The sequence below is a fragment of the Rana temporaria genome, chromosome 6 (genome assembly GCF_905171775.1).
Source record: "Rana temporaria chromosome 6, aRanTem1.1, whole genome shotgun sequence".
Taxonomy (NCBI): domain Eukaryota; kingdom Metazoa; phylum Chordata; class Amphibia; order Anura; family Ranidae; genus Rana; species Rana temporaria.
Window position 1 is genome coordinate 115,609,859 of NC_053494.1, and position 123,887 is coordinate 115,733,745.

Consider the following 123,887-nt stretch of genomic DNA (forward strand, 5'->3'; position numbering starts at 1 on the left):
ATAGATACCGAACACTTCAAAATTGCACACGCTCGTGGAATGGCACCAAACTTCGGTACTTAAAAATTCCTGTAGGCGACGCTTTAAATTTTTTTTACTGGCTACATTTTTTTGAATTACAGAGGAGGTCTAGGGCTAGAATTATTGCTCTCGCTCTAACGTTCGCGGCACCACCACAAAGCCCAGGACCTCATATGACGTACCCTGGGCGCCAAGTGGTTAATGTAAGGTGGAAGTCACATTGAGGTCTACCATTTTCATGTGGTCCTCCATATTGTTTGTATATTGTATAGAAGCAGTAGCGCAATGGTGTGTGCATAAAAGCTGAGGATGTTGGCGCAGCTATCCTCCAGTAGCACAACATTTTACTGTAGCCATCACCGACTGTGATGTGTCTTTTTTTTTACATTAGCTTGATTGTTGTAAAATCGAAATATGGGAACTGTTTGCTTAGGTACATGGTTTTTTTTTTTTTTCCTTCACCATCTAGTTTATCTGTAACCCAGAGCAAAGCATGTGCATCCTGGGTGAATGCACACCCGATATGCACAAGCTTGTTTCACATCGCTGCTTCGATTAGTGAAGGAAGACTCGGGATGACAGCCCTGGGGCCTACACCTTTCAAAACAAGTCTTCAATGGCCTTCCAGGTTACTTTTAAATGCTTAATACTTCATGAGTTCTGTTGAGGAATGGACTTCTTTATTAGGGGGGGAAAAAAAGACAATATGTTGGGAAATGGTATCATAGCTGCAGCGCTTCCCACTCCTTACAAGTCTACTCTGCGTCTGCTGCCTGACAAGTCCTGGGTCTGCTGCTCCTGTGTTGACTGTCTGATCCGTTCCTGGCAAAGCACCTGCTCTTCATCCGGCATTCATACCATGCTCTTGTGGCCACGGTCGTACTACCAGTGGTCCCTGAGCTGGTCGGGCTCTACCATCAGGTACGTGATAGTTCCTGTTTGCGCCATACCAGTTTCAGGGGCAACAGACAAGTGCAGCCAACAATAATGTTCTTGATCACTAGTCCCAGTGTCGCCAGACCAGTGTAAGCCAGCATTAATGTTCCTGATTGCCGCCAGACCAGTGCCAGTGTTGCCAGACCAGGGCAGCCATCAACCGTGTTCCTGATCGCCACCACATCATTGACAATGTCAACAAGCCAGTGAAGCCAATAACAATGTTCCTGATCACTAGCCACTCCAGAGCCAATGCAGCCATGAATAGTGTCCTTAAGAAAAAAAGACAAGCTGTGCTAATAAAGATAAAGTGACCATATAATACATCAATTATCCAAGCAGCAATCCTCCCGTGAGATATAAACAGTCCCATAACAATCAAAAGCATTTACAGAGTCATGCTGAATGATTAACTATATATAACAAACCATAAGTGATATAAATGAAAATCCAAAATTGTGAAATCGTTTTTCAAGGCGAGAGTATTCTTGTCGGTGCATTAGCTTTGCCACCTGGAATGTGTAATTGTTTTAAGCACCACCACCAATACAGACAAAATGCATGCTTACCAGCTCACACAGACCTCCTATTATGGAAGGTCAGTGACACTTGTGGCTAAACACCCAGCCACGGCCTTTGGTACCATCCGAGAATCCTCTCAAAACATGGATAGTTTTTGGGCGGAGCGACCTGCTGACGTCACCACGTTCCTCAAGTCCCGGAAGGACAGGTTGCTGTTGTATCGCCAGCCGGCGAGCTTGTTATTAAGGCAATTTTTAACCTTTCTTGATGCAAGTGCAATTTTGAGCTTTCCAAATAAAGTTTTAAAGATCATACACTATGTGGAGCTTTTTATATTTTGGGGATGACTTATGAAAATACTATCTGGACAGATTACATCCATGTTTTGAGAGGATTCTCAGACTGCACCAAAAGGCCCTGGCTGGGTGTGTAGCCACAAGTGTCCAACCTTCCGTAATGGGAGGTCTGTGTGAGCTGGTAAGTGAGCATTTTATCTGTATTGATGGTGGCGTTTCGTGGATGGTGGTGATGCTAATACACTGACAAGAATACTCTCACCTTTAAAAAATTACTTCACTATTTTATTTATAATATCACCTATGGTTTGTTACAGTGCCTTGCAAAAGTATTAAATCCCCTTGGCTTTTTACCCATTGTGTTACATTACAGCCTTTAGTTCAATGTTTTTTTTTATCTGAATTATATGTGATGGATCAGAACACAATAGTTTAACCACTTACCGACCGGCTAACGCCGATATACGTCGGCAGTATGCCACGGCTGCTTAAAGCAGTGTACCTGTACGTCGGTGTCCCACGATCGCGTCACAAAGCTGCAGAACAGGGAGATGTGAACAAGGCATTTCCCTGTTCTGCCTAGTGACAGGACAGTGATCTACTGCTCCCTGTCTGGGAGCAGTGATCACCGTTGTGTCACTTGTAGCCCAGCCCCCATAGTTAGAATCCCTTCCCTAGGACACACTTAACCCCTTCCTCTCCCCCTAGTGTTTAACCCCTTCCCTGCCAGTGTCATTTGCACAGTAATCAATGCATTTTTATAGCACTGGTCGCTTTTTAAATGACAATGGTCCCAAAATAGTGTCAGATGTGTCTGCCATAATGTTGTCACAATAAAAATCGCTGATCGCCGGCATTACTAATAAAAAAAAAATGCCATAAAACTATCCCTTATTCTGTAGACATTATAACTTTTTTGCACAAATAAATTATATACGGTATATATACATACACTGTATGTGTGTGTGTGTGTGTGTGTGTGTATATGTGTATATATATATATATATATATATATCTACACATATGTACAGTATCTATATACACACGTGTGTGTGTGTGTGTGTGTATATATATATATATATATATATATATATATATATATATACACAAATATATATATTTGTGTATATATATACACGTGTGTGTGTGTGTGTGTGTGTATATATATATATACATACACGCGCGCGTGTATATATATACAGGATATAGATTATATATATATATATATATATATTTGTTATCACATGTCTGAAAACATGCAATTGCATGTTCTTTTAAACTTTAGTTTCACTTTTTGAACTCGGCTGCACTGCAATCTCACAATATCTCACGAGATTACAGGCAGCCCACTCACTTTTTACACAGATCTCAGCCGTTTTCAGAGGAAACACTTCTATTCTGTTCTCCCTCTGAGAACGGAAGTTCTCAGTTTATTAAACCGGCTACAGAGGAGATCATTTTCTTCTGAGAACTGCCAAGAACTGAACTGAGAAATAACTTCTCAGTTTATTAAACAGGCACCTTAAGGTGATTATTTGAGCACTGCACCGTTAAATTCTTTAACCACTTCCCATCCCGCCCATTGTCCTATGACGTCCGCAGATGGGATCTCCCATCCTGGGCGGGGATCATATGACCTCTTCTGCTTTCCCGGCGGTATAGAGGAGCGCGTGCCCGCCGCATCACCTAGGAGCTGATGCGCATGCCTGGTGGCTGCGATGTCCGCCTGGTACCTGCGTTCGCTTGTGACAGAGCAGGAGCGTGGATCTGTGTGTGTAAACACACAGATCCATGGCCTGTCAGGGGAGGCAGAGAGATCCTGTTCCAAGTATATAGGAACACCAATCTGTCTCCTCCCTTTGTCAGTCCCATCCACCCACAGTTAGAATCACTCCCTAGGTAACGCATTTAACCCCCTGATCGCCCCCTAGTGTTAACTCCTTCCCTGCCAGTGACATTCTGAATGCAGTTTGCACTGTTTCAGCATAACATTGCACCTGTGACTTTAGCATCTGGGAAGCAGAGAAGGGTTCCTCTGATATCCCTGATCCATCCAACTCCTCATCCCTATCCTCTGCAGGTGTTACCTCATCCTTCTCAGATTTTTCTAAAAGGGGATCTAGAACCACAGAAGGAGATCTGCCTCGCTTTTTGTCCTTTTACGAGGACTTTGCAATTAGTGTAGCGATTCTCCCCTCTAGGTTGTCCAGAGCTGCGGCCAAAGTGTCCTCAGTGACATATGCAGGCCCAGGTACCACTGGGGAAGTTGCTACTCAGACGGGCGGTGCTTTCTTGTCTTTCTTAGTCCCTGAATTCTTTCTAAGGGAAGACATATTACTAAGCCAAAAGCCGAGGCACCACAACGCATATACAACTGTGCTCAGTTTAGCAATCTACATAAAGTATGCAATTTAAACACAGTTTCATGCACAGAGTAGGTGTCTCTCTTGGGAGTGCCCCACCAACCACATAGAGCTTAGGTGCCCCTGTAATGCTGCTGTGTCCCAAGGAAGAGCTGCCGGCTCCGAGTCCCTTTATGGCTCCTGTAATGAGCGCCATCCTTCAAATCAGCGTGCCCGCTCGCAACCCTGCTCCTCCTCCGATAAAGGGCGCGCGATCTAGGGCAAATGGCGGCTGTCCTGGGGCAAGGGGAGCCTCCTACTGCATGTGCTGTGGCGTCTTACCCAGCATCTGGAGGAGAGAAGTGGTGGCCGTTCTATGGCAGAGCTCTGCAGCGGAGGAAGTGTGCTTGTCCGTGGGATCTGACACTGATTGGAGCATGGTGAGTACAACTAAGCTCTTTACTCCCTCTAGTGGCGAAAAAAGAGAAGACGCCTTACTCAATATTAGAAAAAGGTCCTTAAGATTGTTCTTAGGATTCCTTCTTCCTCTTACCTTTATCCCCGCCGCAGGTTTTTCTGCTGAAATTCAGATAGCACCAATCTTCACCCATCATGGCGGGTTTTGTGTACCAACCTTCAGGGATATGGGTTCCTATTTAAAGGAGACCTCTCCCCTGGGCCTTGTAAAAGACTTTTGCCAGAACTTTTAGCGTATAGCGTGAAAGTACTGGACCCTAGAGCCAAGCTCCTCCGAAGTAAACATTACAGGCGACACCTCTAGCATGAGGCCCGAATCCCATCCAGTTTCAGCGTAAATTATTTGGCATCTTGGATGGATCCAAAAGCATAGCTTTTTACCCCCAGAGGGCCTCTTTGGCAGAGCTTTCCTTTAGCACATCCTACACGCGTCCAACACCTTAGACACTGGTGGAAAAACTGAGGTACTTCCCTGATGGGAGGGGTTATATGGAGGGGAAATGTCTTCAACTGGTTGTGCCTGTGTCCAATCACCGCTGGTGACCCTTAACCCACTATGTAATGACTGGCTCTGTGTCCCATGGTGTACAATAAAGAAAAGATGATTTGTACATGTAGGAGAGGGATGCCAAAATTTACCCGGTATGGAATCGTTTAAGTAATGAGATACAGAAAAATGTAATATTAAAAAAATATAACAAGTATACTTAACAAACGTATTTTTTGCCACGGGTCCCTCCATCTTATATGGCGTGGTACAGAGTATTAGATCAGAAGCGTGCATAACGCAGCTCTGAGACGAGACAAATTATTCCACGTTTAAGCTGTGTTATATATAGGACTTGTGTGTAAGAAAATGGCCAACTACCTTTTGCAAGCAACATAACCTTTTAAAGACATGGGCAGAATGTAATGACATTTCTTTGGTATGAAATCAGCTAAGGTAACCAGGTTTTGGAGTTTTTAGAGGAATTTAAAAAAAAATATGGAATTTTCCCCGTCAGCCAAGATAGTGTCCTATTTGGATCTGAACACATTTTAGTTTTTATTGCATAGTGCACGTTAATGACCAGACCCAAGTCTGTAGCTTTTACTGTGTCAGTCTGCCCCATATTGGCATTAAAAGTAAGCAATAAGCAAAAAAAAAAGGATTTTTGTACTCCCCGTAAAATCCATTTCTCTGAGTTCATAGACGGACACAGCATCCTTTGACCTTAGGGTTATGCTTCTTCCTACCAGGAGATTTAGGCAGAATTCTTACAGCACTTAAGGTGTTAAAAACTTTCCTTCATGCCGCTCCTCCCAGGCATAACCCACACCCTGCTCCAGCAGCTTCAGTTCGTAACAAGCAGTACAAACCAAGGAGGGGTGGGTGCTGTGTCCGTCTATGAACTCAGAGAAATGGATTTTACAGTGAGTACAAAAATCCCTTTTTCTCTTTCGTTCATAGACGGACACAGCATCCTTTGACCTTAGGGACATCCCCAAGCAGTGTCAAAAAAAAAAACGAGGGGTGGGAAAGATAACACAGCAAACAACAGGTTACACCCCAAACAAAACCGGAGTTACTCAACGGAGGAACTCCAACCTTAAACTGCCGCCTGTAACACCCTGCAGCCGAATGAGGCATCAGAAGATGCACTCACATCCTCCTTATAAAACTTTGAAAAAGTGTGGACCGACGACCAGGTCGCAGCCTTACACACCTGTAACACAGAGGCTTGGTGTCGGAAAGCCCAGGAGGCTCCAATCGCCCTGGTCGAATGCGCCGTGACCCGAAAGGGAGGCGCCCGCCCCTTCAGGGCGTAGGCCTGAAGCACAACCTGTCGGATCCACCTGGAAATGGTGGCCGACGAGACTGCCAGGCCCTTACTGGGACCTGACACAGACACGAACAGCGAGTCCGACTTCCGGAACGGAGCTGTCGCCGACAAGTAAACTCGAAGGGCCCGAACCACATCCAGAGAATGTAAAACGGCTTCCTTCGGGTTCTTCGGCTGAGGACATAATGATGGAACAACAATGTCCTCGTTAATGTGAAAGGCCGAAACGACCTTCGGAAGAAAATAAGGTCGCGGGCGCAGCACCGCCTTATCCTGATGGATGACCAAGTAGGGGGCCTTGCAAGACAGGGCCGCCAGTTCAGACACTCGTCTGATAGAGGTAATAGCTACCAGAAAGACCACCTTCTGCGACAAAGTTAGCAAGGGGATCTCCCGAATGTCCTCAAAGGGGGCACGCTGAAGCGCCGAGAGGACCAAGTTCAAGTCCCAAGAAGGTAGCGGAGGGCGCACCGGGGGGGCCACATGCCGGACCCCCTGCACAAACGTGCAAACCAAAGAGTGCGCTGCCACGGGACGCTGAAAATAAACAGCCAGAGCAGAAATCTGACTCTTGATCGTGCTCAAGGCAAGAGCCTGGTCCACTCCCCGCTGTAGGAACAGCAGGATCCGGGACACCACGTAAGTACGGGGGTGCCACTTCATCTCCTCACACATAGAGATGTATGCTTTCCATGTACGATGATACATTTTTCGAGAAGTGGACTTCCGTGCACGCATCATGGTAGAGATTACCGGGCCCGACAGGCCCCGGTCCTTCAGTACCTGGTTCTCAACAGCCACACCGTTAAAGCCAGTGACTGTAAAGCAGGATGGAAGATCGGGCCCTGAGACAGGAGATCTTCCCTCAGAGGCAGGCGCCAGGGGGCGTCTGCCACCAGACGTACCAGGTCCGCGTACCAAGAGCGACGCGGCCAATCTGGAGCGATCAGGATCGTTGGAATCCCTTCGGCTTCCACCCTGCGCAGCAGGCAGGGTAGGAGCCTTAGAGGAGGGAAGGCGTAAATCAGGTGATATTGACCCCAGGGAGCCACCAACGCTTTTGACGCGTCTGCCCACGGGTCCCTTGACCTGGCCACAAACCATGGCACCTTCCGATTGAGACGGGACGCCAGAAGGTCTACGTCTGGAGTGCCCCATTTTTGGCACAGGATCTGAAACACCTCCGGGTGGAGAGACCACTCCCCTTGATCCAGAGTCGTGCGACTCAGGAAGTCGGCTTGCCAATTCAGAACTCCCGGAATGTAAACCGCCGACAGGGCCGGAACGGACCTTTTCGGCCCACCGAAGTATGTGAGCGACCTCCGTCGCCGCGGCCGAGCTCCTTGTGCCGCCCTGATGATTGACGTAAGCCACGGCCGTGGCGTTGTCGGACTGGATCCTGACAGGACGGCCCTGCAGCTCCAGGGACCACCTGACAAGGCACAGCTTGATCGCTCGGAGCTCCAGGATATTGATCGGCAGGCGGGACTCCTCCTGAGTCCAGCGCCCCTGGGCTGACTGGGTTCCCCAGACGCCCCCCCCAGCCGAAGAGGCTGGCATCCGTCGTGACCACTGTCCAGCGGCACGGAAGAAAAGACTTCCCGGACCGAAGCACCGGAGACGTCAGCCACCATGCCAGGGAAGACTTGGCCAGAAGGCTCAACCGAATCTGGCAATCCAGAGAAGATGGGACCCTGTCCCATCGTGACAGAATCTCCTTCTGTAGTACCCTGGTGTGGAATTGGGCATACGGAACCGCCTCGAAGGAGGCCACCATCAGACCCAGAACCCGCATGCAGAAGCGAAGAGACGACCACTTCTGGGTCGACAACTGTCTCACTGCAGATTGCAGGGTCCGCAGTTTTTCCGATGGGAGGAACGCTTTTGCCTCCCCCGAATCCAAAACCATCCCCAGGTGTTCCAGCCTCTGGGACAGAACCAACACTGATTTTTTGAGATTCAGAAGCCAGCCGAACTCCTGCAGAGTCCGACACGTGATGGACACGTCCTTCTCTAACTCTGAGCTTGAAGAAGCTCTCAGGAGAAGGTCGTCCAGGTATCCCACGATAGCGATCCCTCGTTGCCTTAGCAAGGCCAGGATCGGGGCGAGCACCTTGGTGAACACCCGTGGTGCCGACGGCAGCCCGAACGGGAGGGCCACGAATTGATAGTGGTCCACCCCGATCGCAAAACGCAGATACCTTTGGTGGCTTGTGCAAACGGGGACATGCAGGTATGCGTCCATGATGTCCAAGGACGCCGTGAAGTCCCCGTGGTGGAGGGCCGCTATGATAGAACGGACCGACTCCATCCTGAATCGCTGCACCTTGACAAAGGAGTTGAGGGCCTTTAGGTCCAGGACAGGGCGAACCCCTCCCTTCTTGGGAACCACGAACAGATTGGAGTAGAACCCCCGAAACCGTTCCAGCGAGGGAACCGGCACAACTACCCCCCTGTCCAGAAGATCCTGGACAGCCCCGGACAGGGCTAGCCGACGATCCGGAGGAAGCTGGAGGTTGGATGGAAAAAATCTGTTTGGGGGACAAGAGAGGAACTATCTTGTACCCCGAGGCGACCACCTCGCAAACCCAACGGTCGGTCAGAAGAGAATTCCACCGATCCGCGAAGTCGTGAAGCCGTCCCCCCACCCGAGACCCGGGCGGGGGCAGACCTTCATGCAGAAGCAGGCTTGTCCAAAGGCTTGTTTGGTTTGTTAAACCAGGGGCACTTACGCCCGGCAGCAGGGGCTTTTGCCCCTTGCGGACCTCTTCCAGCCGCGCTGGGCGCACGAAAAAAATGCTTAGGGGTAGTAAAAGTAGGACCTTGCTTGCGGCGAGGTTCCTTACCCTTCCCCGACTGAGGGAGCAAGGTGCTCTTACCTCCAGTGGCATCCTTAATGATGTCATCCAGGGATGCCCCAAAGAGCCGTCCGCCCTTAAAGGGCAAATCCACCAAGGCCTTTTTCGAGGACTGGTCCGCCGACCAGCACTTCAGCCATATAAGGCGGCGCAGAACCACTGCGTAGACAGAAGCCCTGGAAAGCAAAGGAATCGAATCCATAGCCGCCTCACAGAGAAACTTCTGACCCTGAATCAACTGCTCAGCCAGGTCCCTAGAGGACTCGGAAGCACCCTGGACCTCCAGATCCTGCAGCAGGAGCTTCGCCCTTTCAGTTAGCGTCTGAGCAACCAGGGCTCCGGCCAGAGCCGGCCTTACCGCCGAACTCACCACCGAGAACAGGGAGCGGGCCACGGCCTCCACTCTCCTATCAGCGGGGTCCTTGAAAGCAGGAGCCCCCTCCACAGGCAACGTAGTAGCCTTACTCAGTCTGGACACAGGAGGGTCCACCGACTGAGGAGTGACCCACTTTTTTAAAAAGTCCTCCTCCAGGGGGTAACGGGTAGCAAAGCTTTTAGGAACAGTAAAAGCCTTTTGCGGTGTATCCCATTCCTTATACAACAAATTGTCCAAATAAGGAACACAAGGGAATACCTTAGCGGTACGCGGTGGTTTGCGGAATCCAAAAGGGACTGACACCGCTGGTGTCTCCGCCACATCCTCAAAATGAAGATGCTCCAACAAATTCCTTGTCAGCAGACTCCGCAGCAGAGTCATCCTCGCTGTCCATGTGGGTTAAGCCCGCATCCTCTGACATGACAGAACCAGAAGCAGCAACAGCGTTATCAGATTCTGCGTCAGAGATATCCCCAGAAACAGCCTCCGGGGGGGGGGGCGCTTTTTACCCCCCAACCGAGCACTGGCAGCTTCAAACCTGGTGAGAAAAGACTCCAGGACAGCCGACACCGACTCAACAGATGTGGCAGGGGAAGGGGCGCTAAGGGTTAATTCCGGCATTGTGAGGAATGAGGGGCCTGATTCAGGCTCCATATTGCAGCTGCCGTGTCACCCCCACTGCCAATGGCAGGAAAAAAGTCCCCCACAGGTCACCTCCCGGCCGCTAGAGCACAGTATGGGGCCCCCTGAGACTCACCACCCCCCTGGTACAGCGCGGTCTGTGAAGGACAAGTGTGTGCTGAGGAGAAGCTGCAGCGCTGCGTCTGTCACCTCAGAGGATTCGCGGTCTTTTTTCCCCGCCGAAACGGCCACTAGAGGCCGAACTAGTGCTGAAAACGGCGCCGGCCACAAGAAAATGGCCGCGGAATAACACAAGCGCGGCTCCGGCAAAATGGCTGCCATTGCGCAGTTTTAAAAAGACAGTGTACCCAAAAAAGACAGTACACCAAAACAGCACACAGCACACACAAAAATGCCCAGAATGACCACCACAGTCCCCTGCAGCGACACAGAACAGCCCCAGCCATACCCGAGTGAAAAATATGAGCCCCAGGGAAAAAAAACCCCTGCACAGCCGTCACCCAAAGGGGGAAGGAGGGAGAGGAATAAGGGAGAGAGGAAAGCAGGGAAAAACCCTCAGTCGACCTCCCAAGGGAAAACATTCCAGCCAGACCACTTACCTGAGTAAGGGGCCACTACTTACCTGTCCTGCGACTACACGGCTGGAGGTATCCCAGACAGACCAACGTCCGCAAACGGCATGGTTGTCAGCCAGACACACTGACAAGGCCATAGAGACCGGTCATATGTGTGCCCTAGAACCGAAGTTCCCCGGCCGCCCCTGGAGCAATGGGGCCTGTCGTGGACGTCCCAAAGCGGAGCTGAGGGCCGGCACACGCTCGAAGGCCGAACCTGGGGGGACTACAAGGGTCGAGGACCCAGCCTGTCACCCAGTCGGCTGTTGATAGAAGAATCGCAGGATTCAAAAATAAAAAATAAAATAAAAAAGCGAGGAAAAAACTCGCAAGATGCAAAAAAATTTGCAAGAAAAAACTCCAGAGTCCAGGACTCCAGAGAGAGCCTGACTCTCCTGACGGTTAGGCAGAAACAAACTGAAGCTGCTGGAGCAGGGTGTGGGTTATGCCTGGGGGAGCCACGCCCCCTGGGAGGAGCGGCATGAAGGAAAGTTTTTAACACCTTAAGTGCTGTAAGAATTCTGCCTAAATCTCCTGGTAGGAAGAAGCATAACCCTAAGGTCAAAGGATGCTGTGTCCGTCTATGAACGAAAGAGAAAATATTATTTATATTTTGTAGAGTGGGGACAGAGAGGGATCACTATGACACAGCTGGCCATCTTGAACATATGTTGCAATATATGTGTACCAATAATGCCCATTTTTATGCAAACATTTGCTAGAAATATGGAAGGATGCAAAGCAGTGTGCAGAAGGTTAAATGTCAATGGCCGTGTCAATGTTGCCACATCCCTTTAGCACCTCATGTGTAAAATATACCCAGGACAGATATGGTCACACTCAGGGGAATATCCAAGGACCAAGGAAATATCTGGGTAACTTAGGCAATCAGTGGAGTAAATTGAACCATGATTTTTAATATATTTTTAACTTCCTCTAGATCACCTGTGGGTATATGTTCTGTATTCATATTTTTTTTCTATTGGTTGATCTAGATGTCCTTTTTTCAACCTAAAAATGTCTATAATGTATATTTTGATTTGAGCACACGCATTCCTCCATTTCTATTGGATTGATAAACAGGGTATTTTACACAATGAAAGTTCTGAGATCCTGTCTGCATGGTCAAAGTGTCAGCCTCCAGAAGGGCATCCTGACAAAGTGTCTTGCAATGCACACACACACACACAAAAAGAAGAAAGAAACCTGTATAAACAAGACACTGATTTCAAGTTTCAAATTTTATTAACATAAGTCCGATATTCACATTTCACTATGCTGCACACATAGTGACCTACACACATTATTCATTCTGTCCTTGGGCTTTAAATAAGGGCTGGAGCACTGCTCAAAACTGAAAAAAAAATAAGTTATTGCTATACAAAAAAATATTATTTTGAAGGGGACTTTTTTTTTAAAGAACCACCATGGGAGTAAATACAACAATATTTAAGTCTACACTAGTGTCCAAGGTTTACAGTAGCTTTCTCTGGCAGAGGTCAGAGAAAATGCAAATGGCCAATGCCATTGTTCAATGTAAACAGTGCAAGTCTTTAATAGGCACGTTCTGTAAAACAAGCCCACCAAATTAGGCACAGGAATAGTTTAGGAACTTTGTAGCAATAATACACTTTTAGTTAAGGTTACTTTGATCATTTAACTGTTTTATACATATATGAATACAATCACAAGTTCTGCAATACAGAACCCAGAATAAAAAGGTAGTCACCGATTTATAAAGCCCAGCTCCAGCCAAAACAGTTTTACTTTGAAATAAAGGTGGGGAAAGGTTACAAATTTTGTAATTTTAGTAAAGTCCAACTATCTAAACCTGTGTAAAAAGTTCAATAAATGAAAGCAATGGGAAGAGGGCACCAGGACAGGAAGGCACCAACAGTAAAAAAAAAAAAAAAAAAAAACACACACACATACAGAAGTTAAGTTTCATCATCCTACTATTAGAAGAAAAAGAAAAAAAAAAACACACAACAAAAAAAAACAAACAAACATTCTTGCTGCAGTGCCTGTCCTAATTAGATTGATTTCCCATTAGTCCCTGCTCACATGTCGCTTGGTGAAAATGAGCAATTTTTTGTTTGCACGATTCTGCATGCCACACATTCTACTTCGATAGGCTGCCTTATGTGTTTTCGATAGGCTGCCTTATGTGTGTTTGTCGCCCAAAGAAGCTCAAACTCTATTTTGGGCAACAGGCTTTTAAATGGTGTTTTTTCCCCCGTACTATTCTGTTGCATGAAAATTGTGGCAGAATCGCACTGCGTTTAAGAATAATGGCATGTTGCACATTTTGCAATGACTTGGAATTATGTAATGTGAGCAGGGCCCAACATTCCAACTCAGTGCCACTAGGACAAGTGAGTGAAACGCTCTCCAATGATTACACAACCAGCAATAAACACTTAATTGAGATGTTCCCTTCCCCTGGCAATTGAATACCTTGCCCTATTACAGGATAATAAAAAAAAGATCATTGTAAAATAAAATTAAGCCTTTCATTTCATAATACCAATTTAACACTTGATTTAGCACGGAAGGAGAGTTAATTCATTGTGGGACTCTTCTGCACACTGGTTATGGTTTGAGCATATTACTGAACAGATTCCGGTCTCGTCTTTTCATACCTCAATCCAGCATCGCTTTGCAGCTAGCAAGCTTTGGGAAATCAGGCCAAAACAAAAAAACATAAAATTAAGAATGGACAGAAGCAACATTATGTCAGACAGCGTACTGCCTCAGAATAGAATGTTCAATATACACTTGACTGCTGTGACCTTATAAATACAAGTACTCAAATTCCAGCATGGCTCATAACTGAATAGGTCAATGTGGCAAGGCACAGAACCCCAGAAAAATGTGTAAAATTGTACTTTTGTACTAACCTTCAAATAATTTTTGTGGAAGTTTCGGGCACACAAGACAAACAGGTTACACTGCCACCTACAAGAGAATTTGGACACTAGCAAACAAAACAGTGACCAACATGGTAGCACAACTCCTCCCACTCATAGAATGCTTCAGTTCTGTGCAGCACCAAGAGCAAGACCATAAATACAGAAGAGTGGGGTGCTGCATCCCTCAATGACCTTTCGAGAGAAAAAAAAAAAAAAGGATATTTTAATTTTACAATCCTATTTGCTCTTGATAACTGAGGGACAAAAGGATTAAGAGACAGCTTGGCCGACAAAAAACATCCAACTGATGGGTGGGCAGTACAACAAACAAAACGGTGGCAGGCCTAAGTAGAATAATTGCTAGAAGGACCTTATGCCAGGAGCTAGCAGCAGATAAGGACTGAATGGTGACCTGGTAAAGCTGATGCGGATGCCAAAAAAGCATCCACAGATCTAGTAGTGTGTGTCTTGACAGAAAGGGGTGTAGCCCGATTCTTAAAACATGAACAATAATTTGTCTAAGGCCCCTTTAACTCTGGGGCGGTTTGCAGGTGCTATTGCACTACAAATAGCACCTTCAAACCGACCCTAAACAGCATATGCCGTTTCTCCAGTGTGAAAGCCCGAGGCAGTGAAATGGTTGAAGAAAGAAAGATGCCTTTCCTTTCTGAGGACCATCAGGAATGACAAATCAGCATTTCGAAGCAGTAGCCTCTAGGTAGACAAGTACAGCCCGGACTACATGTAGGCAAAATGAAGGAAATCTCCTTCTGATGTACTGGGGCCAGACAGACGGGTGAAAGTAGATATTACTGCTTCAGGTGAAAAGTCAAAGCATTCTTAATGATAGGAAACAAACACTCTTGCGCATTAGTGTGATGACGCAAAAAATTGTGTCTATGTCCTTGCTGCCCTTCAGGATAGAGGATATTCTAGTAGATACAAAAAGAAAATAAATTAGGCTAGGCTCTGAGGAAGAAGGTTCTCCTTCGAAACACGTCAGCCAGCAGTGGTCCTGAGGTCTTCCCCCTTGCTATCTGGAGACTGTCAGTTCCAGCACTGTTTGTCACAAACAGGTGGCTTTTACAAGTAATCATTTTCCACATGTTTGCGAGTAGTTTATTAAATTGTTTATCATTAAGTTATGTTGGGGCAATGCACAAAGCTGGTGCGTCCTCTTTTTATTTTTGTTTGAAAAGTCAAAGCAACCTTGGGAGGAAAGGAGACTCTTGGCAGTTGCCACTTTATATAGCTTTCTGGATTTGGCATGGGGACACATTGGACGACTTTGGTTGCCATTGTGCAGTGCTGGACTTCTGGGGCCAGATTCTCGTAGTTTGGCGTAACTTTGTGCGGGCGTAACGTAACCTATTTACGTTACGCCTCCGCAACTTAGACGGGCAAGTGCTGTATTCTCAAAGCACTTGCTCCGTAAGTTGCGGCGGCGTAGCGTAAATAGGCCGACGTAAGCCCGCCTAATTTAAATTTGCAACAGGGGGGCGTGTTTTATGTAAATGTTCTGTGACCCGACGTGATTGACGTTTTTCACGAACGGCACATGCTCCGTCCGTGGAAATCTCCCAGTGTGCATTGCTCCCAATACGCCGCAAGGACGTATTGGTTTTGACGTGAATGTAAATTACGTCCAGCCCCATTCACGGACGAGTTATGCAAACAACGTAAAATTTTAAAATTTCGTCGCGGGAACAACGGCCATACTTAACATTGGTACGCCGCACTTATGCCACCATATAGCAGGGGTAACTTTACGCCTGGAAAAGCCTAACGTAAACGGCGTATCTGTACTGTGTCGGCCGGGCGTACGTTCGTGAATTCGCGTTATCTAGGCGATTTACATATTTCGACATGTAAATCAGCGTACACGCCCCTAGCGGCCAGCGTAAATATGCAGTTACGATCCGACGGCGTAAGAGACTTACGCCGGTCGGATCTAATAGAAATATATGCGTAACTGATTCCAGTTACGCATATATATAGAATCTGGCCCTTGGTCTTTCCCTGTGCCTTTAAACCTTTGTCTACCAAGTGACGTTTATAAACATCCTGGTATTCATAATGTTAAAACAACAGCAAACTTGGACTGTTTTTTTTTAACTAATGAACCAAGAAGCAGTGAGAATTTTGTCACTTTTGGGTTTAGAGCTTTCTTTACCCTGCTACTGTGGGCCAGGGAGGCAGCCAATAGAGTACAATCTGTTCTTGAGAAGCTGCAGAGGTGACCTAAAGGGGACTGAAGTTTCCATGGAAAAAAAAAAAAAAAAGCACCCAATTCGACATCCATACTCCTAGGACACTAGCAAGGCTTTATACCAGGCTGACCACGTGTGTGTGTGTGTGTCTTTTTTTTTTCCTTTCTTTTTACCGGTATCCCAATCCTCTGGTTAGCGGCAGTATAACCCAACTGTCTCCAAATACTGTGTTCCTTAATGAACGAGAAAAATAAAAAAAATCCATAATAAACCCCAATGCGGAGTTGCATACCACAATGGAGACATCATCCTATTAAAATGAAAAGTATTTATAAAGCAACAAATTGGTGATTGACTATATAATAACCATGATCCTGGAATACATGGAAAATGCAGCAGCTACATTTAATGTCATGTAACACAGTTATACTTGTTAATCAACTAGAACTTGATATCCTTGGCCTCTTATTATAATTTATTTACAGTCTGCCATTCCTGACAGGGGGTATAACAGAGCTAGATTTTCCTGAATACATCCCAAAAGATTGGTCCTCATAGCTGAAATCAAGCATATAATCACATACACATAAACTCCAACTTTCCTAACACATATGTAAGTACAGGTGCAGAAGTAAAACATGTCTTTTCACCTTTAAATTATTTCACTATGGGTACATTAACCTAATTAAATAAATAGCACTGGTAATCTCCAGCATAGCAGCTGTTCCATACCCCTACCTTTCATGAAGCATAGCTTTCAGCGTAATGCTTTTCTAGCAACCCACAAGTCGTGTGAGTAAAAGTTCAAGTGCCGTTTCACAACGGCACCTTCTGCATCTACAGTATACTGGACATAGAAAATCATCATAATACAGAATGAGAGCTGTGATTCTGTCACTCTACAGCACATTCAAATTGATAAGTTTTGCAAGGTGCAGGCATAAGGAGCAGAACACAGTGCTCCAGTGTATGATATGCCTTCAGTGCACAGACAGAGCCAGTGTAACACTACCCTATACACGGCATCTATTAAATATACTTCTATTGTAACAGTCGGATAAAGTTTGGGGAAAAATAAAATAAAAAATACTACAGCAAATTGGCCATATAATGGGAACGCTGGTATTATTTCTACCAGTTCATCATAATTAAGCTACCCAGACATTATGGCAGTTACACTGGCAGCGGTAGTCATATTTAAAGAAAAAAAAGTGACAAGAAAAAGCTAACAATTAAAGCCCTTTCCAGTATCAGACACTGAGCAGACTACTTCATCTCAATACCATCAATGGTAAGGCATGCTGTTCGTCCAAATTCAGAAATACGGTCAGCAATTAAATCAGTATATAACAAATGCTGCAGCTAGAGTCATTCATCATGAAATCAGTTCAGTCCTCCAGACAGGAGAAAGATGCCCCATATTTAGTCCTCTTCCTCATCAATCTGGCCAGTAGGGTGCAGTAGAGACATTGGTGATACAAGTGTATTTGTACCGCGAGAACTGCGCTCCTGTTCCATGGTAGAGGATATGGAGGCCAGGCTGAAATTCTGAACTAACGAAGAAGGTATACCAGAAGGCACGGTCAAACTGTGGCTTGTGCCTTTGAAGGAAAATTCCTGATTGGGTAGAAGAGGCTTCAGGATGCTGACAAGGCAGAAGGCAGACCCACTCTTTGGAATAAAGTTTACTTTGTTCTTGTCTGGACAATAGAATGGTGGGATTTCTTGTAGTGGCTTTGCCCTAGAATTGTATATAAAAAAAGGCATTAGCAAGGAGGACTAATGGATATGAACATAATAAAATGGTATTCTTATGGCTCTAGTTAGGTTAAAAACAGATTGCAAACTTGCACTATGTATAAATGCAGTTTCATATTCTGTGAGCTACAGAACAAACACAATAATTAATGCTGGATCAAAAGTATACTGTAATAACCTTACCATACACACACAGAAATGTATACAGGTGTTAAAAATTCATGATTTAGGCCAAAATCCTATAACAGAATTCACCTTCTAAATCTTTTTTTTTTTACGAAAGGCAAATCCACTTTGCACTACAAAACTGAAAGTGCACTTGGAAGTGCAGTCGCTGTAGATTTGAGGGGGAAATGCAAGGAAAATAAAAAACAGCATTTTAGCTTGCACATGATTGGGATGATAAAAATCAGCAGAGCTTCCCCTCATTTCAGATCTACCCCTCAGATCTGCAGCGACTGCACTTCCAAGTGCACTTTCAGTGGACTTGTAGTGCAAAGTGGATTTGCCTTTTGTAAATAACCCCATTGTCTCACTCTGCTCTACACATGCTCAGTTGTTCTCTATTCTCGGCTCTGTGCCTAAAAATCAGAGCCTTGGAGGCTGATTAGCTGACAGCAATAATATTTACTGTTGCTGAAGGGGGAAGAAAGCCACAGGAATGACACAGACTGTGTGAAGGAAACAGATAAGGGAGGGAGAAAAGCAAAGCAGGAGAGGTGGCAGGATAAACTCTGCTGCTAGGGAGACACAAAGTTAAACTTACAAGGAGTCTTATCTCCCTGATATTCTCTCTCATGCAGCCTGTGAACTTTAGCACTGTAAAGCTTGTCAGCCTTCTTCTCAATCTAAGCCAAGACACACACAAGGCTGTAAAACGTACATATCTTAATTGACAAAAGTGACAGTTTTTGAGACCAAGGAGAGTCTCTAATAAAGAAGGGACTTCTCTGGGCTTCAAAAAAATGGTGGCCTCTAACAAGAAGAAAGAGGAACACTGCTGGAGGCAATTAACAGCATTACAGTGCTTTAAATCATAGTTAATGGCTTGGTATTTTTATTAATTTACCAAAGGAAAATGCTTAAAAACATGGTCTATTGGGGGTACTTGAGGACTGGGGTAAGGAACCACTGTTTTAAAGTAATTAACTTTTCTGGTAAAAGATATACAGCAGCATATCCGATCTCGTACATTGATGGACAAGTCTAAATTCAGCCTGTCATTTCTTTACATTCAGCCTGCGTAATTTCTCTCCCCTTCATTTCTGCCTGAAGGGTGGCCACATTATCTTTCAGGGTCCCCTGGAGCCCCAGCATAGCCACCCTTACATGTAAACTCCCAACCCAGGACTACATATTCCAACCTGTGATGCCGAAACAGCCCACACACACAGGCTGCCCCTGAAGCCCTGAACTCCAAGCCACTCCCATCACTCAAGGCATTTCATTGACACTCTCTCGACATTGCTGTCTGTTCAGCATGCAAAAGTAAAAGTAAACAATAATTTTTAAAACTTTATTCCACAAGACTTGATCTGAAGAAGTAAATCCAAGCAAGGGTTTTCAAAAATACCCGAACTGTGAACAAAGCACTTAAACACTGCACATGTCTAATCCGCAGCTACAGAACGTAGATTTAAGAAACTAGAAAAACTGGGATAACTTTGTTTACACAGCCATCAGTTTAATGATCAAACCACACTGTGGATACTTGCTTGTTTTCATTGCACCAGTTTAAAAAAAAAAAAAAAAAAATGTGTCTGTCTTCTAAAAGGAAGCCTCGGGTGAAACAAGTTACTAGGTGGGACCAAATCAAGTTGCTCTCTGAAGTAGGCTTCTATTGCCAATTTCCCCTCCTCAAAATCCTAGATGATTGGTTGTCATACTTATGTTTAGGCTTTAGGACTTTGAGTCATTGCTTTGCAACAAGTATAGAGAGAACCAATTCTGGTTTTAATAACAGGTTTGCTCCATATCTGTGACTCATAAGTATGAAGGCCAGACATGGCATGATAACCATTTTAAAGAGGCCGGGAATGGTAGCCCAAATGGTCTCATGACAGGTACACTTAGATGTACACTTACAAGCCTTCTTCAAACGCTTTCACCTTCTCGCAGCCCTCAGGTGGCTCTCTCTTGAACATGTAGCTGTTATTTGGTTTGGGAGAAGTAGCGTACTTGGGAAGAGGAGAATGATTTCCATTTTCTGAAAAAATAAAATAAAAATCACTGCATGTTTATAAGCTTACAATGAATGGAAAGAAGAGAGCAAAGGTCTTACAAGGCATGAATTCAAAAACCCCCAACATCAGTGACAAAAATACAGGGAACAACCAATCTTTTAAATAATTGCATTTAACATTTCACTCTATTTAATATGCATTGCCTACTTGCACCTTTATTCCTACATCTTCTATTGAATTAAAAGAAGGAAGTCCAGCCAAAGCTTGATTTTGCAATTAGCTTTGCACTCCTGTGATCCGTTTTCAGCAGAGCGGGCTGAAGTCCGCTCTTTGCTAACATCACAGATATCAGTCTAGGCACTGCATGATCCCAACATTGGGATCCTGGATCCGCCAGGTGCCTAGTGAGCCGCTGAGAGCCAGAGACAGCCGCCCCCCGCCCCCCCCCCCCTCCACAGCTCAGTTCTCCAGTGAGTGAGGAGCAGAGAGCTGCCCATTGACAGCCTACCCAAACTTTTGTGAGTAGGTGCAATAAAGTACAATTATTGTGCGGCACTGCAAATATGACCACCTCTATTAACATAAATAAAATTACAAACTTTACATTAGAAGCACTTAGAAAAATGAACTTAAAAGATCACTTACATCAAGCTTATCTCATCTACGGCTAGGTTAAGCTTAAAGACAAATCTTTTGGTTGCCTGTATCAGCTCTTCTGCATAATCTAGGCCCCGTACTCACGACCAAACATGTCTGCTGAAACTGGTCCGCGGACCAGTTTCAGCAGACATGTTTGGCCGTGTGTAGGCCCGAGCGGACCATTTTCGGGCGGATCGGACAGGTTTCCAGCGGACAACGGTTTCCTGGACTTGCTTTAAAACAGTCCGCTGGAAACCTGTCCGCCCGGACATGTACCGTCGTCTGTACAGACCTACCGTACATGTCTGGCCGCCCGCCATCCCTCGCATGCGTCGAATGACTTTGACGCATGCGTGGAAGCATTTAAAAGGCAGGCCCGCCCACGTCGCCGCGTCATTGTCGCGGCGGCACCGCGGACACGCCCCGCGTATTGTTTACGCGCTGACTTCTGTTCGATGGTGTGTACTGCCATCGAACAGAAGTCCCCGGGCAGACATGTCCGATGAAAACGGTCCGCGGACCGGTTTCATCGGACATGTCTGCTCATGAGTACAAGGCCTAGATGATTAACCACTTGCCCACCGGGTTAATTCTGGCACTTCTCTCCTTCATGTGAAAATCACAATTTTTTTGCTAGAAAATTAATCAGAACCCCCAAACATTATATATTTTTTTTTAGCAGACATCCTAGGGAATAAAATGGCAGTCATTGCAATACTTTTTGTCACACCGTATTTGCGCAGCGGTCTTACAAGCGCACTTTTTTTGGATAAAAATCACTTTTTTGAATTAAAAAATAAGACAACAATACATTTTGCCCAATTTTTTTATATATTGTGAAAGATAATGTTACGCCAAGTAAAATGATACCCAACATGTCGCGCTTAAAAATTGCGCCCGCTCGTGGCATGGCGTCAAACGTTTACCCTTAAAAATCTCGATAGGCGACGTTTAAAAAATTCTACAGGTTGCATTTTTTGAGTTGCAGAGTATAAACACGCAACATGTGCAATTTTGATCTTGAGGGACTCCTTCCCCTCTAAAACTGCTCTCCCCCTCCCTTTACTCAGCCATTGCAAGTCTGGATCTTGACATTTGTGCAAAAACACATGAAAAATTTAAAAAAATAAAAAAATAAATAAAAAAAAAACCACACACAAAAAATTACCAGGAACATTCTGATGATTAAAAAATAGGTAGTGCAGCGCTAAAAGTCCAATAATAGAAAGTCCATAAAGAATCTTTTCTAAAGTGACTGGTGATGAGTAGAAAAACATGCAGGTGCTGTAGCGTGGGATAAAGCAGAAACACCTCCACCAATGGTAGCAATGGCCGCTCACCTCACAGATATGACCCTCTATTAGATTAGGTCATATACAGCATTCCCATAAGGGTATCTCCAATAGCAAGGGAAATCCAGCAATGATACAGAGGTCTCCAAAAGGAAGGTCAGCAGTAAAGCATCCAATCAGAAAATCATGTCCAACAAAAGTACACATCAGAAGTTCAGTTAGGAGGGCCTTACATCTCTGTATTCGCTCATTTGCATGAGGGACTCTGTAAACCTCAAGTGAGTCTGCAATAATGCATCACACATTCACCAAGGGTGATGGAGTTCCTAAGAGGCCTTTGTGTGAAAAGTAATGAACACTGAGGAGCCTTGCAGCTTCACCTTGGCCAGAAAACGCACCAAAAATCGCAGAGATCCTGTAACTGTGTAAGGGTATCCACCCATCCGACCAGGTGTATAATCAATATGGGAGTGTTTTTTAATGCTGATGATTCTCTGAATATAAGCTTACAATTTGAATGTACAGTCTTCTTGATCTAGCATAGTACAGATGAAGTGCAATGTTCTGCTACACAAATTGATTCGATGGTTTAGTTTGGTCCTCCTATGACAGGGCCTTAAAAGTATTTATACCCCTTGAAATTTTCCACATTTTGTCATGTTAGAAACCAAAAACGGAAATGCATTTTTTGGGGATTTTAAGTGATAGACCAACACAAAGTGGCACATAATTGTGAAGTGGAAGGAAATTTTTTGACAAATATCTGAAAAGTGTAGCGTGCATATGTATTCAGCCCCCATTACTCTGATACCCCCAACTTAAATCTAGTGGAACCAATTGCCTTCAGGAGTCACCCAATTAGAAAATAGAGTCCACATGTGTGTAATTTAATCTCAGTAAAAATACAGCTGTTCTCTGAAGCCCTCAGAGATTTGTTAGAGAACCTTAGCAAACAAACAGCATCATGAAGGCCAAAAGGAACACACTAGACAGGTCAGGGATAAAGTTGGAGAAGTTTAAAGCAGGATTAGGTTATAAAAACTAAAAATATCCCAAGCTTTGAAAATCTCACTGAGCACTGTCCAATCATTCGAAAATGGAAAGAGTATCTCACAACTGCAGACCTACCAAGACATGGCTGTGCACCTAAACTAACAGGCTGGGCAAGGAGAGCAGTAATCAGAGAAGAGGCCCATGGTAACTCTGGACGAGATTAAAAGATCCACAGCTCAGGTGGGAGAATCTGTCCACAGGACAACTATTAGTCGTGCACTCCACAAATCTGGCCTTTATGGAAGAGTGGCAAGAAGAAAGCCATTTTTGAAAGAAAGTCATAAGTAGTCCCGTTTAGAAGTAGAAGTTGCTCTGGTCAGATGAGACCAAAAATTTTACTTTTTGTCCTAAAAGCAAAACAAACACTGCACGTCACCCTGAACACCCCATCCCCACTGTGAAACATGGTGGTGTCAGCATCATGTTGTGGGGATATGTTTCATCAACAGGGAAGCTGGTCAGAGCTGATGGGAAGAAGGATGGAGCTAAATGCAGGTCAATCTTATAAGGAAACCTGTTAAGAGTGTGCAAGACTCGAGCAGAGGTTCGCCTTCCAGCAGGACAACAAGCCCAAACATACAGCCAGAGCTACAATAAAATTGCTTAGATCAAAGCATATTCATGTGTTAGAATGGCCCAATCAAAGTCCAGACCTAAATCCAACTGATAATTTGTGGCAAGACTTGAAAATTGCTGTTCACAGACACTCTACATCCAATCTGACAGAGCTATTTTGCAAAGAAGATTGGGCAAAAATTTGAATATAGATGTGCAAAGCTAGTAAAGACATCCCCAAAAATACTTTCAGCTGTAATTGTAGAGAAAGGTGGTTCTAAAAAGTGTTGATTCAGGAAGGGCTGAATACAAATGCACACCACACTTTTCAGATATTTGTAAAAAAAAAAAAAAAAAAAAAAATTAAAACCATTATCATTTTTCTTTTCTCTCCACAATTATGTGCCACTTTGTGTTGGTTAATCACATAATTTCTCAATAAAAAACGTTTACGTTTTTGGTTGGAACATGACAAAATGTAAAACATTTCAAGGGGTATGAATACTTTCTAGGCACTGTATATAGTTTTGGTAAATCTAAAGCCAATTGTACCAAGACTGTATCATCAGAATGGAACGTGTATGAAGAACATAAAAGGAGAAGTAGAAATACACTATACCTTTGTCTCTGGGATCTGCCAGCGTGTCGTCAGTCGAACGTGGGCTTTCCTCATTACAATCATGCAATATAGTAATGAACGAAGCCGGAGATATGGATTGTGCACGGCTGCTGTTGTTACTGCGGTCATTTCCAGGTGTTTGTGTATCTACACTCCGAAGGGCAAGAGGTGGCGGAGCACGATGTCCATCTGGGATATCTTGTGGCTATAAAAGAAACAAACAAACATACAGAACAAAAACCAATTATGCAGATATTTCTTCTTCTTCACCACCTTCATAATCTAAAAGTTACACTGAACACTAGAAGACCTATTCACCAGAAAACCAAGGGTCAAACCTGATGTACAGTATTTCATCAGAACTTGGGAAACCGACACCATTAAGATTTTTTAGAAAACCTGTGCTGAGGAAAATACATAGGCTGCCATCATTTTACAAAAAATAAATACAATTATTAGGATGTCTGGCTGCTTTAGTGTCAAAACTTTGAGTCATGGATGGAACTTGAATAAGCACGCAGAGCAAGAGCTTCGTCTTTACCTGTTGCATATTAGTCAGTGACTCAAGTACTATTGCCATCAATGTCCAAGCAACTAGTATTTTTTAAAAAGGAGGTCAGCAATGTCAGCCAATGTATTTCTTGGTATAGGTTCCCTTTAAAGCACACCTGAGCCACCCCCAGCTTGATTGACAAGTATATTAAATAGGCCTAAAAGCTCTTTGGGTATATTTATAAAGCAGTGAATGTCACATTCATCACTTTATAAAACCTAAAAAAAAATATATAAAATTACACATATACAGTGGCTATAAAGGGCCAGATTCAGATACATTTACGTTGCTCCACGGCAGCGTAACGTATCCCATTTACGTTACACCGCCGCAGGTTTACAGCGCAAGTGCCTGATTCACAAAGCTCTTACCTGTAAACTTGCGGCGGTGTAACGTAAATGCGCTCGGTGCAAGCCCGCCTAATTCAAATGGGGCGGGCACCATTTAAATTAGGCGCGTTCCCGCGCCGAACGGTCTGCGCATGCTCCGTTAGGAAATTTCCCGACGTGCATTGCGCGAAATTACGGCGCCCCGACGTTTTTTTTTTAAATGCGACGTGCGTTACGTATTCCCGGACGTCTTACACAAAAAAAAAAAATTCGACGCAGGAACGACGGCCATACTTTAACATGGCTGATCTAAAGATAAGCCATGTTAAAGCAGGTGTAACTTTGCGACGGGTAAAAACGACTAGCGACGACGTACGGGATTGCGACCAACGCGCGGATCTTCGTGGATCGCCGTAAAAGCTAATTTGCATACCCGACGCTGGAATACGACGCAAACTCCACCCAGCGGCGGATCTTAGGTACTGCATCCTAAGATCCGACGGTGTAAGTCAATTACACCTGTCGGATCTTAGGGCTAGCTATGCGTAATGGATTCTATGAATCAGTCGCATAGTTAGGACGGGCGGATCACAGAGATACGACGGCATATCAGGAGATACGCCGTTGTATCTCTTCTGTGAATCTGGCCCAAAAAGTCTACACACCCCTGTTAAAATGTCAGGTTTGGTTATGTAAAAAAATGACACAGATAAATTCAGAACTTTTTCCACCTTTAATGTGACCTATAAACTGTACAACTCAGTTAAAACTAAAATAATGTGGTTACATACGTGTGCATACCCTCTTATAACTGGGGATGTAGCTGTGTTCAGATTCAAGCAAGCACATTCAAACCCATGTTAAATGGGAGATCGTACACACCTGCCATCATTTAAAGTGCCTCCGATTAACCCCAAATAAAAGTTCAGCTGTTTAGGTAGGTCTTTCCTGATATTTTCTTAGTCGCATCCTACAGCAAAAGCCATGGTCCGCAGAGAGCTTCCAAAGCATCAGGAGTCTCATTGTTATAAGTTATCAGTCAGAAGGGTACAAAAGAATTTCCAAGGCATTAGGTATACCATGGAACACAGTGAAGACAGTCATCATCAAGTGGAGAAAATATGGCACAACAGTGACATTGCCAAGAACTGGACGTTCCTTTCAAAATTGATGAAAAGCAGAGAAGAAAACTTGTCAGACATGCTGCCAAAAGGCCTACAGCAACATTAAGGGAGCTGCAGAAATATCTGGAAAGTATTGGCTGTGTGGTACATGTGACAACAATCTCCCGTATTCTTCATATGTCTAGGCCAGGGATCCTCAAACTTCAGATCTTCAGCTGTTGCGGAACTACAGATCCCACAAGGCATTGTAAAACTCTGACATTCACAGACACCTCTCTCACATGACCGGAGGGAGGAAGAAAATGTTTCATACACAGTGTGTGTGTTCTTTCTCCTTTTATACTTATGCTGGATCCCCTGAGAATTTTACTTGCCACCAAGATCATCACCATCCTACGTTCCTGGTTCCTGGTCTGAGGAAGGCCCCGTTGGAAACATCAGGAGTGTCTGGAAGGTTACCCTGGTAAGGCAATCGGCCTACACAAGCCCTGAGGACCCCCCACCGTACGGTGAGACGTGGGTCTACAACATCTGGTAAGGGCAATTCACTCCTACTAGAGATTATTATTTTCTTGGGGATGAGACACCACTGATCAGAAGAAAAGTGTTCTTTTCGTTTTTTTCATCTATAAGAACATAGAATACCTCGGTGTATGAAATGGGACTATGTACTCCATGGCATTTACCATATAGAACTTTTTCTTTCACTATGTGATCTGCACTATATGATTATCACGTTTGTTTGTTTGATTTCACAAGTGCATATTTTGTGAAGCTATCCCAGCCTGTTTGGGATTTTAGGTTTTTGCACCTAGAAATTCACATGAATCATTATCTGGGGAGAGTCTATTCATACTCACCATCCAGGTCTAGGAGGATACACTGGCTACTTCCCATTTATTTTATTATATTTTTTTGTTAGTCACTTACATTGGCTATTGTTGCTGAATTTTTTCACTGACACCATATAAGATATTGCCCAACAGGGCATATTTGTTTCTATTGGCGCTGCACCTTTTTTTCTTTATCTAAATTCACAGACATGACTAGGCATGAAGGGAATTGTAGTACCTGAACAACTGGAGGGCCGTAGCTTGAAGACCCGTGGTTCTAAACAAAGGGCCGGTTTATTGTCCTTCAGACTCTTGGAGGGCCGGACTTTGGCCAGCGGGGGGGGTGGAAATTTTCCTGGCATCAGTGGAACTAAACATATGGTATTAGGGCAGTGTTTCTCAATTCCAGTCCTCAGGCCCCCCCAACAGGTCAGGTTTTCAGGATTTCCCTCAGATGAAAAGGCTGTGGTGATTACTAAGGCAGTGAAACTGATCAAATCACCTGTGCAAAATAATGGAAATCCTGAAAACCTGACCTGTTGGGGGGGCCTGAGGACTGGAATTGAGAAACACTGTATTAGGGGGAGAAATAATGCCCCATCCTTGGTATCATAGGGAGGAATAGTGCACCATTAGTGGTGTCAGTGGGAGAAATGGTGCTCCGCTGTCGGTGTCAGATGTCAGAATAGTGTCTCATATCAGTGGGAGGGATACTGTCCCAAGGGCCAAGTAAAGGCAAGCAAAGGGCTGCATCCGGCCCTCGGGCCGCAGTTTGAAGACCACTGGTCTAGGCTATGGGGTAGTGTGTCAAAATGAAACCTTTCCTTACAAAGAAAAACATCCAAGCCCGGCTAAATTTTGCAAAAACACACCTGAAGTCTCCCAAAAGCATGTGGGAAAATGTGTTATGGTCTGATGAAACCAAGGTGGAACTTTTTGGGCATAACTCCAAAAGATATAATTGGTGCAAAAACAAAACACTGCACATCACCAAACGAACACCATACCCACAGTGACGCATGGTGGAGACAGCATCATGCTTTGGGGTGGTTTTACTTTAGCTGGAACAGGGGCCTTAGTCGAGGTAGAGGGAATTATGAACAGTTCCCAAATACCAGTCAATATTGACATAAAACCTTCAGGCTTCTGCTAGAAAGCTGAACATGAAGAGGAACTTCATCTTTCAGGATGACAACAACCCAAAGCATACATCCAAAGTAATGGCTTCACCAGAAGATTAGAGTATTGGAATGGCCCAGCCAGAGCCCTGACCTGAATCCGATTAAAAATCTGTGGGGTGATCTGAGGGCTGTGACCAGGAGATGCACTCGCAATCAGACAGATGGGAGTGTTTTTGCAAAGAAGTGTGCCAAGATGCCAAGTGCCAAGATGTGCCACACTGATAGACTCATACCCAAAAAGACTGAGTGCCGTAATAAAATCAAAAGGTGCTTCCACCAAGTACTAGTTTAAGGGTGTGCACACTTATGCAACCACATTATTTTAGTTTTTTACTTCCCTCCACCTAAAAGATTTCAGTTTGTTGTTAAATTGATATGTTGGAAGAGTGAGGGATGAATGTGAGGCAATTATGACCTTACAAAAAAAAAAGTACCATCCCATATAAGACAATTACCAAATGAGAACAAAAATGGGGTGGGACTTTACATATACCTTGCGGGGTCTAATACACATACCAAAAAGGCTTAAAAATGAAACAAAATCTTTAATTTCGATATACAAAAAAGTTGAAACAACTGGTTAAAATCAGTTACTTTAAAGCGGAGGTCAAACCAGCAGCTGCACATACTGCAGCTGACGACTTTTAATAAAATCGGACACTTACCTGTCCTGGACCCCCAGCCGTGACATCAATACCCGGCGGCTGAGGCTCCCGGAAGTGGGGAAAGCATACCTGTGAAAGACAAGTATGCTTTCCCCCTCCCCCCTGAAAGGTGCCAAATGTGGCACCGTAGGTTGAGGGGAAGTTCCACTTTTGGGTGGAACTCCGCTTTAAGTCTATCCAGGATATTTGTTGGTAATAAATATTTGTTAATGTTTATATACGTTATTTGTATAGCTTTGCAGTATATGTACAAAATTTGTGCTCCAATGTAAGACCCCCATACACACTATACAACTTTTGTTGTCCGATTGCCTTTAGGATTTACCAAAACTTTGTAGCGTAAGGGCCTGCCCGATTACGTACAAATGGAAACTCTTAAGGTATGACCTCATATAATATGGTTTTGGTAAATCTAAAGAAAAGAAAAAGGGGGAAAAAAAACGCGTAGGAAAGTTTTCCTTTATTCTCCAGCCAGGACCAGCACATCCTGGATAGAATTACAGTAACTGTGGTTTTAACCAGTTGTATTCAACTTTTTTTAAATCTAACCTTTTGTATGTGGAAATTAAAGGGGTTTATTTTTTTAAGCCTTTTTGGGTATGTGTATTTATTAGACCCTGCAAGGTTAAAGTCCCACCCCATTTTTGTTCTTGTTCAGTTATTCAATTGAGTTGTACAGTTTATAGGTCACATCAAAAAGGTGAAAAAAATTCTGAATTTATCTTTGTCTCATTGTTTTTTACATCACAGAAACCTGACATTTTAACAGGGGTGTGTAGACTTTATATCCACTGTAAAAAATATTATATTATATTAAAAAAATACACACAATTATTTGATCCCCTGCAGATCTTGTAAGTTTGCCTACTTACAAAGTAATGGAGGGTCTACAATTTTTATGATATGTTGTCTATATCATTTTAAAATACACCTATCAACCAAAAAAAATCCAGAAAAAAAACAGTAAAATAAGCATTTGATCCCCAAGCAAAACATGGACTTAGTACTTGGTGGAGAAACCCTTAATGCCAAGCACAGAGGTAAGACGTTTCTTGTAGTTGGTGAGCAGGTTTGCACACATCCCAGGAGGGATTTTGGTCCACTCTTTATAGATCTTATCTAAAGCCTTAAGGTTTCTTGGCGACTTGAAGTTTCAGCTCCCTTCATACATTTTCTATAGGATTAAGGTCCGGGGACTGGCTAGGCCACTCCATGACTTAATGTGCGCCTTCTTGAGCCACTCCTTTGTTGCCTTGGTGGTATGTTTTGGGTCAATGTCACGCTGAAAGACCCATTCATGACCCATCTTCAGTGTTCTGGCCGAGGGAAGAAGGTTCTCATCCAAGATTTTTCAATACATGGCCCCTCAATGTGACAAAAAGTCAGTCTGCACCTTTAGCAGGCAATGGCCCCAAAGCATTTTTTTTTCACCTCTGTGCTTGACTGTAGGAATGTGTCTAGGGTCATAGTCAGCATTTTTCTTCCTCCAAATCGTCCCCCTTTTCAAGAAGGCACATGAACAGTCATGCCAATGATTCAGAGATGTTCTGTGGTCAGATGAGACCAAAATTGAGCTCTTTGGCATTAACTCGCCGTGTTTGGAGGAAGGGAAATGCTGACTATGAACCCAAAGAACATCATCCCTACAGTCAAACACGAAGGTGGAAACATGATGCTTTGGGGCCGTTTCTCTGCTAAAGGTACATGCTGACTTTGCCGCATTGAGGGGCTAATAGATAGGACCATTAATCGGAAAATCTTGAATAAAGAACTTTCTTCCCTCAGCCAGAACAATGAAGATCGGTCATGGATTGGTCTTCCAGCATGACAATGACCAAAAACATAATGCCAAGCAGTGGCGGGTTGTTGTTTTTTTGGGGGGGCGGCAAACAACTATCCCCATTGGGTGCATGGTGGCAGCCCCCCCCCAGGTGTCTGCTGGTCAAGCACTTACCCCATTTAGGTGGTGGGCAGCATCTCCGGTGTCCTCTGCCTCAGCACGGCAAACCCGATTTAGGTGGTGGGCTGCAGGCAATGGCTCTAGTGTCCTCATCTCCAGCATATCGGCTGTTGCTGTGCGTCTCCTCCTAAGTGCTAGGCGTCCAGAAGGATTGCCTGACATTTTGGCCAATCGTAGTGTCCTGCATCCCGAGCCCACCCTTTTTTAAAGCCCATAAGAGCCTCTGGCTCTAATCACGTGCTTCAAAAAATAAAATAAAGTACACCCCTGATTGGAATCCATAGTATGGCGCCCCTGTATGTAGATCAGGGGGCCGACGAATGGATTGGGAGGCGGCACCCGTGCACCCCTAATGGACAGGCCGCCACTGCTGCCAAGGCAACAAGGGAATGGCTCAAGAAGAAGCACATTAAGGTCATGGAATGGCCTAGTCAGTCTCCAGACCTCAATTCTATAGTAAAGGGGGGAGCTGAAACTGAGTCGCCAAGAGACAGCCAAGAAACCTTAAAATGGTTAAGTGATTGTAAAGTTAAATGGCTAAAACTTATCTAGCCTCCATGTGTGTGTGTGTGTTCATTAACCAGTGCAGTGTTTTTTTGAATCCTAAAAAACTTTTTTTCTTTGTGATCACGTCCTCTCTATGCTCTGTATCCCAATCTTCTGTTTTAGGTAATCAGTATAGTCAGTGAGGCTGGAGGAGAGGAGAAGATAGTGAAGGGGCCGTGAGATTGTGTTCTCACTGAACACTACAGAGCCGAAAGGGAGAGAGGGGGGGGGGGGGGGGGCTTCAGAGACACAAACGCACAGAAGAGAAGCTAGTTGAGGGAGGCATGTTTATCCTGACCATGATTTCATGGCTCAGCAGCCATGATAAGACGTGGTCAGCTCACAGAGGGGAAGTCAGGACAAGCCAGGATCAACCAGGTTCTGTAGAAGATACAAAGGGGAAATTGACTGGGCAAAAGTACTATGCTATAGCTTGTGCCTTAAAGGGACAGGAGCATGGAATTTTTTTTCTTTGGGGTAACAACCACTTTAAACCCACTAGCTGACCAGGTCACGCAGATATACTGCGGCAGGTCGGCTCTCCTGCGCAAATCGCCATACCCAGTGATCGGGAACAGTGATCTCTGTCATGTCCCCGATAGCCCACCCCCCCTACGGTTAGAAGACACTGAGGGAACACAGTTAACCTCTTGCTCGCCCTCTAGTGCTAACCCCTTCCCTGCCAGTGTCATTTTTACATTGATCAGTGCATTTTTATAGCACTGATCAATGTAATAATGTCACTGGTCCCCAAAAAGTGTAATTTGGGGTCAGATCAGACTAAACTGATGAATGCATTTTTTTGTTTTATATATATTTTTGGATATGTATTATAGCAAAAAAAAAAAAATGTAAATTGTCACTCTTTTTTTATAGCGCAAAAAATTTAAACCGCAAACGTGATCAAATAGCACCAAAAGATTGCTCTATTTGTGTGGGGGGAAAAAAAGGACGGCAATTTTGTTTTGGTACAGTGTCGTACGACCGCGCAATTGTCAGTTAAAGCGACGCAGTGCCATATCGCAAAAAATGGCCTGGTCATTAGGGGGGCAAATCGTTCTGGGCTGAAGTGGTTAAAGATTTAGAGAGGATCTGTAAAGAAGAGTGGACCAAAATGCCTCCTGAGATGTGTGTAAACCTGGTCAGCAACTAGGAGAAACGTCTTACCTCTGTGCTTGTCAATAAGGATTTCCCCACTAAGTACCAAGTCATGTTTTGCTTGGGGATCAAATATTTATGTTACTCACTGAACTAACTTAATTCATAGCATTTGTTTTATGGGTTTTTTTTTTTCCTAAAATTATAGACCCTTCACTTCTTTGTGAGTAGGCAAACATAAAAAATCTCTATTTCTCTCTCTCTCCCCCCCTCTTATACACAAACTATTGCCAAAAGTATTGGGACATCTGCCTTTGCACGCACATTAACTCTTTGCAGCTATAACAGCTGCAACTCTTCTGGGAAGGCTTTCTGAGGTTTACGAGTGTGTCTATGGGAAAATTTGACCATTATTCCAGAAGCGCTTATGTGAGGTCAGACACATGTTGGACGAAAAGGCCCGACTCCCAGTCTCTGCTCCAATTCATCCCAAAGATGTTCTATCGGGCTGAGGTCAGGATTCTGTGCAGGCCAGTCAAGTTCCTCCACCCCAAACTCGCTCATCCATGTCTTTATTAACCTTGCTTTGTGCACTGGTTTAAATCATTTGGTGGGGGGGGGGAGGGATTACGGTGTGGGGTTGTTATTCAGGGGATGGGCTTGGCTCCTTAGTTCCAGTGAAGGGAACTCTTAAAGCGGGGGTTCACCCGTATATATTACTTTTTCCCCTTAGATGGATGCTCGTTTTGTCTAGGGGAATCGGCTAGATGTTTTAAAATATGAGCCGTACTTACCGTTTCCGAGATGCATCTTCTCCGTCGCTTCCGGGTATGGGCTGCAGGACTGGGCGTTCCTATGTTGATCGACAGTCTTCCGAGAGGCTTCCGACGGTCGCATCCATCGCGTCACGATTTTCCGAAAGAAGCCGAACGTCGGTGCGCAGGCGCAGTATAGAGCCGCACCGACATTCGGCTTCTTTCGGCTAATAGTGACGCGATGGATGCGACCGTCGGAAGCCTCTCGGAAGACTGTCAATCAAGAAGGAACGCCCGCTCCCGAAGACCCATACCCGGAAGCCGACGGAGAAGATGCATCTCGAAAACGGTAAGTACGGCTCATATTTTAAAACAATTAGCCGATTCCCCTAGACAAAACGAGCATGAAGCTAAGGGGAAAAGATCAAACAATAAATAAATGGGTGAACTCCCGCTTTAAGGCGTGAGTATACCAAGACATTTTGGACAAAGTTTCATGCTCTTAACTGCGTGTGAACAGTTTGGGGATGTTCCAACATGGCTGTTCCAACATGGCTGTACACCAGTGCACAAAGCAAAGTCCATAAAGACATGGATGAGCAAGTTTGGGGTGGAGGAACTTGACTGGCCTGCACAGAGTCCCAACCTCAACCCGATAGAACACCTTTCTGGTGAGCAGAGACTGTGAGCTAGGCCTTCTCATCCATCATCAGTGCCTGACCTCATAAATACGCTTCTGAAAGAATGATTAAACATTCCCATAGACACTCCTAAACTTTGTGGACAGCCTTCCTAGAAGAGCTGAAGGTGTTATAGCTGCAAAGGGTGGGCCAACTGAATATTGAACCCTTTTGGACCAAGACTGGGATCAATTAAAGTTTATGTGCGTGTAAAGGCAGGCTTCCCAATGAATAAATGAGTGACTAGTATAGCGCTACACATGCAAACTGAATCGCCTCTAGGTACTTTTTGCAGCCAGTCTTCCTGGCTGGTGCGGTCATTTAACCTGTAGGATCTCGACACGCTTGGGACACACAGTCGTACACATATATACTGGGCCAATTTGGACAGGATCCAATTAACCTACCAGCATGTCTTTGGAGTGTGGGAGGAAACCCACGCAGACACAGCGAGAACATGCAAACTCCAGGCAGATGGTGTCGTGGTCATGATTCGAACCAGTGACCCTTTTGCTGCTAGGTGAAAGTGCTAACCACTACACCACTGTGCTGCCAATAATTGTGGCAGTAGTGTATGCATACACACAGTATCTCACAAAAGTGAGTACACCCCTCACATTTTTTTGTAAATATATTACATCTTTTTATGTGACAACACTGAAGAAATTACACTTTGCTACAATGTAAAGTAGTGAGTGTACAGCTTGTATAACGGTGTAAATTAGCTGTCCCCTCAAAATAACTCAACACACAGCCATTAATGTCTAAACTGCTGGCAACAAAAGCGAGTACAGCCCTAAGTGAAAATGTCCAAACTGGGCCCAATCAGCCATTTTCCCTCCCCAGTGTCATGTGACGCATTAGCATTACAAGGTCTCGGGTGTGAATGGGGAGCAGGTGTGTTAAATTTGGTGTCATCACTCTCACTCGGTCATACTGGTCCCTGGAAGTTCAACATGGCACCTCATGGCAAAGAGCTCTGAGGATCTGGAAAAAAAAAAGAATTGTTGCTCTACATAAAGATGGCCTAGGCTATAAGAAGATTGGCAAGACCCTGAAACTGAGCTGCATCACAGTGGCCAAGACCATACAGCGGTTTAACAGGACAGGTTCCACTCAGAACAGGCCTCGCCATTGTCGACAAAAGAAGTTGAGCGCACATGCTCAGCGTCATATCCAGAGGTCGTCTTTGAGGAATAGACGTATAAGTGCTGCAGAGGTTGATGGGGTGGGGGGTCAGCCTGTCAGTGCTCAGACCATATGCCGCACACTGCATCAAATTAGTCTGCATGGCTGTCCTTGGTTCAGATGGTGTCAAGTGTGTGTGTGGCAATCAGATGTGGTGTACAAAGACAAGTGTGTCTTGCCTACAGTCAAGCATGGTGGTGGGAGTGTCATAGTCTGGGGCTACATGAGTGCTGCCGGCACTGGGGAGCAACAGTTTATTGAGAGAACCACACCTCCAAGACGACCACTGCCTTGCTAATGAAGCTGAGAGTAAAGGTGATGGACTGGCCAAACAGGTCTCCCAACCTAAACCCTATTGAGCATCTGCGGGGCATCCTCAAAACGGAATGTGAAGGAGCGCAAGGCCTCCAACATCCACCAGCTCCGTGATGTCTTCATGGAGGACTGGAAGAGGACTCCAGTGGCAACCTGTGAAGCTCTGGTGAACTCCATGCCCAAGAGGGTTAAGGCAGCGCTGGAAAATAATGGTGGCCACACAAAATATTGACATTTTGGGCCCAATATGGACATTTTCACTTTTGTTGCCAGCGGTTTACACATTAATGGCTGTGTGTAGAGTTAGATTGAGGGGAGAGCAAATTTACACTGTTATACAAGCTGTACACTCACTACTTTACATTGTAGCAAAGTGTCATTTCTTCAGTGTTGTCACATGAAAAGATTATAAAATATTTACAAAAATGTGAGGGGTGTACTCACTTTTGTGAGATACTGTATATACATACACACATACATATATGCACACAGTATGCATTGTACATTTCATTCTATGAGTGTATGCTGCCCCAAATTCGCAAAAGGGAAGTATGACCAAAGCCTTTTTGGCCATACTTCTCTTTGGGTTACAGAAGAGGAAAAAGTAAGTACACGACTGTGACTCACAAGTCAGCTAATAGCGGGCCACTGCCCACTATCATCTGATGTGGGAGAGCCTCTCTAGGATCTGTAAGAACCATATTGTCAGGACTTACTGGGATGCTGGACCAGCAGCTGACTCAGCCTCTCAACATGCCACAAAGCTGCAGACAGCTGCTCCTGCCCCCACTCCAGCCCAGCGATTCAGTGTGTGCTGGAGGAGCAGAGAGCGATGACTCAGTCCCCGTACACACGATAGAATCCATCCGCTGAAAAATCCCAGCAAATGGGTTTCAGCGGATAGATCCTATGGTGTGTACACTCCAGCGGATCTGTTTCCGCGGATATTTCTCCCCTGGGATGGATTCCAGCAGATCGAATATTTGCTGACATGCCAAACAAATCCATCTGCTGGAATCCATCCCAAAGGATGGATCCGCTGGTCTGTATAGACTCACCGGATCCATCCGTCCGAAGGGATCCCTCGCATGCGTCGTAATGATTCGACGCATGCGTGGAATTCCTTATATGACAGCGTCGCGCACGTCGCCGCGTCATCGCCAGAGGATTTCGGCGCGGATTTCAATGCGATGGTGAGTACACTCCATCGCATTCAAATCTGCTGAAATCCTCGAGAGGATTTATCCGCGGAAACGGTCCGCTGGACCGTATCCGCGGATAAATCCTCCCGTGTGTATGGGGCCTAAAAGTCACCGCTCTCTGCAGACCAGGTGATTACTGGTTCTCAGGTGTTAGCGCTGACAAGGGACGGCTGTTGCAGAATGGAGGTGAACGTGCGTTTTTGGTTTTGTTTTGTTTTTTCAAACCCCACAGTACCACAGGAATTCTTAGCAATTCCAGGCCTCAGCATTGTTGCATGATTTACTATATGGTGGTTACAGTTGATGAGCACTATCTTGCCCCCTGGCTCACATAGCACCATAGCTGATTTTCTTTTAGCAATACATACACAGTTAAATATGTACAAATTAAATGCAAGGAGGAGCAGCGGTTAAGGCACCAAACATTGCAGAGCTTACACTTATTAAACCGAACCGGTAGAAGTTTGTAAATGTGAAAGCTTTCCCTGACTGTAAACAGTCCCTGCCCCATCCTTCACAAGGAAAGAGTTGAGTTTTCCTGGATTCTGATTACTGGGTTCCAGTGAGATGAGCGAGACTTATGGAAGTCTGCAGAATGCACCCAACTCCCTCCTCCCTATGAACAAGCATGCACATGCTAAGAGGAGTGTTGGCATACATAGAAACACCACATCCCTGCATGTGTAGAAAATAGACGCAAGCTTGTGAACATCATTTTACTTTCATTCGAATGGCTTTATGTATCCTCGAGGATCATGTCTGGACCTACATTTCCTTTGCTAGCCATATACCAATGGGGTTTACACGTTCTTTTTATGTGAACTTTTGCATTTATATGTAATAACCTCATGCACTGCGGTACTGAATGTTTTTTTATCATTGTATTGTTTTGTCAATAAATGTATATTTTTATATCTACCTTGTTTCAATCCCTGGTTACTGAGATAGTCCACAATACAATTCATGTTGTGGGGCAAAACTTTGGAGTAGGCCCGGACATCCCTCACCCTTTTCCATTTCTAAGTATAATGGTACCCGCCCATAATTTTTCTATACTTAATTTTTGAGGCAAGACCCCATATGTCCCAAGCATTAAGGTGAAAAAACCTCTGGCAGTCACTGGCCCCCCAGTTTTACTTACCTAAGCCGTGGAATTCACTCAGCGGTGACGCGCTGCCTCTGTCTCCACGGGGTCCCAGCTCTTGATTGGATAGACTGATAGCAGCGCAGCCATTGGCTCCCGCTGCTGTCAATCAAATCCATTGACGCTGGCGATGGTGCCGAGTCATACATTCGGTGGCTATGGACTACAGGAGCGTGCCCACAAGGTAACTCTTCGGGGGAGCGCTTCACCTAGGTGGTTATCTGATGTGGGGAGGAGCCGCCGAGGGACCCCAGAATTGTGGATCGGGGCCACTTTGTACAAAAACGCACAGTGGAGGCAAGTATGACATGTTTGTTATTTAGGAAAAAAAGGGTATGGAAAACTGGCCCTTGCTGCGTTCAGTCATAAAGCCTTATGAAGCGTGATTTTACCTTCTATATCTTAGTCACTTGAATATGCTTAAATTGATTGTAAAGCTTGTTATTTTTTTTTTTTTAAAAGACAAACCAAGCTTTATTCAAGTGAATAAGATATAGAAGGTAAAATCACGTCTCATAACTACACTAAAGGCTTCATGACTGAACGCAGAAAGGACGTTTTCCATACCCTTTTTTAATAAGAAAGAGGACAGGTGTATTTTAACCACTTCAGTTCCAGGGGGGTTTACCCACTTCCTGACCAGACAATTTTTTGCAATACTTAAACTGACTATTGCGCGGTCGTGCGACACTACTAAAAAAACCCCCAAAAAAACAGCTCTCCATTTTCCTTTCAGGCAGAACAGCAATCTGCCTTGTTTACATAGCAGCTGCCGGACCTGCCGATTGGCTTTCACGGCGCATGCGTGTCCCAGAGAAGAAGAGAATTACCTATGTACTTCATAAAGATGAAGACTTTTGCCTTGACCATCTGATAATTAACATTCACAACTTCCAGTTTTATTATTACAGTGGTCTTCTGGAAGTTGAACAGCCATAGGCCAGGGTGAGCACAGAAAACCAAAGGATTTGCAAAGAAGCACAATTTTTACATACAACCATCGATTTACGAACAAATCTAAAGATTTAGTCACCACTAGCTTTTAAAGTTGCATAACCCTTAAAAATTTGTCTCCATTTGCTTCACTTTTGGAAATATACTTTAAAAGCGTTTTGTTATATCGGTTTTATAAGTGCAAAAATACCTGTTGATCCTGCTAGACATTATGTGAGCCGATGACTTCCTGCTCTTTATCTGTGCACAAGAAGGGGTTGGGGAGAGGCCCGGGTTCTTTGTAATCCATCAAAAAAGTAGTGACAACATATCCACCATACCCAAGGTGGTAGGAGCATACTATATTTCTGGTATATTTGTTTGTTTTAAATCTAATTTATTTTTGACTTGTTATACACTCTTAATCACCCGAGTCATTTTATTTATAAGAAATTCTATATTCAAGATCTTTAGATTAAGAGTAACTAACAGAAAGGGAAGGGTGCCATTCCCTCACTTGTGACCAATTTAGCTGGATGTGCTGTGAATAGACCTAAAAAAGCAGATGAAAATTACACAGGCCAAACTACTCACAGCATAGCAGTAAGGCTCGGTTCACACTTTCGAAACCTGAAAGTCGCGCGACTTTGCCAGGTGACATCAGAGCGACTTTATGCCACTTGAAGTAACTTAAGGGAATGCTGGAAATAGGATTTCACGTTTACACGAGTCTCACAAGTCTGATCCCAAGTTGCGGCAGTGTGAATCGAGCCTAAATGACTCAATACAAGTTGTAATGAGCAAACCTCAAGAGCACCACCTACCTGCTGCAAACGATAATAGAAAAAATATAGCATTTGAATATTTAATAATTGTATTAACAATATTTAATAATTTCGAAAATATTTAAGTCCTAAAAACAATATATATACACACAATGAACTTCAAAAATACTACTTTAGGCTTGGAAAAGATTAGTATTTGCCTGGTGTACACATTTCTCTTCAAGAATTATAAGCCAATGTGAGCCTTAGGAACACTTGTAAGTTCTTCAGGGTTTAGAAAAATCTCGTAATTGTCAAATCTTGCACAAAAGCAGAAACATATAAGGGCATATTCTAGATGTGTGCCAGTGACTGGCCCTATTATAAATAAAAATATAGATCTTATCATAACTGCTGTAATATACGTTGTTATATGTTGGCCGATTTTTGTGGGATGTTGTAATATGTATATATATGTGTATATTGTATTATATATTGTAAGTCCAAAATTGACCAAGCCAGATTTCAGTAACCTGTAATTACACGTCAAAAGACGCTTGTCGATTATCAATATGCAAAGAGACAGGACAAGTCTAGTTTACACATCAAACCTGTAATTACATGTTACACATCAAAAGAGGCTCGTCTATTGTCAATATGCAAAAAGACAGGATGGGTCCATTTTTACACATCAAACAATTACTCAGGCCACATGTAATCTAATTACTTATTAGAGGGAGCTTATTAGTATGCAAGGATGCATACTAATTAGTGACTCCGGCTGGGGTCATTTACCTGTCACTCTGAAAGACAGGATGTAGATCAAAGACAGCCAATCAAATTGCTCAGCTATTCAGTGGATAGAGAATATAATCTGAGAGTTCAGTCTTGTCACTCAGAGAATATTTTCCTTATGTATTCTCTGCATGAATATATGTTGGTCTGGAAGTGAAAAGAATATATATTCTCTAAGATGAGACTTTGAATTATATACTCTGTTGGATTTTGTATCATCTGTGGAATTTGGACTTTGTTTGTTATTGGAAGTTAATTAAAATGCATTCTCTGGAGAGCCTATGTGTTGTTGCGCAACAACCTAATTTATAGTCATCATATAATATCTAAGATATCAATTATCTAAGAGGACTGGACACTATACCTTTTTTATATTACTACATTTATTGGACTTTTATATCACTACAATAACTAAATGTTAATTATTCTGGTACAGGTTAGAAATAAAGTTAACAGTGTTTGCCATGGGAAACAATTTGATAAAGATCTGCAGTAGCACATACTGAAGAATATGACTGTATACAACGAACATATTTCTTTTCACCAAAACGTATACAAAAACAAAAAGAAAAAAAAAACTTGGATGGCAAATGGAAAATTGAAAGACTACACAAATTAAGCTTTCCTCCTTGAGAAGACATTAGAAGAAAGAAGTAGGTGGTCAATTTGATCATTTTAAATTAATACTGTTAGGCTTGCAAGTTGCAAATGTTAAAGAGAATCCATAGAATTGCCACAAACGGCACTGCTTGATGCATTTAATTTATGCAACACTGCAATGGAATATATGCAGCTAATAAAGATTGTGTGAAAATGGAACATGTGTGCATTTCCCAGTGGATAAAAATTCACAAACAAGCAGCATTGTCCGAAGCAGAGAAAAATACTACATTACTGAAAAGGGAGAAGACGTTTTAAGACAAGTGCGCTGCTGGAATAGTAAAATTCAATAAATTAGCTTAAAGATGGATAACAAATCCAATCCATTTTTAACCATATTTCTTTCATAAAATAGACACCAAGTGGATCCATTGTTTTGTATTTTGCATTCCTCCTCCCTTTTCTATAAAGCAGTGCCGAGGATAACTGCAGCTACCCCGTGTTTTGATTCTCCTCAGTAATTCATATTCAACACTACTGAACACCAAAGAAAAATTACTTTAAATACTATACTAGAATTTATAAACATTGTATTGGGAAGGACAGGACATTTATTTTTTAAATCAGATTCTCTTTAAGACTTGCACAACACAGAATAATGGGTAAATCAAGTATTATATGAAATGTCAAATACAAATGTATAAAGCTTTGCAATAATTATGTTTTAAACTATAAAAAGGTAATGAATATTGAATGAATATTCAACAGCACTCTGTTCTTAAAACAAAAAAACAAAGAATTAAGAAAACCACACACAGCAACAACTTACCTGAAGATGTAGATGCTGGAAAATCATTGTAATGTTCCCATTGACATCAGGAAGGCCTGAGCATTCTCCATGCTGGGAAACCACAAGGATATATGCTTCAAGATGAATATTGGAGCAACCCACCCTCCTTAATAAACCCATAATATGGAGGGTGAAATCTTAAAAAAATAAAAATGCTTCTTGATTCCATGTGCAGCGAAGAAAAATGAAAAGAGCCTTCCCAATGGTAAAACAAATTACCATCAAGAACCAATTACTGGGATATGGCTCCAAAGTAAAAAACGATCTGCACTTACCATGAGCTGTTCTTCCTTCTCTCCAGTTTCTTTAATGATAATCTCGACCTCCTGGTTCAGCCCTTCCACGCTGTTCCGGAATCTGGACCCAGAGGACTTTGTAATGGGTATAGTCATTGGGGTGAGTACATTCTTGGACATGGATGTCTAAGGAGGATAATCATTTTTTTTAGGACACAACACTCAAAACATTATTACAGTATATAAGTAACTGTATATAACAGACATGAGGGAAGTTAAAGAATATGTAAACCCAACCTATCATGTTCCCAATATGTGCCTGCTGTACCATGTACTAGTATGAGGAAAGGTATCCCTTTCTCTTTGTATTGCTTCCTATGTGTGAAATCCCTGGTGTTCCGGTCAGTCCCTGCTTCCTTATTAAAAACTGACCACACTAAGCCTTCTCTCCTCCAATGATCAGACATCCCTCCTGCACAGCCATTCACTGAGAGGATAAGTGTACTGCTGTTTCTCCTCCCCGAGCTCCTATGCAGCTGAGAACAGAGATTATGTGAACACTCATGAAAACGGGGGAAAAAAGTGAGGCATTTAAAGCTTATTTCTATACACAAATGTTTTGCCTTTCATTTCAATCTTAAACTCAATGGGTTGCTTACAAGGTGATAGTTTACAATCACTTTAAATTACACAGAATTGTACAATTTAATCCTTCAGAGAGTGTGTGCGAGTTGGCCACCTCAAATCGGCATATTAACTTTAGTCCCCTTTACACAAGAGGTAAGATTGGGTCCGTCTGCCAGTTTTTCAGGCAGACCCGATTGCACCCTTTATGGGCAGTTGGACATAATGGACTTTTGTCCATTTATACCCAGCTACCTCCCATCTGATCTGGCAAAAAAAAAAAAAAGAAGTGCCCCTCCATCTGGACAGATTGGATTTGATGGCAGTCAGGTGTAAACCGACTGGCGGTCCATTTACATCCGAATTCCCATAGAGCAGAGCAGGCTGTGTCCGTGTCGTTCTGCATAAATGGAGCAGACACGCACCTGTCATCCAGATTCTCCACTCAGCAGGGGATCAGCGGACAGAAACTGATCTGGCCAGTGTGAAAGGAGCCCAACCCACACACATTTTTCTCTCTCTCAAAACTACTCACCACCTAAACCATAGAATAAACATTCTGGTGTCAGCCCACTCTGCATAGGAAAACATGGCACAGCAAAAGGGTGTTTTTAAAATCTGAAAACAAAGGTTCCAGCAAAAATACATTTTTTTTTAATTCTACCTATACTTGATGTGGGGCTAAGAATGCTCCCAACTCCCCCGATGCAGCAAAGCAGTAACCTCTCTAGCCTAAAGGACAGGAGGTTTATCAGGACAACAAAGAGTATTTGCCTGAGTGAATCCAACACAAGAAAAACTGCAAAAACAGCTTTCACCAATCTGCAACCAGCCAAAGGAGAGGGGCCCAACCTTGGGTGGACGGGTCCCACAAAGTCCTTAAATGCATTGTATGCTTGTAAATGTTTTGGTTGCTTTAACTAGGTGTTAGTGTAGTTATATGCTCCGTTTCATTTATTTGCCTTGTCATGGAATGATAGGCTCATATGTTGTGGCTGCAGTTTGTTGTTTTATGGCTGATCATTTCCGTATGTCGATGTATTCATTCACCTAGCATGTCCCTATTCACCAAAGGGAAAAGTAACTTCCTTCTTCTGGGTCATCCAGCGTCCAATCAATAGCTTGCCATTTCTCTGTGTTGCATCACAAATGTGGGAGCACTAGTGCGATGAAAACACATTTCTTCCCTTCGTGACTCTGGTTGCTTGTGGCGGTTTCCAATTACTAGTTTTCACCAAGGATGAGCTTAGATGTGTTCGCAAACCGCACGTGCAGAGCCCGCCAGGAAGTCGGCACTGCACGGCGCTAATCACAGGAAGTGAGACACTTCTCGATCTCTGCAGCTGTGGATTGGGAAAATGTCTCACTGCCTGCGATTAGCGCTGTACAGTGCCGACTTCCTGGTGGGCTCTGCACGTGTGGGTGGCGACCATGCCTGAGCTCATCCTTAGTTTTCACCTGCAAAACACTAGACAGAGACCCAGGGATTGTAGGATATATAGTTTGTAATCCAAGAATTTAAGCTTCTTGTGTAGAGAGGTCATGCATTAACCTGTGCAGTACCATGCCTCATATTTGAACGCAGAGAGTGCCGACAAAGAAATTAACACCAATATAGGCGGTATTAACAGGCCAACTAATACCAGCAAACTGTATGATCAATGCACATCTTATGCAGGTGAAAAAAAACAAGGCGCAAGTAGGAAGGTTTTCAATGCCTTTAAACCCATCTCTCTTCCCATCAGAGGATATCCACAGCAGGAGACCAACTTGTTCTGCTTGTAGAGCCAAGGGTGACAGTGTCTTCCTCTGATATCCATCACTCGCAAAGCAAGGTCTGGGGTGCACCTTGTTGTATGAACCACTCTTTTCCATCTGGTAGCTCCTGGACATGGAGAACTGGCTTCCAAAAGGAATGCCTCTTTCAGAGACTAAGATCCACAATATTGTCAACCATGGGCACCAAACTACCTCTTCTGAGGAGGAAGGGCTTCCTTTCCTGCTCAGTGTAACAATACACCATTACCTAGGTGGTGTCCGAACCAGTAAACTTTATCAAAAGAAAGATCCTATGATCAAGAAAGAACCACCTGTTCTGGCAATCCAGAATGCAGCCTTAAAAACAAATTTTCTGATGCAAAGAACCCCTGGAGATGGGTAGAATTTCTTAGCTGTTGTATGGGGGAACTGAGTGGTAAGGCCAGGACCTATCAGATCTTTGCAGGTAGAATGGAAAGTATGCTCAGAAACAAAACCCCAAAACTGAAGAGTAAAGGGCTGAGGTAAAAAAAAAATGATTTGAAGATTGTCACTCAACAGCCAACACTTCTGCAGGGGTTGTGGAAAGGGTAGACCTCTGGCCAATGGTGGGCTAAAACATCTAGCCCATCAAAATAAATAGAAAAAATAAATGTTGGTTAATGCTGCCTATAGGTGGTTGACAGTTATCTGCACCAACTTACAAAACAAGGTCCCGCTGTATAGGATATTCACCAAGGCTCACGGAGACCGCCATCTTCCCAGGGGTTCACCCGAGTGTCCCACAACTTGGAGGCAAGGAGGAAGTATTAGGGCGGACACTGGAACCAACACCATGAGGAGTACTAGGTGTACAGGGGCAATACTGAGTTTGGAAAAAAAAAAAAAAAAAACAGTGCTGACCCCAGTTAACCAAGCAGGTCAGAGGGTCCTACTGGAGAAGGATATATAACCAGGTACCACTAGTGGCCTTGCATGTTTCAAAAGATAAAATTGCCAAGAGGGTGCTGCTCAGGGTGAAACAGAACTGAAGAAAATGCCAGAGGCAAGGAACTAGCCTATACACGCACCTCAAGAGGTGCCATTTGCATCCAGATGCCTGAAGGGAAACCTAACAAATATCCACAAAAATTAGCAACCACCATTTCCTCATGAAAATGGAAAGAATTCTCAGGCAGCTTTGTGGATTTCGAGCTTCCCGCCATGTTGGCTGCTGGAGGACTATGACGATGAGGTCCGACAAACCCCAAACAATATGGAGAGTGTGGCAATGAGCACAGTGCCAATCTCATTTTTCCCGAAAATACACAAGACAGTAATAAAAAAATAAATCTATCTACACATATAGATCTCTATCTATGTATCTATTAAGATATATATATCTATATAGTAGGGCTGGGGAAATTAACTATTAATTCATTGATTAATCTTTAATTTTTTTAATCGATCAAAATTCTTTTGATCAATCAAAATAATTTTCATTGGTACTCACCTCTCCGCTGGCTTCCGAGCCTTCAGGGAGTTCCCGTCGGAGATCCGGTGACGTCACGGACACCGACGGGGTTTGCTGTGTCCATCTGAAGGGCTCCTTTGCTGTGCCTTCATATCTGCATGCCGGCGGGACCTTACTATCTGCCACACGCAAGGGCTGTTACACTTCCCTCTATTAACCTGGGATTCTACAACCATTCACTAGGAGTTGTGATAGTTCCCTTCACGGGACATCTACATGCCGACGGACTGATGTTAACCCCTCCTCATCTGGATTCAGCAGTGGCATCGTTGTACACATTTTTATACCAGTATCATACTTGGCTACATGTTTTTATGACTGCTTTTGCTACCATTTGGTATTACTCGCACCATTTTTACAGTTTATGTAGCTACATCGATTTTATCTCCAGTGCAATATTTATTTTGTTACCTACTTGAAGACTATAAAAGTTTTAATGCTATTCCCATTGAGCGCTGCCTTTGTGTGTTTTTTGTATCCTGCTATCCATTTTTCCAGTGGTTGGTAGCTGCACTCGGAATCAGCCTGATCTGTATGTGCGTTATAATTAATCAAAATTAGTCGATTAGTCGATTTAAAAAAAAAATGGATTAATGGAACACACAAATTTTAATCAGCAACAGCCCTACTATATAGATTAAAAGTGCATGTCTGCGCTAGCAGTCATAGGAGTGGACACTTGACAAAACACAGTCCAATCTGCAAGTTATGCAGAGATATCACAAACTAACAAACTAGCCAAGGTCTCGAACATACTTTTGATGAGGTCAAGTCGCAAAATAGTCTTTAGTTTAAAGGAACACAGATCTGTGACCTATAACTGAACTCTCGTAAATCTCAAACTCTTCACATAATTCCTACTGTAATGGAATTACCTTTCTAAAAAATAGCTACACTGATAGAATAGAAGATACCACTCAGACTCCAAGATAGCCTTTGTACACCGTTTTAAAAAGGTGCAAAAGGACAGAAGACCACCTAGGAGAAAGACCAATTTTAATTTCACTCTGATAAGTAAATATGCTGTTATGTTGGATTGTGAAAGAGTCATATGGAAATCAAGATGTACCCAGGATTGCTGGCATTTTAGGGTGTAGTCTTTGGGCATTGATGGGATGGCTAATGATCTGGCTCTGCAGAAACTTTTCCAAGGATATAGAGATGGCTAAACCAGCAGCTGCAAGCAAAGTTTTACCATGGAACTACTAAAATGACTGTCTGTATGGACAACAAATCCATACAGGACACAAGCTTAAATGTTTCTAGCAAGCCATCACAATAGAAGAATAAGGTTCCAAACATCTGCTCCATCACCTTAATCAGGAATGGGTTTACTGCAGAAGTTGAGAGATCTAAGGGATTTGACCATTTTTGCCATAGTCTGACAGATTAAGGTCACAGCCAGGACAGGGCAAAGGGCTTAGCCCATCAGCAAAAACGTGGTCTTAAGAAGGGATTCCAGCTGTTGGTCAGTAGGATCCCTGAATATAAGCAACTCCCACCCAAAGGGGAACAATTCCAACACACACTCAGGATGTGTAGCAAGAAGCCTTTTGCAGCTATACAGTCATGGCCGAAATTGTTGGCACCCCAGAAATTTCTCCAGAAAATCAAGTATTTCTCACAGAAAAGTATTGCAGTAACACAAGGGAGGAAAAAAAAAGCAAATTGGACATAATGTCACACAAAACTCCAAAAATGGGCTGGTCAAAATTCTTAGCACCCTTAACTTAATATTTGGTTGCACATCCTTTGGAAAAAATAACTGAAATCAGTCGCTTCGTATAACCATCAATAAGCTTCTTACACCTCTCACCCAGAATTTTGGACCACTCTTCCTTTGCAAACTGCTCCAGGTCTCTCCTATTGGAAGGGCGCATTTTCCAAAAAGCAGTTTTAAGATCTCTCCACAGGTGTTCAATGGGATTTAGATCTGGACTAATTGCTGGCCACTTTAGAACTCTCCAGCACTTTGTTGCCATCCATTTCTGGGTGCTTTTTGACATATGTTTGGGGTCATTGTCCTGCTGGAGGACCCAAGATCTTGGACGCAAAACCCAGCTTTACGACACTGGGCTCTACAGTGTGACCCAAAATCCTTTGGTAATCCTCAGATTTCATGATGCCTTGCACACATTCAAGGCACCCAGTGCCAGAGGCAGCAAAACAACCCCAAAACATCATTGAACCTCCACCATATTTCACTGTAGGTACTGTGTTTTTTTCTTTGTAGGCCTTGTTACGTTTTCGCCAAACAGTAGAATGATGTGCTTTACCAAAAAGCTCTATCTTGGTCTCATCTGTCTACAAGACGTTTTCCCCAGAAGGATTTTGGCTTACTCAAGTACATTTTGGAAAACTGTAGTCTTGCTTTTTTATGTCTCTGTGTCAGCAGTTGGGTCCTCCTGGGTCTCCTGCCATAGCGTTTCATTTCATTTAAATGTCGACGGATAGTTCGCGCCGACACTGATGCTCCCTGAGCCTACAGGACAGCTTGAATTTCTTTGGAACTTGTTTGGGGCAGCCTATCCACCATCCGGACTATCCTGCGTTGCAACCTTTCATCAATTTTTCTCTTCCGTCCACGCCCAGAGATTAGCTACAGTGCCATGGGTTGCAAACTTCCACTGTGGACAAAGGCAAATCTAGATCTCTGGAGATGGACTTGTAACCTTGAGATTGTTGATATTTTTCCACAATTTTGGTTCTCAAGTCCTCAGACAGTTCTCTTCTTTCTGTTGTCCATGCTTAGTGTGGCACACACAGACATACAATGCAAAGACCAAGTGAACTTCTCTCCTTTTTATCTGCTTTCAGGTGTGATTTTTATATTGCCCACACCTGTTACTTGCCCCAGGTGAGTTTAAAGGAGCAACACATGCTTGAAACAATCTTATTTATCCACAATTTTGAAAGGGTGCCAAGAATTTTGACCAGCCCATTTTTGGAGTTTTGTGTGACATTATGTCCAATTAGCTTTTTTCCACCCTTTTTTTGTTTTGTTCCAATACACACAACGGGAATAAACGTGTATAGCAAAACATGTGTTACTGCAATACTTTTCTGTGAGAAATACTTAATTTTCTGGAAACATTTCTAAGGTGCCAACAATTTCGGCCATGACTGTACATGTTCAGTGATACCCAAGAGGAGACAACAGGCTGATCCTCCAAATGCAAGGATGTACTGCATCAGTACAGGCAAAAACAGACTCTTGTACATCTGAGGTAATGGAATGAAATATCATTAGACAGACAGACTGTGGGGGCTATGAATTTGTGTCACGGAGTTTGACACCGTGACTATTGGCTGTGGGGAGGAGGACATAGATGGACTCTGCAGGGGAAAGTTGGGAATGGCTCTTAGAGCCTCTGCAGTCAGCACCCATGAAAAAAGGAGGGTGAAAAAGCACACAAAGCCATGTGTGAAGACTGCAGAGTCACTTGAAGACAAGGCGGGGGACTGTCATGGGGCTTTGCTAAATACAGATTGCAACCACTTGGCAGTGATGCAATTACACTCAGGGTGTAAGGTAAAGCTTCAGGTACTCACTCACAAACCCAGACAGTTGGCAGCCCACAAGGGTCTGAAGGTCAGAGATCAATGTTTCATGTGGCTCTTCTGCAAAGCAGGAGCATCATTTTTTTTTTTATTATTTCACATGCCTTTACATGCAAGAAAAACTGTTTAGCAAACTTGACAGGACAAAATTATTAGGGCCTGTGACAACGGCATTTTGACTTATATGGTAATTCCCAAAAGAAAAAAAGAAAACTGCGTTTGTATAGGCGGTTACTGTTAGCTGGAGTTAGACTTTCGTTTTTTGATTTCTTATTTGAACACTGTCGCCCAAATACAGAAGTGGGGGAAAAAAAAGGTAGATTAAAAACTTGTACGATAATGCCATGATCATATATGTTATTTTTGGTTGTTAAACCCTGTTATTCTTGCATTGCATGAGCATGCACGGAAATTCTGGTAATGTTTATTGCACAGAGCTGCTGGATAGTGAACACTATCCCAGCAAAAACATTAGCGCCCAATCATTAACCCCTGTTTCCCTAAAACAATCATATCATTAGATACTCACGAGGGAATGCAGGCACTGCCACTGTAAGCCTGAAATATCAGCCAATAATTACAAAGCCAATATGTCCGACATAGCTACAATTTGAAAGTTAGTAGCACTACATTTTTCTGTAACTAAAAATTCTATTGGATCCAAGGAAAGTGCGTCTTTTAACTCTGATTTTGCCATCTCACTAAAAAGGAGAATGCCAGTGTCACAGATTGGTCTTTATGCGAGTAGCAGCTGGTAACCTGCATCTGGGGCTTATGTGTATGGTAAATCTGTGGCGCCCAGCAGGGAGTAAGAGCTTTCAGAAAGCGGAGCAGAAAAGACTTAGCATCTCTTGGGGCCCACTACTTCTGTTTGGGGAAGATAGAAACGCAGTTTTCAGGTTTAATATATCAGCTCATTCTGAAACCCAACACAAAAGGCTGTCTGGATAACAACTACAAAATCACTTAGCTGATGTAAGGAGGAGAATAGCAATGAGTTATATCCATGTTCTATTAAAAATCTGCCTCTACAGAGTTAATGCATTTTAAACAAATGATGCAGACCTCATGTTCTATTGATAGTAAGAGTATCCAACGCTCCCTTAAGCTAGTAGTTTCCAAAAAAAGTAAACTTGTGAATAATCAAGCTAGGTATTAATGCCCCTTTCACATTGAGGCACTGCTAAACTGCCAGTAAAACACCAAATGTATTTGTGTCGCTTTTCAAAAGCCTTTTAGGCGCTTCCCATTCATTTCAATGAAGAGGGGCGTTTCTGAGGCTCTTTTTTTAGCACTCCAAAGATGCTGGTGAGTTTTCACCACCCTGCCAGCACACAGGTTTTCGTGAGCTTTTCAGGTGCTTTTTTTAGCACAAAAACACCTCAGTGCGAAGGGGGTCTAAAAAGGACAATGTAGCCTTTAGTAATGTTGTGCCTTAAATGTCCCCACTGTTTTCTTGAAGGTGTTGCAACGTGTTTTTTTTTTAAACAAACCTACGCTGTGCATTTCCTTTAGATTTACCAAAATCATGTATTGAAAGGGTCTGCTTGAAATTGAAACTCTTAAGGTTTGACCTCATATTATATGTTTTTGGTAAATCTGAAGAACCCCCCCCCCCCCCCCCAAAATAAAAGTCCTGGACGTTGAGCGGGGATATCTGAATGAGCCAGGATATCTCCGAGTCGGTAGAAGCACCGGAGGGACGTCCCCTCTCGCCTCCCGTAAGAACGATCAAGCGGCGGGAAAGCTCATTTGGCTGTACCTCTTCTATGGATCACAGGAGTACAGTTCGTTCTGCACTGCTATGACCTGTTTTCAGCAGACAGCGGGCTGAACCCTGCTGGCGTCACAGAACTGGTTCAGGGTGGGGAAAGACTGCAACAATATGGTTGGGATCCACCCAGATGCCTGGACCAGCACCCAGCTCAGACTCTCAGCGAGACGCTGGTAGCCGGAGCCAGCCGCTCCCGCCCCTCCACAGCCCAACACTCCAGTGAGCGCAGGGGGGGAGAGCAGAGAGCCGGTGACTGACAGTCACCAGCTCTCTGAGCACAGAGAAAAGAGAACAGAGAAAGGAGCAATCAGTGTTTAATCGCTCGGTTCTCAGCCTTACAGCTGGCTGGGGACAATCAGACCGATGCTGCATTCACCTAGGTAAATGGGATAAAAAAAATAAAAAAAAGTCTCTTTTAACATGGACCATATGACATTTTAGAGTTCGAGTCTGCCAATTAAATGACAGTCTTAAAGCAAGCCTGCATTTGCCAGGCAAAGAAACAGGTTAATTAGACCATTTCCCAGCTGCAACTTACTTGTTATTTCTTTGCTCAATTTCAGGAGCAAAGAAAGCCCTGTGTAATCTCCGAGTTGCTCCCTTTGGACCTTACACAGTGCCAAGGACTCTTCCTACCACCATTTGGCACTGCTGAAAACAATCACCAGTGTACACACAAAGTAACATGCTGTTCTATACCCTGAAGTATCAAATATATTATTCGCCAAAACAAACAATGCAAAATCTAATAAGGATAAATATATACAAAGACAAAAGCCTAATTAAATAAGATGACAAAAGGGGGAAAAATACACTTAACTAATGCTCATTTTATCCAGAATCATGCAGCTCTAGTGCACACATAGTATATCTATGTAGTAAGGTGAAGAATTGGATTTACTGAAGACACATTTTCCCAAACAGGTTAGAAAATCTCCCTGTGGCGGCACTTTTAAATGCCTGAGGTGCATGTTATCGCCCAATAATTACAGGCATTGCTTTAAACTGGAACCATTACATCTGAATACTGGACCATGTATGGCCAGCCAAAAACTGTCACAAAGCACTTCACTTTGGTATGAATGTATAACGTAAAAGTCATTTTCTAATTATCTCACTCAAATTTTACTGGCCAGCCCAATGCCTTACCTGGTTAATTGCAGTGTGGTTTCCATGGAAGGGAGACTGTCTATCCTTATCCCGATGGTGTCTGCTGCTGTGTTTACTTCTTTGAAGTTGCTGACGTAACTTAGCAATCTAAGGATGAAACATTAAGGTTACTATAATGTAAACAAGGTGCAATCAATAACAGTTTAGAGGCTGCCTTTGCCCCAGCTTTGCGCGGTTTCTGTAGCATACCCTGTTAAGGTGTTTTAACTTACAGTACAGCCTTTCATATTAAAAACGCTGCATTTTTTCAATCAAACACAGCTGCATGTCTTCAAATGGAAAACACAACGTTAAACTAGAATGGACGTCAACATATGGTCATGTTGGTTAATGTATCGCCGTTAACGGCTGTATGCCACCTTTGAATCAATAAAAATAAGATTTTGTAACAGCTTACCTGTAAAATCCCTTTCTTGGAGTACATCACGGGACACAGAGAAGCATAGTAATTACTATGTGAGTTATAGAGTCTACCTTCAGGTGATGGACACTGACACGCCCTTAAGGTAGGAAGTTCCCTCCCCTATATAACCCCTCCCATACCGGGAGTATCTCAGTTTTGTAGCAAGCAATAAGTGTCCCAATTCCCCATAAAGAGGGGAGGGAGAAAAGGATTTTACAGGTAAGCTGTTATAAAAATCCTATTTTCTTTCTCGTACATCACAGGACACAGAGAAGCATAGTAATTACTATGTGGGACAGCCCAAAGCAATGCTAATGAGGGGAGGGAGACCCCAAAAAATAAGCCGGGCGCCATCAGACATGAGGAATCAAACTGCAGCCTGCAGCACACTGCGCCCAAAGGCGACTTCCTCATTTTTCCTTATGTCCAATTGGTAAAATTTAGTGAAAGTATGGACAGACGACCAAGTCGCGGCCTTGCAGGCCTGAGCCATGGAGGCTTGATGATGCACTGCCCAGGAAGTACCCACCGCTCTAGTGAAATGTGCTTTAACCTTAAACGGAGGAACCTTTCCCTTCAAGCCATAGGCTTGAGTAATGATTTGTCGAATCCATTTGGAGATAGTGGACTTCAGACGCTGCCTGTCCACATCTGGGACCTTCTGGCAGAATAAACAAAATGTCTGTTTTCCGAACCTGAGCAGTAGCCCTCAGATAGATCTTAACTGCTCTTAGTATGTCCAGAGTATGCAATGACTTCTCTTTTGCAGAACTAGGCTCTGGGAAAAAAGAAGGGAGAACCAGATCCTGGTTCAAATGAAAGTTTGAAACAACCTTAGGATGGAAGGCCGAATGAGGCCGTAGGACTACTCTGTCCTTGTGAAGAATTAGGTATGGCTCCTTACATGATAAGGCCGCCAACTCCGATACCCTCCTAGCAGAGGTTATGGCCACCAAAAAAAAACACCTTCCTGGTCAGGAGGACCAAGGGAATGTGAGCCAGAGGCTCAAAGGGTTGCCTCTGCAAGGCAGAAAGGACCAGATTCAGATCACACGGACGCAAGGGGGTCTTGATTGAAGGATTAACACGGATCACCCCTTGTAAAAAGGTCTTAACCAGAGAATGTGTAGCCAGTGGCCTTTGAAAAAATATTGATAAGGCCGAGATCTGGCCTTTAATGGTGCTTAAGGCCAACTTCATGTCTGCCCCCATCTGCAGAAAATCTAGAATTCTGCCAATGAGATACCTCCGGGGATACCACGCTTTGGCTTCGCACCAGGCCACATAAGACTTCCAAACTCTGTAATAAATAAGCCTGGACGCTGGCTTTCTGGCATTAAAGTAGATACTACTACTAATTAGAGAGACCCCTCCTCTTTAAGGATATGGGATTTAACAGCCAGGCCGTTAAATTTAGAGACCTAAGGAAGGGTGGAATATTGGCCCCTGAGAAAGCAGGTTTGGAAGAAGCGCAAGGGTCCATGGATGTCCCACCGACATCCTTACAATTTCTGCGTACCAGGCCCGTCTGGGCCAAGCTGGAGCGTCCTGTGAAGGAGGCAGGGTAATAATTGCAGCGGAGGAAGCGCATAAATTAGGGAAAATTGATCCCATGGAAACACCAGCGCATCCGTTCCGCAAACGAGTGGATCCCTTGTCCGGGACAGAAAGCTGCCCACCTTCGCATTGAACCTCGATGCAAAGAGATCCACATCTGGTATTCCCCACCTCTGACAAATGCCCTGGAAAATGTTGGGGTGAAGAGTCCACTCTCCTGGGAGCAACTGTTGGTGACTTAGAAAGTCTGCCTGCCAATTGTCTAGCCCCGGAATAAAAAATATGGGAACAAAAGACTTCCCTCTTAGTAAATTCTGGGGAACTAGCCACCAGCAAAGGCTCTGCCGGACTGTTCTGGAGAGGGACACAGGGAGATCTAAGGCTTGGATTTTCTAAAATGGCGTGTTGAAGTCCCCTTGAGTGGAACTAAGCAAATGGGATGGCCTCGAAAGAGGCTACCATTTTCCCCAACAGCCGCATACAAATGCGAATGGAGGGCTGACGCTTTGACTTGACCAGCTGAACTAGCTCCCTTAAAGAATCGATCTTTATCTGGGGCAGAAAGATCTTTCTTTGATCTGTGTCTATGAGTAGACCTAAATACTCAAGTCTTTTCACAGGCACCAAGGCTGACTTGTCCAGGTTGAGGACCCAACCCATGGATTCCAGGTATCTCACGGTTCTGTGTACCGCTGAGTTTAGATCGGCAACTGAATGATCTACAAACAGATCGTCCAAATAGGCTACTATAGATATGCCTTGAGATCTTAGATTGGCTAACAGGGGGGGCAAGTACCTTTGTGAAAACACGAGGTGTGGTGGCCAGACCAAAAGGTAAGGCCACAAACTGAAAGTGGCGTTGATTTACTGTGAAGCGTAACAGCTTCTGATGGTTGAGGAAGATAGGAATGTGTAAGTATGCGTCCTTTATATCGATGGACGCCAAAAAGTTCCCCTCCTTGTAAGGAGGCAACCACCGACCGGATCGATTCCATCCGGAAAGATCGGACCTTTAGGAACTGGTTTAAGGCCTTAAGATCCAGAATGGGTCTTACATCTCTGTTTGGGGACGGTGAAAATATTTGAATAAAACCCCAAAACTTGTTCTTCCAGCGGCATTTCCCTGATCACCAAAATATTTGAATAAAACCCCAAACCTTGTTCTTCCAGCGGCAGTTCCCTGATCACCCCTTGGGATAATAGATGATCCAAGGCCAATGTTAGAGATTTTCTTTTTCCCCAGGTCTTTCAGGACATTTGAGGCCAAGAAGTGGGGTAGAGGAAATTCGCTCAACTCCAGCCTGTAGCCCTCGGAGACCGTAGAGAGGACCCAATTGTCTTGGATCCTCCCTTGCAGGTTGGGCTACCACTCTAGCTGTTTTCAACAGTCTCTAATCTCTTGTCTGTCGGGTCTTTGAACATTTGACCGTTGTCCACCAGACAGGTCAAAGTCTTGTTTACGCAGGATATAGCTGCGTCCACCGTGGGGACACCCCACTTCTTAGTGACCTTCTCCTCCATCGGGTATAAAACCGAAAACTTTTTAGGAGCAAGAAAATATCTATCCGGATTTTCCCAATCCTTGTAGATAAGACCTTCCAGTAGGGGATGAACTGGGAAGTAATAGTTAGCTTGAGGAGCTTTTAAAGAGCCTAAGGAAGAGACTGAACTCGATGCTGGCTCTAAAAGGGGCAACTTGAAGGCCGAACGGACCATATCATTGAGGGACTGCACCTACAGTCTTTCGGACTGAGACGCCGAAAATGGTTCCCCCTAGGGTAGAATCCTCCGAGACCACTGACCGACCCTCTGCCTGACCCCCTGAGGGTAAATCAACCTCTTCCGAGGATAGTTGTTCCGCCATGAGGAACTCTGCAGAGGGAGAGGGGGACCTTGTGCGTTCTTCTCTTGAGAGAGAGGAAGCAATCAAGGTCGCCAATCTTTGCTCCAGTCCACCCATAGCTGAGGCAAGAGCCTCCTGTGTTACAAAAACTGGAGCAGGCGGGACAAGGGTAGATGAGGCACCTGGCAGCCCTGATGGTTCACCCTGGGCCTCCTCTAATTTATCAGGAGAGGAAATAGCCACAGGAGCATGCCCGAGATCCTCCGAGCCTGATGGCGATCCCTTAGATTTTTTTCGTACTTCTAGTCCCTGAGCCTTTAGCCATAATAATGCTCACAAAAGTTGCATCCACTTGCGGACCTATAGACCAGCACTGACGCTGCTATTTGATGGTCGGCAAGGTGCAGAGCCCACTATGCGCCTTAAGCAAATGTCACTGTCCACCATCCAGTAGTAATAATACTGAAAACTTGTGCACAAATACTCTGTGTCCACCGTCAGCCAGGATGGGTGAGGTGGACTGAGCTTTTATGGACTAGGTGCAAGTCACCTGACCTGCTCTGTCCTGCAATCTCTAGCCTCATGTTATATCCTCCGTGTTGGGAGAGACACAAGACTCTGGGCTGGAACAATGGATGTTTATTCAGTACAGGCTGTACACTGCAACATGCATCTCAGGACATTACATATCTCTCTGCTTCCTACATGTGGTCTCTCTAAGATGGCTACTATGCCCCTTGACCCTTGTCATCACTGCTGGGTGGAGCCAGCCTTAAAGTGCCAGTACATGTGAAACCCTTCAGGTATAACACCTTCCATCCATCCCTAAAAAAAAAACAAAAAACAAAAAAAAAACACAACAAAACAATAACAGGCACAAAACATTAACTGCTAACTGTCCAATAACAGTCCTCCAAACACAGGAGAATTATGGGACTTCAAGCTTCCAGGAACCGTTGCGGGGTTAATATGTCATCGGATCACTTCCGTCGGCCCCGTCGAAAGTCTCGTAACCGCTCTTGCAACTGAAACCGGTCAGGAGGGCGACAGTGTCGCTGAGGCCGGGCATCCAGCGATTCGGGACCGGAGGAAACAGGGCTGGCCGGAATGGGTACCGGCAGGGCCAAGAAGGGATCCCCCAGCTCAGAGGGTAAACAGACCTCCGGACCAGAGCTGGAGGGCTCTGTTGGAGCTGAGTTCAAAAGTTCAGAGTCCCCACAATCATCAGTCTCTGTGCATCCTGATCCGCTGGGAGCAGATCCTTGAGATACTGGTGGTTCAGCCGGCATCAGGGATTCGGGCAGTTGAGAACGAGGGCGCAGTTGGTCCGCATGACGTCTGCAAATGGAACCATCTTCCAGGCGGACCTTGTACATCTTGGGTCCCAAAGTCTCTGCAATGACAGCAGGAAGCCAACGGGTGTTGGAAGCCCCATAAGATCGGGCCCATACCTTTTGTTGGGCTGTGAATCTGGGGAGCTCATTGTGTTTGACCATCTTGTCTTGGGACTGTAGTACATGTTCCTGGACTGTTTGAGGGCGGAGCATATCCAAAACAGTCCATGGCTGCCGCCCCAGAAGGAGTTCTGCTGGAGTTTTCCCAGTGGTTGCATGTGGTGTATTTCTGTAAGCAGAAAGGAAGGAGTCCAGCTGCTGGGGTGACAGGGACTGTTGTTTACTTGCAGCCACTGTAGCTTTGAAATAGCGTTTAAAAGTCTGCACAAACCGCTCTGCTTGACCATTTGTAGCCGGGTGGTAAGGTGCGGTCAACTTGTGCTTGATGTTGTGGGCAGTCAGGAAACGCTGAAACTCCTGACTGGTGAATTGTGCACCGTTGTCTGTGACAATTTCTCTGGGGTATCCAAACGTAGCAGCGAGATGTAACAGTATGGAAACCGTTGCCTTAGTCGTTGGCTGAGTAACAGGAATGACCTCAGGCCACTTTGAATGGGCGTCCACTATGATCAAGAAGGTGTGTCCTCTGATCGGGCCTGCAAAGTCCAAGTGTAGGCGAAACCAAGGAACCGTGGGCCAAGTCCAGGGCTGGACGCACCCTCGAGGAGGGTCTCTTGCCGTTTGTGCACATCCAGCACAAGCATTCACATATGTTGTGATATCTGAGTCTAGGTTTGGCCACCACACATAGCCTCTGGCCTTTTGTTTCATACGTGTGCTCCCGGGATGACCAGTATGTAGCAAGTCCAGAATGTGTCTCCGGAGGGTCTGTGGAATGATCACTCGGTCTCCCCATAAAACACAGTTGCCAGCCACAGTTAATTCCATATGCCTACGGAAATAAGGTTCATACTCCTGTGTGACAGTTGCAGGCCAACCGGAACGTACCCAGGAGAGTATGGTTTTCAGAAAGGTATCCTTGTTTGTATGGGCTGCTATCTCCCCAGAAGACAAGAAGGACAGGCTGGTGTAACGACAACTCTTGACCGGTGGAGAAGAGTCCATGGACCTCCCTGTCAGTCGGGACATAGCGTCCGCATTAGCATTGGCATCATGACCACGATACTGAATTTTGTAGCTGTATGCCCCCAAGAATAGGGCATAGCGTTGGAGGCGGGCCGCAGTAGTCTGGGAGATGCCTTTGTCAGGGCTAAAGATCTGAAGGAGTGGTTTATGGTCCGTCAGTATGGTGAATTCCCTACCATACAGGTAAAGATGAAACTTCTTAATTGCCCATATCAGCGCAAGAGCCTCTTTGTCAATGTGTGAGTAATTGCTTTCTGCTTTTGTCAAAGACCTGGAGGCAAATGCCACTGGTTTTTCTGACCCATCTGGTAAGATGTGAGATAGTACCGCCCCCAGACCATAGGGTGAGGCATCACAAGCCAAGGTGAGAGGCTTCTGGAGGTCATAGTGCACGAGCATGCGTGACGCCAACAGCTTCCGCTTAGAAACTTCAAAAGCACGTTGGCATGCAGCCGACCAGTCCCATCTGGAGTGTTTCTCCAAAAGCTTGTTCAACGGAAACAAGGTGTGTGCCAGATCTGGCAGGAATTTGTGATAATAGTTCAGCAAGCCAAGGTATGATCGCAGCTGCTGGACGTTGGTTGGGGCTGGAGCTTTGACTAAAGCATCAACCTTGGCTTCCGTGGTGTGTATACCTTCTGCATCCACAAGGTGGCCACAAAACTCCAATTTAGGCACCATGAATTGGCATTTTGCTAAGTTCACTTTCAGACCCTGTTCTTGGAGTCTCGCCAACACAAGCTCCACATTCTGCTTGTGTTCCTGGTCGGTCCGTCCTGTAATGAGCATGTCATCTAGCAGGCACTGAGTGAAAGGAATGTCCGCCAAAATCTCGTCCATTTTTCGTTGCCAAATGGCTGGGGCAGAGGCTACCCCAAACACCATCCGATTATATTGATACAGTCCCTTGTGGGTGTTGATGGTCAGAAACTTACGGGAAGAAGGATGGACCTCAAATTGTAAATATGCTTGTTTGAGATCAAGCTTGGTGAACTTTTGACCTCCTGCAAGAGAGGCAAAAATGTCATCTACTCTGGGTAGGGGATACTGGTCTATTTCCAGTTGAGAGTTCAGTGCCATGCGGAAATCGCCACAAATGCGCAAGTCCCCATTCGATTTCTTTACCGGTACAACTGGTGATGCCCACTCGCTGTGCTCTACCTTTGAGATGACACCTTGTTCCTCCAGCCGACTTAGTTCTGCTTCCACACCTGCTCGGAGTGCGAAAGGTACTGTCCGAGCTTTGAAGAACTTAGGCTGAGCGTTGGGTTTCAGCTTGAGTCTCACACAGTCATGCTTTATTTTTCCCAACTGGTCATCAAAAATCTTTGGGAACCGCTGCTTCAGGGACACCACCCATCCCTCATTATCTCCTAATGGAATGGTAACGGTGTTACAGGGACTTATGGCAATGTCTGGCATACCAAAGTGAGCAATCCAGTCTCTCCCAAAGAGAGGGGGTCCCCCATTTTCTAGGATATATAATGGCAGTCTCTTTGTCTGCCCCTTGTACAATACCTGTACTTTTGCGTAACCCAGTGGGTGGAGTATCTGTTTTGAGTATGTCTGCAGTTTGATTGGTGTTGGGCGGACAGTTTTTCGGGTCTGAAGTTGTCTCCATTGTTTCTGGGTGATAACTGAAACTGCTGCTCCTGTGTCTACATCCATCCTGAGTTTCTTTCCCTCAATGGTTACATCTACAGTCATTGCGGAGGGTGCTGAATGCATATGATGTATGTCTAACCTGTGGAGCACTTGCTCATCCTCTGACTCAGATGATGATGTATATCTTCCCACCATATATGTCTTAGTCTTGGGGTTCAGAGGTTGTTTATCTCGCACCTTCTTGCTACGGCAAACTCGTTTCAGATGGCCGATCCTACCGCAATTATGACAGGTCTGATCCTTAAACCGGCAGACTTTGTAATCATGGTCTGTATTCCCACAACGGTGGCAAGCTGACTCCCGGCTTGGTGGGGGTCTGTATTTCCAGTTTGCAGCAGTTGGTTTGACTGCTGTCCTGAAAACTTCCTGCTTCACCTCTTCCCTTCTGCTCTGGGGGTTCAATTCCTCTGTATCTTTCACAGCCATTTCCATCACTGAAGCTATCTCAATTGCCTTTGTAAGGGTAAGGTCTTTTTCTGTTAACAGTCTCTTTTGTGTTGACTCACAATTCAGTCCCATGACAAACTTATCTCTCAGTGCAGTAGGTAGGTAGTCCCCAAAAGAACAGGTCGAGGCTAGTCTGCGAAGGGCGAGCACATAAGCTTTAATCTCTTCACCTGTCTGTTGCTGCCTCTGATAGAAGCGAAATCTTTCTGCAATTTCTAATGGTTTAGGCTGGAAGTGATCCTCTAGCAGTGTCAGCAGCTCTGCCAATGTCTTAGTTGCAGGTTTTACAGGGGAAAGCAGATCTCTAAGAGTGTCATATGTCTTGGCCCCAACCACTGTCAGAAACACTGCTACTTGCCTGTTGTCTGGGATGTCATTTGCACTGAAATACTGTTCCAGCCTCTCAACCCAGGAAGTCCAGGATGTCTGTTCTCCAAACTCACTTAATGTCCCGATTAATGACATTTTCCTGCTGGGATCTGTGATTGCTTTTATCCAGGTGACAATCCACAATGTCTTTGTCTCTCTCTCAGACTGATAGACACTTTGTAAATCCCATCCTCGTCGCCACTGTTATATCCTCCGTGTTGGGAGAGACACAAGACTCTGGGCTGGAACAATGGATGTTTATTCAGTACAGGCTGTACACTGCAACATGCATCTCAGGACATTACATATCTCTCTGCTTCCTACATGTGGTCTCTCTAAGATGGCTACTATGCCCCTTGACCCTTGTCATCACTGCTGGGTGGAGCCAGCCTTAAAGTGCCAGTACATGTGAAACCCTTCAGGTATAACAGAGAACAGCTGAGATAGACCTCTGGCGCGCATGCGCACGCGCCGCTGCTGTGCATGCATCACGAGACGCACGTGCGCACATGTTACCGCACGCGCATCTGAAGCCCCATGCACGCCACGCACATAAATTATCACTATTGCGCGCGCCTATGACACGCACTATGCGCGCGCACGTGACGCTCCCGTGCACGAGGTTGGAGCTACCGAAGCCACCATGTGAGGACCAGGTAAGACAATTTGTAGCCAAAACTTTTGGACAACCTTTTCCTGCTATTACCTGCACAGGAGGGGCTAAACGACTGAGCATAGATACCCCTTCCTCCCCACAGCATTACCAGGACAAGTGATAGGAGAGGCACAGACAGGCAGCTTTAGACAAAGCATAATGGCTCAAAAAGAAGGAAACTTTCAGAACCAAGTTCTGAAAGCACCTTCACTTACCTGATCCAACACCGCAGGACTCTGCACACACAGACAGCCCAATCTTCGCCCATCACGGAGAGCAAAGTCTGCAGACCTTCAGGGACCAGGGTCCATGGACAGGAACACCACACCCCTGGACCCATATCGCACCCTGTCAGTAAGCTTTTGGTATTGGGAAATTGACCAAAGTACCGAATACCCAGGATCAGCCTTTAAAAGAGGAGCATTACAGGCCAAACCCTGTTCTTCTCAATCGGGGCCCGGGTACCGTCCACATTGGCTAAGAAGCACTTTGGACGGATCCGGATTCTATGGAGGCTTTTTACATCCAGCATGGATCCCTCCAGTGGAGCTCCTTAGAGCACATGTTCACTCGTGACCAACATCTTAGACACTGGTGAAAAAACTGAGGTACTCCCGGTATGGGAGGGGTTATATAGGGGAGGGAACTTCCTGCCTTAAGGGCATGCCAGTGTCCATCATCTAAAGGTAGACTCTTTAACCCACATAGTAATTACTATGCCTCTCTGTGTCCCGTGATGTACGAGAAAGAAAAATCTTTTGTTGGATAAAAAAAAAAAAAAAAGAATGGCCGTCAACATGAATTAACTAGTGAGAGTTTGTTTACTCCTTTGTACTCCTGTAAAGTGCAAATGCATTACAGTCTGCTTTGCCCCCATTTTGTCAATACGCTCTCTAACAGATTACTCCCAGATAGCACTTGGTCAGCAATAATGTTTCAGTAGGTGGCAAGTGACAAAAGTAACATCCAAATGAATGTCGGAACCAAGGTTTTCCAGCAGAGCATTGCCCAAAGCATCACACTGCCTCCACCGGCTTGCCTTCTTCACATACTGCATCCTGGTGCCATCTCTTCCCCAGGTAAACGACGTACACGCATGTCATCCAAGGGATTTAAAAGAAAAAGGCGACTCAGACTAGACCACCTTCTTCCATTGCTTAGTGGTCCAGTTCCGATTCACACATGCCCATTTCATTATAGGCGCCTTTGGCTGTGGACACGGGTCAGATACAATTGTACCGGGATAATCAATGTTATTCACTTTACCAGCCAGTGATTTTAATGTTATGGTTGATCCATGTGTGTGCGCATAATATTAATAAAAAAAAAAAAAAAAAAAAAGGAGAAAGGAAAAATTATATATACCTTTTTCCAATCTTCAATTAACTTTGGGAAATGTTTTTATCATGCATTGAAGTTTGGATTTGAAGTAAGCGTTTAAAAATATTTGCTGTTCCATAAACCAAATATCACAATAAGATTTTGTACTTGCGGTAACAAATTTCCTGGAGTCCATTAGGACACAGGAATTCTTAAGGCGTGGAAAAAAGCCACAGAGGATCAACAGATGTGGAGCTTTCTCTACAAAAGAAGATCTGAAGAAATTCATGCCTGAATCAAGGCTAAATGACGAAAGGACACTCATTGTTTAGTGTTAGGACCAAAGATTACAGGGTGCCTTGGCTCTGTGGCTCACGCATGCGTTTGCAAATGCGTGCAGACAAAACCCCCGATTTTAAACGCATACTGTTAGACAGGTTAATTGGCTGTTCTGTGAGCTGGTCAGTAAGTAGGCTTGGTTTTTCCCTGGGCATTCCCCAGGTTTTGTTGTTATCTGCTTTAGCCTTCCAATACTACTTACTGCTATGGCCAGCTATAGATGGGCGGTGGACACGTTTATGTTTCACCTGTGGTGCTTATATTGGTCCAGCAGTGCACCAACACCTTTGCAGCCATTGTGCTACATGCTGGGTGTTTGGTGTGCTCCTGTACCTCTAAAGGAGGGGTGGCTCCCCTTCAGTCCACCTGCCCTCATCTATCCATTAGTATGCATGTGCCTCCATTGTGGGGACACTCATTGTTTAGTGTTAGGACCACAGATTACAGGGTGTCTTGGCGCGGCTCTGTGGCTCACGCATGCGTTTGCAAATGCATGCGGACAAAACCCCTGTTTTTAACGCATACTGTTAGACAGGTTAATTGGCTGTTCTGCGAGCTGGTCGGTAAGTAGGCTTGGTTTTTCCCTGGGCGTTCCCAGGTTTTGTTGTTAAATGACGAAAGGGCCAAGCAAAATATAGAAAATTACCATGAACAAGGGAAAGGCACTGATGATCAACTTGGTGCTCCAGACTAGGAGAGACAATTACCGATAGGGAGATCGGTTACCTGAAGGACTGACGAGTCTCAACCAGGAAATAAAGAATTAATCAGCGCTGGAAAAATAACACCGACACAACTATACATAAATATGCAAGCCAGCACTTAAAGGTAAAATTCAAAAAACACCTCAACAGATTATACAGCGAATAATAGTGCAGCGCAAAAAACAAAGAAAATGAAATAATATAATAGCAGAAGTCCCGCCCATCGTAACGCGTACGAGGGGGAGGGGCTACGCATGACGTCATCCGCTATCGCTTTGCCATGTGTATCACGATCGGATACACTGTGTTTTATGCCTGTACCTCAGCACTCAGACGAGAGTGCTTCTACATGCGAGTTGTTCTTTGTTTTTTACCTACAATAAATGATCGTTTTGCTTCAGAGAGCACTAGATTTCCTCTTCCTTTTTTACATGCCCTGAATGCTTCATTTTATCCGCTTATCTGGCTGCTGTTTGGAGATCGAGTCTCTACATATTGCTGACATCCCTGAGAGCAGGAAGCTTGCTGTGCTTTATTTCATGCTGATTGACCCTTTGTTGGTCTGAGTAGTAAGGTGAGAGGCCATCCTTTTCCATTTGGTGGAGGTTCTTCTATCTTGGACATCACTCCTGGATTGTGTTTTGCACTTACCTACATTGTTGAAAATTGTGTTTGCACCGGAGCACATTATGGACTTTTATATTTTTTGCTGTTATATTATTTAATTTTCTTTGTTTTTTGCGCTGCACCATTATTCACTGTAGAGTCTCAACCAGTGAAAGCTTCCTACAACCACCTACAAAAGAAAAGTGGAACACTACCCAAATGTGAGAAAGAAAAAGAAAAAAAAAAAAAAAACTACTAATGCTCAAACAGGAGGAAATATTTACTTGGCCAAGTTTCATTACAAAAAACTGATCCCCAATGGAAAATTTTGAACAGACATAACCTGTCCAATGAAAATCCCATTGAGTCAACTGCAGAAAACCCTATAACCTGGAATACCTAACCCGTTACTCTTGACTTCAATGAAAAAGACAGGTGGAAAAGGAACCCATCTTTCTCAAGTAGCCCAAAGATTTGTTTTTTTGTTTAACCAGCGGGTTAAAAAAAAAAAAAAAATACACACACACACACACCTTAGACTTACCGGCGATGGCATTTCTAAGAGCCTTTCAGAACAGCCTTGGAGAGAGTATAGTTCCGCCTGTTTTCTAGAAAACAAACACAATCCCTCTTCCATCATGGCCCGAGTTATTACGTTGCCTCCAACATGCTTAAAATCAAAAAGCACAGAAACCACCATCACAACCCTGACAGATACAGAAAACTTCTAAGACAACAGGGAGGGTAGTAACAGCTGTCCTGAAAGGTTCTGAGAAATAGAGTCACCGGTAAGTCTACGTTTTTCTCAAATCGCCTTTCAGGACAGCCTTGGAGAGGATAGCCGAGAAACTTACCCTAGGGTGGGACCACTGCCTGCAGCGCCTTCCTGCGGAGGGCCCTGATCTGCAGAAGACAGCAGGTCCAACCTATAGTGCTGGGAGGAACGTAGAGAAGTTGGACCAGGTAGCAGCCTTGCATATTTGTTCAGGTGTGGCACCGCCCCTTTCGGCCTAGGAAACTTCCGTTGATCTTGTGGAGTAGGCAGCGATACCTGAAGGGGGCACTTCTGCCTTAACTTGCCCATTTAAGCCATCTACCCAGTGTGCTTTTAAAGGCTTTTTCGCCCTTTCATGGAAACCCTTAGAAAAGCACCAGGAATTACATTTCTTCCATACTTTTAAATATATAGCCCTTGTCACTTCTTTCCTACAGGAGAGCAGGGCGTTCACGACAGACCATTGGCTCTTAGGAGGTCTTTAGAAACCAGGCTGACAGTTGTAGCCAATCTGCTTCCGAATGGTTCAGTGTCCCCTGTGTCAGCTGTTCCTTTCTGGATGGTAGCGTCCAGGGGGGTTTTGTGGCTAGATTAAAGTGGATGTAAACCCACTTCTCATGCTTTCTAAACTACTGCCATAGTGCTGATCTATAAGGATATAGATGCCTCCTGCATGTATCCTTACCTGTCAAATGTCTCCCCTCTGTCTGTTATAAGAACTAAAAAACTTCTGTGGGTGGGTCTGTTGTCTGGAGCTCTGTGGGTGGAGTCGTGATGTCAGTAGACTACCCACCCACCTCTACACTCCCCTTGTCAACATGCATTTTTTTCTGCGTATTCCTTACACTAAATGCTGCTATGATCACGAACATCCAGTCAAAATCCAGAAAAGTAACCACATGACTTCAGAAAAGGAGTGGGGGTGGGAATTAAAAAATAATGCCTGTCTCCAGGCTAGTGCATGAGAAATGAAAATAACCTGTCACTCACAGCAAGGGGGCGGAACGGACTAAGGCTTTTCTCTGCAAGTCCGTTTTATTTCACTAAACAATACAAGAGGATTGCTCAGAGCTGGATTAACTCTGTGTGGCAAGACTGGGCACAGATGATAGCAAATCTTTTACTGTACACTGTGACATCAAAAAAAAAAAAAAAAATACTGGTTTACATCCACTTTAAGCAGAACCGCAAACCAGGGCCCCATCGGCCAGAAGGGGGCGACCAGGATCAGATTCGTGCTTTCCTCTCTGAATTTCCTAAGGACCAGCAGTATCAGTTGGGGGGCATAGCACAGCTGGTAATCCCAGGGATGACTGAACGCATCTATGCCTACGGCCTGATCTTCCCTGTAAAGAGAGAAGAACGTCTGCACTTTTGCGTTCTGCTGGCTTGCAAATAGATCTATTTGGGGTTGCCCCCGTGCCTCGATGACCATCAGGAAAACCTCTTGATTCAGAGTTCGATCTGCCTTTACCACTTTTCTTCTGCTTAAAAGATCTGCTAAAGGGACCCTTTTAGGTGGATTGCCGTAAGTGACGCCACATTCCGCTCTGCCCAGGTGAGCAACTGGTTGGCTAGCTCCAAGAGCCCTTTGCTCCTGGTTCCTCCCCGCTTCAGCACATAGGCCACTTCTGTTGTGTTGTCTGAGAGTAATTGCACGTGTTGTTCCCATAACTGTTCAAAGGATAGGAATCCTAGAAAGATGGCCTTAAGGGCCCTTTCACACGTACGGACAAACGGCCCGTTTTTTACAAGATCGTAAACGGACTTGTAATGCTTCCCTATGGGATTGCAGACGTTAGCGGATGATGCATACGCTAACGTCCGCAAACATCCGCAAAGATCCGCTTTTGCGGACGGAAGAAAACCCTATTTTTCTTCTGTCTGGCTGAACGGATCGGATGAATACGGACACACGGGAGAGCATCGGGGAAAGCGGAGGAAAGACAGGGCGGTCTCTGCACAGTCTGCGGGGACCGCCCTGTCCACCAACAGCTCAGCGGGGATTACGGATGATCCCCGCTGAGCCGACGGACACACACGGGGCGGATGAATACGGATCGAAAGGGGCCTTTGTTCTCGCCAATTTCAAGACTTCCAGGCTTCCATTTTGGACCAGGAACCCTGAGCAGTCTGGCCATCCAAGTGGGCTCCCCAAGCACTTGCGCCCATCGTTGGAGGTTTGTTCAGGGAAAAAGACCCAGGATGGGACCTCAAGTTATATTGGTTGAATCCCGCCACCACCAGAGAGCATTTTTACGTTTCAGTTGATCCCAGTTTTTTTTCTAGAGGTTCCTGGTGTGACCATTTTTTGAAGAAGGATGTCCATCTGGAGTGGCCAGGAATGTAGTCTGGCCCAATGTTTGGCAGAAATGGACGCCATATGCACAGTCCCAAAACTGCCATTGCCGTCCGTACCGAAACCGAGAGAATGGTTTGGATCGATCTTACCGCAAACTGGACTTTTTCCTACCTTTTCCTGTGGGAGAAAAACCTTCTGGAGAAATGAACTTATTTTGAAACGGAATATGTTAGGCATCTACTCTGCGTAACATCATGTTTCACATTATACAAAAAAAAATTGCTAACTTTACAGTTAATTTTTTTTTTTTAATGCACAAAAAACGCGTTTGCAAAATAGCTGCTCAAATACTTTACGAGACAAAAACTTGCAAGGATTGCCATCTTATTCTCTAGGGTCTCTGCTAAAAGAAAAAAAATGTTTTGGGGTTCTGTGTAATTTTCTGGCAAAAAAAAAAAGATGATTTTTGCTAGAAAAATGTTAGAATTGCCATAGGTGGCAAGTGATTAAAAGAAAAATATTTTTTGATTTTTTGTACACCAAGTTTTAAGTACTCACAATCACCAAAACATGCAGGTACTGAAGTATTTGCCCATCAATAACCAGAATTACAAGTCAATATTAATACCAACTCAGAAGTTAACAGAAATTCATAATTAAATTTATAACAATGAACAGAATTAATTAAGCATTCTCCTCACTCAAACTCAGATCATCATATGACCACACAAGAATTGCTATAATCAATGCAAAGTGCCTTCCCCATTCAGCACACAGCATCTGCCTAACCTCTTTCAGCTGCTCATTGCTGCCCCAGGATGCAGATCGCTTGTGAGAGCTTTTCTTCTTTTCAGCATACTCCTCAGCCCAAGCACTTTCTGTCTGTTTGGCATAAAGAAAAAGGAAGTATATTCTGCATTACAATTACATATACATCATTTAATTAGGCCATGCATAGCAGAAGATTTATTGAGGCATGATTTAATTGGTATGCTGAATACAAACGACTTGTGCAGCAGTGATTTGCAACATGTCACCTAATCAAAACATGAATTACAACAAATGAAATCAAGACTTTAAAGCAAAATCTTCTACTTTGCCTGTGCAGGAGTAAAAACAGGTTCACTTTATTTACCCTCTTCCCAGAAGTACTGTACTTAAAGTGACACTAAAAAAAAAGGTTTGCGTTTTCTGTTTTTAATAACAAACAGGTCATACTTACCTCCACTGTGCAGTTCGTTTTGCACAGAGTGGCCCCGATCCACCTCTTCTTGGGTCCCTCAGCGGCTCCTCCCCGCATTAGATAACTCCCTCTGGGAAGCTCTCCCCTGAGGGGGTTACCTTGCAGGCACGTCCATAGACACCAAGTGTATGACTTGACCCTGCGTCATCGATTGACCGCAGCGGGAGACAATAGCTGTGCTGCAATCAATCTATCCAATCAAAGGAGAGAAGGGTGGCGGGACGCGCCCTCGGGGCTCAGGTAAGTACCCTGGGGGGAATACATAGGTCTACAACACCTTTAACTACTGGGAGCAGAAAAAGCCACTGACGCTTAGAGCTTGGGTTCAGGTCATAATATAATCTGTTGCTTTGCACTACATGTGCACAGGCTTCTAAAGTGAGTTTCCACCTTTGATGTTAAATATGGGAAAATGGGAGCAGGTTTATGCATTGGACTATTGGCGGACTTTTTATTTTAATTAAAATGCAATGTATCCTCATAAGATTTTTAACCCTTTGTTGGGAGAGTGTGCACAGTAAAGATGAGCATAATTATGGTAAACAAATTTGCAGCTCCTTTCTAAAAGTGGTATTAAACCCAAAACCAAACATGTAATATATTGCATTGCATATTGCAGTAATTGAATGCAGCCCTCGCATCTAAGAACGAAATAGTAAGCTGCAACATAATCTTTTCTTTTGGGTTTAAAACTTTAACATTACACAGAAGAGAAAAGCGAAGAGTTTTTATAGAGTAAAACAACGGTCTCCAAACTGCAGCCCTTTGCTTGCCTTTATCCAGCCCTTGAGGCATTATTCCTGCCACTGACACCTATTGGGCACTATACCTTCCACAGACACCAACGATTGGGGAAAATTCCTCCCACTGACACCAACTATTTCTCCCCCAATACAAAATAAAAGAAAATAAAAAAAAATGGCCATTGTTTACTCCTACTGGGCACAGTCAGGCCCCACTAAAGTCTGAAGGGCAGTAAACTGTCCCTTTCTTTAAAAAGTTTGGCGACCCCTGGGAGTAAAAAAAAAAAAAAAAAAAAAAAAAAAAGGTTCTTTCTAGAGGTCGACCGATATATCGGCCGTTTTGTAGAAATCGGTATCGGCCGATTTTTAGCCAAATTAGGCCGATAATTAACATGGCCGCTAGTGGTGCAACAGGTCACCGATGATCTGTGATCCGAAGGGGTAACCCCCTTCGGATAGGCACACTGTGCCGCCGCGGCCCTCCTCTCTGTTTACACCCACAGAGGAGGAGGGGCCCCCGCTCTTGGGACACACACACCGCTCTCTGGTGTCTGTACTACGGAGGGGTGGGGGTGGTCTGTACTGAGGAGGGGGGTGTACTGAGGATTCAGTTTACATAAGTTTGTACACCGTTTTAAGTTCAGTTAACTACATGTTTTGCATCCGTGTTCAAAAATGTTGTTATTTGCATAAACATGAACTTAAAAGGGGGAACGAATGTAAAACAGATGGCATCCGTTTTCATCCATTCCGTTTCAACAAATCTAGATGTTGGCTGTTCCGTTTAACCTCATGGTGCCGGCAAATATGCGGCCTGTCTGCAGATGGGTCTTGGCGCTGAGTGGCCGCATAGTTGCATGCATTAGTGCAAATACAGCTGTGCCAAAAGCGTGCACCCTGCGTGCTCCCGGTGGCTAACAAAAAGTGCAGTGACCACCAATCACATAAACCCCCGGCATCCTAATCTGAACGGACACGGATGTGGGCAGATGTAAATGGGCGATCAGCTGTTTACATCCGCCCACCCACAGACATACATTGTGGTTCACTCTGAATCAATCTGAAAAACTGACAGACAAATCTAGACTGAATTCCCATGTGAAAGGGGCCTACATTTTCTTGGTCTTGGCACACGCAACGTCCTTAAAATACCTATCCGGAAGTCACCAGGCAACAACAGCTTTTCAGCAAGTTCAGCAGCCTATTGCAGAGGAACTACAGAGCTCAGAAGAACATGGGTGACATACTTGAAGGTAGATCAGCAACAAGCACATAGAAAATATTTTTTCCCAGAGTTGTAGTGCAGACATAGCCCCACTGGAAGGGAGAATTTTTAGGCTTCCTGGAGGTTTATGTTTTCCAGCTTTAAACACTTCAATTCGCAGCTGACAACAGTGTCAGGTTAGCCTTTATTCAGATCTGCAGTTGCTATGGTACTACACACCTGAGCTGACATAAGCACAGAGGCATGCCTTTGAACGTAGCATACACTGTGCATGCGGCTAGTTAGTAGGCAGAATGCATTAAAAAAAATAATACTCCAGAAAACATTATACTCCGTTTTCTTATTAACTGAACATTTCTAACCTGAGCGTTCTTTTGGGGAACAGTTAAAGCTTAAAGTGGAGTTCCACCCATTAATATAACATTACATCAGTAGTTTTAAAAAAAATGTCATTAGTCCTTTACGGAAATTTTTTTTTTTTTTTTTTTAGATGCCTTCAAAGTGTTGTTGCTAGGCAGAATAGTTAATCTTCCCACTTCCTGCACCTAGGTGCTTAATGCTTCCTAACCTACACCACACAGACTCCTGGGAATGTAGTGGGTGTAACTTTCCAGGAGTCTGTGCACTCCCCAGTCTCAAAGAATCATGTGACTTGGACAGCACAGGTGCTGAAACCTGATCTGACACTGCTTGTGCAGCACTGAGCACGTGCGAGATCTGCAAGGCTGAAATCCAGGAAGTCATACAGTCTGGCTTCATGATGCCCACACTTAAGATGGCCCCAGTCAATTTCTATTTTATAAAGTGTCTAAATGCTGTAACAACCTAACAAAACGGACCTTAGTTTACAGACTAACTTTACTAGAATACATTAAGCTTGTGTATTACAGGGGTATTTATATTTAAAAAGTGAAATTGTGGCCGGAACTCCGCTTTAAAAGAGAAACATTCACAAATGCTGGATAAGGAGTGATAATTATCACACGTAAGCAGTCATTGACACCTTTAATGCATAAAAGGATTACCTGAGTAGACTTGTCACACATACATGGAGCAGCCTGCCCATGTTCCCTAGGCCACTGACCAGAGAGGTAAGGTGCAGAAAGAGTATCAAGTGAAGACGTACGCCGAATTAAGCTGGAAGGACTTGTTGAAGGTGGTTGCAGTTTATTTCCTGAATAAAAAAATAAAATTGTAAATAGGTTTTAACTTTTTTAAATGCACAATATAAACATTTTGAATACAATAAAACCTGAGAATTAGAGCCGGTTCACACAGAGGCGACCCTGCCTGTTAAGTCGCGGTCCGCTCTATTCAATTGAACCGTTCTAATAGGAGCGACGCAAGTCGCTTCGACTTAGAAAAAGGTTCTTGTACGACTTTGGGGGCGATTTGGGGTGACTTGCATGGACTTCAATACAGAAGTCATTTTGCAAGTTGCCTCTCAAGTCGTCTTGAGATCGCATTGCCGAGTCGGCCCAAAGTCGTGCCGCCTATGTGTGAACCAGGTCTAAAGGTCAACAACCATCTACTTCTAACCATGCTCACAAATCCAAGTATATGCGTTGTTTAAAGAAACAGGCCCACTACTTGTTTATTAAATCTAGGCTTAGATTTATAGTTAAAGGGGTTGTAAAGGTTCATTTTTTAATTTTTTAAATAGGTAACTTTAAGCTAGTGCATTGTTGGTTCACTTATCTTTTCCTTAAATTTCCCTTCTAAATGTTTGTTTTCTTTGTCTGAATTTCTCACTTCCTGTTTCTCCTCAGTAAGGTGTTCAGTAAGCTGTTCTAAATGACTTTCCACCGCTCGGAATGATGGTGGAAAGCTTACTGAGGAGGAACAGGAAGTGAGAAATTCAAAAAAAGAAAAAAAAAACATTTAGAAGGGAAATTGAAGGAAAAGGTAAGTGAACCAACAATGCACTAGCTTAAAGGAACCAATTTAGAGAATAAAAGATGAACCCCTTTAAACCTGGTCCAGCTTGGACCTATGCAAGTACGGATATGCTATACCCAAGGGATTGTTGTGAAGTGGAGACTCATTTGTAGTATTTGCTACTACAGTAATTATTGCTGTCTTCACTGATCGCTTTGCAGTCATTAAGAAAAATCCAGGGCGTTCTGTAAATAGCGCTAATGCTGAGTGAATGACCCCCTGCAGTTACTATGCAGTAGGACAGCTGTTCAGCACGGAACCCAAAGACAACAGCAATCACTGTAATCGCGGCAAATACTACAACAATGCTCCACTTCTACAAGCATGGCATATGCATACTTATATTTGTTCAAGCTGCATCAAAATCTATACCTGCAAGTCCGCGTAAAGCATTTTTCATACATCTGTTAAATTGTCCTTTTGTAGCTCACAAATTTACCAGTAAAGGATTACAACGAAATATACATTCTCTAAACAAAACAGAGGGCCTTCACAATAAAACAGTATTTTAGCAATATATTATGTCACAATATTTGTACAAGCGTTACTTTTTTTAAGCAAAAATACACTAAAATTTGGGGGCTCCACTGCCCTCAATTTCTGCTGTAAAACCAGAAAGTGGGGGGGGGGGGGGGGGGGGGAGAAGCTGGAGCAGTTTTGGGATGTGCATGCACAGAATAAAATGTCGGCATCTGCCCAGATGAACGAGCCCCCCACACACGCGCAGAATTCATGTCCTCTTGGCCTGCTGAAGAGCAGTACTCAGAAGACGACCTGCCAAAGAGGGAACATTAGAACAATTACAGTGCTGAAGTAGAGGTATGTATAGCTCTGCTTTAACCTCTCCTCAACGATTTACCGTATATACTCGAGTATAAGTCGACCCGAGTATAAGCTGAGGACCTAATTTTACCACAAAAAAAATGGGAAAACGTATTGACTTGAGAATAAGCCGAGGGTGAGAATGCAGCAGCTACTGTAAGCGGAAAAGAGGGTCAACAATGCCCATTTGCACGCCTTACTGTGCCCATTGCAGTCTCACTGTGCCATGCCTCACTGTGCCCATTGCAGTCTCACTGTGCCATATACCTCACTGTGCTCATTGCAGTCTCACTGTGCCCATTGCAGTCTCACTGTGCCATACCTCACTGTGCCCATTGCAGTCTCACTGTGCTATACCTCACTGTGCCCATTGCAGTCTCACTGTGCCATACCTCACTAGGGGTGTAACGGATCAGAAAACTCACGGATCGGATCGATCCTCGAATCAGGAGTCACGGATCGGATCATTTTTCGGATCAGCAAAAAAAAATACTAAACTTGTTACACCCAACAGAGTTTTAGATTCAGTTATTTTCAACACAAAACGGAGCTTAAATACAGAATATGTAAATCTGACGGACTGTTTACATGTTACATTTTAAAATCTGCAGCAAACCTTACATGCGTGCTAATGTGACAGAACACCTCCGATTTTCACATTAAGTTAAATATTAATATCAGAGAAGTTCTGTCACATTAGCAAGCATGTAAGGTGCCATTAAACGCAGCTATTCACAAAAAAAACGATTTGTTTTTTTACCAAAAAACATTTATCAGAGTACATATTGGCCTAAATATATGAGCGACACAGTACCGTATCGCAAAAAAATGCTCTGGTCAGGAAGGGGGGGGGGGGTAAATCTTCAGAGGCTGAAGTGGTTAAACAGGGACCTGGACAATGCCATACACAGTGTGTGAAGCAAAGGAACGGTGTACTGTGACATGCTGTGTATACAGTGGGGGAAGTGTCTCAGTGTAGCACACACACAGACAGTAGCGATGTACAAGCACACACTGACAGGTTAAGCCCTCTCCACCCCTCCTAAGGACTCTCATGATCCCCTCACAGCCCGGTGTGATTGTTCCAGCACGGCATTCCAAGCAGGCAGGTTAGGGAGAGGAGAAAGTGAGTGAGAGGAAGTAACAAGCTGAACACACACTGCTGGCTTCGTTTCTCACCTCTCTATACAGTGCACTTGTTCCCGATCCCTCACCTAACATTATCTTATCTGCAGAGCAGAGGCTGGCCGTTCCCCCTTCCAGACACTTACAGATTACTGTGTAATCACGGGTGAGTCGGTGACATCCATCGCTTCTGTCGGAGCAGCCAGGGGAATTCAGTCCCATGCTGTGAAGGGTCACTGGCAAGCACACGCTCTCCACTGGGCTGGAGCAAGATGGCCGCCAGCTCCGGAGCTAGGCCGAAGCCGGGGACTTTCCTACGGCCGAGGCTCCGGAGCGATCCGCGGATCGTGTGGTGTGCCGATCCGAACGGGGTGGCCCGTTCGGATCACGGATCGGTGACGATCCGTTACACCCCTATACCTCACTGTGCCCATTGCAGTCTCACTGTGCCCATTGCAGTCTCACTGTGCCATGCCTCACTGTACCCATTGCAGTCTCACTGTGCCATACCCCACTGTGCCCATTGCAGTGTCACTGTGCCATACCTCACTGTGCCCCAGTATCTGCAATCTTGACAGGCGTCCATTTTTTAAAAGTCACGCGTGATAGGCATTTGACACTGTGTTCCGCCTATCATGGAGGTCCGCTCATCCTCGGACTCAGTTTCCCAGCAGACACTGTCTTCGGTGTTCCTCCAATCACGGACATTCTTACATCCTCGAACAAGAGGGCGTCCGCGATTGGCGGAACACTGAACACAGTACCTGCTGGGAAACTGTACGAGGATGAGAGGACCTCCGTGATAGGCATTTGACACTGTGTTCTGCCTATCACGGAAGGGAACACCAGGAGGAAGCCGCGACTTTTAAAAAAATGGAAGTGGCTTCAGCTGCAGGATGGGGTTTAAAGGTTACCACCACAATATAAAAATTCCTTTCGGAATCACTCAGAAACTTGGTCCCATTCTGATCTGTGGCCCTGTTGAGGTTCAAAAGCAATTTCCTTTTCTGTGAATGCTGGCTGTACAGTGCCTTGAAAAAGTATTCATACCCCTTGAAAATTTTAAATTAAAAATGTTAAATTCATTTTAATGTGATGGACCAACACAAAATGGCACATAAAATTGTGAAGTAGAAGGAAAATTATAAATAGTTTTCAAATTGTTTTACAAGAAAGCCATTGTTGACAAAAAGCCATAAGATCTCCCATTTGCAATTTAAGCCATGTGGGGGACACAGCAAACATGTGGAAGGTGATGCTCTGGTCAGATGAGACTAAAATGTTACTTTTTGGCCTAAAAGCAGAGCTATGTGTGGTAGAAAACTAACACTGCACATCACCCTGAACACACCATCCCCACCGTGAAACATGGTGATGGCAACATTATGTTGGGGGGATGCTTTTATGCTTTTCTTCAGCAGGGAGAGGGAAGCTGTCAAAGTTGATGGGAAGATGGATGGAGCCAAATACTAAGCAAACTTAAAAGAAACCGTTAAGAGTTTGCAAAAGACTTGGGCAGAGGTTCACTTTCCAGTAGGACAACGACCCTAAAACTACAGCCAGAGCTACAATGGAATGGTTTAGACCCAAGAATATTCATGTGTTAGAATGGCCCAGTCAAAGTCCAGACCTAAATCCAATTGAGAATCTGTGGAAAGACTTGAAAATTGCTGTTCACAGACGCTCTCCATCCAATCTGACAGAGCTTGAGCAAAATGAACAAAAATGTGAAAAGCGGGTAGAATACAAATGCACACCACACTTTTAACTCTTATTTGTAAAAAAACATTTATCATTTTCCTTCCACTTCGCAATTTTGAGCCACTTTGTGTCTATCTATCCCAATAAATTACGTTTTTGGTTGTAACATGACGAAATGTGGAAAACTTCAAAGAGGTATTAATACTTTTTTGAGGCACTGTAGGTCCACTTACATTTGTTAGCATTCCTATAGGGCCAGAGTCCCGAACAAAGTCAGAATCGACTTTGATCGGGTCTCTGATGTAGAAACCCATAAGCGACGTCACAACTTCACTTATGGTTTACTAAGCTGCCAATGGCACAGATTTGAAAAAAGCTAGAGTATTGAAAAAAAAATATGCAGATTTTGACGTTTATTTTATTACTTTTAATTGCAAAGTAGGGATCTGGGGTCTTTTAGACTACTCCATAAAGTGTACCTGTCACTGCCTATTACTGTCACAAGGGAAGTTTACATTCCTTGTGATAGCAATAAAAATTATCAGATTTTATTTTTAAAGAGAGACAGTAAACAAATAAATTAAAAGCGACCCCCATCCCCGCACAAAGAAACCACATATGCAAGTCACGCCCGCATATGTAAACGGTGTTAAAAATCACACGTCAGGCATCTCCGCGATTGTCAAAGCGAGAGCAATAATTCTAGAAAAAGACCTCTTCTAATGCTAAACAGGTAACTTAACATTTTTTAAAAGAGTCGCCTATAGAGATTTTTAAGTACCATAGTTAGTCACCATTCCACTAGTGTGCGCAATTTTAAACTGTAACAATGTTAGGTATCTATTTACTCGGTGTAACATTTTTCACTATATACAAAAAATAAATAAAAAAAATTGGGCCAACTTTACAGTTTCGTTTTTTTTTTATTTTTTATAATTCAGTGAAGTGTATTTTTTTCCCAAAAATTGCATTTGAAAGACCACTGCGCAAATATCCATGGATGTCCTCGTCTTTGTGCGGTGATATCTGAATAATGCCTGCAGCTACAGGCATCATCGGAGGTCCGAGCGCGACGTTATGACGTCACGCCCGGTACCCGAAAGTAAACAAAGCCGCAATCGCGGCTGTCGGGCATTAGATCTAATGCTTGTAAGCCTGAAGGAGAGATGTGGGGTCTTATTGACCCTACATGTCTCCATAAAGAGGACCTGTCACAGGGATTCCTATTACAAGGGATGTTTACATTCCGTGTAATAGGGAATAAAAGTGATCAAAAAAAAATATGTAAAATAAAGTGTTAAAATAAAAAAAATGAAGTAAAATAAAAATAAAATTACAAAAATGTTTTTTTAAATCGCCCCTGTCCCCGGTAGCTTGCGCTTAGAAGTGAACTTGCATGCAAGTCCCGCCCACATATGTAAACGCCCTTCAAACCCCACATGTGGGGTATCGTCACGTGCGTTAGAGCGTGTGCAACAATTCTAGCACTAGACCTCCTCTGTAACTCGAAAATAGTAAACCTGTAAAAAAAAATGTAAGCGTCGTCTATGGAGATTTTTAAAGCGGGGGTTCACCCTTAGAGGGCACTTTTCCCCCTTAGATTCCTGCTCGTTATTACTAGGGGAATCGGCTATTTATTTTAAAATATGTGCAGTACTTACCCGTTTACGAGACGCATCCTCTCCGTCGCTTCCGGGTATGGGCTTCGGGAATGGGCGTTCCTTCTTGATTGACAGGTTTCCGAGAGGCTTCCGACGGTCGCATCCATCGCGTCACGATTTTCCGAAAGAAGCCGAACGTCGGTGCGCAGGCGCAGTATAGAGCCGCACCGACGTTCGGCTTCTTTCGGCTACGAGTGACGCGATGGATGCGACCGTCGGAAGCCTCTCGGAAGAATGTCAATCAAGAAGGAACGCCCGCTCCCGAAGACCCATACCCGGAAGCGACGGAAGAAGATGCAGCTCGAAAACGGGTAAGTACTGCACATATTTTAATATAAATAGCCGATTCCCCTAGACCGAACGAGCAGGAAGCTAAGGGGAGATTTTTTTTTTTTTTTTAAATGGGTGAACTCCCGCTTTAAGTACCGAAGTTTGGCGCCATTCCATGAGTGCATGCAATATTAAAGTGTGACATGTTAGGTATCTATTTACTCGGCGTAACATCATCTTTCACATTATACAAAATAATTGGGCTAACTTTACGGTTTTGTTATTTTTTAATCCATGAAACGGTTTATTTTCCCAAAAAAAGACATTTGAACAATTATTGCGCAAATACCTTGCGAGAAAAAAAGTTGCAATGACCGCCATTTTATTCCCTAGGGTGTCTGCTAAAAAAAAAATATATAATAATGTTTGGGGGTTCTGATTAATTTTCTAGGGAAAAATTGTGATTTTTACATGAAGGAGAAAAGTGCCAAAATAGGCCCGGATGTCAAGTGGTTAAAGCATTTGTTAACCTAGAAAAAAATAAAATTGGATCCTGTTCCTTCAAAGCATTTTATACAGCACAGTGCTTGGGCTTTGTAATTTAGCCCCCTGTATCAGCTGAAATACCTGGTTGATCCTTCCAGTTATTTGTCCTCCCCTATGCAAACTGATCATGGTGCATCATGGCTGCTGAGCCCTGACACCGTTGTCAGTTTACGTGCCTCCGCCTTCCACAGTCTGCTCCCCTTTGTCTGTGTCCTCCATCTCCCCCCCCCCCACAATTTCCTATTCTAGTTCCGTTTTATAAAACAGTTAGCTCCGCAGTGGATGTCATTTATAAAAAAAATTCTGTATAATAGTTTATTTCAGAGCGCCGCTCATGTGACTTCCCACCGGTCTCATCCTATCCTTAGCTGATGTCAACAGGGGGTTTCACAACACCTCCCCCTGCAGCTGACGCATCGGGAGAGGAGACCAGCGGGCAGTCACCCGAGCAGTGAATGGCACTCAGAAATAATCTATTATACAGCAAATTTTTATAGGAGAGGAGGATTGGTGAGCTGATCGGCGTCAAAAAAGGTATATTTATTTCTTTACAAAGGATAGAGAGGTTAGTGTTAGATCCCTGGTGTTTATAGATGCAGGGACTTGCACTTTATTCTAAAGAGCTCTAAAGCTAAAAAAGGACCACAGTGTCAGTAAAAATAGAACATGGCTAAATAGTTAAAGTTTAGTTTACTTTCTATTTTGTTACTATTCATAGTAAAAAGTTGTTTAATGCATAAGCCAGGTGTGAGCAAATCACAGAGAAATCTAGTATCCAGCTGGAGTGGAGTTGTGGTGACTAGGTAAAAAAGGTTGTTGAGCCGTTATTCTACAAAGTGCATTCAAGTCAAACCGGGACTTTCATTTTACAGGTATAAAAAGGGATGCTAGCGGGGCAGCACTACATCTAGTAGTAAGTGACAAGTGCGCCCCATTACTGATAGGCAGTGCTTATGTCGCTGGTCAGTCCAGAGACTGTTAATCAAGATGGCAGACAGTGTTGGTGCGTGCATGGAACAGCGTGTGTGGTGATGAAGTTTCTTGTGAACAAAAAGGTGTAAAACCCAGATAGAAGACTTCAAGCACAGTATGGTAATGAGATGGTATAAGATTTCAAAGACGGCCGTGCGTGCGTCAGTGACGATCCTGACCGTGGTGGTTCCCAGCCCACAGCAGTCATTCCTGTGAACATTCAGTGCGTGGAACGTCTGATCCTGGATAATGAACTCATAATCTGTCGTGAAATTGCACAAGAGACAAATATTTCTGTGGGAACGGTGAACATTATCACTGTTGTGTTCTAAGTGATGTGCATATGTGTGTGCAAAAAAAAAAAGCCTGGCTTTTCTCCAGGACAAACCACAAGCTAATACTGCTCACCGCACTACGCGCACATTACAGCAACTCGGCAGGGAGGTACTAGACCTCACTCCGAGTGATTTCCACCTGTTTAGACCCCTAAAATAGTTAATCGGAAGTCAGCATTTCTGCACTGATGAGGAAGAGAAGCAGGCTGTTCTAGGATGGTTCAGGCATACTGACAAGTCTTTCTATGCCAAAGCTTTCCAGGCATTTAAACACTGGGATAATTGTATACATGTAGCAGGGCAGTATGTTGAAAAAGAAATGTAGTTTCTGCTCCTTGAAATTTGTTCTATTTATTACATAAACTCAAAAGTCTCGGTTTGACTTGAATGCCTCTCGCATATTGCAGCCCTTTTAAGCTGCAACAGCAGAGTTTTAGTACAGTATTCTCCATTTGTTTTCCACATAAACTACTGAAATGAAAACAGATGTTTATATAATTTTATTAGGAACAGAATACACTAATCATTCAAATAGATCAGCATCAGATTAACACTTTATAGAATTATTTAATTGATGAAGTGGTGCATAACCTAAAAGAAAAATTGTTTTGGTACTGTAATTAAAGTGTTTGTTAAATAATAATAAAAAAAAAAAAGAGAAGAAATGGAGTATGGATCCTGTTCCCTTAAAGGGTCACTAAAAGGAAAACATTTTTTTTTTTGTTTAAAAGACAGAGTGGCCCCCGATCCAAGTCTTCTGGGGTCCCTCGGCGGCTGTCTCTGGTCCTCCCCGCACAAACTACACACATTAATGCGAGAGAGCTTGCATTGCGTGTAGTCTTTGCGCGCACGCTCTTGTGATACAGTGAGCGGCCATAGACGCTCACTGTATCACTCGGCGCCGCGTCACTGGATGTGATTGACAGCAGCGCCAGCCAATGGCTGCTTTCAATCCATCCACTCTAGCCAATCAGTGGCCAGGCTGAGCGGTGAAGAGGATCTTGGGACCGAGAGCGGGACTTTAGAGGGGTCAGGCAAGTATAACGGGGGGGCTGGTATACTCTGAAGTTTTTTTACCCTAATGCATAGAATGCATTATGGTGAAAAAACTTTTTCCTTTACAACTCCTTTAAAGCATGTTATACAGCACAGTACTTGTGCTGTAATCCTGGCTGATCCTGCCCTCCCCCCCTGTAAACTGACCACGGTATATCATGGCTGCTGAGATCTGACACCGTGGTCAGTTTACGTGCCTCCGTCAACCACAGTACTGCTCTCTGGTATCCTTCTTGTGTGTATAAATAAATAAAAGGGGGATGCAGATTATACCGTATATCAGAGCGTCTCACGTGACTCTTAGGATCTTTCTCCTCCCTGACTGACATCAGCAACAGTGCTCAGCACCGCCCACTATAGCTGTAAGCCAGAGAAACCACGTGCGTGCTGGGAGACGCTATGATATACGGTATAATGGGATTTATTTTTTATACAGCACAGGGGCACATAGCGTTAAAGTGGATGTAAACCCTTTACAACCAACCGCTTTACCTACAGGTAAGCCTACATTAAGGTTTACCTGTAGGGTTAAGAAATATCTCCTAAACCTCCAAAAAGGCCGTGCCGTGACTGACGGCTCCTGTGCGCATACCCAGAAGTAACACCCGGAAAAGATGTCGGCCACCCGAGCAGTGTAAGAGGATGGCTGCGGGGGCTTCGTTCGGAGGTGAGTATTACACAATGAGCTAGTATGCTATGTATACTAGCTCATTATGCCTTTGTCTTGCAGGTAGGTTTTTCATTTGGGCCCCTTTCACATGTGCGGACCGTATGTCCGCATTTTCATCCATCCGTTGCGGATGAAAACGGGACATACATTGGTCCCTATGCTGAGCTTTACGGACACACAGGACATTACTGATCCGCCCCGTGTGAAAGGGCCCTAAGTGGGTTTACTTCCTCTTTAAATAGATGATGTTCTGACCAAGTTATAGTTAATCAACAACCACTTTGATAAAGTGCACTTCGAAGAAACTGTCATGTACCTCCCAACTACCCTAAACTTCAGCCAAAACAAAGACAAAGTAGACATCTTATCTCCTGTGTTCCCTGTCAGGCAGGATTCATGAGCAAGAGTGGCAGCTGACAGAGGAAAGATTGTGTGTGCACAGGGAGGCAACTCTTACCCAGGGAATGCTTTTTTTTTTTTTTTTTTTTACTACTCAACCCTTTTATTTCAACCTGTATAATCACTATTTAACCGTTTCATCACCTGTTCCATGTTTTTATATTTTAAATTTGCTGGAAATGTTATCTTTAAAAAGCACATACAATATCTCACAAAAGTGAGTACACCCCTCACATTTTTGTAAATATTTTATCTTTTCATGTGACAACACTGAAGAAATTACACTTTGTTACAATGTAAAGTAGTGAGTGTACAGCTTGTATAACAGTGTAAATGTACTGTCCCCTCAAAATAACTCACACAGCCATTATTGTCTAAACCGCTGGCAACAAAAGTGAGAAAACCCCTAAGTAAAAATGTCCAAATTGGTCCCAATTGGCCATTTTCCCTCCCCGGTGTCATGTGACTCGTTAGTGTTACAAGGTCTCAGGTGTGAATGGGGAGCAGGTGTGTTAAATTTGGTGTTATCGCTCTCACTCGCTCATACTGATCACTGGAAGTTCAACATGGCACCTCATGGCAAAGAACTCTCTGAGGATCTGAAAAAAAATATTGTTGCTCTTGGTAGGATAATTCTCCCCCTGTGATCAGTCAAACTTCAAGTGTTCGAGAAGCAAGATAATTTATTTCAAATGTACCGGTACAGATGGATGAGATCTTCATGCTGAGAAGAAAGCAGAAGTCACATACAGACACAAGGTGTGTAACCTTCTTTATAGAGTCAACAGGAAAAAATACCATTGGCTAAAAGATCACTGGTGGCTCATGACACAAAAAACTTGGCCTAGGATATGGGAAGATTACCAAGACCCTTAAACTGAGCTGCAGCACGGTGGCCAAGACCATACAGCAGTTTAACAGAACAGGTTCCACTCAGAATAGGCCTTGCCATGGTCAATAAAATAAGTTGCATGCACACCATCAGCGTTATATCCAGGAGGTTGTCATTGGGAAATAGACGTATGAGTGCTGCCAGCATTGCTGCAGAGGTTGAAGGGGTGGGGGTTCAGCCTGGCAGTGCTCAGACCATATGCCTCACAGTGCATCAAATTGGTCTGCATGGCTGTCGTCCCAGAAGGAAGCCTCTTCTAAAAAGATGATGCACAAGAAAGCCTGCAAACAGTTTGCTGAAGACAAGCAGACTAAGGACATGGATTACTGGAACAATATCCTGTGGTCTGATGAGACCAAGATAAACATATTTGGTTCAGATGGTGTCAAACATGAGGAGTACAAAGACAAGTGTCTTGCCTACAGTCAAGTATGGTGGTGAAAGTGTCCTGGTCTGGGGCTGTCGGCACTGGGGAGCTACAGTTTTGTGAAGGAACCATGAATGCCAACATGTACTGTGAGATACTGAAGCAGAGCAGGATCGCCCTCCCTTCGGTGACTGGGCCGCAGGGTAGTATTCCAACAAGCACACCACCAAGACGACCACTGCCTTGCTAAAGAAGCTGAGGGTAAAGGTCATGGACTGGCCAAGCAGGTCTCCAGACCTAAACCCTATTGAGCATCCTCAAACAGAGGGTGGAGGAGCCAAGGTCTCTACCATCCACCAGCTCAGTGATGTCATCATGGAGGAGTGGAAGAGGACTCCAGTGGAAACCTGTGAAGCTCTGGTGAACTCCATGCCCAAGAGGGTTGAAGTGGAAATAAACTCAAATTTATTTATTTTTAATTAAGGCCTGAACCTTGTACAGTGTAGGATTTCATGTTATCGGTTTCCAGTCCAGTTAATCCAGCTTAAGCAATCCCCTTATCTTTTTTCAGTGAGATGAAAACTGACACACAGAGAAATAGGAGTCAGTTCTTCCCCCTTGCTGTAAGTGACAGGTGATTTACATTTGCAGGAGCACGAGAGGCATTCTGTGTACCCAAGATCCCTGCCTCCTTTCTTCTACAGCTCTCCCAAGATTGGCTGCTCCACACCTCAGCACGATTGGGCATGCTGAAGTCATGTGGTGACTTTTCTGTGGTTTGACTGCATGTTAGTTTTAATAGCAGAGGTTCAGTGTAAGAAATGCATGTTGACAAGGGGAGTGTAGAGGTGGGCGGGGAGTCTACTGACATGAAATCCTTGGACCAATTGTCAGACCCTACACTGGTGCAGTGGGTCCTGGGTTCCTCCTAGTGCACGACAATGCCCGGCCTCGTGTGACAAGAGCATGCGGCCAGTTCCTGGAGATGAAGAAATTGATACCACTGAATGGCCCCCATGCTCACCTGACCTAAATCCAAAATAACACCTTTGGGACATTGTTTCGTTCCATCCGGTGCCACCAGGTTGCACCTCAGTCTGTTCAGGAGCTCTGGGAGGAAATACCCCAGGACACCATCAGCCGTCTGATTAGGGAGCATGACCTGATGTTATTATCAGGCAGGCATACAAGCACTTGGGGCCATACTGAGGACCATTTTGAGTTGTTGCAATGAAATTTCATCAAAAATGGACGAGCTTGCTGCATAATTATTTCACTATAATTTTAGGGGTGTCTTTGAATTCAGCCCTCTGTAGGTGGATAATTTTCTTGCCCTTTGAGATCTGATATGTTTTTAAAGTGTTCCTTTATTTAAACAGTGTAGATAACCACTATGGCAGTAGTTTAGAAAGGATGAGAGTGGGTTTACAGCCACTTCAAGGCAGTGCTGTAAAATAATGATGGCCACACAAAATATTGACACTTTGGACCCAATTCGGACATTTTTGTTGCCAGCAGTTTAGACATTAATGGCTGTGTGTTGAGTTATTTTGAGCGGACAGCAAATGTACACTCACTACTTTACATTGTAGCAAAGTGTCATTTCTTCAGTGTTGTCACATGAAAAGATAGAACAAAATATTTACAAAAATGTGAAGGTGTCCTCACTTTTGTGAGATACTGTACATTATCTTACTATTAAAAATACATAGTTTAGCATAGATCTGTTTAATTTTAAATCAGTAAAGGACTATAAATGACTGATGCATTATGAGAAAAATTTAAATTTATGCAAAAAAAAAAAAACCTTTATTTAATTTCTTTTGTAAATAACTTTAACATGCTTTTTACCAACATTTTAATTTTAATGTTGCAGTAAATAGAACAAGCAGCAGAATAAAATGTATATTTTTTCCTTACATTATTGGTACTTGTGTTCAAAATATTAAATTATCAAACTCAAAAAAAAAAAAAAAAAAATATTTACCCTTTCCCCTTAAAACGCAAATAAATGAACAAATTCTCACAGAGCTTTATGGTCACGAGAAAACCATGTCTGCCCTCCCCAAAAAAACAAATATGTATCAATTCTTTATCAAAAGTAATTACAAATTCTTAGACTCGTGAACCGACACATAGCAGAAATGTGAAATATAGTCTGGTCCATAGGGGGTAAACAGGTGTGAGAGCCGAAGTGGTTAAACCGGCCAGTACAGAAAGTGACAGCACCATTCATAGGACATTTTTCCTGGTTCTTCATGGTGCTTCCAACAGTGGCGCCGGAGATCTGTCAAACTTAGTGCATGTGCAATGGATCAAAGAAAGAAATGGATGGACAGCCGCACACCAAAATCAACCTTGGAAGGCAACCCTTATTGGTGCAAAAGGATAAAAGCACTACAAGACACAGCACAGCAAGCAGTGGGATAAAAATCTGACGCGTTTCGCACAGAGGTCTAGTGCTTAGTCATGACTAAGCACTAGACCTATGTGCGAAACGCGTCAGTTTTATCCCACTGCTTGCTGTGCTGTGTCTTGTAGTGCGTTTATCCTTTTGCACCAATAAAGGTTGCCTTCCAAGGTTGATTTTGGTATGCGGCTGTCCATCCATTTCTTTCTTTGATTTTTTGGCCCTGTGCATTGCCAGCACCCACGGTTTCTGAGGAGGACATTGATTGCTCATTGCACTCACCTGGAGCGGCGATCTTTCCCTGCATGTGCAATGGAGAAAGCCTCCAACATACTAGAGACTTTGGAAAACAAAATGAGGCGACTATACTTCCAGGTCCTGACAACATTCAGATCAGCCATTTCAAAAGCAGCTAATTCCCAATGTTAGCCCATCACAGTAAAGAAAAAGAAAAAAAGAAAAAGAAAAAGAAGATACTGGAAGGCCTCCCTTCAGCCACAGGATTCCAGCAGCAAGAATCAGCAGATATAAGCCGCCGCTCAGCCCATTTAAACTAATGACAGACTATGTAATGTAGCCACACACAAACGGTTACCCGTGGTTAGGGACAGATGTCGGAGCCTCGGTTTAGCCGACTGATGGTCACATGATACCCATGTCCTAAAGTATAGGATATCTGCCAAGAGCTTCAACAAAGCAGTGGAGTGACAGTGGTATGTTTGATTCTCTTACAAGAGAGCCTTTCACTTTCCACACACATTTTAACACGTGGGGAAATATGAGCATCAGAATGCATAGGTCTTCTTTTGCTATCCGTGTCCCATTTGGGAGATTTCTTGGCACTTGGTATATAAATGAACAGTGCTGTTTCTGACAAATGTGAATAAATCTCTTCTAAAACGCAAACTGTTGTGCTATATGTGTGCACGCCACCATGTGCAACGATTGAATGCTCACCACCTGCTTTGACCTCATAAGAAATAGTGGAGGTCAAAAGCGCTTTACATCACCCTTTGGTTTGTTTCAGAATCTTGCCTGTCCACACTCTGCTTCACTCCACTTATGGCTCGTACAGATATTGGCAGGGCCGGTCCGAGGTGGGGTGCACTGCACCCAGGCGCCACAGGGGAGGGGGCGCCAAAGGAGCACCGTTGGTCCCGAGTGTGTTGCCAACGAGTTGGCTGCCGCAGCGCCGCTGGTGGTAAATAGCGCTGCTGAGCGGCGCGCCAATCGATGTGTCGTCACGAGCGCGGTGACCCGCCCGCAGCAGTGGCTACATCTCCTGCGCCCGCTGTATTCCAAGAAGAGGAGGTGAGTTAAGTCCGCCCCACCTCCTCCCCATGTACCCCCTTGTGCCCGCCCACAACCCCTTGTGCAGCCAATCTGTGCCTGGGAAGGGGTGTGGGCGGGAGATTTCAAAGCAGCCAGCGACACTGATGTGGTGTCGCTGGACATGTCTCCTCCAGGCTCCAGCATCAGCAGGAGGACGAGGACGAGTGGGAGGCGCGCCGCGCAAGCTGCCAGGGAGCTGCTGCAAGAAGCAGCAGAGCACCTCCCGGAACAAGAAGGTACTTGGCACATCTCTCTCAAATCCACCTTCTGACCACTACCCTCTCTCTCAGCCCAAGCACTCTCACTCAGCCCCCCTCTCTGTCCACTATCCTCTCTCTGAGCCCCTCTCTCACTCACCCTCCCTCTTTTTCCACTACCCTCTCTTAGCCCCCTCTCTCTCAGCCCCCCTCTCTGTCCACTACCCTCTCTCTTTCTCAGCCTCATCTCGCGCTCTGCCTCATCTCGCGCTCTGCCTCATCTCGCGCTCTGCCTCATCTCGCGCTCTCGCTCTCTGCCTCATCTCGCGCTCTGCCTCATCTCGCGCTCTCTCTCTGCCTCATCTCGCGCTCGCTCGCGCTCTGCCTCATCTCGCTCTCTCTGCCTCATCTCGCTCGCTCTGCCTCATCTCGCGCGCTCGCTCTGCCTCATCTCGCGCGCTCGCTCTCTGCCTCATCTCGCGCGCTCGCTCTCTGCCTCATCTCGCGCGCTCGCTCTCTGCCTCATCTCGCGCGCTCGCTCTCTGCCTCATCTCGCGCGCTCGCTCTCTGCCTCATCTCGCGCGCTCGCTCTCTGCCTCATCTCGCGCGCTCGCTCTCTGCCTCATCTCGCGCTCGCTCTCTGCCTCATCTCGCGCTCGCTCGCTCTCTGCCTCATCTCGCGCTCTGCCTCATCTCGCGCTCGCGCTCTGCCTCATCTCGCGCTCTGCCTCATCTCGCGCTCGCTCTCTCTGCCTCATCTCGCGCGCGCTCTCTCTGCCTCATCTCGCGCGCGCTCTCTCTGCCTCATCGCGCGCGCTCGCTCTCTCTGCCTCATCTCGCGCGCTCGCTCTCTCTGCCTCATCTCGCGCGCTCGCTCTCTCTCTGCCTCATCTCGCGCGCTCGCTCTCTCTCTGCCTCATCTCGCGCGCTCGCTCTCTGCCTCATCTCGCGCGCTCGCTCTCTGCCTCATCTCGCTCGCTCGCTCTCTGCCTCATCTCGCTCGCTCGCTCTCTGCCTCATCTCGCGCTCGCTCGCTCTCTGCCTCATCTCGCGCTCGCTCGCTCTCTGCCTCATCTCGCGCTCGCTCGCTCTCTGCCTCATCTCGCGCTCTGCCTCATCTCGCGCGCGCGCTCTCTCTGCCTCATCTCGCGCGCGCGCTCTCTCTGCCTCATCTCGCGCGCGCGCTCTCTCTGCCTCATCTCGCGCGCGCGCTCTCTCTGCCTCATCTCACGCGCGCGCTCTCTCTGCCTCATCTCGCGCGCGCTCTCTCTGCCTCATCTCGCGCGCTCTCTCTCTGCCTCATCTCGCGCGCTCTCTCTCTGCCTCATCTCGCGCGCTCTCTCTCTGCCTCATCTCGCGCGCGCTCTCTCTCTGCCTCATCTCGCGCGCGCGCTCTCTCTCTGCCTCATCTCGCGCGCGCTCTCTCTCTGCCTCATCTCGCGCGCGCGCTCTCTCTCTGCCTCATCTCGCGCGCGCGCTCTCTCTCTGCCTCATCTCGCGCGCGCGCTCTCTCTCTGCCTCATCTCGCGCGCGCGCTCTCTCTCTGCCTCATCTCGCGCGCGCTCTCTCTCTCTCTCTCTGCCTCATCTCGCGCGCGCGCTCTCTCTCTTTGCCTCATCTCGCGCGCGCGCTCTCTCTCTCTCTCTCTCTCTGCCTCATCTCGCGCGCGCGCTCTCTCTCTCTCTCTGCCTCATCTCGCGCGCGCGCTCTCTCTCTCTCTCTCTCTGCCTCATCTCGCGCGCGCTCTCTCTCTCTCTCTCTGCCTCATCTCGCGCGCTCTCTCTCTCTGCCTCATCTCGCGCGCTCTCTCTCTCTGCCTCATCTCGCGCGCTCTCTCTCGCTCTCTGCCTCATCTCGCGCGCTCTCTCGCTCTCTGCCTCATCTCGCGCGCTCTCTCGCTCTCTGCCTCATCTCGCGCGCTCTCTGCCTCATCTCGCGCGCTCTCTGCCTCATCTCGCGCGCTCTCTGCCTCATCTCGCGCGCTCTCTGCCTCATCTCGCGCGCTCTCTCTCTGCCTCACCTCTCTCTCTCTCTCTCTCCCCCTCACCTCTCTCTCTGCCTCACCTCTCTCTCTCTCTCTGCCTCACCTCTCTCTCTGCCTCACCTCTCTCTCTCTCTCTCTGCCTCACCTCTCTCTCTCTCTCTCTGCCTCACCTCTCTCTCTCTCTGCCTCACCTCTCTCTCTCTGCCTCACCTCTCTCTCTCTGCCTCACCTCTCTCTCTCTCTCTCTGCCTCACCTCTCTCTCTCTCTCTCTCTCTCTGCCTCACACCTCTCTCTCTGCCTCACACCTCTCTCTCTCTGCCTCACCCCTCTCTCTCTCTGCCTCACCCCTCTCTCTCTCTGCCTCATCTCTCTCTGCCTCACCTCTCTCTCTGCCTCACCTCTCTCTCTGCAGATCGGATGAATACGGACATACGGTCCGTGTTCATCTGATCCCCCCATAGGGGAGAGAGGAGAAAAGACAGGGCGGTCCCTGCACAGTGTGCGGGGACCACCCTGTCATCCGCCAGCTCAGCAGGGATCAATGGAGCGATCCACGCTGAGCAAACGGAGGCAGATCATTACTGATCCGCCCCGTGTGAAAGGGGCCTAAAGCTTAACTCTAGGTTTTAGTGAATGTTTAATAGTTTGTTTGGACCACGCTGGTCCAAACAAACTATTACCCTTACAAACACATGCTCCCGCTGTGTGCTCTGTATAAGGCCCCTTTCAGATGGAGCGGACTCCATCAAGTAGATCTCTCTGCTGATCCCCGCTGAGAAGGCAAATGACAGGTCAATGTCCACTCCGCTATGCAAAGCGGACACAGCCCGCTGATCTCTATGGGGCGGTTGAAAGGAAGACACACTGCCTGTCCGTTTCCATCCAATTCGATCTGCCGGACAGATGGGGAACAGATCAGTCTGCAGGTGTTAGACACATGTCTGCTGACATCTCCTGCAACAAAGAACAATGGGTCCGATTGTGTCCGCCTGAAAAACAGACAGGTGGACCCGATCAGTCTGCTGGTGTGAAAGGTCTTAACTGTATGTAGCATCAGCTAAATACAGTATACAGCTCTGTGTTCCAGGGGGGTGCGGCGCACCGTTTACATGTACCAATCAGTATTTTTTGCTAGAAAATTTCTTAAAACCAAACATTATAGGCATTAAGGGCTCTAGAGAATAAGTTGGTGGGTTTAGGAAAAAAATAAAATGTCACGGCATTTTCGCATCGGTTTTTCAAAACACAATTTTGGGGGGGGGGATTGTTTATTATGTGAATTTGGCATGTGAATTTGCCTTTGTGCGTGAGCATAAGGTGATGGTGACACGTTAAAAAAAAAAAGTTTACACTGTCGCTTTTTTTAGATCACTTGCTGCCGTCACAGCAATAGGCATGTGACAAGTACACATGCCTATTGCTGTGATAGAGATATCTGGGGTCTATAAGATCCCTCATATGCCATAAAAGCATTTCATCATACCAAAATCTGTGTGATCAAATGCTTTTTATTTTTTTTAAATAGCACCATATATCAGGATTCGACAAACCCAGGTGCCAGGTCGCAATTGTGACTAGAATTAGCGACCTGGCGCTGCACAGCTGGGGTATCCTGTATCTCCGTGTTCCGCGTCTATGCTTCCTTCTGCCTTCTGTAATCTGGCGCCATCTTGTGGTGGCCGTTGGTATGACAAGACAACCAGCAATGCTAATTGAGCTTCCCCTGTCTGTTTTCACTGCCATCTCCTTCCCTCCAATTAGAACTCCCAAACATTATATATATTTTTTATTACAACACCCTAGAGAATAAAATGGCGGTTGTTGCAATACTTTCTGTCACCCGTATTTGTGCAGCGGTCTCACAAGCGCACTTTTTTGAAAAAAAAAAAAAAACAACACACTTTAATAAAAAAAAAATAAGACACCAGTAAATTTATTACCCAACATGTCACGCTTCAAAATTGCGTCCGCTCGTGGAATGGTGACAAACTTTTACCCTTTAAAATCTCCATAGGCGACGTTTAAAAACAATTCTACAGGTTGCATGTTTTGCGTTACAGAGGTCTAGAGCTAGAATTATTGCTCTCGCTCTACCAATCGCTGCGATACCTCAGGTTTGTGGTTTGAACACCACTTTCATATGCGAGCGCTCCTCACGTATGCGTCCGCTTCTGCGCACAAGCTTGCGGGACGGGGCGCGTTCCTGGCTCCTAACTTTTTTAGCTGGCTCCTAGATTCCAAGCAAATTTGTCAATTCCTGCCGTATAGGTCAGAGAAACCCAGAAGTGATGCCTTTTAATCCCTTCAGGTTACTATATCAGAGGGGATCAAAGCTGTTGTGGTCTTTGTTTGGCTCTATGATCAGGCAGTGGAAGCGCCAGCTGGTTGACTAGCACTCCCAGTGGGACAAGAGATCCTGGTAAACCTGTGGAAGGCAGCAGGAAAGGGACGTCCCCTCTTGCCGCTTGTGAAAAGAATTTTAGAGGCTAGTTAGCCACTAGAACTGCTTTCACAAGAGAGCCGACCTTCGGCTCTAAAAAACGGTACCGAGATAATGCTTACAGCAGCTGCAATCATCATCCTGGTATAACCAACCACTTGAACTCCAGCAACATACAGGTATGTCGCTGGTTGGCAAGTGGTTAAAGCTCACTAAAACCTGGAGTTGGGCTTTAACAGCAGTTTGTCTCCTGTACATGTGCTTTGGACTATCAACTACAGAACATGCAGGGGAAAAAAACACGTTTCATCCCGACAAGGAAATGCAATTTTTACAATAATGAGGCCTCAAACAGATCTCCAAGCTTAGACGAACAACATGCAATATGCCCACCCGCTGTCAACCCTGGGATATACACATTACATATCCTAGAAGCTACAGTGCTTCATTGAGAAAGGAGGGTGGGGGGGGGGGTTGGCCTAGCGGCGCATCATCGTGAGGCCTGGAGGCTGAACCTAGAAGTGCTAGCGGGGCGGCCCTCTGGATGATATCATATAAAAAGATGTACGGGACCGAGCAAAGGCAGAATTTTGCAAGGAATCGCAGAACACCGCTGGATCCACTGGGCGAGTGAATATCTGAAATGGTTATAACCTGCAACAAAGCTTGGATTGGTGTGAAGAGAAACAAATGAGGTGAGGAGGGTGGAGATCCATGAGGAAAAACCAGAACGGACGTGACCAACAAAAAGGGACAGCCTTTGCGTTATACTCCAATTCTGTTCACAGAATCCCTGCTGATTGGAACAGACGCTGCCTACGTGAAAGGGCTCCATGTCATACATAGATTTCTGTATCCATCACATCTTAAAAGGTCAACATGCAGTCTTGTAAGCAGGCAGATGTGGAGAAAATGGTGCAGGTAACACTGGGCCTCATGTGCAAACAAAAGAAAGCATGCTGCACAAAGAAAATCCCTTTGGTTTTTTAAGCCTGCCCTACAACATAATGAACAGCTGTAATCTATTCTGGATTCCACTGAAAAAATGGACACTTTCATTTCCAGACAAAGCTCAATGTAGAGTCCTAGGAACCAAACTCAGAGGACACGGGTCTTTCACTAGTGGGTTAGGAGCTGCCCACTGTCTATGGCACCAGCCACAGCGTATTTGTATTTTAAATCTCTCCTACTGCAGATTTATGGTAAACATTTTAGATGGAATTACTTTGTTTCTAAAATTAGATTTATCCCTAAATATGAAGCTAGAAATCCAATTACTCCAATGATCACCTATTTCAGCATTAGGAATGTTCAACCCGATACTGCAGCACCTCCAGCCTATACCTAACCATACCGCTGTCTCCACGGTAACCAAGAGTATCCGCCACAGTGATTCTAGTTACATTGCTTTAGGGATGATCTATATTCTTTTGTTAGCCACACAAATGCCATTCTTTCAACCTCTGCATAAAAAATATTTAGGACTCATTTCACGTCTTGCAGCTGTTGTAGTGCGTTTAACCTGCTGCCGTTAAAATAGGCTGCCAAATAAGAGCAATGGACTGAAAATTAGGCATGACCGTTTTTTAATGCAGTGTAACATACAGCATTGTCGTGTGTGGCAGCACCCACTAATCGAACAGTGAGATGGATTGCCATTAAAATGAATAGCAAGCCACACATTACCATGTATTATTATGCAAAAACATGAATAGGACTCTAAATTTCCTTATTCTCCAAACATCCACTACTCTATGAAACCATTTCTCCCCCCCCCCCCCCCATGAACTAATTCATGTGCACTGCAAATCTCATAGTCCATCTCAGGAGAAAGGGATAGCTACATTCCTACATGAAGTGGTACCATGAGGAGTAGACACATAACAGGAAGGCAAATCAGAATAAAATAAATATGAAGGCAGCCGAGAGCAATAGAACAGCATTAGAATACTGTATACTTTAAATTAAGACAGTTTAATAGATTTTTATTTATTTTAAATCAGATTTCAATGTCACGAAAGGCATTTTGTTTTCCTTTACACAACTGGAATATTATATAAAAGCAACAAAAAAGTAGGTAGGTCCTGTTGCATTGTATAAATAACAGTGCAAAGCTCTCCAACTGGGGAGCTCCCGGCTTACACTGCTGGCACGGTGCCTGTGTGCCAGGATGACTGACTGTGCAGGACTGATGTCATCCTGTGCCAGTTAATGAAGTCGGCCAAAGACCATCACTCAGAAGGAGATGCCATTGAAGGACAGGGGACCACTGAAGAAAAGGTGGATACAAAGGCTTTAACTAGATAGTCAGTCCAAGGCAAATCCACTTTGCATTACAATTGCAAAGTGCACTTGGAAGTTCAGTCGCTGTAGATCTGAGGGGGAAATGCAAGGAAAATAAAAAGCAGCATTTTAGCTTGCACATGATTGGATAATAAAATCAGCAGAGCTTCCCCTCATTTCAGATCTACCCCTCAGATTTACAGCAACTGCACTTTCAGTGCAATTTTAAGTGGATTTGCCTTTCATAAATAACCCCCATTTTCTTAAAAAAAGATTGTGTTTATTTTTTGCATCTCAGTACTGCTGAACTCCTCCAGCCATTCCATCATTGGCTGCATATAATCCTGACAGTGATGCACCATGCCTGTGCCATGTCATTGCTGTTAGTCTTTACCATGCAAGAGACATTAAAGCATCACACCAATCCCAAGAGGTCCAGATACAAAATTTAATTCCAATGCCAGTCAGGGGGAAAACCCCAAAATGTAGCCAATGTGTTTTGGGGGTCCAAGAGCACCCCCTTAGGGCTTGATTGAAAACACTGAACAGACTAAGTGAACTGGACCTTTAATTGCTGCCAAACCAGTTGCTGACAAGGCATGTGCCACACTGAGGAAATATTGACAACATTCCAGTTCACTTCTAGTTTATGCACATTGCAGTCAATCTAGCCTTGATGAGGTGGGGGGGGGGGGACACTTCTGGACCCCTGAAATACACTGGATACTTTTTGGGTTGTCTCCCTGACTGTTAATTGGAATACAGTTATAAACTACCCATTTTTGCTTCATTACACTACATGCCAAACACGGTGAAGATCCTTTAAGGCCCCTTTCACATGGGTGGACCGTTCAGGTCCGCCTGTCCGTTTTTTCAGCGGACCTGAACGGGCGCTCCATGCAAGTCTATGGAGCGACAGCTGTCAGCGGTGACCATGTCCGCTGACATCCAATCCACTCTGATAAAAATCAAACGTATGGCGACACATTCGCCATCCGTCCTGGCGGATCGGATGAGATCTGATGAAAAAGGGACATGCTGTCCAATTTAAATCGGATCTCTCCATAGGACTCAGCGGCACTCGACAGGCCCCTCCCCGCTTAGTGAGCAGAGATGGACCTGTCATCCGCCGGCTCAGTGTAGATCAACAGAGAGATCTCCCGTTGAGTTGGCGGACTCTGCTGCAACAGATCTGCCCCGTGTGGAAGGAGTCTAAGGCAGGGCCCTCCAGCTGTATTGTAACTACACGTCCCAAGAAGTAGTTGTAAAACTGACATTCACAGACATGACTAGGCATGATGAGAATTGTAGTTCCTAAACAACTGGAGGGCCATAGTTTGGACTGCTCTAAGGTATAAAAGATACCTGCCCGGGAGCTAAATCATTTACATCAACATTTTAAGACAGCAATACCAGAGACAAAACACTTTGCATACAAAGCCATTTTTCCACCTTCAACAGTCTCCAACATGTGACAACACAAAAGCACAACTGGGAGATGGTGGTCACACCATGACAGGAAATGCCTGAACAAGGACCTTCAGGGCAGAATTCCCAGGCATTTCTTTATAAATGCTGCAGATTTAAAACTGCTTTAAAAGTGTATTGATTAAAAGCTGGTTCACACTAAACGCATGAATGTTCCTATGCAGTCCAGTTTTGGCAACCTATTCATTTCATAGGGCTGCCAAACACACTGGAACGCGCAAGCACTACTTTTTCTGTTACCATGTGGTTTGGTGGCCGTAAACACGCTGCGTTTGCGAAATGTGTTTGGGTTGTGCCATTAAGAATTAATGGGTCTGCGTAGCTAGTATGTATGTTGGTCTGCCCGACCTGCTTCTGTCGGACATGCACGCTGGAAAATCAGCTCCCAACACCACCTAAGCCAATGGTGTTCTGGCACCGGGGGGGGGGGGTTGCGGCATCAATTTTGTTTTTGCATGCTAACCTCATGTTGAGAATCTGATGAGTTCACTAAAATCACGAAAATTCTCGCACGACAGAATAAAAATTCAGAAGTGATGTCATGTGTTGTAATGCATTTGTATTGCATTTTGGAACGACAGCTGTACTGATTAAATCAAAAATCATACGAACTGGCATCATACAAAAAAAAAAAAAATTCTGTGCATGTCCGATAAAAATATATAAAAAAAAAAAAAAAGAACTGTCATGATCGGCTCTCGAAAGCTCTGTACCAACGATCCGATTATCATACGATCGCTTTCAAAGTGTCATTTTTCGTGCGATTTTCGGTTTGTGTGGTCATTGGCTTCAGAACCACTTTAATGGTCGTCGGTTCCAATACCAACTATGGCACCTGAAGTTTGCCTGTTCTCCCTGGGCCTCCAACACTATAAAGAATTTGGATAGAAGATCCTGGACTGCCGCACTCCTTAAAACAATGGGCCAGATTCAGGTACATTTGCGGCGGTCTAACGTATCCCATTTACGTTACACCGCCGCAAGTTTTAAGCGCAAGTGCTTGATTCACAAAGCACTTGCCTGTAAACTTGCGGCGGCGTAGCGTAAATGCATCCGGCGCAAGCCCGCCTAATTCAAATGGGGCGTGTATCATTTAAATTAGGCACGTTCCCGCGCTGAACGTACTGCGCATGCTCCGTTTTGAAATTTCCCGCTGTGCTTTGCGCGAAATGACGTTGCACCGACGTAATATTTTGAACGGCGACGTGCGTTACGTCCTTTCCTATTCACGGACGACTTACGCAAAAAAAAAAAAAAAAAAATTTGACGCGGGAACAACGGCCATACTTTAACAGGGCAGTCTAAATCTAAGCCATGAAATAGCAGCCGCAACTATCCGCCGGGAAAAGCAGACTAGCGACGACGTAAGAGAATGCGACGAACGCGCATACCTTTGTGGATCGCCGTAAACAGCTAATTAGCATACCCAACGTGGAAAACAACGCGAACTCCACCCAGCGGGCGCCAAAGTATTACACCTACGATCCGAAGGCGTACGAAGCCGTACGCCTGTCGGATCGAAGCCTAAAGCCGTCGTATCTTGGTTTGAGAATTCAAACTAAAGATACGACGCAGCAAATTTGAAAATACGCCGGAGTATCAGTAGATACGTTGGCGTATTTCTACTGTGAATCTGGCCCAATGTCTTTATTGTACAAATAAAATCCAAATAACAACCAAAGCAATGCAGTCAAAATGAAGTGAACAGGAAAAAGATGGCTTTTTCCTGTTGTTCACTTCATTTTGACTGCATCACTTTGGTTGTTTTTTGGATTTTATTTGTACAATAAAGACATCGTTTTAAGGAGTGCGGCAGTCCAGGATCTTCTTCTATCCAATGCACCTGTGCATAGCCAGCACCTTTTTGGTTTAGTGGGACGGAAGCAAAGCCAAGGGATCAGCAGTTTTTAGAGCGGTATCACCTCTCACTATAAAGACACGCTGGTAGGTAAATTGGCCCTAGTATGTATGAATGCGAGTTATGGACCTTAGTATGCAAGCTCCCCGAGGGCAGGGATGGATGTGACTGTACAACATAGATGTAAAGCACTGCATAAATTGTCAGCGCTATAAAAATACCTTAAAGGGACACTAAAGGTACATGTTTTTTCTCCTTATTGCATCCTATGCATTAAGATGAAAAAACATCCGACAATAACGCCCCAACCCCCCCCCCCCCCCCTTTTTACTTACCTGAGCCCGTTCACCTGCAGCACTCGCCGCCAATGTCCTCTTCGCTACTCGGCCTGGTCGTTGATTTGCTAGAGTGGATAAATTGAAAGCAATGTATCAATCACATCCAATGACGCAGCGTGCCGAGGGGCAGGCCCGAGTGATACAGTGAGCCGCCGGCTGTATCACGGGAGCACGCCCGCAAGAACTTACCACCATGCGAGCCCGCATGAAAGTGAAAAGTTCTTGCGGGCAGGACTAGAGACAGCCGCCGAGGGACCCCAGATAACGTGGATCGGGGCCACTCTGTGCAAAACAAGCTGCACAGTGGAGGTAATGTTTTGTTTTTTATTCTCTTTGCAACCCTTTTAAAGAGGAGTTCTCCCCCTCCCCCCCACCACCAAAAAATTAAAAAAGTCAGCAGCTACAAATACTGTAGCTGCTGACTTTTAATATTAGGACTCTTACCTTTTCTTCGATCGCGCAATGTCAGCACCCCAGCTAATTTTCCAATTGGCTCTCGAATGCTGCCGCCATTTGTGGTAAGAGAAACCGGGGCAATGAAGCCTTTTAGCTTCACAGCCTGCTCCCTACAGAGTATGCGCACTGCACTTTGCAACTAGCCAGGCGGCAGAGGAAGGGGGCCAAGGTCACCGCGGCGCAGTCTCCCGGAAGTGGATGACAGGTACCTGTCAAAAGAAGGTACCCGCCCCCACCCCCCAAAACGTGCCAAATGTGGCACCTTTCAGGGGAGGGCAGACAAGTGGAGCTTCTTCCACTTTTGGGTGGAACGCCGCTTTAAATAAAGGGCACCCACATGTCTTGCATGGGCAGTGCGTTCACGTGAGGCGATTGCGTCCAGTATTCCAGCCTGAACCGGCTCTGGATCGTATATGAAATCTTAGTCCCTGGGTTTAAAGAGGTCCAGTCCCATGAGAATGCAGAAAAGGCGTTCCGGGTTGGTTTCCCCCACCACACTGCCAATTGTCAGACGTGCACCAATTGTTAACAACACAAACGCATCTGGAAAACGCAACGCGTTAGTTGTGGCGTATTCTCAATAGGTATCGCATGCACTACTTTTTCTGGCCTTTCCAAACCAGAACGTGCGCGTTCCAGGGTGAACCAACCTTCAACTAAATAAAAGGAACACATGAGGCCCAGTGTGCGTGTTTTGGGGGGATAAGAGGTGATAGCGGGGGGAGGGGAGGAAGGCTGCGTTTACCTTTGGGGGAGCTCGGGCTCTTGCTCTCAGGGGAGCTCCTCTGCTGCCAGCCTGGCCTTCCCACCGGAGAAGGGGAGGAGGAGGACGGTACTCCCGGTGTACTGGAGTCCACAGCCGGGCTGCTGGAGGAGGGGGATCCGGACTGGCTGTTGTGATGATGATGGTGGTGATGGTGGGAGTGATGGTGATGATGATGGTGGTGGTGATGATGTCCTCGGGTGGGTGACGATCCGGTCTGGGTGGACACGGTAGGACTTCCTCTGGAGCTGCTGACAGCCGGGGGGGACTCCACACCGTTGCCCCCGCTTCCTCTGGTAGGGCTGCCGCTCCGGGAGGGCGGGCGCAGGGCGGCCCCGTTGTTGTTGTTCACCCGCGTAGGGCTGCCGTGCTGCTTCAGCTGAAAGGGAACCGTGGCCCGCATGGGCTGAAGGCGGCTCCCCGGAGGAGCTCCGCCCGGAACGGCACCGGCCGGGGTTCCCGGAGGTGTGGGGGAGCCGTTTCTCCTCACCCACTGCTGGGCCATCTCCCACTCCGCTGCAGGCAGCTTTACAGAGAATGTCGGCAGCGCTGCACCCGAAGCACGGCAAGAGGAGGCCGGACACGCCACACACCGGGCGGAACGTTCCTCGCTGTGCACGCGCTCGGTGTAACGGCAGCTGCACCTGTGGCACGCGCGCGCAGCAGTTCTGTCTGCAGGCAACACAACACCCTGCGCGCTCGCGTAACGCCCACCATCACTCCGACCTTGTGCTTATTGGCTGCTCGCTTCTGACCAATGGAAACGCACACTTTAGCGAGGCAACAGGAGCTGATTGGTTGGCGAGCGTCTCCTAGACGCCAGGAAACCAGTCAGCTAGCGGTTCCCTAGCCTCCAGGGAATGATTGTGAAGGAGGTGGGAAGTGGGTGTGAAAACGCTGCAGCTCTGTCATGTGGGCAACGCTGTGGCTTCCAGTCACCTGCCAGAGGTTGTCATTCACAGAGCATCGGGGCTGGATGAAGCGCAGTAGCTCCTCTGTCGTCATGGCTGTAGTAACAAGAGAATGCCTCTGGCATCAGCCATGGAGGGGGGAGGGAGGTGTCTAGTACAACATCTGTGTATGAATGGCCCTTCATGAGCCTGATGCAACCCAGTCAAAACAAAAAAAATCTGATGCAATAAAATAAATGAAGCAACAAAAATAAATCTATATATATGTCATAATAAAATGTTTGATTTCTGAAAGTGGTTTAGGTTGAATGGATTAAACAAAAGGACATGCATGAATTTGACACAGGAATATAAATATTACACCCATACACATCATAGAGAATAATTCATATCAAGCATTGAAATATTCCTCAATCTGAAGCCACCCATGAAATTTAACACAACAATTTAGGCTAGATTTACACTGTAGTGTGCAATACATATTTACACAGGCTAGGGACCAGTGGCGGCTGGTGCGCAAATTTTTTTCGGGGGCGCAAACAAACGAAAAAAAAAACATCAATTGCAGCCTCACTGTGACATCAATTGTCGCCACTGTGCCATCAAACGCAGCCACTGTGCCCATCAATTGTCGCCACTGTGCCATCAATTGTCGCCACTGTGCCATCAATTGTCGCCACTGTGCGTTCAAACGCAGCCACTGTGCCCATAAATTGTCGCCACTGTGCCCATAAATTGTCGCCACTGTGCCATCAATTGTCGCCACAGTGCCATCAAACACAGCCACTGTGCCCATCAATTGTCGCCACTGTGCCATCAATTGTCGCCACTGTGCCATCAAACGCAGCCACTGTGCCCAATAATTGTCGCCACTGTGCCATCAAACACAGCCACCGTGCCCAATAATTGTCGCCACTGTGCCCATCAATTGTCACCACTGTGCCATGAAACGCAGCCACTGTGCCCAATAATTGTCGCCACTGTGCCATCAAACACAGCCACCGTGCCCAATAATTGTCGCCACTGTGCCCATCAATTGTCACCACTGTGCCATGAAACGCAGCCACTGTGCCCATCAAACACAGCCACTGTGCCCATCAATTGTCACCACTGTGCCCATCAATTGTCGCCACTGTGCCATTAAACGCAGCCACTGTGCCCATCAATTGTCGCCACTGTGCCCATCAATTGTTGCCACTGTGCCCATCAATTGCCGCCAGTTTGTCCCCTCAAATACTGCCAGTTTGCCCCGTAAAATGCCGCCAGTTTGCCCCGTAAAATGCAGCCAGTTTGCCCCCCTGCCCGGCACTTACCTTTCTTGAGTCAGCCATCCTCCTCCACGCTCCCTCGATGTCTTCTCCCGCCCTCAATGTCGCTCCAGCCAATCAGGTGACTAGTAACCAGACTCGGTGAATCTGATTGGCTGAGACGCGTATCAGTGTTAACCAGGGAACGCACACCCTGTGTGCCCTCTGGTTAACCATTTGGAAGCCGATTAGAGCCCACAGGCAGTGGGTGTGTCTATCAGAGCCGCTGGCTCTGATAGACACTTTCAAAACACACCCATTGTTGTTATTCAGATGGCCGGTGCTCAACAGGGGGCCGGCCACCTGAATAGTGGGCGGCAGCGGCGACAATACATAGATTCAATCAATGCATGAATCTATGTATTGTTGAGTGACGGGTGCAGGAGAGACGGGGCGGCGCTCCTGCGCCCTCTATGTACGCACCGGCACTGCTAGGGACAGTAAAAGTATGTGGTTGAGCTGTGGTTTTACTAACTGCCAAGCTACAAGTCAGCCGCAATGAACATTCAGGAGGCGGCAATATTAATGCTCTACCCCTCAAACACTACCCCCTTCAGAGGCAGCGCCCAGGGGTATACACAATCTACAGCCATGATACTTTTCTTCATGGGCAAGCGTAACGTTGCAGCACGTGAGTGCAGGCTTCAAGAGGTTAAGGGAGGCGATACAACGTCTCCTCGCGGCCTGTCAAATGTTCTCTGAGGAGCGCTCAAGGGTGATGAACGAGGCCTAATGCTCATGTGTAGGTTTGAATGGGCCCATGGGGTTTCACTTTGTCTTTTAACCACTTAAGCCCCGGACCATTTTGCTGGTCAAAGACGGGCCACTTTTTGCGATTCGGCACTGCGTCGCTTTAACTGACAATTGCGCAGTCGTGCAACGTGGCTCTCAAACAAAATTGACGTCCCTTTTTTCCCCACAAATAGAGCTTTCTTTTGGTGGTATTTGATCACCTCTGCGGTTTTTACTAATGGGTGGGGAGCGGAGGAAGATCACTCCACCAGTGAAGGCAGGGAGACAAACAGGCAGGTGGCTGGCCGGAACTTAAGCCAAGACAGAAGAACATGCGAGTGAAGCTGAGTGGCCATGCACCCGAAATGGAAGAAATATTCCCTCCGCTCCAACCAGTACATGATCATCAGAAAGGGGCACAGATAATGGAAACAAATAGACCCCCCTAAGCTAGTAGGAGCAGCAGAACGGGGTGTGCAATTCAGATTTTTTTTTATTAATTCTGCACTGACTGTCCTTGAAATTGCCCCAGCCCCTGTTCAAATCCTGTCTGGGGACAAAACTGGGGACAGACTTGGTCCGGGGACAGTGTCCTCAATCCAGGGATTGTCGCTGGAAACCAGGGGATGTCTGGTCACCCTAGATTACAGGAAGCAGTGATCACTGTCATTGTCACTAGGCAGAGCGGGGAGATGCTTGTTTACATCAGCATCTCCCCATTCTTCCTCACCGTGAGACGATTGTGGGTATCACGAGCGGTTAATTCAATCTTATTTTATTGATATAGAGAACAAGAAGGAAAAAAGTAAACATTACATACATCGTTAAGGTATACCAACAATTGTTATCAAATACATCGGAACAAATGCATATCCAGGTTACATAAAAATGAAATGAGAACAGGTTTATAAGGCACATCGGGAGTCCACCTGTGAGAGAAACACCGGAAAACATTACAGGTTAAAGTAACTTTCACCATAATTTCAGAGAAGGAAATCCTTGGCATCCCATACGCAGTGCATCAGTAAAGGTTATATTGAAAAACTGTCCTTCTGAAAAATAAGATGTTGTAGGGGGTCACACTCTGAATCAGTAACAATGGGTAAGTCAAAGTCATGGTACATTAGCTCAATGGATTCCTAAGGGTGTATATAGACATGGAAAAAGAATAGGGCTAGAAAAGAGGGGGCAGAAAGATTAGGGACAAGACGCACTCCAGCCTAGTCATGAGGTTATGTCGTCTAGGCTACTCTCAGCCCAGGAGATAAGGAGTATCAGGAAAATGGACCACGAAGTCCAAGTGAGAGAAAACTGTTCGTCTTTACCATATTCCTCAGCCAATAGACATTGAAGACATTGAAGCCATGTATACAGGCCAGAATCTCATCAGGAAAAAAACGTTGTTTTTCCTGACGAGATTCTTGGCAAGAATGTCTTGCCGTCCGAGTGTACAGACACTTCTTTCAAAAGAACCGCGGTTCTTTTGAAAGGCAAGAACGCTGTGACGTCATCGCATACGACGAGCATACGCTCGTCACATTCGATGCCGTCGCCGCCATCTTGCTGCACCCTACCTATGCCTAGGAAGCTACTGCGCATGCGTCAAACTCATTTAGAGCATGCGCGGGTTTCCACTGCGGCAGGAAAACACTGCCGAGAATCACAACGAGAAAATAGAGAGCAGGTTCTCTATTTTTCTCATTGAGATTTTAGGCAGTTTTCTTAACGAGAAACCTGAAAGCCTCAAACACGCGCTTGGTATACTCGGCAAAAAAACAAGAGTGTGTACGAGGCTTCAAGGTCCCTAATGCGGTCCACTTCAGTAGCCCAGTCCCCCAGGGAAGGCATGGTTGTCGATCTACAGTGACGGTGAAGGAGAATCACTACTCTGGCCGCTGCCAGAAAGTGTCGCAATACGTCTTTTTGAATGGATTTGAATTTGTCAGGGAGTATAGAAAAGATACCTCAGGTGAAGGTTGAATAGATGTCGCCATCAGTTTACCGTATAGTTTGAAGATTCGTTGCCAAAATCCCTGTACAGGAGGGCATTCCCACCAGATGTGGAGCATGGTACCCCGGGAGCCAAGACACTGCCAACAGGTATCTGGTACTGCTGAGTTGAAATGGTGTATAGCCGAAGGGGATCTGTACCATCTCGTTACCAGTTTAAATCCTTTTTCCTGGGTCTTAGTGGCTAGGTATAGCTTGTGCTGGAGGTTCTGCCTGCATGAGCATTTCCTCAAATCTTGTTGGTGCAGCTAGGACACAGGTGTCAAACACAAAGCCCGCGGGCCGAATCCGTCCCTCCAGGCCATTTCATGTGGCCCTCGCACCTCTCCTGCAGCTCCAGCCCTCCTATGGTCCTCCAGACCCCTACTTTCTGCTTTCAAGCAATGCATCGATCTTCTTACCAGCATTAGCATAAGGTAAGGGGGGTGCACTGTGATGTAAGGGAGGGTGGGTGGCTCTTGACATCTAATGTAAGGGGAGGGGATGCACTGGACATCTAATCTTACAGATACAACTAGCCCTTTTGAGGACAATCGTAATGCTGATGCGGCCCACAATGAAAATGAGTTTGGCACCCTTGAGCTAGGATGTCTCATATGGATGGGAAAGTCCAGATGTAAGAAGTAGTTTGTTGTCTCTGAAGCCACTGCAGGGAGTGTCAGGAAAACAAAACAGAAACGGGTTTCTGTCCTTAAAGTGGGGACTACTCTAAGGACTTGGGCAAGCCTCCTATGATCTTCTTTTTGCCATGGTCTGAATCCTGTTACGTACATAGCCGGTGGGAAGGCCGGGATCCCAAAGAAGGGAGTCATAAGCCCCAAGTGATTTGATAAACCCCCTTTGGACAGCATGTGATTCCAGATCTGAATCGTTTTATGGGTAAGGTCAGTTATGGGGCCTGAGCCCCCTCTAAACGTGGGCAAGGTCCATGGGAAAGCGAAGAGTTTAGTTGGGTTCATATGGCTTTCCAAGTGAACTTGGTTGAAGAGTGGGGAAACCAATCTGATATGCGAGCGAGCACCGCTGCCTTATGGTATAATGAGGCGTCCGGGGCTCCAGCCCCACCCTTAAACTTTTCGAAGGGTTAATGATTCATATTGTATTCTGGGACAAGCAGCATTCCAGATGAATTTGGAAAACATCTGGCGTAGTTTCTGGAAGTATGAATTAGGTATGTGTATGGGAATGGTTTGGAATAAGTACAGGAACCGAAGGAAAACAAAAATTTTCAGGGCATTCACTCAACCCAGCCATTAAAGCCGTTTGGACGCATATGTAGATAAATCTGCTTTGGTTCTAAGGAGTAAGGGAGTAAAGTTCAGGGAAAAGAGCCGGGATGCGTGCGCCGGTACTTGATTTCCGAGTAGGGTGACCACGTCCCGCATTTTGCAGGTCTGTCCCGGGCACCTTCATTCCAGGACAATACAGTGTCCTGGAATGAAACTGACACAGAAACCATCTGATACCCCCAAAAAAGGCCGCCACATCACCGCTTTACTCACCGACAGTGCTTGTCCTGACCGGGAATGCCTGGAGAAGCACAATCCCCACCCCCTACTTTTGAATGGAGAAATAATAAATCCTGCCTCTTGTGTCCAATCACTGTGCTGTGATTCGTTACAGCACAAGCTGATTTTTGGGAAGGGGGGTGTCCCTGAATGGCAGTTTGGAAATGTGGTCACCCTTTTTCCGAGGAACCTGATGGAAGTGGAGCTGGTTTTGAAGGAGAAAGTAGTCGAAAGTCTTTGTAGGTCTGACTTAGGCAGGGATATGGACTTTGGCCCAGATTCAGGTAGAATTGCGCGATATTTGCGCGAGGGCGTGCCGGCAAATTTGCCCGGCATAAGCGCGCGCAAGTTAAATGATCCCGCCGGGGGCAGGAATCATTTAAATTAGGCGCGCTCCCGCGCCGAGCGTACAGCGCATGCTCCGTCGGGAAACTTTCCCGACGTGCATTGCGGCAAATGATGTCGCAAGGACGTCATTTGATTCTAAGTGAACGTGAATGGCGTCCAGCGCCATTCACGTTTCACTTACGCAAACGCCGTGAAATTCAAATTTCACGGCGCGGGAAGGCCGGCTATACTTTAGCATTGGCTGCCCCTACTATTAGAAGGGGCAGCCTTGCGCTAAAAGTAGCCGTACGGAAACTCCGTACCTGGCTTGCGCGGGGCCCGCGCAAGCTTGTGAATCAGTGGTAGTATGCAATTTGCAATTTGCAAGAATGCAGCCTAAAATCTGCGAGGCATAAGAGCCTTATGCCGCGCAGATTTTAGCCTGCAGTCGGTGTAACGAGGTTCCTGAATCAGGAGCACTCGTTACACCGGAGCAAGTAAGCACTTGCGCTGCGTAACCTATGGTTGCGCGGGCGCAAGTGCTTCTTGAATCTGGGCCTTTGTCTTTTACATTAAATTGCAGGGCACAGATGTGAACTGGACACTTAGTAAAGAACAGGATTTCTACTTGACATGCATTTTCATGCAGCAAAATGCAGGCATCAATACAGACAAGTATGTGTATGGGGGGAACCAATGCGCAAAACCAGCCTAAATGTAAATAATTAAAATAACAACTAAAATCTAAAAGCAGCAGCCACTACTAAAATAGTGCTCACGCACCAGAAGACATATGTAAATTGGGGGTAAATAGAGGCGCTTGCCAAAAGTAACTAAAATAACTAAAATGCCAAATAACGCACAGCAACGTATGGATAATAATGATAAAGTCCAAATAATGTTTCACTCCTAGTTTCCAATACCTTCAAAGGCATCTACATAGAGATGAATGAGGTGGAAATAGTGAAAATTAATAATCCAAAAAAATATAGACTAAAAATAATAATTAATAGTCAACACATTAATATCAATCCAATAGTGTCATAAAACAGTGATAACTTGACAGTGATAAATCCGTAGAAAGGACCAGAAAAACACACAGTGTAAAATCTGAGTGATAAATAATGTTAAAAATAAACATCAATGTTTGTGAATAAATAATCTTCAGAATAAAAAATATTATATATATAAAAAAATATAATAAGATATAAGCAAAAAATGTTGAGTAAAAAAGATAGATAAAAAATGTGATAAATAATTTCAAGTTAATTAGAGTGTTTCAAGTCAACCTCCAAAAGTAGTGGAAAGTTCCAAAAGAAAGGTGCAAGAAAAACTTATAATAAGGTGCCAGTCCAAACTCTTCCAAAAAAAGTGTAATTATTAATTAAATAAGTGCTGCCATCCACCGCACGAAATTCCAGTGTAGTTTGTGCAGACTCGTGAAGATAATTCCAGCCTCTCACCTCAAAACAGGTTAAACCAGCCTGTTAGATGTATTGAAGGATTCCAGCAATCTAAACTCTATGGGTCACTCCAAAACGTCCACCAAGGGTAAAGCTCCAGACCACTGTTAGAGCTGCAGATTGGTGATTCTGCTTGTCCTATGTTCTGCGACCGAGCAACTTGTGGAGTGAAAAATTGGCCAGTGAATTCATCAATTCACTGGCCAATTTTTCACTCCACAAGTTGCTCGGTCGCAGAACATAGGACAAGCAGAATCACCAATCTGCAGCTCTAACAGTGGTCTGGAGCTTTACCCTTGGTGGACGTTTTGGAGTGACCCATAGAGTTTAGATTGCTGGAATCCTTCAATACATCTAACAGGCTGGTTTAACCTGTTTTGAGGTGAGAGGCTGGAATTATCTTCACGAGTCTGCACAAACTACACTGGAATTTCGTGCGGTGGATGGCAGCACTTATTTAATTAATAATTACACTTTTTTTGGAAGAGTTTGGACTGGCACCTTATTATAAGTTTTTCTTGCACCTTTCTTTTGGAACTTTCCACTACTTTTGGAGGTTGACTTGAAACACTCTAATTAACTTGAAATTATTTATCACATTTTTTATCTATCTTTTTTACTCAACATTTTTTGCTTATATCTTATTATATTTTTTTATATATATAATATTTTTTATTCTGAAGATTATTTATTCACAAACATTGATGTTTATTTTTAACATTATTTATCACTCAGATTTTACACTGTGTGTTTTTCTGGTCCTTTCTACGGATTTATCACTGTCAAGTTATCACTGTTTTATGACACTATTGGATTGATATTAATGTGTTGACTATTAATTATTATTTTTAGTCTATATTTTTTTGGATTATTAATTTTCACTATTTCCACCTCATTCATCTCTATGTAGATGCCTTTGAAGGTATTGGAAACTAGGAGTGAAACATTATTTGGACTTTATCATTATTATCCATACGTTGCTGTGCGTTATTTGGCATTTTAGTTATTTTAGTTACTTTTGGCAAGCGCCTCTATTTACCCCCAATTTACAATACAGACAAGTATAAAGAGGCTCTGAGATCTGTGTGATTAAGCTAACTTTGCCCGGCGTGCATTAATGCATGACAAAAGGATTTTAAAAATTTATAGCCGGATTCAGAAAGCACTTACGCCGACGTATCTTCTGATACACCAAGTAAGTGCACTGATGCACCGTCATATCTATGCGCCTGATTCTTGAAATAAGATACGCCTGAATCTTGGCTCCATCCGACTGACGTAAGTCTCCTACGCCGTCGTATCTTGGGCGCATATTTACGCTGGCCGCAAGGGGCGCTTCCATTGATTTACGCGTTGAATATGCAAATGACCGAGATACACCAATTCACTAACATACTTGTGCCCGTCGCTGTAATCTACACCGTTTACGTAAGGCGTACGTCCGGCGTAAAGTTATTCCACATAAAGCAGGTGTAAGTCATGTTAGGGTATGGACCAGGGAACAGCCGTTGTTTACGTAAGTCGTACGTGAATGGGGCTGGGCGTAGGTTACGTTCACGTCGTACGCATTGAGCCGTCGTATCTTAGGGAGTATATGCGACGTGATTCTGAGCATGCGCGCGCATGCGCCGTTCATTCGGCCCTTCATTTACATGGGGTCACGGTTAATTTAAATGTATCACACCCACTACCTTCCTACTTTGAATTGGGCGGGCTTACGCCGGACAATTTACGTTACGCTGGCGCAACGTAGGGAGCGAGTGCTTTGTGAATACTGCTCTTGCCTCTCAGAGTTATGTCGGCGTAGCGTATATGAGATGCGCTACGCCGGCACAAAGATGAGCCGAGCTACCTGAATCTGGCTGATGTGCTCTGCACTGCCATGTGTCAGGAAAAATACTACAGGTGCATTGTTGGTGCATCATGCACTGTTTTTGGCTCCAAAGACTTCAATGGCAGCACACCAAAAACATATAAAACATGCAGCAAAAACATGCAAAAAAAGCATGAAAATGCAGACACAAAGGTGTAAACCTAAGTTCAACTAAACACACATCTCCCAAAAAGGTCTTCATGTAGCTGTGACACTCCTGACAATTTATTAATAGCAGGTATGATTGGAACTCAGCAGAAAGAGGTTTCTCAGGTTTAACCACCAGTGCACTCTCTTATGTATCAGAAAGTTTAGGGGTTATATCATCACAACCTCATGTGAGTTATTAAAGTATATGAGCTTATCCCAATATAAGCTGAAGTATGGGGATGATATTAAAGTCAAATCAAGATGTAATCAGACTGTATTAACTTTGCTACACAGTATAAATGTGATAAGTCTGTATGCAGCAAGTATTTAAACTCTGGCAGTCATATTGTTAATTCACAATATTTTAGAGTAGTTTTATCCATAGAAAACAATCCCTCAGTTTGTGATTAGAATAGAGCCCAGAAGGATCAGCATTCATTAGTAACAATCCCAACAGCTTGAGGGCATCAGATATCTGTTCACAATGCAGGGAACTAATCTTAATTCAAGATACTTGCGGTTCTGCTGGTAGTTGTTGTACACCAGGGGATGGTTGCAGTTCCTAGGTAAAGAGGTCCAAGAATCCTGGAAGCTGTGTTTCTCCGGTCAAGCTGAGGCTGGGTGTAGTAACATACAGGCATGCAGCATGTGGATCAGAGAGATAGAGATCTGAGGTATGGAGAAAGGCAGGTGAGGAGTACAGCAGTGGTTCCAGGGCTCGGTGCTGGGAGGTAGTGCTTCTTGAGTGGCGGCAGGGATCCGACAGAATAACCGAACACCCTGCCGCCATCTCTGAGGAGTTTAAATAGCCCCGAATTCGCGGGGAAATCGGGGAAGGACGCAGAGTCGCACTTCCGCGTTCCACGCTGGAGCGCAAACGTCCGCGCACCGGAAATGACGCAGATGTCTTGCAGAACGGAGCGCAGCTGCTTGTAGAAGGCTCAGCTGCGCTCGTTCTGTAAAGGGAAACATCAGAGATGTTACATACTCCCCTCCTCAAGGGGGCACCAGCAGTGCTCCCAGAAAGAGAGGGGCGATTAGGATACCTAAGATGAAATTGTCTAATCAGGCGAGGAGCATGTATGTTTGAAGAATTTTCCCAAGAGTCATTAAGTTGATCATAACCTTTCCAACGTATCAGGTATTGAAGGGTGGAACCATGTTTCCTTGAATCTAGGATTCTTTCAACCTCGTATTCAATCTCACCATGTACCTCGACAGGAGGAGGAGGGTTTGGCTGCCTGTTAGGAAATGGGTTAGAAATAAAAGGTTTAATGAGGGAAACATGAAATGAAGAATGTATCTTCCAATCTGGGGGTAAAAGTAATTTTACAGCATTAGGATTGATCAAATGGGATATTTGGAATGGTCCAACGAACTGAGTGCCTAATTTTTTTGAAGGTATTTTGAGGTGAAGATTTCGGGTGGAAAGCCAAACCAAGTCGCCGACCTTATATTCAGGAGGTATCGATCTGTGAGAGTCGTAGTAACGCTTTTGCCTTTGTTGGGCAAATTTTAAGTTAGACCGTAAGATGTCTAGTGTGTTCTTTAAAGTCGTGAGATATTGATTAACTGCTGGAACACTGTTTGGGGGGTGATTGGTTGGGAGACTGTTGGGGTGGAAACCATAATTGACAAAAAATGGTGTAAATCGAGAAGAAGAACTGGCAGAATTGTTATAAGAGAATTCAGCAAGGGGTAGTAATTGAAACCAATCATCTTGTAGATGTGTACAGTAACATCGTAAGTATTGTTCAAGGATTTGGTTAACACGTTCAGTTTGTCCATTTGTTTGTGGGTGGTATGCAGTGGACATGCGGTGGTCAATTTGCAGAGTATTACATAAAGCCTTCCAAAATTTAGAAACAAATTGAGTTCCACGATCAGATATGATTTGAGAGGGTAGTCCATGTAATTTAAGAACATTGGAAATGAAAGCTTTTGCAGTTTCATGGGAAGTTGGTAACTTCTTCAAAGGAGTGAAGTGTGCCATTTTGGTCAAAAGGTCTACTGTGACCATGATGGTGTTAGCACCGTTTGACTTAGGGAGTTCAACAATAAAATCCATCGACACAACTTCCCACGGTCTGTTGGGCACTGGAATAGAAGTGAGTAGACCAGAAGGGGGTTTCCTAGAATGCTTGTTACGAGCACAAATCTCACATGAATTAACATAAGTGTGGATTGTTTTAGCCATATTAGGCCACCAGTAGTCTCTTTTAACAAGATGGATGGTTTTATTGATTCCGGGATGGCCGGCTAAGGGTGAATCATGAAGATGTTTGAGAAGCGTAAGTTGTAAATTAGGCGGAACAAAAATCTTATTATTGAAAGTATACACTCCATCTGGCAGTTTGGTAAGATTTTTTGGTAGACAAGAGAGATCTCTGGAGAGTGACTGTGAGATTAACTGTCTAAAAGACGAGGAGATTCCAATGAAACGGTCTGAAGGAATTATAGATAGAGGAGGAATCTCAGTGCTCTGGTTTTCATGCATGCGGGACAAAGAGTCAGCCTTGATGTTCTGTGAACCAGGCCTATATGATATGTAAAAATTAAACCTGTCAAAGAATAAACTCCACCTAACTTGACGGGCAGAGAGTGTCTTACATGTCCTCAAATGCTGTAAATTACGGTGGTCTGTAAGGATGGTAATTGGGTGTGTGCTACCCTCCAATAGGTGCCTCCAATTTTGTAGTGCGTCTTTAATTGCAAGAAGTTCCTTTTCACCAATGGGGTAATTCTTCTCTGCTGAAGACAAGGTCCTTGAAAAAAAAGCTACTGGGTGTAGAGGCTCAGATAGAGTTGGACGTTGAGAAAGTATAGCTCCAAGAGCATAATGAGAGGCGTCTACTTCCACAGTGAAGTGGTATTGTGGGTTGGGTAATTGTAAGATGGGAGCGGAAGTGTAGCAATGTTTAAGAGTGTCAAAAGAAATCTGGGCTTCCTTTGACCATGTAAAAGGTATCTTCGTGCTAGTAAGGGCACTCAATGGTTTGACAATTGCTGAAAAATCTTTGATGAATTTGCGATAGTAGTTTGAGAAACCGAGAAAACGTTGAAGGGCCTTCCTAGAGTTGGGAGTTGGCCAGGAGAGGATACATTCTACTTTAGAGGGTTCCATCTGGATGCCCTGAGGAGTAATATGGTATCCAAGGAAGGAAATACTTGACTGACTGAAAACGCATTTTTCAAGTTTGGCATATAAAGAATGCGTTCTGAGCCTGGCCAAAACCCAACGGACATGTTTAGTGTGTTCCTCAAGTGTATCAGAGTAGATCAGGATGTCATCCAAGTATATAACAACACAGATGTCAAGCAGATCTCGGAAAATGTCATTTATGAACCACTGAAAAGTCGCGGGTGCATTACACAGACCGAATGGCATTACAGTGTATTCAAAGAGACCGTAACGAGTCTTGAAAGCGGTCTTCCACTCATCACCTGGACGAATCCTGATCAGGTTATAGGCACCCCTGAGGTCTAGTTTTGTGAAAACTTTTGAAGTTTGAAGACGTTCGATGAGTTCTGGAATGAGAGGAAGGGGGTAGCGATTCTTAATAGTGATGCTATTGAGAAGACGGTAGTCAATGATCGGACGTAGTGAGCCATCTTTATTTTTAATGAAAAACATGGCTGCACTTGCAGGAGATGTGGATGGTCTGATAAAGCCCCTTTTCAAGTTTTCGTCAAGGTAATCCTTCAGGTGTACAAGTTCTGGTTGGGATAGAGGATAAATACGTGCAGTTGGAACAGGACTATCAGGAATGAGATCTATAGGACAGTCGTAAATACGATGGGGCGGAAGAATCTCTGCCTTGGTTTTACTAAAAACATCTGAGAAATCTTGTAGATATTTAGGGAGATCTTTTGAGTCAACTGTTGTGGACAGAATCGAAAGAATAGGGTAGCAATTCTCCTGGCAATATGTAGAATTTAGATTAAGTGAGAGGTTAGTACAAAGGAAAGTTGGCTGATGGAGTATTAACCAAGGTAACCCAAGGACTATTGGAAATAATGGGGATGGAATGACATCAAAGACAAGAGTCTCTGTATGGTCATTGCCACAAGTGACCAGTAGGGGTGAGGTTTGAGAGGAAATAGGGCCCGAAATGGAACTTGAACCGTCAATAAAAGTGACAGAGAGAGGATTTTGTTTAATCACACATGGAATTTTATTAGACTTTACAATTCCTAAATCAATGAAATTTCCGCAGGCGCCGGTATCCACCATTGCATCAATGCTAAGTCTTTCTTGATCCCACTGTAAGGTAAGAGTGACATAAACAAAACGATTAGTAGTATTTCCTGTTGAATTAGTCTTACTTATGTTTAAAAAATTACCTTCGGAGTTCTTCTTGAGGAGTGGGCAAGTGGAGACCATGTGGTCTGGAGCGGAACAATAGAGGCAGAGGTTATGAGCTCTGCAGCGTTGTTTCTCAGCAAATGATAAAGGAGCTCTGACAGCTCCAAGTTCCATTGGAACCTCTTTTGGGGGTGATCTAGATCTTCTGAATTGTGGGGGAAGATAAGTGTTGAAGCGTTCAGCCTTCCTTTCACGGAGACGTCGGTCTATGGTAAGGGATAAATGCATGAGGTCCTCAAGGGATGGAGGAAGCTCTACACGAGCTATCTCGTCCTTCATAGATTCGGATAGTCCTAATCTGAATTGATTACGAAGAGCAATATCTGTCCATTGTGTTTCTCTACTCCAACACTTGAATTCCGAAATAAAATCCTCTACGGGTCTTTTCCCCTGTTTGAGGCTCCTGATAGTGTTCTCTGCTGTAAGCTGTTTGTTTGGATCTTCATATAGAAGTGACATCTCATCCAAAAATGTATTAAAAGCCCCCAGTAAATCACCATGTTCTTCCACATATGCATCAGCCCAGATTCTAGGTTCTCCTCTTAAGTAGGATATAAGAGTAAGGATACGAACCCTGTCTGAATGGTAGATGCGAGGGCGCAAATCAAACATGAGACGGCAAGCACTAATGAATTGGCGAAAAAATTTTCGGTCCCCTGAAAAGGGTTCTGGGGGGCAGACCTTAGGTTCAGGTCTCTCTCGGGGTAATGCAAGGTTTTGGTTGCGTAAGGCGTCATTTTCAAAACGTAATTCATTCATACTAGTAGTGAGGTTATCCACTCTTTGTGAAAGTCCAACTAGGTGGTTAGCAAGGTCTGCTGGCTCCATTGTTCCTACCTTGTATGGTTTTTGGGGGTTCGGTTATTATGTGACACTCCTGACAATTTTTTTAATAGCAGGTATGATTGGAACTCAGCAGAAAGAGGTTTCTCAGGTTTAACCACCAGTGCACTCTCTTATGTATCAGAAAGTTTAGGGGTTATATCATCACAACCTCATGTGAGTTATTAAAGTATATGAGCTTATCCCAATATAAGCTGAAGTATGGGGATGATATTAAAGTCAAATCAAGATGTAATCAGACTGTATTAACTTTGCTACACAGTATAAATGTGATAAGTCTGTATGCAGCAAGTATTTAAACTCTGGCAGTCATATTGTTAATTCACAATATTTTAGAGTAGTTTTATCTATAGAAAACAATCCCTCAGTTTGTGATTAGAATAGAGCCCAGAAGGATCAGCATTCATTAGTAACAATCCCAACAGCTTGAGGGCATCAGATATCTGTTCACAATGCAGGGAACTAATCTTAATTCAAGATACTTGCGGTTCTGCTGGTAGTTGTTGTACACCAGGGGATGGTTGCAGTTCCTAGGTAAAGGGGTCCAAGAATCCTGGAAGCTGTGTTTCTCCGGTCAAGCTGAGGCTGGATGTAGTAACATACAGGCATGCAGCATGTGGATCAGAGAGATAGAGATCTGAGGTATGGAGAAAGGCAGGTGAGGAGTACAGCAGTGGTTCCAGGGCTCGGTGCTGGGAGGTAGTGCTTCTTGAGTGGCGGCAGGGATCCGACAGAATAACCGAACACCCTGCCGCCATCTCTGAGGAGTTTAAATAGCCCCGAATTCGCGGGGAAATCGGGGAAGGACGCAGAGTCGCACTTCCGCGTTCCACGCTGGAGCGCAAACGTCCGCGCACCGGAAATGACGCAGATGTCTTGCAGAACGGAGCGCAGCTGCTTGTAGAAGGCTCAGCTGCGCTTGTTCTGTAAAGGGAAACATCAGAGATGTTACAGTAGCGCAGTGCCCCAATATATTAAAATGCTGTGTTCCATTCCCTAAACAAATACTCTTGTAAGCAAGACTTATGGGACCCCTTATAGGGTGGCAACACCCTGTTTCCTATTTAGGTGTGGATTGGAACCTTTTCTCTGAGCAGTTGGTATAACCACCTCAGCTCTGGAAAATGTTCCCCCTGCATGACCAGGCTATTTTTTTTGCTATTTAGCACTTTCACTGGTAATTGCGTAGTCATGTACTAAAACGAAAATTGTGATAATTTCTTTAACACAAATAGAGCTTTCTTTTGGTTGTATTTGATCACCACTGGATTTTTTATTATTTTTTAAATAATTGAAAAAAATACCAACTTTTTTTTTTTTTTTACTATATTTTTTACTTTCTGCTATAAAACATATCCAATAAATAAAATACGTTTTTCTGGTATCTGGAAGATGTTCTCTGAGACTGGGATGTGTTATGCAATATCTGACTGAACATCCACTATTGGTGAGAGGGATCTGGATTCCTTTTGCAGGGCTCTGGGCATTGTGTGTATGTATGAAGACAAAATGGTGGAGCCTCCTCTGAAGATTGGCAAGTTGGTAAACTCCACAAGGCCACAAGAGTTTGTTGGTGACCCCTAGGGGACTTGCTTACATTTAGCAAAGTTGGCAGGATCGGACTACTCGATCACCCGCTGGAGAAATAATTCAGACTTGCTCCGTGGCTACACTTTGGGAGGCAGAGCTGGAAGACTTCTGAGCTTTCGCTGTAGCAACCACATGTGATAGATCACAGAAAAGTAAACAGAGGTTGCAGCTAGGCTCCAATGCCCATGAAGGAGACCATCCAAAGAGGGTATTACAACCCATCTGGCAGTTCTTGTAGTAAGAGGAATGACCCTGAATACAGGCTTATGGTTTAGTGAATGCAGGGTCCTGGTTTAGTTTAATGGTGGTGGACGAAGTCACCATAAGTCACCAAAAGTTCTGCATCTGTGACGGGGACTTTGTGGTCTGAGATGGTGCTTGCGGACATGATCGAGAAAGACCTGGATTTTGGGACACCTAAGTGGGGCTGGTTACCTGTACTGAAAGTGTGGTGGAAGATTTTGAACACACTGGTGGGTTGTTGGAGATCTGGCGGTGCTGCGTGCACCAGAGGCTTATCTTCCTCCAGAAAAGGTTCAGGGACAAATGCTAACTTGGTTGTCCCATTGCAGAGGTACATGGTGTGCAAAGTGTGAGAAGACTATGGAACAAAATTCCTGTATTTGCCTGAAGGGTTGTTCTGGGTGGCTGACGTGGATTGGCAGTAAATTTATGACACAGTCACCTAATAGTACTTGTAGTATCAAAGGCCTTGCGCTCACTTCAAGGGGACAACTTCACAAGGAGTTCAAGAGGTGTTACAAAGAGGTAAGCAACAGACACCACTTGGAGAGGATCTGCATTGTTAAAGCGGATTTCCGGCCACAATTTCACTTTTTTTATATAAATACCCCTGTAATACACAAGCTTAATGTATTCTAGTAAAGTTAGTCTGTAAACTAAGGTCCTTTTTGTTAGGTTGTTACAGCATTTAGACACTTTATAAAATAGAAATTGACTGGGGCCATCTTAAGTGTGGGCATCATGAAGCCAGACTGTATGACTTCCTGGATTTCAGCCTTGCAGATCTCGCACATGCTCAGTGCTGCACAAGCAGTGTAATAGGTTTCAGATCAGGTTTCAGCACCTGTACTGTCCAAGTCACATGATTCTTCGAGACTGGAAAGTGCACAGACTCCTGGAAAGTTACACCCACTACATTCCCAGGAGTCTGTGCGGTGTAGGTTAGGAAGCTTAAGCACCTAGGTGCAGGAAGTGGGAAGATTAACTATTCTGCCTAGCAACAACACTTTGAAGGCATCTAAAAAAAAAAAAAAAAAATTCTTAAAGGACTAATGACATGTTTTTAAAACTACTGATGTAATGTTATATTTATGGGTGGAACTCCACTTTAAGTACACTGTAAGCACCCTGAAATGGGATTCTGATTATTGTGTTTAAAGTGCCAATTTCTCTCCATAACTCTTAGGCCCCGTACACACGACCGAGTTTCTCGGCAGAATTCAGCCAGAAACTCGATCGGAGCTGGATTCTGCCGAGAAACTCGGTCGTGTGTACACTTTTCACCGAGGAAGCCGACGAGGAACTCGCCGGGCCAAATAGGGAACATGTTCTCTATTTCCTCGACGAGGAACTCGATGTGTTTGGCACGTCAAGTTCCTCGTACGTGTGTACGGGGCCTTACATTGCCACTGTTCTGGTTCTGTTAGAATTGTTTGTTGAAGATATGTGCCTGGTATTTTCTCCATTATTGTGTAAATTGTATGTGTGACAATGTTATAATGGTTATTTACATGTTATTATGTATTAATAATTTAGTGTGTGCCATCATTCTGGGGGAGTGCCACTAGTATGGCACAGGGACGTGTCATAATATGGGTGTGGGGGGGGGGGGGGGGTTTGCAGAGGTTAGGACCCCTTTTGTCCTGTTCCCTGTTGGGGAGTATGTTAGAAGAAGGAGTCCAGAAGTGACAAATGGGAGAAGACATAAACTTCCTCAGGATGTGGTAGTAAGGTGCCACAATAGCTTTTTCTTTTGCAGGCCCTGTCTAGCTTGCGAGTACAAAATCCGCTAATGAGCAATATCAGTCATTGCTCGTGTTAGTATGGCTGTGATAGACTCACCCGGGACAGAGGCTTTTTGAGGGGACTGAATGCTAGCCTCTTGCCTTGCGATCATTGGCCCTGGCATTTGGGGGAACGGTGCTCTTTGTGAGCTGTATGCCTGGGGACCCCTGAGGTGGTGTTACTTTGGATTCAGGTCCATGTCCCCCTAAGACACAAAGACTCTGGGAACCCTGTATATGCCATATTAGAAAGAGTTACTGATTCAAAATGTTGGGACACATACTGTTAGAAGATGCTGATATCAGCACCTGCAGCCACCTGTCTGTCTGTTGTCTGTTATATTGTAAATAAGTCTAAGGCCCTGTACAGACGAGCGGACAGTCCGATGAAAATGGTCCGCCGGACCGTTTTCATCGGACATGTCCGCTGAGAGATTTGGGTCTGATGGCTGTACACACCATCAAACCGAAATCCGCGCGGACAGAGAACGCGGTGACGTAGACGACACCGACGTTCTCTATCGCGCGAGTTCAATGCTTCCACGCATGCGTCTAATCAATTTGACGCATGCGCGGGATTTCTGTCCGCTGGTTAGACGTACTAACCAGCGGACATGTCCGCCGGACAGCTTCCCAGCGGACATGTTTCTTAGCATGCTAAGAAACATTTGTCCGCTGGAAATCTGTCCGCTAGCCTGTACACACGTTCGGATCTGTCCGCTGACACTGGTCGGCAGACCAGTTTCAGCGGACATGTCCGGTCGTCTGTACAAGGCCTAAGAGTCTTTCATCCATTGTTGTCTTTGCACTTACCAACTTGCAATGCCTCCCACTTTCGTGTTTGGCTCAGATGTCTTTTAAACCTCACAATGGGTTAAAAACGATCATCCAATATTCAACTGTGATTTACACAGGATCTCCACTCCAAAGCTCCAAATCGCAATCTCAGTGTCCTGCTACCAGCTCAGGCGAAACACGTCAGTATGGATGATTGCCGTACAGCCATGCCCCCGACATGTTTCGTTATATTAACTTCCTCAATGGATTCGCAAGAGACCTATATGTACATTATACACCTGGCTCTGTACTTCATATATCAGGCTGTATATTATACACGCGGCTCTGTGCATCATATGCCAGGCTGTACATTATACACAGGGCTCTGTACATCACATACCATGCTGCGCTACATACTATGATCTGTGAGGCTGAGCTATAGACTCTGCCCTGTGATTCTGGGGCTATATACTCTGTCTTGTGATGCTGAGCTGTATACTCCTGACACTATGGGTGGAAGCAAGTGGAATACAGGGGACAAAGTGGGTGGATTATATAAGGGGTATGGCTTATGAAAAGTGGGAGTGGTCAAAAAGGAAGGCGCCCCCACCCTAAAACTTCACCAGCCGCCACTGTTATCAGGGTAAGATAAATAAGTCTAGTGTTAGGCACCATTATTATGATCATCGCCTGCCCTGGTGGTAGGGTGGGCAAGTGTAGTCCTGCTTGACTCCTCCACAGAGCCTACAATGTGAAGTAAGATCCGCCAGTTGTTTGGCCTTCTCTAGGAATATAGCCAAACATGTATTGCTATTAGAGTTGAGGAAACAGTTCGAACCAAGCAAAAGTTTGGCACCAACATTGCCTGTTCACCCCTTCGGCGACCACCCGAATTTGCGGGGCACTCAAAGGAATGTTCGCCCATCGAGTGGCCCATAATGCGTACCCCATACTTATTCACATGGGGTGGGATTCTCATAAGCCCTCTGTTCGCAGACCCCCACAACCACAGCCCAGGTTTGTCGGGAAAAGCCCCCACTGCCCCAAAGCACCCCCCATGTTGAGGGCATGTGGACTGGTATGGTTCGGGAGGGGGGCACTCACTCGTCCTCCCCCCTTTCCTGGCCTGCCAGGCTGCATGCTCGGATATGGGTCTTTGGGGGGGGGGGGGGTTTCTCATGTCATTTAAAAATAAAATGCATTTTTTTTCAAACAGTTTTTTTTTGCCGGAAATGGTTTAGCTTTAAGCATCATGAAAATCACTGCTACAGTAAAAACAATCATTTAAAAAAAACATTTTTTGTATTGATACATGTCCTCCAGGACCATACCCAGTCCCCTAAACCCTTTTAATGGCCAATAACTTGCATATAAGCCTTAAAAAATGGACACTTGATTTTTCAAGTTCGGGTCCCATAAACTTCAATGGGGTTCGGATTTAGAGTCAGAATTTTTGCGATGTTCGAGAGTTCTGGTCCAATTAAACCAGGGGGGGGGGGGGTTGTTCAGCCCAACTCTTCATGGTAGACCGCATTGACGCAATTGCTGGAACCTGCTGATGGACTTCCTATGGTTTTCTGACTAACCTCCTTATCATATGTATATATATATGTGTATTTGCTATTGTCGCTATCTTCTTGTTTACTGATTAAGATGACAGTGCAATTGTACACTTGTTTTTGTTACATTATAACATTTGTATTGTTATTTAAAAACTGAATTAAAAAATTGAAACAGAAAAACCAAAGTCCACTCCTGGAATGCAACTTCTTTAAACTTCTTCAATGTCACTGAAATCTTCTCCCCAGCTTCTTCCAGGTGCAGGGTCAGTCCTCTGAATGTTTAAAAATGTAATATGTAGATAAGTGTTAACTCCTTTTATGTGTGGTAAGAAATGGAATCTAAACATTTGAGTTGTAATTTTAATGCCCCAAGCTTTTTTTATATCTTGGATAGCTTTTCACCCATCTGAAAGAGACCATTATTACTAAGCGAAGGGCAAACAGCAGCAGTAACGGCCTTTAGCCACGGCTATCATCTACAATAAAATACTGTATATCAATACATATCAAACATCAAAACATAGAAAATACTATGAATTACAGGATTTTAACTTACCATAAAATCCTTTTCTTGGCATTCATTGACCACTTGCCGACTGCATAAAGCAGTTATACCGAGCCGCAAGTGTCTCTCCTGTGCTGAATCACATACCTAGTAAGTGATCCGGCACAACTGGTTACGGGGCGCGTGCACACATTAAATTACACAGCACAAGCAGATCAGAGGGTGCCAGTGTCTTGTCGAGCTAGTTCCCCTATCGATATGGTTCCCTGCTTGACTGCGCAGGCGCAGACGAAGCCCACGGAAATGTCCCAACCTGATCAGCTGTATACGGCGCATGCGTGGCATCCAGGCTCATTCCTTACCATCCCCGTGGACTTGGAGGATGTTAAAAAAAGAGCCAGGAAGCCGATTTTCTCTTATCTTGGACAGACTCTGCTTTAAAATACTTAGGTACTTATATCCCTGCAAACATCCCCCGTAACTTTGAACTCAACTTCCTGCCCCTACTGACTAGAACCCGTATCCCGCAAGAGACCTGGCATAAGGGACTACACTTCAGGTTTGGCAGATGTGACCTACTAAAAATGTGTATCCTGCCAAAGTTCCTCTACCTATTCCAAGCCCTACCATTCAGGATACCCCTCTATTACTTTAGACAGGTACACTCTCTCTTTTATTAAGTTTACCACCTACTGTCACTCCCTAAAACACTACGGCGGTCTAGCGCTGTCTGATATTCGGAAATACTATCAGGCCACTCACCTCCGTACAATTATAGACCTGTGTCGCCATCACTCTGCTAATCTTTGGGCACAACTAGAACAGGCTCAAACTGACGATTCATTAAAAGATGTCCTATGGTGTTATGATCATCCCCAGCCAATGTTGAGATCGCACCCTTTATTGGGTACGAGGCTTCGCATAAGCTCACAGGTCTGCACACAGACTTCTCTCTCTACCCCAGATTCCCCCCTGTTACCTATTATAGGGAACCCACAGTTCCCTCCCTGAGATACGAAGAGAGGAAATGGATAGCCGCACTCCAATAACCAAAAAGGTTGTCCTTTATAACGAACAGCAAATACATCACTTCACAAGGTCACAGCAAAGAAACAGGGGAACAGCCGACGTGTTTCACACTAAGCTAGTGCTTAATCATGGCTTCTCTCTCTACCCCAGATTCCCCCCTGTTACCTATTATAGGGAACCCACAGTTCCCTCCCGGTCTTAATTCCCTTACGTTCAAGAACCTTACATCAAGGGGGTCAGGTTCAGGCATCTCATTTGTTTAATGGTGGGACACTGGCCCTCTATGGAACTGTTGATGGATGACACGGGCCCCTTTAGACTCCCCTTCTGAACTGCTATCCAGCTACAGCACTTTTTCAACTAAAGCGTCTTGGCCGTTATCTGAAGAGCTTGGAAGAATACTGCTCAGACGAGGACACCATTCCACGATTCCTATCCAAATCATATAACCTCGCATACGTTTACGCCTCAGATTTTCCCTGAAATCATTGATCTGTACGAAAATCCAAGAGACCAATTATAAACTTTTGACAAGATGGTACCTCACCCCTCACCTACTACACAAATATTATCCTGCCACAAATGATCTCTGCTGGAGATGGCAGGGGGACAGAAGAATGCTACTTCACATATTCTTGTCATGCCCTCAGCTAACGCACTTCTGGACAAACATATATCCCTCAAATCATAACACTGAATGCTCAAAAGACTGTACTGCCTAGACAGATCACTCAGGTATTTAGGGACTTTTACGCTTCCCTATATAACTTGCCTACACCATCAAGCTCACGATCCCTAATAGATGAATACATTGCATCTTTCCAGATCCCTAAGCTTTCAACTGAGGTCCAGGAGGAACTAGACCCCCCAATATGATTAAAGGAACTAGAACAGGCCATTAGCTCGACTAAACCGGATAAGGTTATACTTTACAATATTATAAGACCCTACTGCCGATCCTTGGCCACCATATGGTAGTCCGATTTAATGTACTCAGGGCAGATATGGTCAGAGATACCTCGAGGGCACATATCTCCGTCATTCTTAAGGAAGGCAAAGATCAAACCTTGGGTAGCAGTTACAGGCCCATCTCTCTCCTGAACATTGACCTCAAATTGTTCACCAAGATTCTCACGACCCACCTAGTGCGCCAATTACAAGACCTAGTGTATTTAGACCAGGTGAGTTTTGTACCCAGCAAGGGATAACAGATTTTCCCTGAAATCATCGATCTGTATGAAAATCCAAGAGACCAATTATAAACTTTTGACAAGATGGTACCTCACCCCTTACCTACTACACAAATATTATCCCGACACAAATGATCTCTGCTGCAGATGACAGAGGAACACTACTTAATATATTCTGGTCGAACCCTCATCTAACCCACTTCTGGACAGCAGCCAGGAAAGTCACTCAAAAATTCCCCCGAATACAAGATTCCTGATGATCTGGATTTCTTACTGCTACATGTCTTCAGCATTTCACCCAAACTCTATAAAAGATCCATTGTGCGACACCTCTTGAACGCCGCAAAGTCCTGTAACCCCCTCTCCACTGGGAGAAACAATCACCGCTGACTACAGCAGGTGGGCTTAGTGGAGGATATCAATAAAATTGAAGCTCTAATACTCACTGCGTAGCATCA

At 44.8% G+C, this 123,887-nt stretch overlaps 1 protein-coding gene across 2 annotated transcripts; it reads right to left on the minus strand.

The window, feature by feature from the left end:
• Positions 1–16,195: 16,195 nt before the first annotated feature.
• FAM117B (family with sequence similarity 117 member B) lies at positions 16,196–99,986 on the minus strand. 2 transcript variants are annotated; one of them, XM_040357229.1, is made up of 9 exons: positions 99,242–99,986; positions 71,981–72,129; positions 68,534–68,626; positions 52,259–52,366; positions 41,919–42,065; positions 41,623–41,694; positions 24,129–24,333; positions 19,873–19,993; positions 16,196–17,770 (listed from the first exon to the last, which is right to left on the minus strand). In XM_040357229.1, the coding sequence occupies exons 1-9, from the start codon at positions 99,762–99,764 to the stop codon at positions 17,452–17,454; spliced, it is 1,737 nt and encodes a 578-aa protein (XP_040213163.1). In that variant the 5' UTR covers positions 99,765–99,986; the 3' UTR covers positions 16,196–17,451. The 2 variants fall into 2 exon arrangements, with proteins under 2 accessions (XP_040213163.1, XP_040213164.1); XM_040357230.1 differs by lacking the exon at positions 41,623–41,694 and having other exon boundaries at positions 99,242–99,982.
• Between the last annotated feature and the right edge of the window lie 23,901 nt (positions 99,987–123,887).

Excerpts from the sequence above, each read along its gene's own strand:
- FAM117B (XM_040357229.1), bottom strand. The coding sequence starts at position 99,764 with ATGGCCCAGCAGTGGGTGAGGAGAAACGGCTCCCCCACACCTCCGGGA. Across the intron at positions 52,367-68,533 it reads GCAATGAGCAGCTGAAAGAG|ATTGCTAAGTTACGTCAGCA; the intron begins GTTAGGCAGATG and ends TTTCATCCTTAG. Across the intron at positions 42,066-52,258 it reads ACCACACTGCAATTAACCAG|ACATCCATGTCCAAGAATGT; the intron begins GTAAGGCATTGG and ends TATCCTCCTTAG.